This window comes from Tachyglossus aculeatus, chromosome 14 (genome assembly GCF_015852505.1).
Source record: "Tachyglossus aculeatus isolate mTacAcu1 chromosome 14, mTacAcu1.pri, whole genome shotgun sequence".
Taxonomy (NCBI): Eukaryota; Metazoa; Chordata; class Mammalia; order Monotremata; family Tachyglossidae; genus Tachyglossus; species Tachyglossus aculeatus.
Window position 1 is genome coordinate 37770891 of NC_052079.1, and position 122396 is coordinate 37893286.

Genomic DNA, 122396 nt, shown 5'->3' on the forward strand with positions numbered 1-122396 from the left:
GGAGGGGTGTTCTCTTGGGTAAAGTCGGGGTCGAAGGAGTGTGCAGCCAGTGAGTGTTCTCGGGGCACAGGGTTACTCAGAGAATGCCAAGAGATCATTTTCCAGATACATTTTTAATGATCACGTACTCCACCCCCAGCGATTTCACAAACACGGGTGCAAGAACTGATTTGTTCAAAAGCCCCCAGGCAGCTGGTCTCCAAGGGCAACACCTCTGTTCTCTAATTAAAAATAAATACGTTTGCTACCAGCAGCGCATCCATTACAGAACGAACCCTGTTTTTCACTTGCCCAGTCAGTGCCAAAAGTCTTCGATTTTAAAGCCCGGGTTTAGGAATCTCCTTCCTGTACCGATGCCCTTGGCCCCGGGACCTGAGTCAGCACGCTGAGGTCAGGGTGAGGATCACGAGTCTGGGTGCCGGGCACACCCGAAGCTACAGAGGGGCCGATTAAGGCTGACCTCTCAGTTGGTAAACTGAATTTTCTGGAGGTGGTGATTTTTGCACCCACTAGGGGAAATTCGAGTGGTGGGGTACTCCTATCACGATAAACCTTCAACATGTTTCTTTAGAAAATGAAACGTACTAGTCGTCGCAGTGATCTCTGCTCTCCAAATGCACCTTTTCTTTGAGGAGCTCTGTGGTGGAAAGGACAGAGTATAGGCCTGGGAGACAGGAGATTTGGGTTTTAATCCCAGCTCTGCCACTGGGTTCTATTCCTAACTCTGCCACTTGTCTTTTTTATTAGTAATAATAATAATAATAGCATTTATTAAGCACTTACTATGTGCAAAGCACTGGTCTAAGCGCTGGGGAGGTTACAAGGTGATCAGGTTGTCCCACGGGGGGCTAACGGTCTTAATTCCCATTTTACAGATGAGGTAACTGAGGCACAAAGAAGTTGTTATTTGCCCAGAGTCACACAGCTGGCAATTGGCAGAGCCGGGATTTGAACCCATGACCTCCGACTCCAAAGCCTGTGCTCTTTCCACTGAGCCATGCTGCTTCTCTGCTTTTAATGGTATTTAAGTGCTTGCTATGTTCCAGGCACCAGCTTATGTTCTAAGCTTTAGGGTAGATACAAACTAATCAGTTTGGACGCAGTCTCTGTCCCACAGTCTTAATCCCCAGTTTACAGATGAGATAACTGAGGCCCAGAGAAGTGAAGTGATTTGCCCAAGGTCTCACTACAGACAAGTGGCAGAGCTGGGATTAGTACCCATGTCCTTCTGACTCCTAGGCAAGTGCTGTAAAACGTGATGCATGACTTTGGACAAGTCACTTAGCTTCTCTGTGCTTCAGTTTCCTCATTGGTAAAATAATAATAATAGTAATCTTGGCATTTGTTAAGCGCTTACTATGTGCAAAGCACTGTTTTAAGCGTTGGGGGGGATACAAAGTAATCAGGTTGTCCCACGTGGGGTTCACCGTCTTAATCCCCATTTTACAGATGAGGTAACTGAGGCTCAGAGAAGTTAAGTGACTTGCCCAAGGTCACACAGCAGACATGTGGCAGAGCCGGGATGAGAATTCAATAACTCTTCTCCATCCCTTGAAGACCGTGAACCCCATATGGGGCAGGGACTGTGTCTGATCTGATTTTCTTCCACCAACCCCAGTGCTAGCTCCATACTTTATCAGTCATCATCAGTGGTATTTATTGAGTGCTTTCTGAGGGCAGAATGCTGTACTGAGTGGTTGGGAGAGTACAGTTCAACAGAGTTGGTAGGCACTTTCCCTGCCCACAGTGAGCGGATAGTCTGTCTGGAGGCGGGAAGACAGATATAAAAATAAATAATTTATAATATATAATTTACAGGTAGGCACAGAAATACTGTGGGGCTGAAGGTGGGGTGAATATCAGGTGCTTGGCATATAGTGCAAATGCCACAGTTTATTATTATTATTGTTGTTATTATTCCTTTATGAGCCCAAACTGAACCCTGAAGCTGAAAAGAGTGGCAGTAGTAATAGTATTTAGTAAATACTCTGTGCAGAGCACTGTGCTAGGCGCTGGGAATGAGTGTACAAGTGGGAATTAGATACAGACCCTTGTTCTCTGGGAGGGTGGAAGGGGCTCACTACCAAAAAATAAAATCGGGGCAAAGGAGGGGCTGACGACAAACACACAGGATTGAAAATCAAGTCTCTCTTCTCTTCATCTCTCCCTTCCATTCTCCTTCTCTCCTCTTTCCTTCCGATTCGTTTCTGTCCTTTTTCCCCCTCCTTCTTTTTCTTTCCCCCTTACTTTTTTCTCCTGTTCTCTTATTTTCATTTTCTGCTCTCTTTTGCCCTTCAGATGTTTGCCCCACTACCCATTCACGGACCTGTGTGCCTCCCGGGGCTAGGTAACATAGGTGGTGGGGAAATGATGAGAGGAATCCTCCAATTTAGGGCTTGAAAACCTGTTTGATCTCTGAAAGGTGAACTCTACAGACAGGAATAATAGTTGAAACTTGTTTGAAAGACAGTGTTATCTCTCACCTGGTTTATCACCCGTTTTTCTGCCAGTCAGTCAGTATTTATTGAGTTCTTATTGTGTGCAGAGCACTGTACTAAGCACTTTGGAGAGGACAATACAACAAGTGAAAGTGGCAGTCAACCCCGCCCCCCAACTTTGTTTAATGGCCATGAAGGGGATTGTAGGGAGATTATTATGTCATGGGGAATGAGGAAATGCAAGCTGAAATAATTCTGGAGAGCAACAGTATGTTCACAAAAGCAGAATTCTTTTTAATAGCTTGTAAGTTCTTACTCTGTGCCAAAAACTGTGTTTAGCGCTGGGGTAGATACAAGCTAATCAGGTTGGACACAGTCCATGTCCCACTTGAGGCTCACAGATTTCATCCCCACTTTCCAGATGAGGGAACTGAGTCTCAGAGATTTGAAGTGACTTGCCCACGGTCACACAGCAGACAAGTGGCAGAGCCGGAATTAGAACCCAGGTCCTTCTGACTCTCAGGCCGATACTCTGTCCACTCAGACACGCAGCTACTTTTAATCCTTTAAAGGTTCCATTTCTTCTCATCGGGACAGTCCTTCCCACATCCTGGAATTTGGGACTTTGGGAAAACGACTACACCGTGGCATTTTTCACCGGATTCGGCTTCACTTGCTTGTTGGGCCAAGAGTCCTTTCACCTATAGGGATAAACGCAAGGAGAAACCCAATCAGCTTTTCTCTGAATAGTATCAGATAGGCAGACCCTGCCAGTTGGCAAATCGAGTATTTTGTTTTTAAACTGCTGCAGTCAGGGTTTTTAATGCAATTGTGTCAGACACACAGAATGTATATTAGTCAATACTGGAGAATCTTGAGAAAAAAAAAAAAAGAGTCAAGGTTTAAACCTTTTATGATGCCGGTGGGAAACGTGAAATGGCATTTAATATTCTGGGATGCGACTCTTTTTGATACATACTGTACTTAGAAATTCAGATTACTTACAAGTTCTGAAGGTTCCCTTTGTGCGTGTGTGTCAGTATGAACAGAAGAAATATTAGTCTTTAAAGATTCCCTTGAGTTCCTTGAAAGCTCATGGAGTGAAGTCAGCCAGAGGATTATCTAACAGTAAAGAACATTTAAAGGGACAGCATCTTCTTTAAATAGCTCTCTGGTGGCATCTTTCTAAAATTTCAGTGGCTCAGCTTCTCTCCCGAGAGAGTGAAAGGGAACAGGAAAAAACAAAGCTTCTGTTTTTGTCAGGGAAAATAATGTGTTTTGTTGTTGTTTTCTCTTACAGCTGCAAAGTCTCACCGGGCTTTTGATCCGAGAATACTATTGATGAAAAATAAAGTGCTTCAACAAGGTGAGTTAATAAAAACCAAGTGTAGTGCAGTAACTGATATTTGAATTCAGAGCGTCAGTTACTGGTTGACATCACTGGTTCTCGGGGCTCAATACAGGCCAGCGGGAGTGGGGAGGAGTTTCCTAGAAGACTGTTGACTATTTTATTTCTAGGCCACTTCTTGAAAAACTCTGTCTTCACGTGCAGATCTCAAACCCTTTTACAGCCCTACCCTGGACTTTTCTCTTGGGGAATTCAACAGTTTGGTTCCCGGTATAATGCAGAGCAGGAAGCCGGTTCCTTCAAGGTCGAAATGGGGCCGTTTCGGGGGGCCGGTTTTTGCTGCTTTCCCATTAGGGTCCCAAACAGTTAATGCCACTTTCCAGAATGTACATTCTCCCCAGCCAGGCATCTCCTGCTGTTTTCTATGGGGTTTCCACTCCACAGATTGAGTCGTGGTGTTTTATAATTTATAGTCACAGGCGGCCTGTCTTCCTTTAACAGCAAGCCCACTGGCAGCAGCAGGACATGGTGACCACGCTGCCAGAAAGGAAATGAGCCTCAACGGCGAATGCTGAATGGCACCGTCAGACAGATAGTCTTTTGGGTCACGTGCCTGCATAGCAGCACCTGGGGAATAGGCTGCAATAAAGGTAGCAAATTATCCGAGGCACGGAGCACAAGATCTGTTCGGGTGCGTCAGCCGTCAGCCCCTTGCAGAAGATGACCTATTGAACATTTCCAGGAATAGCAGTGCCAAGCCTGTGAACTGCTTTCTTGGAAATGCACTCAATAACGATGGCTGGCGTCCAGCTAGGATTTGCGGAAAGCCTGCGCTGGACCGCAGCCTGGCTCTAAAAACTCAGTTGGCTTTAATTTAGGTGCTTTTGGACTATCCTTCGGGAAGTGGGAGTCCATGTAGTATTCTTTAGAGGCCCATGAGAATGATGCTGTTGTTTATTAAGTGCTTGCTATGTGCTAAGCTCTGGGAAAGATAATACCAGATTATCATATCTGACTCGGTGTCCTGGTGCCCTAGGGGGTCACAATCTGAGAGGGAGGGAGAGCATCTTATCCCCACTTTACAGATGGGGAAATTAGAGAACAGAGAGGTTGTCACTTGCCTGAGATCTCAGAGCAGGCGAAGTCACAGAGTCAAGGATTTAGAATCAATCAATCGTATTTATTGAGCACTTACTGTGTGCAGAGCACTGTACTAAGCGCTTGGGAAGTACAAGTTGGGTCTCCTGACTCTCAGGCCTGTGCTCTTTCCACTAGACCATGCTGCCTCTACACGGAGCAGGGGTTCTCAAGAGAAACCCAGAATTGTAACTTCACTGCTAGGCCGGCTAGACTGCTGAAGGGCATTTGTACTTTTTATTATTAATGATCCTTTTTTTCTAGGGACATTTTGGAAAGCGCTGATTGGGGAGATAACCACTTTTAGTCTTTTTCAGAGAGTTCCAAATCTTCTAATGCTTCTGTAATAATAATAATAATAATGATGGTATTTATTAAGCGCTTACTATGTGCAAAGTCCTGTTCTAAGCGCTGGGCACTGTTCTAAGCGCTGGACCATTATTCTGCTGGGCAGACTTTCTCTGGGGAGAGCCAAGAGGAAAGGACTTGCGCTCACGATATTAATGTGACCCAAGATGAGCCTCAAGAGCGATGCCCTTTGCTTGTTAGCTTGACCCCAGATCCAAAGCCCAAATCAATCAATGGTATTTACTGAGCGCTTACTGTGTGTAGAGCACTGTACTAGGCGCTTGGGAAGTACAAGTTGGCAACATATAGAGACGGTCCCTACCCAATAGTGGGCTCACAGTCTAGAAGGGGGAGACAGAGAACAAAACCAAACATATTAACAAAATAAAATAAATAGAATAGATATGTACAAGTAAAATAAATAAAGTGGGGTGGGATGTGACAGGTGACCTTAGAGACTTTTTCCTAAGCTGATGCATCAGGGCCATGTTTTACGGCACCTGCTCCTGTTTTTCCAGAGGACTATGGCAGCCCTTTCTCTTTCCCGCTCTAGTGCTGCTCAACAGCAGATTAAGAGCCAACTCTGAGGGAAGGCTTTTCTGTTTTCCAGGACTTGCTTTCAACCAGGTCAATAATGGCTGTACCTAGCACCAATCTCCTCTGGTAATTGGAAGCAACTTTGTGGCGATTGAGTTAACAGAGCCACACTCAGGGGGTGGGGGGAAGAATGTGTCTGAGGCCAACTTGCAGACTCTGGTGATGCCTTTGTCTATTCATTCTCGAAAGAGAAACAAAACATCCCTCCTCCTCTCCGCTCCCACCAACTGTCTCCCACTCCCCGCCCCCTCACACACATACACATGCATACACACACACACACACAACCCCCCTACCCCCCCAGGCTTTTCTCTCATCTGTAGTGAACCCGAAGTCTGAAAGCAGTCCATTGAATTTACTGAGGGCTTATTCTGTAAGGAGCCCTGTAATAATAATAATGATGGCATTTGTTAAGCACTTACTATGTGCCAAGCACTGTTCTAAGCACTGGGGGGATACAAGGTAATCAGGCTGTCCCTCGTGTGGTTCACAGTCTGTACTAAGCACTTGAGAGAATACTGTAGAGTTAGTAGTACCAGCTCCACCACTTGTCAGCTGTGTGACTTTGGGCAAGTCACTTAACTTCTCTGTGCCTCAGTTACCTCATCTGTAAAGTGGGGATGAAGACTGTGAGCCCCCCGTGGGTCAACCTGATCACCTTGTTAGCCTCCCCAGTGCTTAGAACAGTGCTTTGCACATAGTCAGTGCTTAATCATCATCAATCATCAATCGTATTGAGCGCTTACTGTGTGCAGAGCACTATTATTATTATTATTATTATTATTATTATTCAATGGCCTGGGAGTCAGAAAGTCATGGGTTCTAATCCCAGCTCCACCACTTGATTGCTGTGTGACCTTGGGCAAGTCATTTCTCTGGGCCTCAGTTACCTCATCTGTAAAATGGGGATTGACACTGAGAGCCCCACAGGGGACAGGGACTGTGCCCAACCCAATTTGCTTGTATCCACTCCAGTGCTTAGTACAGTGACTGGCACATAGTAAGCACTTAACAAATACCACAATTATCATTATTATTATTATCTAACAATCTCATTTGGCATTTTCCAAGCATCTCCTGGAGACTTGGGAATTCCCTCCCCCCCGACACACATCTCTTCGCCAAAGATTCAAGTGGAATTGTCGAGCTGGTGGAGGAGGCTAGGATTCCATGAAGAATCTGCTTCATTTGAGCTCCTCAGTGTGATAAGATTGTTTATCACTGATATTATTGCTACCAGACTAGGCCATCCCCTAGGCCTTGGTACCGAGATAGGTGCCTATCTGGAAAGAGATGTATGCCCAACCTTCCTCCAGCTCCACAGGGATGGGAAAGAGGGGTGGATGGAAATGCTCTTCCACTTGTCTGCTGTGTGACCTTGGGCAAATCACTTAAATTCCCTGTGCCTCAGTTACCTCATCTGTAAAATGGGGATTAAAACTGTGAGGCCCATATGGGACATGGACTGTCTCCAACCTGATTAGCTTGTATCTACCCCAGTGGTTAGTACAGTGCCTGGCACATAGTAAGCACTTAACAAATACCATTTTTTTAAAAAAGGGAGGGGATGACTAGTGAAAGGATGCAGGGTTGAATCAGTCTCCCCTAAAAATGCTGCTACTAATAACAGTTTATAAGCTCCTCTAGACTTTAAGCTCGTGGTGGGCAGGGAATGTCTACCAATTCTGTTGTACTCCCCAAGCACTAAGTACATTGCTCTGCACAGCAAAAAACCTCAAAAAATGCCATTGATTATTAATAATGATAATAATAAAAATAATTGCTGTGTTTAAGCACTTATTATGTGCCAAACACTGTTCTAAGTTCTGGGGTAGATACAAGATAATCAGAGCAGACACAGTCCCTGTCCCACATGGGTCTCATAGTCTAAGAAAGGAGGGAGAACAGCCACAGCAATGTCCCAGAAAAACAGAGTCACCCCAGAGATGAGGCACTGCAAGGTTGGAGAGGAAAGTCTTGGGGCTTTCTTGGATTTTTTTTTTTTTTTTGGTAAATATAAATTACAATTTTCTTTGCAGGCATTTTCTCTACAGAGCACCTTCCCCAGAGGAAAAATTCATAAGAAACTTGAAATTTGGAGATAAGTTGGGGAAAAGGTCTTGAAATTTCAGAAAAATTCCCAGAAAGGCAGTGTCTCCCCTGAGCCTGGGTCTCTCCCTCCCCCGTACCCTACCCTCCACCCCGGGTGGGGCGATGAAGGCTCGTGATTCCAGGCTGCGATTGTTCACGGAGCCACCCGGCCTTACTAGTGACTTTTCCTGGAAAATCTCGCTGGAGCGAACGAGTCATCGGGGTCAAACTACTTAATTGGTCCTTTTTTTTTGTTTGGTAGAGGCTGCATTTAACTTTTTTGCCTTTACTGCCGGATTATTTCCGACCAGAGCGAAACAGTCGGCTGAGTGAGGCATTCCTGGGCCCCAAACTGGCCCAGCCCAGAGACAGGAGGCTGCTCCCAACTCTAGCCCTTGTTCACAGGATGGCTTAGGCTGAAGACACTGGGCCGGGCTGGGGGAGGGCTTGCAGATAGGAGAGACTAATGCAGGTGGGCTCTCTTGACATCTCAAGGCCCCAGGTGCTTGGCAGGGTCCCGAGGCTTTGAGTGAAAAGGTGAAGGGGGCCCTACCCTGCTGGCAACGAGGCACAGGATGGGGGATGAGGAAGGTGTCCTCAGAGTGGGGTGGGCTCTCTGGGGGCCTGGGCCTCGCTGGGGGTTGGCCAAAAAGTTGGAGACAGAAATTTAAGAGCCAGACAGGTGCACAGAGAGAGAAGAAAAGGAGAGATAGACAAGGGGCAGGGAAGACAGAGGTGATGGAGAACAAAAAGAGTGGGAGAGAAGGCACAACAACACACACATGCTTACAGATACATTTGCCCATGCGTGTATACACACTCTCCTCTCTCTGTCTCTCTTTCTCTGTCTGTCTCTCTCGATTGGGTCCAGTTGATGGTGTCACTACCCCCCAAACGATGAAACCAGCACTTCCCAGGCCCTGCCTGTGCGGTATTTTCTTGATAAGCACTTACTATGTGCCAGGCACTGTACTAAGCACTGGGGTAGATACAAGCTAATCAGGTTGGACACCATCCCTGTCCTGCCTGGGGCTCTCATTCTTAATCCCCATGTGACAGATGAGGGAACTGAGGCACAGAAAAGTGAAGTGACTTGCTCAAGATCATTCAGCTGTCAAGGGCAGAGCTGGTACGCTTCTCACGGTGGTCCTTCCACCAGGACTTGTTCCTTCTCTGAAAAAAATCTTTAGGGAGGCTATATTGGTACATCCTGTGGAACGTGGTGGGACACTGTTCCTACTGTGTGATTTACTTTAGAAACCACCTCACACCACGGCATTACATCGAAACTTGTCATAGGGCTTAGGCCTTGAAAAGAGGGAGAAGAAAACAGAGCTATGAATAAGAGTCTCTTTCTGTAGGACTCAGAGCATTTTTGCCTGAGGAAGATTTTTATTCTATCTTAAATTGTTGGGGTTTTTTAATAAAAAAAATAGCCTTGCAGATTTTTTGGAGGGATTCCTTTGTTGTTTCTTTAATAGACTTGGGTGTGGTGAGATTTTTCTGGCAGCCTCTGGGATTTTAGTATCCTGCAGCTATCTAAATCCACTCACCACGACCCAACCCACTGTGTCTCTAGCCCAGATTTTTTACATCTTTCTCATCAGTCACTCTAGCAGCAGAGATTCCTGAAGAGGTAGAGAATTTGCAACATGGATAGTAGTCCAGTTTAAGCAATGTAAGGAGACACAACTAGAGGGATTTGGGGGGCTTTCCCTAGTCTTTTGGAACGCTATTTATAAAACTGGATGTAAAAAGAGTCTTACAGTTTGATTGAGAACTTTATATCCAAGGGACTCCTTCATGAGATCATTCAAGGGTACTTTATGCTTATATGTATGTGGTTTGCTGTATGTGTTGCTTCATTACACCCCACGCTATGAAAGTAACCATGTTCATTCCAATTTTTCCTCTAACACTTTCCTTGGGCCTGTTTTTAGCCCAGTTCCAGTCTCCCTATCTTCTTCCTTGAATTTGGCCTTTGTTTTTCTATCAATGTAGCTGAATTTTCTCATATTGTGAAGAGCCTTGTGGGGAGAGGAGGGAGAACAGGGGAACTGAGGAAAGGAGGAGAAGGGAACAGGAGAAAAGGGGTAAAGGGGAATGGAGAAGAAGGGTGGCAGAGATTGAAAGGTGGTAGGGAAGACTGGGGAAAAATGAGGGAAGACATCTATCTCACCACCGACCCCTCGCCCACATCCTGCCTCTGGCCTGTAATGCCCTCCCTCCTCATATCATCATCATCATCATCAATCGTATTTATTGAGCGCTTACTGTGTGCAGAGCACTGTACTAAGCGCTTGGGAATTACAAGTTGGCAACATATAGAGACAGTCCCTACCCAATAGTGGGCTCACAGTCTAAAAGGGGGAGACAGAGAACAAAACCAAACATACTAACAAAATAAAATAAATAGAATAGATATGTACAAGGAAAATAACCATTGTCTGTCATATCTGACAGACAATTACTGTCCCTGCCTTCAAAGACTAATTTAAGGCACATCTCTTCCAAGAGGCCTTCCCTAAGACCTCATATCCTCTTTTCCCATTTCCTTCTGGGTTGCCTTGACTGTCACCCTGACTCTCTTTATTCGTCCTCTCCAGTGCCCCCCAGCCCCACAGCACTTATGTACATATCGGTAATATATTTCTTTTAATGTCTGTCTCCCCCTCTAGAATGTAAACTCACTGTGGGAAGGGAATCTGTCTATTTATTGTTATATTGTGTTCTCCCAAGCGCTCAACAAATGCAATTGAATGAATGAACATAAGTAAAGGAAGGGGAAGAGGAGCGAGCACACTTCGACCACATAAGCGTTGGAGCCATTGTCGCCATGGCAGCGGTCACCAATGCTGCCACTCGCCCAGAGGAGGTGATGGTAGCTGGCCCAGAAAGTGTCCCCCGAGCTACCTCTCCAAGGACTGTCACAAACTAGGACCTTGGCCTTGGAAATGGCACCGTTGCTCAGGAGGCAGCGTCCTGGCAGTGACAAACCTGCTTCAGGAGCTCCTAGGCCTCAGCGTTTTCTGCAGCTCCATTCTCCTAATCTGGTCTGGGTAACCAAGAGTCACAAGCACCCCTCATCACCCCTATTTGACTCCAGGGCTGGGTGCGAGACCATCGGTCAAAAAAATCAATCAGTGTTATTTATTATCAATCCATGTATTTATTGAGCACTTACTGTGTGCAGAGCACTGTAGTAACCGCTTGGGAGAGTACAGTACAACAGAGTTGGTAGACTCATTCCCTGCCCACAACGAGCTTACATTCTAGACGGGGAGACAGACAATAATATAAATAAATAAATTGCAGGTATGTATGTATTGAGCGGCTTACTTTGTGTAGATCACTGCGATAAATGAGAATCCCAGTGGGTTCAGATATTTGCTTCTTCTTTAAAGGAATCTAAATTTCACTCAGGAGGTCCATTAAATAGGTCTGGAAACTCTATTCCTCTGTTTTTCCATCAAACAGGTGCGGTCCAGCAGAGGCGGTAAAATGCTTTCCGTTATTGTATCTACAATCATTATTTTCCTAGACTCGGGGGACCCTGTGTTCTCTTTGTGGAGGCTGCACCTAGGGAGATGATTGTAGTGGTGTGATAGGGTTCGTTTGGAGGAAACAGTTATTCCCACCCTGTCACTGATTTGAATGAGACACAAAATTCTGACTTAGCCAACAACATGGCTGATTCTACTGAAGGTAAAAGGGAGAGTCTGTTCATTCTCTTTTCACCTCCTTGGAAATTTATTTTTCTACAACTCTCCTATCCATCCTTCCGCTGCCAACGAAGGGGATAACCTCTTCCTCATTCATTAAACTTGTAACTCTTTTCCATTCTACCTCGTGTTCTCCATCTGAGCTTCCCTTGCCGTTCACATAGACTCATGCTCCCTCACCGTGGCTTATCGTAAGCCGGGAACAAAGAAAAAAATGACAGTCCAGTCTCAGCAGGCGTTGTCAATTAATTCTGCGATCCCCCGAAGCGATTGATGTGGCAGAGTTCCTTTCCACAGAGACGTGGCATCATATGCAGAGAGAAACAAAAGGGGTTGTGTTTTGAAAGAAATGGAGGGAGGATCGGAATGAGGTGAGCTATTCTAAGTGCAGTGAGGAATGAATCCTGTGGCATTTTTAGCCATGTTTAGGATCTCAACGGAGAGAAGGAGATGGAGGAGATTCCAAGGTGGTAAAACCCGTCGGATTTAGGGTCGCCTGAGGCCCCGTACCACCCTGCGTCCTTTGGGTGGGTCGAGTTCCTCAGCCTCGCTGTCTCAGAATGGAATTTTCCATGTGCCGGGGCCCTTCAATCTCCTCCTGGTTTCCAGACGATGAAGGGCCCTTTGAGAAGACTTGGTTTAGTGATGATACTTCTGGCATTTGTTAAGGGCTTACTCTGTACCAAGTGCTGTACTGAGCACCTCCAGCAGTAGCCTGCTGGTTCTCCTTATCAGTGACGTTGTAGGGATGGGAGAATTTTCAGAAAACCAGTCTGTGTGTGTCTGGACTAATTGGGAACTGGAAAGGACAGGGCCGACGGAGGGGAAGAGGACTCAGAGAGGGGGAACTGTAAACTCGCCTTAGACTAGGAGGTCCTCCAAGTCGGAGGCTGGGGCTTTGACTTGTAGTCTATCAGCCTATCAATCGGTGGGATCCGTTGAGCGCCGTCGGTCCGTCTGTCCGTCTGTCTGTGCATCTTTCTGCCTGGGTATCCATCCGTCCACCTGTCTATCAGTCCGTCCGTCTGCCCTAATGTCCGTCTATCTGACTGTCCATCTGTCCGTCAGTTCTAATGTCCGTCTGTCCGTCCATCTGTCCTAATGTCTGTCTGTCCATCTGTCCTAATGTCTGCCCGTCCTAATGTCAGTCTGTCTGTCCTAATGTCTGTCTGTCTCTCTCCGTCCATCTGTCCTAATGTCCGTCTGTCCGTTCTTATGTCCATCTGTCTGTCTGTCCATCCATCTGTCCTAATGTCCGTCTGTCTATCTGTCCATCTGTCCTAATATCCGTATGTCTGTCCTAATGTTCGTCTGTCTGTCCATCCATCTGTCCTAATGTCTGTCTGTCCGTCCACCCGCCCATCTGTCCTGATGTCCGTCCGTCCGTCCATCTGTCCTAATGTTCATCTGCCTGTCCATCCATCTCTGTCCATCCGTCTGTCTATCCTGATGTCCATCTGTCTGTCCTAATGTCCGTATGTCTGTCCATCCATCTCTGTCTGTCCATCTGTCTGTCCGTCCATCCATCTGTCCTAATGTCCATCTGTCTGTCCGTACTAATGCCCACCCATCTGTCCATCCATCTGTCCTAATGTCCATTTGTCCGTCTGTCCGTCCGTCCTAATGTCCGTCTGTCCGTCTGTCTATCCTAATGTCCGTCTGTCTGTCCATCCTTACGTACGTCTATCCTTGTGTCCGTGTGTCTGTTTGTCTCCTAATATCCATCTATCTGTCTGTCCGTCTGTCCTAATGTCCGTCTGTCCATCCATCTGTCCTAATGTCCATCTGTCTGTTCGACCATCCATCTGTCTGTCCGTCCGTTTGTCTGTCTGTCTGTCCGTCTGTCTGTCTGTCCATCGGGGAAGAGCAAAGCGTTGCTATGTGATCTTGGGCAGATCACTGCACTTCTCTGTGCTTCAGTTGCCTTATCTGTGGAGTTGGGATTGAGACTGTGAGCCCCACACAGGACAGGGACTTTGTCTAACTCGATTTGCTTGTATCTACCGTAGCGCTTAGGACAGTGCCTAGCACATAGTAAGCCCTTAACAAACACCATTGTTTTCCTTGTTCTTATAAATAAAATTACAGATACGTACACAATAATCACAATAACAATGATGAAAATCAAAACAACAGACAGGAAGATGATCTGGCCGAACGAAGTGGCCCAGTTTGCCCGGGGCCAAATGCCCAGGGATGTTTAACCACCCCCCAAGGGAGCAGAGTTCTCTTTCATTACCACAAAATGTGGCCCCTTCATCCGCACCAGGCCATGGCAGGAAGTCCAAAATGATTCACAGAGAATAGTGCCATCTACTGAAGTCACAGGGGCTGCCTCATTCCCACAGGGTTGTGGTCTATTTCATAAACCAGACTGAAAAATCTCAAAATGTTTTCCTTTTTCAGGGTCACAGAGCAGGCAGAGTTCCAGAGCCAGGATTAGAACTTGCATCTACTGACTCACAGCCCCTCCCTCCTTCCACTAATAATAATAATAAAAATAATGGCATTTATTAAGTGCTTTACTATGTGCAAAGCACTATTCTAAGCGCTGGGGAGGTTACAAGGTGATCAGGTTGTCCCACGGGGGGCTCACAGTCTTAATCCCCATTTTACAGATGAGGTAACTGAGGCACAGAGAAGTTAAGTGACTTGCCCAAAGTCACACAGCTGAGAATCGGCGGAGCCGGGATTTGAACCCATGACCTCTGACTCCAAAGCCCGGGATGGCATTTGTTAAGCACTTACTATGTGCAAAGCACTGTTCTGATACAAGGTGATCAGGCTGTCCCACGTGAGGCTTACAGTCTTAATCCCCATTTTACAGATGAGGTAACTGAGGCTCAGAGAAGCTAAGTGACTTGCCCAAGGTCACGCAGCAGACATGTGGTGGAGCCGGGATTAGAACCCATGACCTCTGACTCCCAAGCCCAGGCTCTTTCCCCTTCTAGACTGTGAGCCCACTGTTGGGTAGGGCCTGTCTCTATATGTTGCCAACTTGTACTTCCCAAGCGCTTAGTACAGTGCTCTGCACACAGTAAGTGCTCAATAAATATGATTGATTGATTGATTTCCACTGAGCCACGTGGCTTCTCTAAACTAGGCCATGCAGCTCCCCCCCATTCTCTTTTGCATTGACCTGTTCCCTAAAAGAGAGGCCTAAATATTTCAGCAGATCACCCTCCGTTTTCAGCACTCCGACTGCTCTCTGGGATGCTGCCCCTTTTCATGTCAGAATCCTGCATATTTCTTTTTCTAGCTTTGCCCTTAAAAAGGGTGTGTACCCTTCATCCAGCTAGAAGCAGCGCCCAGCATTTTGCTTTCGGCTTCCTCATTTGTCTCTTCAGGTCATGTATTGCTTCTTAACCTCCGAGATCCTGGGTACTGTGGTCTATTCCTTCTATCTTCTTTTCCCTTCTAGCACATTTCCTTTCTTTTCATCTCCAAGCTTCCTCCCTCCCTCTGATCATTTACTGAATGTGTTCCTTTGGATCTCCACCACTCTGGGATCTTTTGATGTTCAAATCAAACCTCTCTCCCTCTCATTAATTCCTGTCCATCCCCTTTGGTTCTCTCATCCTTCATAGGGTCCTATGAGTCCTTCCCCCAGGCTTGACAGACCTTCCCACAGTTCAAAGTTGCTTTAAGAGCAAAGTGTTTGCCAGGATCTCAGGATGCCAAGATGCAGCCTCGAAAACAAAGGCTGGCCCTGTACAGGGAAAACCCATTAACACAGGGGCTATGTATGGAAAGGCGTATTGGTCACTCATTAGCCTTTTCACCCTGCGGAAAGGATCCTACCAAAAATGAAGACCAGATGGATGCATTTTATGGATATGCATGCGCATGATTAGGGAAGCAAATCTCAGCTCACATCTTGAGCCTTCTATCTTGTCCCGCACATATTGTCTCCATCCTGCTTGTCCATCTGGTCTTCTGGGAAGATGGCCATCGCCTTTCCTGGGAGTTTAAGAGCATCTTTCATCTCAGTTTTCTTGCAGAGTCCCTCCAGCCGGCTTTCATCTGAGCTGATCTTTTTAGCTGCTTGCTTGGACTGTCGCAGAGTTAAAATTTCTGCCTCAGGGAGACCCACTTTGTAGTCTGTAAACCTAAAATTAATGAAAGGTCCATTGCCTTAACCGGCTCCCATTTCTTTAGCTTGCCTGTGGTGTATATACACTCCTGTAAGTTCCTTTCCTCCTTATTCAAATTCTGTTATGAGTCCTGAATCTAGCCTCGCTTCCCTTCTCCTTCTTTTATTGTGGCTTTTTAAAAACACGACAGTCCCCTCAGAATTGACCACCAACCTACTATCCATGCCTCTTGGCTCGGGCTTTCTTTGACCTCCAAGCAGCGTGGCCTGGTGAAGAGAGCCCGGGGCCCGGGAGTAAGGGGAATTGGGTTTAATCCTAGTTTGGCAACTTGCCTGCTGTATAACCTTGGTCAAGTCATTTAACTTCTCTATGCTTCAGTTGCCTTGACGCATAGTAAGCGCTTTACAAGCTCCATTATTGTTGTTATTCTCATTATCATTATTATTATTGTGATGGATTAGCCATAGATCCTTTCTTCATCCCTCCTTGACCCAGAAACCACATCTCTTGTGTTGCTCGATATTAGCTGTCCATTTATAAATTTCCAGCCTAATGGAATCATTTTCAAGCTGCATTTTAACCCTCCTCACCTCCTGCTTGCCTCTGTAAAATGGAGATTCGAGTCCTACTTAGACTGTGAACCCCATGTGGGACAGGGACCGTGTCCTATCTGATTACCTGGAGTATATACCCCAGTGCTTAGTACAGTGCATGGCACACAGCAGGTGGTCTTGGGGCAATTGATATTAACCCCACCCTCAGCCCCACAGCACTTACATAGGCATTGCTAAATCTGTAAATTACATTTTTAAATAAATGTCTGCCTGCCCCTCTAGACTTTAAGCTTGGTGTGGACAAGGAATGCATCTACCTACTTTGTTGTATTGTTCTCCCTCAGTCGCTTAGTACGTTGCTCTCCACACAGCAAGCACTCAGTAAATAACACTGATAGATTGAGTTTTCTTTTTATGGTATTTGCTAAGCACTCACTGTATGCCAGGCACCGTGCTAAGGACTGGGTAGATACAAGATAATTGGGTGGGACACAGTCCCTGTCCTCCACAGGGTGCAGGAGCTTAATCCCTATTTTACAGATAAGTTAACTGAGGCACAAAGAAGTGAAGCGACGTACCCAAGCTCACACAACAGACAAGTGGCAGAGCCAGGATTAGAACACTGCTTCTCTGATTAACAAATACCACAGTTATTACTATTTTGTCTGTGATCTCTTCCACTCCTTTCCACCTTCCCTTTACTGCTCAACTCTGAACCAAGATCATGCCTCTCCAGCCCCTTCCCCCGATATTTTACTTTCCTACCACTCTGTTTCCCGCACGCCCCCCTTAATTTTCCTTTTTTTATTCAATTTCTCCTCTTTGCCAAGCTTCACTCTCTTTCCTTCATTTTTCCATAAGGCTACCACTGCCCTTCTCCTTTCCTTCCTGTCCTTCCCCTGCCATGTGTTATCTTCTTAGGGAGCACCTCCTCTTCCTCCCTTCCTTCATCCATCTCCTCGATTCCTGGAGTTAGCCCTTCTCTCCATTGCCATTCCTCAGTTCTTCTCGCCTATTTAATAATTTTGATATTTGTTAAACACTTACTATGTGCCAAGCACTGTTCTAAGTGCTGGGGGAGAAACAAGCGTAGCATCTACTGAGTGTTTGCTGTGGGCAAAGAACGGTCCTGAGCCCTGGAAAAGTACAGTAGTGGGTAAAAGCACAGTCCCTGTCCTTACATATCTATTCTATTTATTTCATTTTGTTAGTATGTTTTGGTTTTGTTCTCTGTCTCCCCCTTTTTAGACTGTGAGCCCACTGTTGGGTAGGGACTGTCTCTATATGTTGCCAATTTGTACTTCCCAAGTGCTTAGTACAGTGCTCTGCACACAGTAAGCGCTCAATAAATACGATTGATTGATTGATTGATTGCCAATCTAAAGATACACCCCTAGCTAAGCAGCAGTGTGTGCTAGTGGAAAGAGCAAAGGTCTGAGAGTTAGACGACCTGGATTCTAATCCCGGCTCCTCCACATGTCTGCCGCGTTACAGTGGGCAAGTCACTTCACTTCTCTCTGCCTCAATTACCTCATCTGTAAAATGGGGATTAAGACTGTGAGCTCCATGTGGGACATGGACTGTGTCCAACGTGATTATCTTGCATCTACCCTTCAAACAGGGCCTAGCACATAATAAGCATTTAACAAATTCCACTTAAAAAAACAACAACAAAACTAAGAGGTCTCATGCATCTAACCTTAAAACCTGTTAGAAGTTGACCTTGATAGTTACAACACCCCCCTTTCTAACGACGTAGAAGACCTCTTCAGGGTAGGTTTCAGTCCTTGTCCCTAAAGCGAGACTCTCTGCCTCTGTTGCTACATCTGCAGCTGCTCTTTTATTTGGCTTTCCATCATTTCTATTGTTTGGGTCCAGCTGGAGAGCCCCCCAACACACACACACACACACCATTCCTTTATCCTCCTCCTTCTGCTCTGGCTCCCCAATGTATTTTCAGAGCCCACCCCAACCCTGCCTCCTCACTTGAGGCCTGCATCCCATCAACTGCCTATCATGCTCCTCTCCAGCTCTTCTGTCTCAGAGCATTTAAGTCCAGTTAGAGGAAAGAGGCAGTGGCCTGCTGTTCTGCAGAAAAACACACACACAGATGCTCAGGAGCAAATCTCTGGGCCCCGAGGGTAAGGGACCAGGGACTTTTCATCAGGCTCTAACAAAGATTATTGCCAAGGTGGGTCTACAGAGGGGGCCTGCCAGGTAATAGATGTCCACCTTTGGTGTTGGGTGCAAGTACTAGCTCTGGGGTCCCCTGGATCAGTGGTGGAAGGAGAGTGTTTAGGGTCTAGATCATACAAATTTTGTGCTCCTGGAACTTATGGTCCTTTGGTGTGTCACCTTTAAATTAGTCTAAGATATTTCCACTGGAACTGGTGTCAATCAATCAATCAATCAATCAATCGTATTTATTGAGCGCTTACTATGTGCAGAGCACTGTACTAAGCGCTTGGAAAGTCCCTTTCTAACCAGATTTTCATCCTACCTTTACTGCTCCAGACTAAAAGGAAGATGCATTTGCTTTGGGAAGTTTTCAGACACTTCCAAATCAGCAGCTCTCATTGCAAGAGTGTTTGCTAGGTAGACACCTTGGACAGTCAGACAAATGGACCCTTTATAGGCCAACCAGAAATCTCCTCATGAAACGTGTGCCGCCTTGCTCCCACTCAGAAAGCTCAGAGCGCACCTGCCCCGTTGCACCTTCCAAGCCCTTTCTGGGCATTTTTCAGCTCTCCTCAAGGTTGGCACAAGTGGGTCCTGCAGGTTGGAGGGCATGAAGGAGGGGGAGGAACTGCCCCAAGGCCCTTCTCCCCTCTTTACTCCCATGGGCCAGTGGACTTCCTCTCTTTGGACTAACTTGTTCGGGGGGCAGGGAGGGTTAGATTTTACATTTTCAACACCCCAGTCTCCTCCTCAAACTCTGACTTCTAATCTTTGGCACCAAAGTGATAGTATCTCTCTGCTCTCCCAGCTCCGCTTGGAGCCAACAGGTCTCTTTATCAGGAAGGAATGAAAATTGCAGGACTGGTACTTATGTACTCATCACCTTGTCTTATCAGTTCCCCCTCCTCCTGACAGTCAGAAGAGTGTCTGATGGTAGATAAAATCCCTCAGGGCTGTCAGGTGGGATCTGTGCCATCAGAAATCACTAGGCCCCACCTGTGTTAGAGGAGTGCAAACTGCTGTAGAACAGGTCTGCAGGTCGCCCTCCCCAAAAACTCCCCACCCCGATCTCAGTGGAGGGTCTCGGAGTCAAGGCCGAGGGCCCCCATCTGACAAACCTCACAGAATGCTCACAGGCACTTGTTTGAGTCACATCAGTCAATCCATGGGATTTACTGAGCACCTACTGTGTGCAGAGCACTGTACGAACGCTTGGGAGAGTACAGTACAACAGAGGTGGTAGTCATGTACCCTGCCCACAAGGAGCTTACGGTATAAAGGGGTCCTCCATCCTCTCCTCTGGCCTCCTTCCTTCTTTTTCCCTGAGGAATGCCATGGGACAGGTGCGCCGTGGACAGCCGGTGGTACAACTCTCTCCGGCCTCGCTGAATCCTAGAAACTGTCAGAACACGAGTCTGGGACGGGCCCGAAAGACGTCAAGTTGCCAGCTGCAAGCGTCAAAATTGAAATTGCCACCGCAGTCCTTAGCAAAAGTCCACACTCCTTCCAGGGTCCCAGAATGCATCTGATCCAGACCAGTGGGCCAAATAATGGAATTATCCCATTATTATTGAAATGTGGTTGTAGTTTCCATTTACTAAATAAATAAGTAGATTCAAGGACTGGAAAGGTTTCAGGTGGAGAGTGGTATATTAGGGCACTTGCTCTTTTTTATAGTATTTGTTAAGCGCTTACTATGCGCCAGGCAGTGTTCTGAGCACTGGGGTAGATACAAGATAATCAGGTTGGACACAGTCCTTGTCCCACATGGGGCTCATGGTGTTAATCCCCATTTTACAGATGAGGGAACTGAGGCACAGAGTAGTTAAGTGACTTGCCCAAGGTCACACAGCAGACAAGTGGCAGAGCTGGGATTAGAACCCAAGTCCTTCTGATTCCCAGGCCTGTGTTCTACCCACTAGGCCAAGGACTCAGCTCTCTTTACCTAAGGCTGCAGGACTTCAGAAAGGCTGAGAGTGCCTGCTTGGTAATGATGTAATGCACATTTCTTCACCTAGCCTCTTCTTTTCCCACAAACCTTTCCTGTCCTATAGAAGATAACACTGACAGGGAAGTTCTTGGGGCGGGGTGGGGCGGCCTAAAAAGGCCAAGACTTCCCACCATTGTTTTCATGTCCATCACCCCCACTCTCCTCCCCAACCACAGTTCCCCTCCTACACACATCTCAAAACCTCTGTTGTCCCTCTGAAATTCCCTTGTCAGAATAGACTTGAGTCTTTTTAGTCACTTCCTCCTAATTCCACCCTTCAAACTGCCACTTAAACCCCTTTCTGAACTACCAAGGGAAGGTAAACAAAATACGCAGGATCTAATTCATGCAACACAAAGGAAATGTAATTCTCACAAGGGAAAGAGCTGACTTGTGGAAAGTACTGGGTTTTTCTTTTCATTACTTTCCATTGCTGGCAAAATTCTAGCCCAAATCCTTCCAGGTTCCCACAGAGGAATATGGTATCAGCCATTCTGTATCTGAATCAACTTGTACTTCCCAAGCGCTTAGTACAGTGCTCTGCACACAGTAAGTGCTCAATAAATACGATTGATTGATTGATTGATTGAATCACATGTATTTATTGAGCATTTACTATGTGCAGAGCACTGTACTAAGCACTTGGGAGAATACAACAAAACAGAGTTGGTAGACACATTCCCTGCCTATGATGAACTTAAAGCCTAGAGGGGACGCATACCACAAAATATTTTCATTGGTAACAAAAAACTTGATGTTGTCATCCAGTTGTGCTACAAAGGCAGTATACTTTTCAATGATTCCCAGGGGAACAAACAAGTGAAAAGCAGGATAGAAAAAGCCACCATGACTTTTGGGAGAATGACAGTGTTTGATCAATCACTGAATCAAACTTCACACTATATTGAAGGTCTATAAATATATATATTTAGAAGCAGCGTGGCTCAGTGGAAAGAGCTCAGGCTCTGGAGTTAGAGGTCATGGGTTCAAATTCCAGCTCCACCAAGTGTCAGCTGTGTGACTTTGGGCAAGACACTTAACCTCTCTGTGCCTCAGTTACCTCATCTGCAAAATGGGGATTAAGACTGTGAGCCCCCAGTGGGACAACCTGATCACCTTGTAAGTTCCCCAGTGCTTAGAACAGTGCTTTGCACATAGTTAAGTGCTTAATAAATGCCATCATCATTATTATTATATATATATCAAACGCTTGGTACAGTGCTTTGCGCACAGTAAATGCTCAATAAATATGACTGAATGAATATAAAGGGGCTATTTTTCTTGAGCTCCTTGTGGACAGGAAACATGCCTGCCAACTCTGTTGAATTGAACTCTCCCAAGTATTTGTACAGTGCTCTGGACGTAGCATGCACTAGTGGGCAGAGAACTTGTCTACTAACTCATTGATATCATTCTGTTGTACTCTTTCCCTTGTGAGAATTACATTTTCTTTGTGTTACATGAATTAGATCCTGCATATTTTGTTGTACTCTTCCAAGCACTTAGTACAGTGCTCTGCACACAGTAAGTGCTCAGTAAATACGACTGATTGATTGACTGTCTGAGCAGAGGATTCTTAAAAATCAGGGTACCCAGAAATAGTCTTGAAAACAGACACAGGCTCAGCCAATGCCTAGGCTTCTCTGTGTGTGGACACACTGTGAGCTGTATGCGTGTGCACTGATCTTTCAGCCACACCCATGGTACTAAAACAGAATTAGGAGTGCAGTCCTGAAGGATTAAAAAAAAAATGTTCAGGCTCTCAAGATTTAGGTTTGAAATTTTCCCCTTGAAAGATATTATTACCTTACAGTATTGTTCATTTTCTTTGCCATGACTACCATTGTTCAATTTACTCCCTGGGTGTTTCAACTGCATGTTAGAGAGCCACAATTGGGATTCTACTTTCGAAAACCTGAAAATACATGCGAATTAAGACATTTAAGTAAAGACAATAGATGCCCCAAATTGTTTCCTAGAGCTCAGTGAATGAGAAAAGGCTTCTTGCTAAAATTACATTACCATTATACTCGTTTGTAACATTTTATTACTAATATATGAAAATGACACGGTTCTCTTAAAACAACAGCTGCTGCTAATGGTTCCATATGCAGTAAACATCCAGAGTGACAGCACTCTTTAGAGTCAAATGTCATTTAATTCAAGTCTTGATGTTATTTTCCCTCCTATATCACCCTTGCACTTGGATTTGCCCCTTTATTCACCCCTACATCAGCCCCAAAGCACTTATAATACATCTCTGTAATGTGTTTCTATTAATGTCTTTCCTCCTTCTAGACTGTAAGCTTGTTGTGGGCAGGGAACGTGTCTACCAATTGTGAGCCCATTGTTGGGTAGGGACCGTCTGTGTTGGCGATTTGCACTTCCCAAGCGCTTAGTACAGTGCTCTGCATGCAGTAAGTACTCAATAAATACGATTGAATGAATGAATGTTATATTGTACTCTCCCAAGAGCTTAGTATAGTTCTCTGCAGACAGTAAGTGCTCGATAAATATCCTTGATTGATTGATTTTGCTTAGCGTTACTCTGAAGGTTCAGTTGTGTGTCCATAATACTTTCAAAGGGAAAAGTTTCAACACAGCACCTTTTTGGAAACCCAAAATTTACTGTATTTGGTAAAATTATGTATTTTTCCTTTCACTCCTGTAAGCCTTCAATATCCAATCCTGGAGTTTTAGGGCAACTCTATGAGTAGTATAAGTAGCAAGTACTTGTATTTCCATTTTACAGATGAGACATTTGAGATCTGCAAAGAGCTTGGCTGACTCTTTCAAGGCCACACATTGAGTCTCCAAATTTTTTGGCTTATCAGCGAGGCTGTTTCGTGGAATCTATAATCACTGACCCAGTCTGGCAGCAAGGTAGTCTGTGTTTCAGGCAGGACATGGTTACTTTTCTTCTTTGGTCAGGTAGCTATCGTGAAACACAGGTCCAAAGCAATTGTAGTCTTCCAATAAACCCGCCTATTATTAATTACATCTTACTTATGCTTATTTTAGAGAATTATATTCCCTTTTCTAGTGCAATCCCCTCATGCACTTCAGAGTGCCATTGTGCCAATCAGTAAATCTAACTCCCTTCTTGTAGCTCTCAGGGTGTTTATGGATAATGTCACCAGACTTCTCGTCCTTATAAGCATCTAGCGCTTGTAACAATAATAATAATTGTGTCACTTGTGCCAAGCACTATACCAAGTGCTGGAGAATATACCATAAAAGCAGATCAGACACAGTCCCCATCCCACGAGAGGTTCACAGTCTAAGGGGGAGGGAGAGCAGGTATTTTGTTCCCATTTTTGCAGATGAGGAAACTGAGACACAGAGAAATTAAGGTCACCCCGCAGGCAAATGGCAGAGCCAGGTTTAGAGCCCAGGTCTCCTGATTTCCAGTTCTACTAAGTTGTGTGTGCTTCCCTAACACCTCTCTCTGTCTCTCTCTCCTGTGTCTCTATTTGCATCCAAGACTCTTTCTGCCTCTCTTTTTTGGTATTTTACTGACTCTTTCTCTCCTTTAATTTTTTTTTTTCCATTTGCCCTCAGTTCCCTGTACATGCTTGGACTTTGACTCCACCCTCTGGAAATTACATCTCATTGTCCTCTAGAAAATCTGGCCACTTTATCACAGACTCCAATTTGTCTTCAGCCCTGAACTCTTGTCCAGGGGTTAGCTATGTTTTAGGTTAACAAACTGTTTGCCGGAGTGCTTAGTGGTCCTAAAGGCAACCCTATTATAAAACTTTTAAACTTATAAAACCCTATTATAAACTTATCAGCAGAGAAGGGAGGTGACAGAACTCTAGGAACAATCTCCTAGATATTGAACTGAGATTGAAAGTTTTATTTTTAATTATTTGGGAACCTCCCATTTTCCCTTGGAAAAAGCCTTCCTCCTGAGGACTTCCAAGAGACATTCTCGGAATAGGGTGTGCTCTTTTGAATTCATCCACCCATTCATAATTTCTATTTTAAAAAAAGCCCTCCTGCCCTTTGTCAACCCGCCTTGTGCAATTGAGACATGTAAAGTCATATTATTATTATGGTATTTGTTAAGTGCTTACTATGTGCAAAGCATTGTTCTAAGCACTGGGGAGGATGCAAGGTGATCAGGTTGTCCCACGTGGGGCTCACAGTCTTCATCCCCATTTTCCAGATGAGGTAACTGAGGCCCAGAGAAGTGAAGTGACTTGCCCAAAGTCACACAGCTGACAAGTGGCTGAGCTGGGATTTGAACCCATGACCTCTGACTCCTAAGCCCGTGCTCTTTCCACTGAGCCACGCTGCTTCTCGTTGGCATTAGACTTCAAGCTTTGAAACAAAATGAGGTACCAACCACACTATGGATTTTGTGTGACAAAGCGATTCGACAACTAGTTATTAGCAACTATGCACAAGTTGACTATCCAGACTTCATCTTACTCAACCATAGCATCTTTAGTCATTTATTTTTCCAACACTGTACATGCACTAGGCTTTTATTCGACCCTCTGGATTGCTCCCAGGCTTATTGGAGACCTTGAGCAATCTGACTGATTGCCATCTTAAAATTTGCCTATTCAAGATTCCCAGAATCCATCGTGGGCTACAGGAAATAGCAAAGGAAAACAAAACCGGTAATTCCTTTCTCTCTCAGACCTTGACTACTGGTGCATGTCCCACCCCTAAAGTCCAGTCTAATAATAAATAGACAAACCGTGTTCTTTAGCAGTTGTGCGATGTGATTAAGCAACTGGCAGCTTTATCGCAGGTAAGCATCGCGCTCCCCACTACACAGCCAGTCAGCCTCTCATTAAGGTTGAACCTGGCATGCAGGTTTGTTGGTCTGGAGATGCGCTTACCTTTAAAAAACAACGAGAAAACAGAGGGGCACGAGAAGCAGTGTGGCCTAGCAGAAAGAGCCACAGGACTCAAAGCCGGCACACGGTAAGCGCTCAATAAATACAATGGAATGACTGAATGAATGAGGAGGGGGACTCCTCAGGTCCCTGAGCTGGGCCAGAGACCCTGTCTTGCTGGCCAGCTGACTGGAGCAGCAGGAGCTTGGGATGGTCTTTCCCTGGCTCGCCTCCCAGGACGACCCCCCCATGTCACTCAGAGCCACATGGGCTCCCCAATCACCACGCCGTGGCCCCGGGGTAAGGATCGTGCTGCCTTGGGTGCAAGTCTACCGGTGAGAGCGGCCCAGCCCCCACTACCTCTGTGCCTCGGTTACCTCATCTGTAAAATAGGGATTAAAACTATGGGCCTCATGTGGGACAGGGACTGTGCCCAACCCAATTTGCTTGTATCCACCCCAGTACAGTGCTTGGTATGTAGCAAGCACTTAACAAATACCATTATTGTTATTATTAGTTCCCGGTCCAGATAAAAGCATCCACTCTGCAACAATTCCAGTTGGAACGGGTGGCCCGGTACTTAAGCTTTTCCCAGTGCTCCGCTCCTGACGGTCCCGCTTCACTTCCACCCCTGGTTGCCAAGGTTTTGACCATTCATTCATTCAAGCAATCATATTTGTTGAGCGCTTACTGTGTGCAGAGCACTGTACTAAGCTCTTGGGAAGTACAAGTTGGACCAGACAGCTCACCCCGTGGTGGACATGGAGTTGAGGAATGGATGCATCGAAAAATGTATTCAGAACAAATGCATTCGTCTGTCATAAACATGGTGTCAGCGGCCCATCTGGGAACAGTTGAACTACCAACCAATTTTACCAGGCACATTTCCTCCACTAGAGCCCCATGATGTTGATTCATTTAAATTTAAAATAAAAAGCCGACCAAAAACTGTGTTGATGCCCAGGAAAGCTTGTGGAGATGTCCACAATGGCTACTCAAGTGCCTTTTCTTTTGACAGGACGAGGCCCTGATTAGCCAAGAGTAAACAGGTTTCAGCTCTCAGGGGTCAAGTTCAATTAAAATCCCCAAATTCGCTGGGGTTGAGTCTTCCTTTACTGTGGGCCAAGTGAACACGCTGGGGCCCGGGTATTATTCCATCTAAACAATGGAAAAGATGTACCAATAGCAATCATTCTCCTCTACCTCAACCCCCACTGTGAATTCTTACGTGAACTGTGAACAGCTTTATAGACTGTCCAAAAATAGTATTATAACTCTGCAAGTGGGTATAATTGAGGTACAGTGTGATCAAGAATCAGCATGGCCTAGTGGAAAGAGCTCAAGCCTGGGAGTCAGAGGACCTGGGTTCTAGTCCCGGCTTTACCACTAATAATAATAATAATAATAATAATAATGGCATTTATTAAGCACTTACTATGTGCAAAGCACTGTTCTAAGCACTGGGGAGATTACAAGGTGATCAGGTTGTCCCACCGGGGGCTCACAGTCTTAATCCCCATTTTACAGATGAGGTAACTGAGACACAGAGAAGTTAAGTGACTTGCCCAAAGTCACACAGCTGACAATTGGCAGAGCCGGAATTTGAACCCATGAACTCTGACTCCAAAGCCCGGGCTCTTTCCACTGAGCCACGCTGCTTCTCCTTGTCTGATGTGTGATGTTGGGCAAGTCACTTCACTTCTCTGTGCCTCAGTCACCTCATCTGTAAAATGTGGAGTCAAACTGTGAGCCCCAAATGGGACATGGACTGTGTCCATCCTGATTATCTTGTAATGACAATAATAATAATTATGGTATTTGTTAAGTGCTAACTATGTGCCAAGCACTGGTTCTAAGCACTGGGGGAGTTGCTAAGTGACCAGGCTGGATACAGTCCCGGTCCCACATGGGGCTCGCAGTCTTAATCCCCATTTTACAGATGCGGTAACTGAGGCCCAGAGACGTGACGTGATTTGCCCAGCGCCACACAGTGGACAAGTGGAGGAGCCAGAATTAGAACCCATGCTCTTGTGACTGCCAAGCCTGTGCTCTCCCCCTTCTAGACTGTGAGCCCACTGTTGGGTAGGGACCGTCTCTATATGTTGCCAACTTGTACTTCCCAAGTGCTTAGCACACAGTAAGTGCTCAATAAATACGATTGATTGATTGATACACCACACTGCTTCTCATTACCCCATGCTTCTCATGTGGCTTGTAATTACCCCAGCGTTTAGTACAGTGTAGGTGCTTACTAAATGCCATTAGAAGAAAAAAAAAAACCTTCAAAAAAGAAAAAGGGAGAGTCTTCTTGTCCCCTGAGCAGAGTTGACTGTAGGAGAGGGTGAGTTTCAGGGCTGACAATGTGCGGTTTGGAGGTTTGATGCGGACCATACCGTGGCTGGATATGTGTTGGTCGGGAGGGCTTCCTGTGGCGGGGTGGAAGCCCTGTTGGGGAAGACTGGAGGGGATTGTGGGCAGACTAAGGACACACCGGGGAAACCACTACAACATCTGCCCTCACTGCTGATTGAAGCGCAGGGGCTGGACTGGAGGGAGAGAGATGGACCCAACAAGGCAGTCACCCTGGGCCCTTTGAGAAGAGCCATGAGCCATGATAGCTTAGAACAGCGCTATCTAAGCGATAGCTACAGCTTAGTTCAGCGCTTAGAACAGTGCTTTGCACATAGTAAGCACTTAACAAATGCCATCATCATCATGATAGGGCAGGACTGGTCCAAGCAAGTAGTCACAAAACTATGGTGCCAAGCAACCCAGGGTGAAAATGAGGCGGGAGGATCAAGAGCAGAGAAGGGAAGATCAAAGAATCGGGACGATCAAAGCATCTAGTCCATAGGAAAGAATATCAAAGGTTCTTGAGCACCCACTTTGTGCAAGGATTTGGGGTTTGGGGGGATACAATAGAAACAAAACACACACAGTCCCTGTCCCCAAGGGCCTTACAATATAGTGGGAGAGACAGACAGATGGACATGATTTACAAATCATGGGAGCGGAAGGAAGAACTAGGGTAAGACAAGTAGTAGTCCGAACATAGCAGGATGAAATAGAATACATGATTGAATGTGCAATTAAATATTCAACTGTACTGCTTTCTTTGGTCTATTTTTGTGATGTGAATTTTAAAAGAAGGAAGGCAGCATATGATGTCTGGAATTTTATCATCAAAAGTCCTCTGCCCCACATGCTATGAAATACTGGTCTGTTCAAGGCTCATTTGCAGTTTATATGTATATATGTTTGTACATATTTATTACTCTATTTATTTATTTATTTTACTTGTACATATCTATTCTATTTTATTTTGCTAGTATGTTTGGTTTTGTTCTCTGCCTTCCCCTTTTAGACTGTGAGCCCACTGTTGGGTAGGGACTGTCTTTGTATGTTGCCAACTTGTACTTCCCAAAAACGCTTAGTACAGTGCTCTGCACACAGTAAGCGCTCAATAAATACGATTGATTGATTGATTGATTGATTGATTTGAAGCAATAGAATAGTTGGAGGAAAAATGTGATCTTTCCTCTATCCTAATGGATGGGATGTTCGATCTTATATACCTATTTTTTCTCTCTACGTCCCTAACTTTCAGGCTCATAATAGACCCCTCACCTATGAATCAATCCAAGCCCCTCTTTAATCTGCATGGCACCTGACTCTCTCCGTTTACTACCCGCTGTGTGAAGATGTGTTTCCTTTTATTTATTTTGAATAAACTGCCTTTAAGCTTTTTCCCTCAAGACTGAAAGCTCCTTGAGGGATAGGAATACATCTAGTAACTCTGTTGTGCCGTACTCTCCCAAGTGCTCAGTACAGTCCTCTGAACACAGTAAATGTTCAGTAAGTACCGTTGATGGATTTCACGAGTTCCTCTTCAACCTGCAGTGTGTCTGATTGGGAAGCAGCATGGCCCAGTGAATAAGGAAACCAAAGGACCTGGGTTCTAATCCCTGTGCCTCAGTTTCCTCAACTGCAAAAATCAATCAGCGGTATTTATTGAGCACTATCATGTGCAGAGCACTCTACTAAGCACTCAGGAGAGTACAATACAGCAGAATTAGCAGGCAGATTCCTTGCCCATAGCGTGTTTACAAATGGGGATTTAATACCTTCTCCCTCTATTTGACTGTTACCCCCATGTGAAAAGGGACTGTATCCCGCCTGATTAATTTTATGTACCCCAGTGTTTAGAACAGTGCTTGACACATAATAGCTGCATAACAAATACCATAAAAACCCCCAAAACACTGCCACTGTGGAATATGCCGAACGACACTCCTGGGTGTGCCCTGACCATATCTATGTATCTGTCTATGTATTTCTTTATTTTGCAATAGGTGAGGGATAATCCAAAAATTTCAGATTCACCATTTTAGTAGTGGCAGTTCAAGAGAAGTTGACAGTTGTCCCAGTTAACAGTGTCCCATCCTCAGCGTCTTAGCAAAGGATTAACCTTGCGTGGTATATGTTGCTGCATATCTTTTCTGGCTTATCTCAAAATAGAACTTAGAAACAAATCTGGAAAAAAAAATTTTCCTTGGCTTATCTGGCTACACTTGAGATTCCTTATTTACTTCCACAAATATGAAAATCAGGACGCAAGCCTACTTTTTAGCAAACTATGCTTTGCAATAAATGAATGAGTGAAAGAAAAACCTTTGAAACAGATTTCTTCCTTGATCTTTTAAATGTATTTGTTTTCTCTGCCATTCATCACATTTACATCCTGAAAATATTGGGGGGGGGGGGGGTACAGTTTAAAAAATCAGTTCCAGAGTGTTAAAATCAGTTTTTGAAAATAGTGGGTTTTTTTTTTTTAATGTTCCTAGTTTCCTAGTTTTCTAGTCCAAACTTTGGACTAGGGCTCAGAACTAACCCTTTAGCATTTCCCATGTAGCTCACAGGGTTTGATCTACCATATCCTTATTGCCTATTCTTCTTTAGATCTCTCCTCACATGGCATCCACTGTGCCATTTCTTCATTGTTGACTGATCTTTCATAATAGACCAGCCCAAATTTTCATGATTTTTAATGTAGATAGGCTGGACAAGCAACACTCTCTTTGAGTTCCCAGGTTATGTGCTGAGTTTACCTTACTTGCTGCAGATTGGAAATCTGCCTGTCCTTTTACTTTGGGCTTCCATTGTGCGTTAGTGAAGTCCTCCCCTTATCATTTGTTTAACCTCTGTAAAGTTCATCCATATTTCGCTGTCACCAAGGTTCTGGTTCACGCTTCAGTCATTTTCCGACTCTACCATTCAGAGGGTCTTGGCTGGATGCCTTTCCCTAAATGATCACCAAAATTCTGGTCTTGTTTGGGGGCTTTTTTGCTTACCTGAAATTCTCATGTTACTCTTTAATTTTGCCTGTTCTATTGGCTCTGCATACCCAGGAATTATTTGCTTAAAAATGTGCTTATATGGGAAGTGCTTCAACGCTTGGAACTGTCACATTTGCTTAGTTTGTTATTTCTAAAAAAATTAAAATCCCCAACCTCCTTTGACATCAAGTGACCTGGTTCACCCAGTGAGGTGGGAATTGTATACTTGATGACTGTGGTATTTGTTAAACATTTGCTATGTGTCAAGCGCTGTTCTAAGTGCTGGGGAAGATACAGCTTAACCAGGTTGGACACAGTCCCTGTCCCAGATGGGGCTTTCAGTCTAAGTACTGGGGAGAACAGAATGGCTGTCCATATTCAAAGATGAAGTTTTGTCCACTCTGGCAACCAAGGGGGATAAAATCTTCTATTTTGTCAGCACGGAAAGTTTGCTCAATATTAAAGTGTTCAGAGTTCCCCTTGATGCCGGTTTTGTGTCTCCTCCTCGGTGTCACGGTCTTCCCAAGGCCTCTTCCCCGAGATCTCCAAGCCCTTTCTGGCCGCTGCTCCCTCCCTCCTGTCCAGTGCTGTGTCACAGTACTCAAGGTTTGACTTCACTGTAACTTTAAAGTAACTATCAACCAATCATTATTCTCTGTCCAGCATTTACTCGTGGCCTAGTGGATAAAGCACAGGCCCGGGAGTCAATAGGACCTGGATTCGAATCCCAGCTCTGCCACTTGTCTGCTGGGTGACCTTGGGCAAGTCGCTTCACTTCTCTGTACCTCAGTCACCTCATCTGCTAAAGGGGGATTAAGACTGTGAGCCCCATGTAGGACATGGACTGTGTCCAACCTGCTTAGCTTGTATCCACCCCAACTCTTAGTAGTGTCTGGCACAAAGTAGGTGCTTTCCAAAGGCCACTATTATTATTTATTCTGTGCAGAGCACTATATTTAGCACCTGGGAGAGTGTTGTAGAATTAGTACGCATGATCCACGTCCTCACGGAGCTTACAATCTAGCTGGGGAGACAGACACTAAAATATTTTATCTGTAGAGGGAAACAAGAAATTTTCAAGATTGGTATATAAAGTGTTGTGGGGGTGAGTAGGGAGTGAATTCCTAAGTGCTTAAATGGTGAGAAGTCATGTGCATAGGTGACACAGTAATGGGAAAATAGGGTGGGGAGAAGAAAGATTAGTCAGCTAAACCTTTCAGAAAGTGATTTTTTTTAAATGGTATTTTTTAGGTGCTTACTTTATGCCAGGCGCAGGTGTAGATACAAGGTTGGACACAGTCCATGTCCCACATGGGTCTCACAGTCTTAACCCCCATTTTACAGATGGGGTAACTGAGGCACAGAGAAGTGATGCGACTTGCCCAAGGTCACAGGACAGACTAGTGGTGGAGCCAGGATCAGAAGGCTTCGAAGATGGGGAGAGCAGTGGTCTGGCAGGTTGAAGGGGGAGGGAGTTCCAAGCAAGAAAGGAGGGCGTAATAATAATAATAATAATAATAATAATAATAATAATAATAATAACATTTGTTAAGCACTTACTATGTGCAAAGCACTGTTCTAAGCGCTTGGGGGGGATACAAGGTGATCAGGTTGTCCCACGTGGGGCTCACAGTCTTCATCCCCATTTTACAGATGAGGTAACTGAGGCTCAGAGAAGTTAAGTGACTTGCCCAAGGTCGCACCAGACAAAGGTTTTGATGTTCTTCTACACCTGTCTCCTGTATCTGATAGACTGTCTCTATATGTTGCCAACTTGTACTTCCCAAGCGCTTAGTACAGTGCTCTGCACACAGTAAGCGCTCAATAAATACGATTGATGATGATGATGATGATGTAGGGAAATAGCACGGCCTGGTGGAAAGAGCACAGGCCTGGGAATCAGAGAACCTGAGTTCTAATTCCAGCTCTGTCAACTGTCTGCTGTGTGATCTTGGGGAATTCACTTAACTTCTCCTTGCCTCAGTTACCTCATCCGTAAAATGGAGATTCATTCATTCATTCAATCGTATTTACTGAGCGCTTACTGTGTGCAGAGCACTGTATTAAGCGCTTGGGAAGTACAAGCTGGCAACATATAGAGACGGTCCCTACCCAACAGTGGGCTCACGGTCTAGAACGGGGAGACAGAGAACAAAACATATTAACAAAATAAAATAAATAGAATAAACGTGTACAAATTAAATAAATAAATAGAATAATAAATATGTAACAATAATAATGATGATGGCATTTGTTAAGCGCTTACTATGTGCAAAGCACTGTTCTAAGCGCTGGACAAACATATATACATAATATATATGTATATGTAACATATTATATACATATAATAGGAGATGACACCTATTTAGACTCCGAGTCCCATGTGGGACAGGGATTGTGTCCAACCTGATTAATTTGTATCTAGCCTAGTGCTTGGCACATAGTAAACACTTTATTTTATTTTGTTAGTATGTTTGGTTTTGTTCTCTGTCTCCCCCTTTTAGACTGTGAGCCCACTGTTGGGTAGGGACTGTCCCTATACGTTGCCAATTTGTACTTCCCAAGCGCTTAGTACAGTGCTCTGCACACAGTAAGCGCTCAATAAATACGATTGATGATGATGATGATGACAAGTACAATAATGAATGAATGAATCAGCTCGATGTAGAAGAAAAATGAGGTTTGAAACTTCCTCTGGCAGAAGCCATTGTGCCCGAATCCTGCTACTCACCCCGAGAGAGCTCAATAAACCTTACTGGCCCGTCCCTAAAGGAAGAGCATTTGCAACTTGAATGGAATGACCTTGGTCCCAGCCTTAGATTTCCGTCTCATCAAAATTACAGCACTTCGAGCTCCGGATCCCATCCTAGCATGCAAATAGCCGCCAAAGGGAATCCAGATGATATTTTCAAACAGGTGCCTAAAGGATAACCTAATACCACTGGGGTTTGTGTGTCGTGCTAAAGCCATCCTAATCGGGGTCCAGAGACAAATGGCACCAGAGAAGTGGCCCTTTCTATACTGTTCAGTGACAGCTAGGGAGAGGGAAAAGCCGTGGACCCCTCCCTTTAACCTTCAGAGCTGATAAAGATTTTGTAACTGACCCAGTGGCCTTCAAATTGGGTTTAATAAGACTGTAACTCACCAGAGAGAAACTTCAAAGTGAGTTTATAAATAGACACATTCCTCTAAGTTAGTATGTGCTTAAGATGTAGCCTTAGCAGGCTCTTCACTGGAGGCTCCACTAGGAAAGACAGATATTATATTTATGTGTGTGTGTGTGTGTGTCTGTCCGTGTATGTATATGTACATATAAACATACACATACACACATATGTATGCAGGCACACTTATAGGCATGGGTTTTATATAGTGGAGAAACTACCACGGCTGTGTCTTCTCCGCAAATTAACTTACACGCACTGTGTGCCTGTGTTCTTACATTATATATGTCTGTCTTTCAGAACAGAGTGACTACAGTCCCTGACAAGTGTGAGATTCACCATCTGCAGTTTGATACTAGAAAGTCGCTGGCTGACTCGCCGCCCCTGTTCTCAATAAGAATGGCCGGAAGCGAAACAGTAGGTAAACCTGAAGGAAAAATGCTCTAGAATCCAATTCATAAAAAAAAAAAATGCCGATGCCAGGAGTGGGGGCGGTGGTAGTGTGCTGGTGGTTAAAGGCTGGAAGAGAACCGAGGGGATTTATGGACTTGCTCTGGGGAAGAGCCGAGAGCCTAGAATGGCAACCCAGTTCAATGGCTTTCCTGCCTCAGGACGGCAAAACCGTCTCACTGATCCTCACACCATCCCTGCGATTCCGTTGGGAGCAGGTGGTCTTGTCCCCATTTTACAGATTGATAACTGAGCCCCCCGATGCTAAACGACTTCCCCAAGGTCACCCAACTATTGCGCTTGAGCTGTTCCGATGATTTGTGACTTCCTGTGGTGAGGACTACAGCTCTGGGAGCTAGTGTTTCTGAAATATGTGAGCCGGTATTGTGAAGGACAGGCTTCTTAGGAGAGTCCCACTTTATGTGCGGGGTGATGGAGTGCCTCTGTGCATTTCAGGCTTCACCATTCTGTTCCGTCGCTTTCATTGCCTTCTAATTGGGAGAGGGAAGCTTATCTTAGTCGTGACATTTTTCCTACTGCCATCTGGTGTCTTTTATTTTCCCACAAACAAGAAGTATCGACGCTTGGACAGACTCAGTGACTTGCAAAGCTGGAGCAGATTGACTGTCATGTAAACATAACACGGAGAGGCATTTGGATAAAATATTCCATATTGATTTTCTTTTTCGCTCCGTGACTGATAACCTGTCAGCCCTCAGTTCTACGGCTGGTCGTACAGATCCAGCTTCCATGAGAGCCTCAGGGGTTTACTCGTTTAGGCAGATTTGGTCTTTAGCTAAATAGATGTTTCCCACATGCTATAATATTGCCTGACTACAAATCATGGCCTACTTCCCAGTGGGGAAGATCTTCTGGCCGGCATCTGACTGTTACCGAAACATATGAAGTAATGAATAAGAAGTCCAATGATCGAAGAAATGCCTATTATGATTTCAAAAGGACTTGATTCTACAATTAATTGCTTTGCATTTTCTTTAGTGTCCATGGGAATAATTAGACTAAATTTGTTTCTGTAGGAATAAAACTTATTCCCAGAATGAGCTGTATTGTATCTAGTTTGGTTTAGTGCTTGCAGTTAATGAGAAACACTTTTTCTGGTGGAACAAGACCCTATATTGACAGTTCGCATGTTGCGCCCTTTTTTTTTTCTCGGACGTTGTTGTCTAGTAGTGGAGTTAAAGTGTGTGATTTAAGCAATGGCTGAAGAAAAAAAGAGCCAAATTTTCCACCTGTGGGAAGAAGGTGGTGTTCTCAGTCTGGGGATGGACACCATAGGGTCTCCCGTGGCGTCCTATTCCTGGCCGCACCATATGTCTGCTCCGTGACCTTCGACAAGTCACTCAACTTCTCTGCGCCTCAGTTACAGCGTCTATAAAATGGGGATTTAGACTGTGAGCCCCATGTGGGACAGGAACGGAGTCCAACCTTATTAACTTGTATGTGCCCCAGTGCTTAGAACAGTGCTTGTCACATAGTAAGCACTTAACAAGTGCCATTATTATTATTAGTAGTAGTAGTAGTAGTATTGTTATTACCATGTCTTTCTGCCCTGGCAGCTCTTGAACAATCCTCAAAGGTGGGAGCTGCTTTATCATCATCATCATCATCATCAATCGTATTTATTGAGCGCTTACTGTGTGCAGAGCACTGTACTAAGCGCTTGGGAAGTACAAATTGGCAACATATAGAGACAGTCCCTACCCAACAGTGGGCTCACAGTCTAAAAGGGGGAGACAGAGAACAAAACCAAACATACTAACAAAATAAAATAAATAGAATAGATATGTATGAGAGGCCCAGGTCTCCGGAGTCTCAGGGCGGCCCAGTTCTAGTGGAGAACACGAGTGGGGTGGAGAGAGGTTTCTATCTGCCATTAGACTAATAATAATTATGGCATTTATTAAGCACTTACTATGTGCAAAGCACTGTTCTAAGCGCTGAAGCACTGTTCTAAGCGCTGAAGCACTGTTCTAAGCGCTGAAGGGAGTGATGATACATGCCAGGGAGCTGCTTCTCTGAGCTCAGGACAGTGCAGAATGGAATCTGGAAGAATTTGAGAGCCTGGCTTCTCCTTAGAAATGTGAATTATTTGGGGTAGCTTTGGTCTTTGTGTATATTAGGCAACCCAGGTTGCTCTATCTTCCTCCATAAGGACCTGTGTTCTAAACCCTGCTCTGCCACTTGCCTGCTGTGTGACCTTGGGCAAGTTACTCAACTGCTCTGTGCCTCGGTTTCCTCATCTATAAAGTGGGGTTCAATACCTGTTCTCCCTCCCACTTCGATTGGGAGCCTCATGTGGGACAGAAACTGTATCAGACCTGATTATCTTTATCTTCCCCAATAGTTAGTACAGTGCTTGGCATATAGTAAGTGCTGAGGAAACACCATTATTAAGAGATTATGATTATTATTCCACTTAGGAAAGGGAGAGGAGTGTTGGCCTATGGGAAGCAGCGTAGTCTAGTGAATAGAGCACGGGCCTGGGAGAAGGACCTGGGTTCTATTTCCGACTCCGCCACTTATCTGCTGTGTGACCTTGGGGAAGTCACTTCACTTCCCCGTGCCTCAGTTACCTCATCTGTAAAAATGGGGATTAAGACTGTGAGCCTCATGTGGGACAGGGACAGGGACTGTGTCCAACCAGATTAGCTTCTGTCTACCCTTTTATCTGCAAGCTAATCTGATTATCTTGTAGAGAAGCAGTGTGGCTTAATGGAAAGTGCCCGGGCTTGGGAGTCAGAGTTGAGGGGTTCTAATCCCTGCTCCACCACATGTCTGCTGTGTGACCTTGGGCAAATCACTTAACTTCTCTGAGCCTCAGTTACCTCATATGTAAAATGGGGATGAAGACTGTGAGCCCCCCATGGGACAATCTGATCACCTTGTATCCCCCCCAGCACTTAGAACAGTGTTTTGCACATAGTAAGCGCTTAACAAATGCCATTATTATTATTATTATTATTACCCCAGGGCTTAGAATAGTGCTTGACACATAATAAGTCCTTAACAAATACCATCATTATTATTATCCAGTACCCTGCTGGATTTCAACAAATATTCAGAGAAAGGGCACAGCACACACAACAGAGAGGAACTTTAGGGGCCCTAAGCAAAGCAGCTGGATGGGATCTGGCCAACAACAGGAATAAAGGAACTGCGTAAGACAGCCTGTGTGAGCTAGTGCCGGCGCTTCTCAGATCAGGAGAGGGAGGGAGAGACAGTGGCAGCATGGAATCGGATGAGCTTCCAAGGCCTTGGGGGCTGTTCCTGTTTGTTGCTGTTCTGATCACTTGTCCTGGTAGTGCTGCAGTGGTCACTGCTGCTTTCCAAAGTACTATTACTAGTAGTGGTAATAGTAACAATCAAAACAATAAGATAATAATGGCATATGTTAACTGTTTGCTTTGTGCTCAGCACTGGGGTAGGTACCTGGCAACCAGATAAGACCGAGTCAGAGTCCCTACCCAACATGATGTTCACAGTCTATGGTGTGGGAAGATGAAGAAATTGAAGCCTGGAGATGGTAAGTGACCTGCCTAAGGCTACACAGAAGGGAAGTGACAGAGCCAGGCTTAGAACCAAGGTCTCCCAACTCCCAGTCTTGTGTTCTTTCCTTTAGGCCCCGCTGCTTCCCTAAACTGTGTGTTAAAGGGTGGTAGAGTGGCAGAGAGCTGTCCAGAGCCTCTCTCCTCTGTGATCCCCTCAGCCTTGAGGCAGTCAGTCAGCCAGTCAGTTGTATTTATTGAGTGCTTACCGTGTGCAGAGCACTGTACTAAGTGCTTGGGAGAGTATGCTGTAACAATAAGCAGACACATTCCCTGCCCACAATGAGCTCCCCTTGCCCCCTCCTACCTCACCTCCCTTCTCTCCTTCTACAGCCCACCCCGCCCCCTCTGCTCCTCTGCTGCTAACCTGCTCACTGTGCCTCGTTCTCGCCTGTCCCACCATCAACCCCCGGCCCACGTCCTCCCCCTGGCCTGGAATGCCCTCCCTCCGCACATCCGCCAAGCTAGCTCTTCCTCCCTTCAAAGCACTACTGAGAGCTCACCTCCTCCAGGAGGCCTTCCCACTCTGAGCCCCCTTTTTCCTTTCCTCCTCCCCATCCCCCCGCCCTACCTCCTTCCCCTCCCCAAAGCACCTGTATATATGTTTGTACAGATTTATTACTCTACTTATTTTACTTGTACATATTTACTATTTTATCTCTTCTGTTAATGATGTACATCTAGCTTTATTTCTATTTATTGTGATGACTTGACACCTGTCCACATGTTTTGTTTTGTTGTTTGTCTCCCCCTTCCAGACTGTGAGCCCGTTATTGGGTAGGGACCGTCTCTATATGTTGCCAACTTGTACTTCCCAAGTGTTTAGTACAGTGCTTTGCACACAGTAAGCGCTCAATAAATATGATTGAATGAATGAATGAATGAATGAGCTTCAAGTCCAGAGAGGTAGTCTCTCTGCTTACCAAGACTGGGCCATTTGCCCAATACAGTAAGAGTTAATAATGATAATAATAATGAATAATTATGGTATTTGTTAAACGCTTACTATGTGCCAAGCACTGTTCTAAACACTAGGGGAGATACAAGGTAATCAGGTTGTCCCACTTCGGGCTCACACTTTTAATCCCCATTCATTCATTCAATTGTATCTATTGAGTGCTTACTGTGTGCAGAGCACTGTACTGAGTGCTTGGGAGGTATAAGTTGGCAATATATAGAGATGGTCCCTACCCAACAATGGGCTCACAGTCTCATTTTACGGATGAGGTAAATGAGGCACAGAGAAATTAAGTGACTTGCCCAAGATCACACAGCAGACATGTGGCAGAGCCGGGAATAGATTCCACATCCTCTGACTCCCAAGCCTGTGCCTTTTCCACTAAGCCACGCTGCTTCGACAGTTGGCTGGTGGGAATGCTCTCATGCGCCCAACTTGAGGCCCTGGAGACCACGGTCATACCCCACCCTTAAACCCCTTCCCCTTTCCAAAAAGAAGGCTCCTCCGGGACCTCGAAAAAGCTCCATAAAAGCACACGACACTGGGGCACCCCTGGGAGCCGAGTCCATCGGAACAAGACGGAGATGGAAATGACCCCGATGGAGTAACTGAATTTGGGTCAGTTCGCTGTAGGTCTCATCTTTCTCTCGGGAGCCCATTCTTAAGAATTAAATGCATCTTTGGTGCCCCCGGGGTAGTCATTTAAGCTGTAGAAACTTTAAAAATGTAACAGTGTTTGAAAACAACATGTTAAAGTTAATACTCTGCCACTGATTGAAAACATGGGAGTTAAAATGCATCCGATCCCCCTGGGTTGCAGTTCTGGATTCATTTTGTGGGGCACAAAGAGAAGGGGTGGGAAAGGAGAAGCGTGCGACATCTTTTTAGTTGCCACTGAAAACCCTGGACCCCATCACTTGCTGCTTCTGTCGGCCGTTGAACCTCCCAGTTGCTACTCCTGTCTGACCTTGTACCTCCTTACTTGCTGCTCTTGGCTGACCTTGAACCCACCAGTAGCTAATTACTCTGAAATCAGAGCTATGGTTTCAGTCGAGGACAGGCTGCATCAGCTGCCCAGCTCAGAGGAGGAGGCATTGCAAGAAGCAAAGGTTTTCCCCTTTGGAAATCTTATTCTAAACACCCTCTCTAGGCCAAGGAACGTCAAAGAAAAAGTTACATGTGGTCTTAGAGGGGGGTGGCCATTCATTTGGTTATGTAACAGAGAGTTTAGTTTTGACTCTCCTTGTCCGGCTTCCCTCTCCCTCGGCTCCTAAAACGGTGGCCTGTGGTCTGAAAATGGCCCCTTGTCCAAGACCTAGCTGGGGGCCGGAGGGCGGGGAGGCACCAAGGCCATAAATAAACTCCCAAAATAATAATACTAATAGTATTTGTTAAGCGCTTAGTATGTGCCAAGCACTGTTCTAAGCGCTCAATTCCTTTAGTTGCCCAGAAATATTCTAGATTTTAAAACTCGTTTTTCACCCATTTCTGTTACTTTAGTACCATAATAATTCCCAGTAAATTCCCAGGAAAAAATGAACAAACGAAAAACGGAAAACAGAACATGAAGAATCCCATTCATATCAAACTACTGCTGTCGCAAATCAACCAAATATTCCCCAGACCTTCTCCCCAACTTTTCTACCAATAGTAATCACACTATTCTCCTTTTCCCACACCCTCACAACTTTGGAATCATGTTTGACTGCTCTCGCTCTCTCTCTCATTCATCTAACATCAAATCCTTCCATTTTCTGTCCCATTTTTCTATAATATTCACTATATCTGTCTGTTCTTCATTGCTGCAGGTACTACCCTCCTAAATGGGCTCCTATTGCTTCCGGCTTAGACTTCCTCCATGGTCTTGCTGGGGTCTCCACTGTCTTCTCACAAACCTGGGTTCTAATCCTGGCCCTGCCACTTGTCTGCTGTGTGACCTTGGGCATGTCACTTTGCTTCCCTGTGCCTCAGTCACCTCATCTGTAAAATGGGGATTAAGATGATGAGCCCCATATGGGACAGGGATTGTGTCCAACCTGATCAGCTTGTATCTACCTCAGCACTTAATACAGTGCCTGGCACATATTAAGTGCTTAAAAAACACCATAAAAAAAAACCAACCTCTGACTCTACTTCCCAGTCCCCAAGTCATTGCTCCCACCATCCGTCCTCCCTCTTCTACTTCTACTTTTACTAGAGAAGCAGCGTGGCTTAGTGGAAAGAGCCTGGGCTTTGGAGTCACAGGTCGTGGGTTCAAATCCCGGCTCCACCAATTGTCAGCTGTGTGACTTTGGGCAAGTCACTTCACTTCTCTGGGCCTCAGTTACCTCATCTGTAAAATGGGGATTAAGACTGTGAGCCCCCTGTGGGACAACCTGATCACTTTGTAACCTCCCCAGCACTTAGAGCAGTGCTTTGCACATAGTAAGCATTTAATAAATGCCATCATTATTATTATTATTATTATTACTTCCCGACTTGGAATGTCTTCCCCACTCCATCGCGTCAAAGCACATCCATCTCTTCTCTCACCCCTCAAAACACTACTACAACCTCCTCTCCTGCGTGGAGCCTTCTCTGGCTAATTCCTTGCTACCTCCCAAATTCTGTCAACCATTACTGTACCCTCACTCCTTAAGAATGTAGCAATTAAGTCGATGTGTTTAATTAATGTTTTATGTTTGCTTATCTTCCCTCATTAGACTAAGCTCCTTGGGGGGCAGAGACTTAATTGTATGTTTCCCCTCAGGACCTAAAACAGTGCACACAATAATAAACATTGATATTGATGAGGGATTGCTTATAGAAATAGGTGAATAGGTGAAGTTTTCATCTTCTGGATAGAGACTTTTAGACATCAGCTTCTGTTAGAGAGTTTGTTGTCTCAGATCTTCTAAACCTTTCCAGAGTCATTAGTGACCCTTCACTACCTTCTGAAATGCAAGTGCTTTGGTCAACCTCCTAGGTAAGTAGTGAATCAATTGTATTTACTGAGCACTTACTGTGTGAAGAGCATTGTACTAAGAGATCATCATCATCATCAATCGTATTTATTGAGCGCTTACTGTGTGCAGAGCACTGTACTAAGCACCTGGGAAGTACAAGTTGGCAACATATAGAGACAGTCCCTACCCAACAGTGGGCTCACAGTCTAGAAGGGGGAGACAGAGAACAAAACCAAACATGCTAGCAAAATAAAGAGCAAGGGGCTGGGGGTCAGAGGGCCTGGGTTCTAATCCTGGCTCTGCCACTCACCTGCTGTGAGACCTTGGGCAAGCCAGCGTGGCTCAGTGGAAAAGAGCCTGGGCTTTGGAATCAGAGGTCATGGGTTCAAACCCCGGCTCTGCCAATTGTCAGCTGTGTGGCTTTGGGCAAGTCACTTAATTTCTCTGGGCCTCAGTTACCTCATCTGTAAAATGGGGATTAAGACTCTGAGCCCCACGTAGGACAACCTGATCACCCTGTAACCTCCCCAGCGCTTAGAACAGTGCTTTGCACATAGTAAGCGCTTAATAAATGCCATCATCATTATTATTATTATAACTTCTTCATGCCTCAGTTCCCTCATCTTCAAAATGAGGATTCAACACATGGCCTCTCTCCTATTTAGACTGTGAGTTCCCATGCGGGACAGGGACTGCATCCGACCTAATTAACTTGTACTTCCCCCATTGCTTAGAATAGTGCCTGACACATAGTAAGCACTTAACAAGTACCCTAAAACAAACAAGCAGTGTAGTAGGTGACCCCAGAGGCACTGTGGAAGTCACCGACGGTGACTGTACCCATGCAACCTTGGAGGCTTTGAAACACTGAGGGCAGACCCAGGTAAACTTCTGGGCTCAGATTCCATTCCAGGACCATCCCACAGGCCCCATTAAATCAATGATGGGCTAGATCTGGATTGTGAGTTGAATTTTGAGAAGCAGTTTGGCCTAGTGTCAAGAGCCAAGTCCTCCAAGTCAGAGGACATGGGTTCTAATCGCCTCTTGTCTGCTGTGTGATCATGGGCAAGTCACTCAACTTCTCTGTGCCTGTTACCTCATCTGCAAAATGGAGATTAAGACGGTGAGCCCCACCTGGGACAACCTCATTACCTTGTATCTACCCCAGCTCTTAGAGCAGTGCTTGGCACATAGTAAGCGCTTAATAAAAGCTATAATTATTAATTATGCTCACCCTGGCCTAGGTGGCTCCAACAACAGAAAGGGAATCGTAAAACAAAAAATGTCCATTTTCATTGATTTCATCTTTATATGTACTTCACAATTCAGATGAGGCGAGAATTGCTGCAAATTTTAACATTTTCCCACCATGTCATATGTCACTCACTTCACACCGACACCCATTCGGTGAAAAATAGTATCACAAGATAAAAATTTTGCAAGGTAGAAGTTGCTGATTTAATAGTCTGCACCCTCAGTTGATGTTGGAGTTTTCTGGTGGTACCAAGTGTTTGATTAGAGCTGATTTCCCTACCCCCAGAAAGAAAAAAACCCACCGCCTAATACAAAAGGTACTTTGGGTCACAGGTTAAATATTTGCTCAGTGAAAACAAATTTTGATTTCCTTACCCCCAAAAAGAAAAAAAAAACCAACTCATACAAAAGGTTACTTTGGATCACAGGTTAATTGTTTGCTCAGTGCAAACAAATTTTGAGGTCATTGTATCACACCTTCTTGATCTACATTTGATGTGTGATTTGCATCTCTTTCCAGAAACTGCTTTCCTTGGAAGACTTCCAGACCCAGCTCATTTGGTCATAGGCCAAATGAAGCTTAGATTTCTTTTTAATTTGCACACCTTTGGCAAGTCTACTGGGAAGAAAGCTGCCCCAGCTGAACATTAATGTGTTAGGTTAGATAGAGGATTGCTTAAACGCCAAGAGACTGTCAACTTGTACTTCCCAAGCTCTTCGTACAGTGCTCTGCACACAGTAAGCGCTCAATAAATGCGATTGAATGAATGAATGAATGTTATTTGTGTTGGAGCCCAGTGGTATCGGTTCTTAAAGTGGAATGGATGGAGAAATGTACCTACACATTTTAACAAAGGAAAGATGTGCACCTTAATTTGAGCTTTGCTGAATATTATTTCAACTTTTACAACACTGTGGTTCCTGGTGTTTTGTGTTTGTTCATCAATAGAGGTTCATTGCCCTCCATCTGTGTCTTCAGGAAGTGCTCATTTTGAAGGTTATGGGGGTAATTCCAGTCACTTATTTGCATTCTCACATCTGAGCGTTATCGAAAACCCTAATGGTGTATTTTTCTGGCAAGGGGAGAAAGGTGACAAAATATAAATTGGCATGTCAGTGTCTGTGCCTTCTTGAGTGGTGGCTCAATTAGCTTTAGATGTACTGTTCTGATTATTTAAGCACTTAGTAGAGTGCTCTGCACAAAAATAAATGCCCAATAAATACAACTGAATGAATTATTTTCAGTTTTCTGCTCAACCCAGCTCCTTGTAGTTGTAACAGCCACGAAGAGCTGAATCCTTTCTTTTTCCTTTGTCAATCTAGAAAAATGAGATCCAAAGCCTTGACATCTCTGCTGGATTGGCATTTAGAGTTTTCTTACTTTTAATCATGCTGGTTTGTTCTGAGAAAAGCTCTTTTGTTATACTTTTGCAGGTAGTCACAAAGATTAGAAATGAAAACCATTGATAAAGAGAAGAATAGAAAAGCCGTTGGAAGTTTTTGATAGTGATTTGAGTTTTCTCAGATAGAAAATTTTCTTCTAACTAATCAATCAATAATATTTCCTGTGTGCAAATCAGTGTACTAAACCGGTGTGAGAGTACAACTGAGTGAGTAGACATGATTCCTAGGAGCTTACAGTCTAACAGTATTAGCCCCTTGTAGTCAGGGAACATGTCTGCCAACTCTGTTATATTGTACTCCTCCAGCTAGGTACAAAGTAAATGCTCAGGAAATGCCACTGATTGAGTGATTGATTAATTCATTAATGGGGGAGGCAGATACTAAAATAATTTTCAGGTAATAATCATCATCATTGTACTTGTTAAGCATTTACTATTTACCAAGCCCCATGTGGGACAACTTGATTACCTTGTATCTCCCCCAGTGTTTAGAATAGTGCTTGGCACATAGTAAGCGCTTAACAAATACCAAAATTATTATTAATCAATCAATCAATCGTATTTATTGAGCACTTACTGTGTGCAGAGCACTGTACTAAGCACTTGTGAAGTACAAGTTGGCAACATATAGAGACAGTCCCTACGCAACAGTGGGCTCACAGAAACCATTGAGGAGGCGGATGCGATAGTCATGGTGGGCTTTCACAAGTGTGGTGGCTTCTTGGATAGAAAAGAAGGGATGGATTTTAAAAAAGATTATGGAGACTACATCAATGAGATTTGGTGACAGACTGAATATGGAAGTTGAGAAGGAGGAGTGAAAGGTAATGCCACAGTTATAGTCTTCAGAGACAGGGAGGATGGTGGTGGTGTCAACTGTTAGGAGAAAATTAAGTGAAGGAGATTTGGGAGGGAAGATGAGTTCAGTTTTGGATTCTGCTTAGAGAAGCAGCGTGGCTCAGTGCACGGGTTTTGGAGTCAGAGGTCGGGGGTTCAAATCCCGGCTCCACCACTTGTCAGCTGTGTGTGACTTTGGGCAAGTCACTCAACTTCTCTGGGCCTCAGTTACCTCATCTGGAAAATGGGGATGAAGACTGTGAGCCCCACGTGGGACAACCTGATAACCTTGTATCCCTCCCCCCCCAGGGCTTAGAACAGTGCTTTGCACATAGTAAGTGCTAAATAAATGCCATTATTATTATTCTTATTCCTCAAGAACCCCCAGTGGTTGCACATCCAACCGCCGCCTCAAACAGAGGCTTCTTACCGTCGGCTGTAAAGTATTCAATCACCTTGTCCCCTCCTATTTTACCATTTTGATCTCCCACTACAACCCAACAGACTTTACTCCTCTAATGCCAACCTACTCACGGTACCCCTATCTCACTGCCGACCCCTTGCCCACCACGATGTGCCTCTGGCCTGGAAATCCCTCCTCCTTCATATCCGACAGACGATCACTCTCTCCACGTTCAAAATTCCATTAAAAGCACTCCAAGAGGCCTTCCCCAACTAAGCCCTCACCTCCTTTTCTCCCACTCCTTTCTGTGCTATCCTTCTTCTTGGATTTGTACCCTTTATTCCTAATTTCCTTATTTATATTAATGTCCATCTCCTCTTCCAGACTGTAAGCTCATTGTGCGCAGGGAACGTGTCTACCAACTCCGTTATATTGTACTTTACTAAGTGATTAGTACCGTGCTCCACGCTCAGTAAGGGCTCAATAAATACAATTGATTGATTGGTTGGACGTGTTAAGATTGAGGTGCTGCTGTGCCATTCAAGCAGAGACATCCTAGGGGCCAGGAAATGTGAGATAGCACAGAATTCTCCTCCTTCTCATCTAATGTTGCTTTTTGGTATTTTTTTTTAGAAGGCGGCTGCTGTGCCTGGAAGAGAATTCGAATAGCAGCCAGACCTGAAATCTGCTTGGAGTCAACAGGAACCACAATTGGAACTTCTCTAACTCTCCAGAGTGAGCATTGCTTCAGCAGGAAACACAGCCTGAAGGAGATGGCTACATTAAGGTGAGTCTCACCATCAGCAATCGGTAGTTTAAGCACCCACGTGGGCGAAGTCGTCGATGTTTCCTTTTCAGTGAGGAGGAGGGGCTCCGTGGGGAGGGATGGTAGTGACGGGACTCAGGAGAGGCCGGCAGGTAGGCTTTGATTGAGGGGGAGGATTAAGAGTTGAGAAAGATCCAAATTTGAATCCTTTCAATTCCGCTTGGAAACTCTCCTGCCCTGTCAGAGACCTGGGATGAGTGGAGGGGTAGGGGGAAAAAAAAGGAGGGGCTTCCTGTGCGTTTGTGTGGGGTTCAGCTGCGTTGCCTTTCCTAAGGAGGTTTTAAGCTTGGTAACACGGAATATAATTGGGGAAAACATGGCAGATAGGAGTCTGAATTTAGTTGCTTTCTTGCCTTTTCCTCACGTGTGTGTCGCACTTTATTTCAAGGAAATTTGGGGCCTCATAGCAAAGTATATTTGTTTTATGCAATATGTCAGTCCAGGGATGGGGACTGCGTTGGCATTAACAGGCAAGATGGGCAGAAATTAGACGAGATGGGGCACTGAGCGGGCTCCTCACCTTTGTGTCCCTTTGGCTTGACTGAGCACGTGGGCAGAGTGAGTTAGTGGAGGCAGCAGATTGGGAGAGGACAGCAGAAGAGCAGGGGCAGAGGCAGGAACAGCCTTGGGGATCCTGGCATCATGGCCAAGGGGTGGCCTGGGGCTGGTCTGAGGAAATCAATGTGGCCTAGTAGATAGAACCAGGCCTGGGAGTCCGAAGGACGTGGGTTCTAATCCTGGCTTTGCCACCTGTCTGCTGTATGTTTGTACATATTTATTACTCTATTTATTTATGTATTTATTTTACTGGTACGTATCTATTCTATTTATTTTATTTTGTTAATATGTTTGGTTTTGTTCTCTGTCTCCCCCTTCTAGACTGTGAGCCCACTGTTGGGTAGGAACTGTCTCTATATGCTGCCAACTTGCACTTCCCAAGCACTTAGTACAGTGCTCTGCACACAGTAAGCGCTCAATAAATACGAGTGATTGATTGATTCTCTGGGCATCAGTTCCCTCATCTGTAAAATGGGATTAAGACTATGAGTCCCATTTGGCGCCAACCCGCTTAACTTCTGTCTACCCCAGCACTTAGACCAGTGCCTGACACATAATAAACACTTAACAAATACCATTAAAAAAAACTGGCCTATGTAGACTGATCTCACACCTACGTCTTTTGATCCCGATTTTATGACTTAAAAAAAATACTTCCCTACTCCTTAATTAGTTCATTCATAATATATGTTGCTGATTTGTACTTCCCAAGCGCTTAGTACAGTGCTCTGCACACAGTAAGCGCTCAACGGAAGCAATGTGGCTCAGTGGAAAGAGCTTGGGCTTGGGAGTCAGAGGTCATGGGTTCGAATCCCTGCTCCACCACTTGTCAGCTCTGTGACTTTGGTCAAGCCACTTAACTTCTCTGTGCCTCAGTTACCTCATCTGGAAAATGGGGATTAAGACTGTGAGCCCCAAGTGGGAGCACCTGATCACCTTGTATCCCCCCCAGTGCTTAGAACAGTGCTTTGCACATAGTAAGTGCTTAATACCATTATTATTATAGTAAATACAATCGAATGAATGAATGAATAATACCAGATGTTAAGCTGGTTTCTAAATTCAAAAACCTTTAGGTGAGCAAAAATTGGTACTTGAGTGCAAAATTTTCCCAAGTTCTTCCCTGTTTACAAGTGCCCTAGGAATGATGCACCGGCAGCCTAAAGGAATTCATTAATTACGCTATGGGTTACATTTTACAATTTTAATTAAAATGTTTTTCTTGCTGGCAACGTGATTTCTTTTAGGCCCTGGGCATATGGGCCTATGCTTATTTGCATAACTGTTCTAATTAAAACAGGCCATTGACTAAGAGAGGCGGAGGAGTAGAGATCAGAAACTGATAGAGGAGGACAAGATAGACTGGGAGCCAAGCAATAATCTACTGGAAGGAAGGAGGCAGAACAGACTGCTTTCATTTACCGCTGTGGTTTCGGATGATCCAACTGTCATTTAGACACCGATATCCAGTGTGTTTTCGGTCCTGAACCCAAAGCGTTTACACATTTTCTTAAGTGACTCGAATGATGATGGAAAAGATGCTCAAGGTTTTAGAGGACACCAAGCCAGGAGAAGAGACTGGAACCACGGAGAACAGGATTAGAATTTAAAATGACCTCGGTTACATCCAGGTTGTCAAAACCCATCAGAATGAAGTTTAATCAGGCTAAGTGCAGGGTAATACCCTTCCGGAGGCAAATCAAATTGTGCATATGCAAAATAGCGATAACTGCTCCGACCAAGGGCAAGGAAATTGGGACTGGGGATCGTGGGCAGCAGCATCACTCTGTTGTTAAAATGCAATCCGAATTCTGGAGTGCAAAAATCGGAAGAGCTCAGAGGAACTCCGAGGTCATCCTCTCAGTGCTTATTGTCCTGGGTACAATCCCGGGCCCCACAAGGTTGAAAGGATGGGTAGACTGTGAGCCCGTTGTTGGGTAGGGACCATCTCTATATGTTGCCAGCTTGTACTTCCTAAGCGCTTAGTACAGTGCTCTGCACACAGTAAGCACTCAATAAATACGATTGATTGATTGTGGGGCAGAAACTGTATCCAACCCAATTTGCTTGTATCCACCCCAGTGCTTAGTACAGTGCCTGATACACAGTAAGCACTTGACATATACCACAATTATTATTATTACTATTGTCTGCTCTGTGACCTTGGGCAAATCACTTAACTTTTCTGTGTCTCGGTTACCTCATCTGTAAAATGGGAACTAAGACTGTGAGTGCAAAGTGGGACGTGGATTGTGTCCAACCTGCTTAGCTTGAACCTACCCCTGTGCTTAGTACCTGGCAAACAAGCGCTTAACAAATGCCATTAAAAGAATTATTAGACCTAATGCGAACACAGGCACGTGGAATTCATTACTGAAAAATACCAACTGTATCCTTATGTTATCTTCAAAGAAGTGGTTGACAAATCTCTTTTTATCTCCTGGGAAAAGAAAACGACAAGAGTGTTCTCTGTGGCTTCAAGAAGTCATGTAATGATAGGATCCAGGGATATATAAAGCCAAAAATACCGTAGGGGATGAAAATACGGTGCCATATGAGAAGAGGCTGAGAGAGAATGGGAAACAAATGAAAACACTTAGAAAAGGAAAAATGGAGAGACAGATGTCAGCCACATTGAAAGATGATGTGTTTCAGCAGTCTTTTCTGTTTAAATCGTAATCTATACCAAAAATTAAGAAGACCAAACATTTAAATTACTTCCCCCTTCCTTGCTTTTCGGGTATTGCAAGAAATTACCTTAAGACCTTTATGTAGCTTTCCGTAGAATACATCACCCTTGTTATCTGTAGCTTGGAAGTCCACTGATAATGGTAGAGATTTAATGTGGAATGCCGTTCACAGGGGCCTTGGCATTGCTGTTCTCAAACCAAGAGTGAGAACCTTGAGGCATGGACTGTCTATTCCTTGACATTTATCGCAAGTGCCTAGTGGAGGGGAATGTATTAATGTATGCATAGTAATATATGTGCACGTGTGTGTGTATGTGCACGTGCATGCGCACATATGTAAAAAGGCAATGTGCTGCTATTTTGAGCTCCGATGGGGAAATTGAAGGCTGGGATTAGCTAAGAAGCTTATGAGTGGGACATGCATAGCTCTTGCCTCCCAATGCCCCAAGGGGCCATTTGCTGGCTGCCACAGTCTGGTGTCCTTGGGAAATTTGCTGGCTGCCACAGTCCGGTGTCCCCTCTTTGCTGCTGGTTATAAATTAATTGCTGCCGCAACTGGAGGTCACAGAGGTCTCCCTTTCGGCTCCGGCCACCATGCTGGAAAGGAGGTATCAAGAAGCAGAGCAGAGCTGCAAGATACACCCTGGGTCTTCTTCCACCTCAAATCCATGCTTCCTTCTCACCCCTCCTATTCCAACTTTACCCCGTCTTTCCATTTCCTCTCAAGGCCCCCTCTCTCCTTCTCCTCTGAGACGATAACTAGAATCTGGTCACTTGAAGTGAGGCAGGAGGGTGCCTTCCTGGAGGCAGAGTCAGACTAGGGGAGGGGAGAGAGGGAGAAAGAGTGGAAAGAGAAGCAGATACATCATCCTTTTCTCTCTGGTTCACCTCAGCCATCCTTCCTCCTCCCCAGCTGTTGAGGCTGGGTTATGTTCCCAAGGGAGCTCTGATACTTATTAAAGAGTTCCCTCCACAAGTCATCCACAGTCTGACTCCCAAGGTGCCCCAAATTAGAAGTAGAACAGACCCTGCTTGACCAGTTAGCCAAGGACAAAAAGTGCCATGGTCTAGTGGATAGAGCATGGGCTTGGGTTCTAATCCTGGTTCTGCCAGTTGCTTGCTATATGATCTTGGGCAAGTCACTTAACTTCTCTCTGCCTCATTTTCCTTAACTGTAAAGCGGGGCTGCCTGTTCTCCCTCCTGCTTAGACTGTGAGCCCCATGCGGGGCAAGGACCATCTCTGACCTAAGTACTTTGTTCCTACCCCGGTGGTTAGAACAGTGTTTGAAATGTAGTACACGCTTAACAAACACCATTAAAAGCAAAACAAAAAACCCCAGATTCTTTCTCTCCTAGGAAGAGGACGTTTTGGGCGGGCCTGGACCGTGCCTGTGGTGGCATCGGAGGGCAGCATGGTGCTATTTCCTGGAGCATTTTTAGCTTAAGCAGCGACAAAGTCTTGCTGTGGGGGTGTCAAAGGTGGCCCTTGAAATAGGCTAAATCAATCAATCAGTGGTATTTATTGAGCACTCACACAACACAGTGAACCATACTAAGCGCTTGGGAGAGTTCAATAGAGTAAGCAGGCACACAAAAAGCTCACAGTCTAGCTTCACGGGAGCGTGGCACCTCAACCTCCAACTCAAATGATGCACGGGAGAACTACTGGTTGGTTCATATTAGCAAGGGAGCAGGGCTCCATTTCCATCAGCACTATTCCATCTCCAAATTCCTTCTGCTACTCAGCTGGGAATCCTGCCAGAGGCAAGGAAACAAGAGGGTGTGTATGTTTTGCCCAAGTACTTTGTATACCTACACAAACAATCAATCAACCAATTCATCAGTGGTATTTGAGTGCTAATAATAATAATAATAACAGTGGTATTAAGCACTTACTATGTACTAGGCAATGTTCTAAGCACTGGGGTAGATACAAGGTAATCGGGTTGTTCCACGTGGGGCTCACAGTCTTGATCCCAATTTTACAGATGAGTTAGCTGAGGCATTGAGAAGTTCAGTTATTTGTCCAGGGTCACACAGCAGAAAAGTGGTGGAGCTAGGATTAGAACCCACATCCTCTGACTCCCAGGATTGTGCTCTTTCCACTAGGCCATGAATGCTGACCCTATACTTACTCTACTATTTCCTCTATCCGTAATCTATTTCAATATCTGGGTCCACCTGTAGACTGTAAACTCCCTGTGGGCAGATATTGTGTTTACCAACGCTGTTGTACTTTCCCAAGTACAGTGCTATGCAAATAGTAAGCACTCAGCAAATGCTGTTAATTCAACTTCAAGTCAGAAGACCAGGAGCAGTCAGAAAAATCTAGTTTTCCAATATTTTTTATTATTATTTTCCTCAGCATATACCTTTTATGTTTGGAATAACCTTGCAGTGTTTTATTATTGTTTTTCCAACCTTTTCAACTGCTGAGGTAAGTTAATAAAGAAGAGATTACAAAGGAATACCAAGATTGAATAGCCAGAATCCATTTTCTTCTAAATCCAGCTGTGACCAGTGAGAAGGAATAAACTGGGCCATCTGAAAACAACAGGAAACAAAATATTTGGTATCTTCTGCCAAATTGGTGCAGTCCTATTTGAAAATAACAGTAATATCATTATACATTTAAAGGACATGGGGCATTCTAAAATAAATCTGTTGCATGAAAACTCGACGCCAGATTCCTACCCTGTGAAAATATTCTCAGAATTCATTCATTCATTCATTCAGTTGTATTTATTGAGCACTTACTGTGTGCAGAGCACTGTACTAAGCGCTTGGGAAGGACAAGTTGGCAACATAAAGAGACGGTCCCTACCCAACAACGGGCTCACAGTCTAGAAGGGGAAGACAGACAACAAAATAAAACATGTGGACAGGTGTCAAGTCATCAGAATAAATAGAAGTAAAGCTAGATGCACATCATTAACAAAATAAATACAATGACAGGTGATGTCAGGTTTTTGTTTCTCCTTTACCTGCTGAAGGTTGAGTATCTTGCTTTGGAAATTTAACTCTGTATAACTATTAAGCCTCTCTCACCTCAGTTCCTCTGCTCTCTTCATAATAATCGTCATATTTGTTAAGTATTTACTATGTGCCAAGCACTATAGTAAGTGCTGGGGTAGTCAAGATGGACACAGTCCCTGTCCTCCATGGGGCTCACAGACTAAGTAGGAGGGAGGACAGATATTTAATGTACAGTTTACAGATAAGGAAATTGAGGTAGGGAGACGTTAAGTGACCTGCCCAAAGTCACACAGCATGAAAGGGGCAGAGCTGGGATTGAACCCAGATCCTCTGACTCCGAAGTCCCATGCCCTCTTTCCATAAGGCCACGTTTTTACTGGCTGTCAGCACTTCCTATCTCTTTCTGGACCTTTGGCTTTTCAAAGTACATAGATTCAGACCCAAACCCAAAGGCACTGAGAACTACTTCCTATGAAACTGGCCTCTGGCTTTGTGAAGCCAACTTGTACTTCCCAAGCGCTTAGTACAGTGCTCTGCACACAGTAAGCGCTCAGTAAATACAATTGATTGATTGATTGAAGAGTCATGGAGCTGAGCACTGTTGCCCTAAACTATCCAGAGAAAAATGTGGTCCTTGCTTCCAAGTACTTTCCAAATTTAAAGAGACTCATAGATGTATGGCATGTATAAAAAAAATGGAGTTTTTAAAAGAAAAATTGTAGCAAAATATCCCAACAATGGTTTCCCCACTCATCGTTTAGGATAAGTACAGCATTTCTGTGCATTTCCTACTTAATTGTGTGTGCGGTGAGTTTTGTTGGAAGTGATTACTGATGCAGTGTTATGGTCAGTTTTCAAACAGCAGTTGGGTTAGAGGAAATCGAATGCAAATCGTTTTGAGGGGGATGAAACAGATTAGAAGGGGAAGGACCCGGAAGAAAATAAAAGGAATAATTGAGGCGTTCAGCAAAAACTGCCATTCAGGACATGCAGGGAAGTTCCTGTTGGTCCTCCTGCAAAGTCAGTGGTCCCCAGCACTTGCTTACTTCTCGGCCCCTTTCATTCTGATGGACGAACCCTAAAGATCTCACATTCTGACTTGGGCCCCTCTGAATCCCATCACCACCTGGAGAATTATACCCAGAAATTCACAGTCAGGGGGTAACAAGTCACAGTGCCAAGAGTCAGCCAAAAAGACCAACAGAATCTAAACCTTACCCAAATATGTTTTTCTCAAAACCAAGATATGAGACCCTCAAGAGGTAAAGGAGGAACAAGAACCCAACAGAATCCAAGTCATTCTCAAATTGTGGGATTTTAAGAAATATGTGTGTCCATGCTTGGGCATTAAACTCCACACAGTTGTTAATCAGATCACTGCGAGCCAAGCCAGGGTCTTCACCTCTGCAACCCTCTGTGCTCCATCTTACTGCCATCAGGGCAGCACCGTTGGCTTCTGTCAGGAACCCAAGAAGCAGGATGGAGTAACCTCTGGAGGCAATGGGGGTGTTTGTCTGTTTTTGAAACATTTGTCCCCAGTATCCTCAATGTGGAAGAAGTGCAGCCTAGTACAAAGATCTTCTAGCCTGTGAGCCCGCTGTTGGGTAGGGACCGTCTCTATATGTTGCCAACTTGTACTTCCCAAGCACTTAGTACAGTGCTCTGCACCCAGTAAGCGCTCAATAAATACGATTGAATGAATGAATGAATCACCGACCTGGGAGATAGAGGATTTGGGTTCTAATCCTGGCGCTGCCACATCATCATCATCATCAGTGGTATTTATTGAACACTTACTCTCTGCAGAGCACTGTACTAAACGTTTGGGAGAGTAAAATACAATAGAGTCGGTAGACATGTTCCCTGCCCATAGCAGTGTGGCTCAGTGGAAATAGCACGGGCTTTGGAATCAGAGGTCGTGGGTTTGAATCCAGGGTCCGCCAATTGCCAGCTGTGTGACTTTGGGCAAGTCACTTAACTTCTCTAAGCCTCAGTCACCTCATTTGTAAAATGGGGATTAAGACTGTGAGCCCCTTGTGGGACAACCTGATCACCTTGTAACCTCCCCAGCGCTTAGAACAGTGCTTTGTACATAGTAAGCGCTTAATAAATGCTATCATCTTCATCATTATCATCATTTAAAGTCTAGAGGGGGGAGGCAGACATTAATATTAATAGATAATTCATTTATACTTGACTGCCAGGTGAGCCATTCGACTGCTGTGTGACCTTGGACAAGTCACTTAAATTATCCGCACCTCGGTTTCCTCATCTGTTAAATGGGGATTAAGTAACTCTTCTCCCTCCCTCTTAGGCAGACTGTGAGCCCTGGCTGAGTCAGTCCAGGGTCTGATCTGATGGTATCGTATCTACCCCGGGGCTTAGCACAGTGCTTGGCCTATAGTAAGTGCTTAAATATTATTATCATTATTATTATTATTATCATTTTTACTATCATCATAATCACTGACCTGTGATATAACCTCTTCACTTCAAATTATTTCAAGCCTAGCCTTTAAGAAGTGCTTTTCAAAGTTAAAGAAGAAAAGCTCATTTATTTTTAGATAGTTATAGACTGGTATGATTAAAATGCAAACAGATTACTGCCACAAGTGCTTGCAGAAACATGAGCATGGATTTCATGATAAAATGAGACAAGAAGAAGCATTATGTTTGGGTATTTTCATAGGTCATTTTAAGCAGTGAATGTGTTTTGTGGCTTATTCTATTTTCATTTTTGAAATCTACTATGGAAATGCAGGAGCAGCTTGTAATTAATTAGTGCCAAGTCTGAACAGAAGACTTCAATCCATTCAACTACATTGTTTCAAACACAGGAACATAAAAATCCCCATGAAGAGACATTTAACTCCCTCTTCTGTCTCCTCGCTGCTTTCTTTCATTCTACTTGCCAATTTGATCTTCATTCATCTCTCCCCAAATCCCTAAGAGAACACAGTTTCTGACTGCTCATTTTCTCAGTTTCTTTCCCTAAAAGGTAATGTCCAGATCTCCTTAAACTAGACAATTTTGGCCTCAGGCCTCCTGGATTTCACAGGAAAAAACCCAACCACATCTAATTTAGAGAAAGGGGGAGTAATAGATATTGATTGATTGATTGATTGATGGTTAGATAGATTCCTCTTTGAGATGATCTCCTGATACCCAATAAATAATGAATTGCAACACCTTAGGACTGGCAAGTCAATCATTCAAACAGTGGTATTTACTGAGCGCTTACTATGTGCAGAGCATTGTACCTGGTGCTTAGGAGAGTACAGTACAACAGAATTAGCAGACACATTACCTGCCCATAATGAGCTTACAGTCTAGAGGGGGGACAGATATTAATATTACTACATTAGTAATTTATAATATATAATTTAGAGATATGTGCATAAGTGCTGTGGGTTTGGGGGTGGGGCTAGTATCAAATAATAATAATAATAATGGCATTTATTAAGCACTTACTATGTGCAAAGCACTGTTCTAAGTGCTGGGGAGGTATAAGGTATTCAGGTTGTCCCATGGGGGGCTCACAGTCTTAATCCCCATTTTACAGATGAGGGAACTGAGGCCCAGAGAAGTCTAGACTGTGAGCCCACTGTTGGGTAGGGACTGTCTCTATATGTTGCCAACTTGTACTTCCCAAGCGCTTAGTACAGTGCTCTGCACACAGTAAGCGCTCAATAAATACGATTGATTGATTAAGTGGCTTGCCCAAAGTCACACAGCTGACAATTGGCAGAGCTGGGATTTGAACCCATGACCTCTGACTCCAAAGCCTGTGCTCTTTTCCACTGAGCCACACTGCTTCAAATGTCCAAAGATCACAGTCTGAAGTGCATCGGTGTCACAGAAGGGAGAGCAAACTGGAAAAAGAAGGCTCAATTGGGGAAGGCCTCTTGGAGAGATGTGATCTTAGGACCTCAGGGACATCAAGAGATCAAGTGCCATTTCCTCCCCTATGGGCAGGACTGTACTTATACCACCCCAGGATTGATTATTATTGTTATTATGATGATGATTATGATGATGATGATTGTTTTGTTAAATATGTCAATCACTGTTCTTAGTGGTGGGAAAGATACAGGTTAAGTTAGACACGGTCCCTTTCCCCCATGGGGCTCACAGTCTGCAGGGGGAACGGGCATTGAATCCCTATTTTACAAATGAGAAAATAGAGGCCCAGAGAAATGAAATGACTTGCCCAAGATCGCACAGCAGGCAACTGGCAGAGCCAGGAATAGAACCCAAGTACTCTGACTTTCAGGCTTGGGCTCCTTCCATCAGGCCATGCTGCTCCCCAAAAGGCAGTTGTACAACTCGGAGACCGTATTCTGTCCAAGTTAACTTTGGTCCTCTTATGTATGCTCTGCATACAGTAAGCACTCAATAAATACAGTTACTTCCCAAGCTCTTAGTACAGTGCTCTGCAAACAGTAAGCGCTCAATAAATACGATTGAATGAATGAATTGAATGAATGAATATGCACACAAACAGCTAACATTTACTAATAACGCTGTTTTGTTGGCTCTCATCTCGTGGTTGGTAGAAGCAGCGTGGCTCAATGGAAAGAGCACGGGCTTGGGAGTCAAAGGTCATGGGTTCAAATTCCGGCTCCGCCAATTGTCAGCTGTGTGACTTTGGGCAAGTCACTTAACTTCTCTGAGCCTCAGTTACCTCATCTGTAAAATGGAGACGGTGAGCCCCCCGTGGGACAACCTGATCACTTTGTAACCTCCCCAGAGCTTAGAACAGTGCTTTGCACATAGTAAGCGCTTAATAAATGCCAGTATTATTATTAGTAGTAGTAGTAGTACTTAACTTCTCTGTGGCTCAGTTCCCTCATCTTTAAAATGGGGATGAAGACTGTGAGCCCCACATGGGACAACCTGATCACCTTGTGTCCTCCCTAGCGCTTAGAACAGTGCTTTGCACAAAGTAAGCACTTAACAAATGCCATCGTTATTATTACTGGATTTGATTCTTCTGGCATTTTGCTCTCTTTCTCCTTGATGGTAGTCCTTTGTGTTTTCTTGAAATCTCCACCACGGATAGTTTGACCTCATTATCTGGCTGTGCGTGTAGTAAAGTTAATTTCCCTTCATAGTGTATGGAGATAGAAGATGGATGAGGAGATTTTAAACCTTAAAATCAACTTTCAGAAGATGAGGCCATCTTTCAGGATTCTTGTTCTGAGAAGGATAATGTTAGCCCTAAGTGGACAAGATAGACTTTATTCCTTCAGGAACTTCCTGGTGGGAAATATGGAAGGGCAAAAACATTTTTTTTTTTTTCATTTTGCCTCCAGACCACTGAGGAGTCTCAAAAGAACCCAAATAACCTTGAAGGAAGGGATTTTGTTTGGTCTGATAAATGAGTAAGCAATTGAGTAAGATTGCAGCAATGTCCAGCATTGGCTCTCAACCTGACCCCTTATTAGGTTAATGGCTTTAATGGAAAGACTTCTCAGTATTGGAGGATATTGGCCATCCTTTCCCACTAAAACCTGATAACCTCTATTTCAATTAGCTTCTCTCCATTCCCTCGGTACATTTTAAGTATATTTGAACTCTCTGAATGAAAAGTAAGGGAGATGGAGAATGATTGAATATTCCTGGTTCATGTTTTTTGGAGGGGGGGTGTTTTAGATTCATTTTCTGCTTCATCATGCGCTCTCAGCTGCATCAGAAGGTTACTGTAATTAAGAACACGGCAGGGTGATTAGAATTATGCATGTCACTTGGGAGACTTTACACATCCTTATTAAAAGGATGGTCAGGGTTCAGGAGAGAGTAATGTGATGCATATCAAGGGGGAAGTAATCAAAGTGAATGACATTTCATCTTCTCTTCAGTGATTAACAATATTTCTGAGATTAGGCTATGTCTAGAAAGAATTAATAGAGGCATGGAAGGAAACTGTTACAGTTTAGAGATCAATCAGTATTCTCCGATACAGAATATTTCTTAGAAAAATCTAATGTATTCCAGGAGAACATTTCAAAACTCTATAGATGAAATTAGGAACTGCCATATCTCTGAACCCTCTGATTCACGTAAAGAAATTCCAACTAATGTATGACTGTAGGAGCTGAGATATAGAGCAGAGTGGATGTATTGCTGTGTGTTCAGTTTTCTTATCTGTAAAATGGGGAAAAGATATTCCTTTTCCTCTTAGACTGTGAGTCGCAGATAAAATAGAGACTGTGTATCATCCGATTTTATTGTATCAACCCTAATGTTTATCATAGTGCTTTGACATCCAGAAGGCACTTAACTGATACCATTTTTATTATTAGATTTTGGATTAGAAAAATAATGTAGTTACAAAAAGAAAATGTGTTCTTCCTCTAGACTGTGAGCTCATTGTGGGCAGGGAATGTGTCTATTATTATATTGTATTCTCCCAAGTACTTAGTACAGTACTTTGCACACAGTAGTGCTCAGTGAATATGATTGAGCGATTGAATGAATGTTCATATTTTAAAACATAAGAAACCCTTAAAATATTCATATGGAAGGATTAGTATAAATGACCTGTGTTAGGACCAGGTAATTATTGCTCTAAGATCATAAAAAAATCATTCTTTCATTCAATCGTATTTATTGAGCGCTTACTCTGTGCAGAGCACTGTACTAAGCGCTTGGGAAGTACAAGTCAGCAACATATAGAGACGGTCCCTATCCAACAACGGGCTCATAGTCTAGAAGGGGGAGACAGACAACAAAGCAAAACATATAGACAGGTGTCAAAACCGTCAGAATAAATAGAATTACAGCTATATGCACACCATTAATAAAATAAACAGAGTAGTAAATATGTACAAGTAAAATAAATAGAGTAATAAATATGTATAAATATATACAAGTGCTGTGGGGAGGGGAAGGAGGTAGGGCGGGGAGGAGAGGAGGAGAGGAAAAGGGAGGCTCAGTCTGGGAAGGCCTCCTGGAGGAGGTGAGCTCTCAGTAGGGCTTTGAAGGGAAGAAGGGAGCTAGTTTGGCGGATGTGTGGATGGAGGGCATTCCAAGCCAGGGGAAGGACGTGGGCCAGGGGTCGACGGTGGGACGGGGAGAACGAGGCACAGTGAGGAGGTGAGCGGCAGAGGAGCAGAGGGCGCGGACTGGGCTGGAGAAGGACAGAAGGGAGGTGAGGTAGGAGGGGGCGAGGTTACCAGAAGGACCAAAAATAAGAAATTTTGCCCAACATCTAAGTCTTTAGTCCCTTAAAGTTCTCCTTCCTAAGTTTTTATTCCAGTAGCTTTTGGTTGTCATCTGGCCATTTCTGGATTGGGAGGAAGTCTTGTGCTCTAGATCAAAAAGACAGCACTCTTTATAAAGTCTAGTAATTCCTTGAACCAGGGTGGATTTTCAGAGAACCGAAATCTTGCTGAGTAAGAGTTCGGTAGGCAACTTCATCCTTAGCTTTTAAGCCTGGACGTGCTGTACTCTGGGCAGTTGCCCAGATCAATATCACAGAGACGATTGCTTATTTGGCTATGGTGATAGAACGGCTGCAGGATACGAGTACAACTTTGAAATACCAGCAAAAAAGCAGTGAGTCACAAATTCTGTACCCCTTAGCAAAAAACAGCAACAACAAACATGCAAATTCAAGTTTCAGTGCCTTGTGGGATACAAAATTTAGTGAAAAGGCATCAGAAAATCCTAAGAGAACTGACAGTAAGATGAACATGACCCAGTGAAATGAAAACACTCAACAATTTATAAGGCCTATTAACCCCTGGATGAGTCATTATGCTCACACCCATATCACCGCTGTAGGAAAAACTGCCATCCAAACTGTCCAAGTGCTTCATTGTCAAGCTCCTGTAGTCATAGGTTCTAATCCTGGCTCCACCACAGAGAAGTTAAGTAACATTCCCAAAGTCACACAGCTGACAAGCGGCAGAGCTGGGATTAGAACCCATGACCTCTGACTCCCAAACCCGTGCTCTTTCCACTGAGCCACGCTGCTTCTCTTGTATCTTTCACTGCACTTAGTATAGTTCTTGGCATGTAGTAAGTGCTTAACAAATGCCATTAAAATGAACAAACAGATAAAAAAACTGGATAACTGGTTTCAGAATTCCCTTCTGATCCTCTAGGGAATTCTCCCCATTCAACAGGCTGTGATTATTATTAAAAACCTCTGAGACAGGGAGCCTGCAACTGCGGGGTACTGAACACTGGGACTCCAGAGACACATGCACAAGGAGTCATGGAGAGAATCATGAACTGCTTCATGGATTAAGCACAATGTGATGGGTTGTCAGGAAGTAGGAAAATATTCGAGGCTATACAGATCAACCTGCACCTGAGAATCCCCACCCATAACCATAATTTTCATTGGAGACACAGAGCATAGTGCTGTCACAAATTCTGCTACCTAAGTAGCACAATGTACATTCATTCATTCAGTCGTATTTATTGAGCGCTTACTGTGTGTGCAGAGCACCGTACTAAGCACTTGGGAAGAACGAGTTGGTGACATATAGAGACGGTCCCTACCCAACAACGGGCTCACAGTCTTAAGATGGTGTTTACTAAGCACTAACTATGTGACAAGCAATGTGGTAGAAATAAGAGTACCAACCTGGAAAAAATGCCTGCCCAAAATGGGGCACAGTCTGAGAGGGTGGGAGAACAGTTATTTTACCACCATTTCACAGAAGAGGAAACTGAAGTCTGGAGAAGTTAAGTGACTTGCCTAAGGTCGTGCAGGAGGCAAGTCCCCTCCCCATCCCCCCCGCCTTACCTCCTTCCCCTCCCCACAGCACCTGTTTATATGTATATATGTTTGTACATATTTATTACTCTATTTTATTTGTGCATATTTATTCTATTTATTTTATGTTAATATGTTTTGTTTTGTGGTCTGTCTCCCCCTTCTAGACTGTGAGCCCACTGTTGGGTAGGGACCATCTCTATATATTGCCAACTTGGACTTCCCAAGTGCTTAGTACAGTGCTCTGCACACAGTAAGCGCTCAATAAATACGATTGAATGAACGAATGAATGAAAGTGGCAGAACTGGAACTAGAACCTGATTTCCTGACTCCCAGTCCCATTGGCCATGCTACCTCTTAAATAGATAAAGAAGCAGAAAACCAAACAAAAAAGGCTCCATGTTATTTAGGAATATGACCCAGAGTGGGGATAACAAGGTTTTTGAGCTTGGAGGTCTACAAAGCTGTACAAGAGTTTGTCGTTTCATAACAAATTAATAATATCATTTCATTAACAAATACCATAAAAAAGCTCTTTACTAAGCATTTGGAAGAGTATAATAGACAAGCTCAGGAGCTTAGAGTCTAGAGAGGAAGACAGGCGCTATAATGGATTACAGGTAGGAGTAAATCACAGAAGTCATGGGTTCTAATCCCAGCTCTGCCATTTAGCTGTGTGACTTTGGGCAAGTCACTTAACTTCTCTGTGCCTCAGTTACCTCATCTATAAAATGGGGATTAAGACTGTGAGCTCCACGTGGGACAACCTAATTACCTCGTATTTACCCCAGTGCTTGGTACATAACGCTTAACAAATACCATCATTATTATAGAGTAAAAACATAGCATTGGAAGTGCATTAGTGAGGTTGAAGTATCCAAGTGCTTAGGTGATTTGGAAATGCTAAAGTGGCAGTGAGGAAAGAAATAGGATGTGAAGATAAGAGATAAATCAGGGAAGGCCTCCTGGAGGAGATGATATTTTTGAAGTGCTTTGGAGATGGGAAAAGCAGTGGTCTGCCAGATATGAAGGGGGTGGGAGTTCTGGACAGAAGGGAGTTTGTTGCTAATTGTTGATTATCTATAATGGTTTCTGAAGACACTGGTGTCTAAATATCTAGGGGTATATAAGGAACTTGGACTTGCTTTAGCTTTCTTCTTGTTCTTTCGCTGTACATTTGACTAAATACTTCTGGGTCTGTTTGATTGTTTAGAACAGCACCATGGAGCTTTTTGCAACCTCTCCTCTCAATAATCCTACTAGACTAGCTTCTGCCAAGTGCCACACTGATGGTAATTACACCCCTGTGGCTTAGAATCATGATCTAAGACATTTTGTAGAAATCAGAGTTCAATAGGAATGCTCTCTCGCAAATTGAACTGTCATCCTGAAATACAGGAAATAAGTTCATATCACTGTAGGCACATGACACTTCTGCAGCATATCTGAAAAAAGAGAGAGGAAGATGCAATCATCTCAAAGTTCATTTTTAATTGGAATCCAGTTGCGGCATTGTGTTAAAATGTGAATTGATTTGTGGGTGAGAGCAGGATTAAAGGCTTCTAGCATCCAAAGTTAAAGGCCAGAGATAACCTTCTGTGTTGGCAATAGGGAGGGAATGTTTACACATATGTCCCAAAGCTCAGGATTGTCTCAGGTGTTCCTTGCTCCCGGAATTCTCTGGAGGAGTGAAGCAAGATCCTAAAAGGTGGCTGCCCTGGGCAGCTGCTGCAGGGAATGTCGAGCTTCAACCGTCGGAGTAGAGGACTAACTTCCTGGCCATAGGGTGCGTTTGAGCCCAGGTTGGTTCACAAAACTGTGTCTAAAGGCAAAGTAGCATTGAAGCAAAGCAGGACAGTCAAAAGCAATTGGTGCCGCTTCAGTCCATTAGCCATACAAGTTGGCACACCTGGAGGCCATAGCTCATCAGCCCTGATTTTGGGAGAAGACTTGCTCTGGTCTTCTTCAGAAGAAAATCAATGCAGTTTGAATTCAGGGTGACTTGTCCATGGAGGCTCTCCTTGCAAGTTTCCATTCAAGGGATTGAAAGAGCTTCAACCCACAGCTCTCCCTGGTCGGTCATGGAATTCTTCTCCATCCTGGGGCTCTCCAAATCAGGGAGTTTAGCCTGCAGGTGCTGTACTCTTGGCCTGTCCTAGACCTCCTTCTACTGCTGCCAGCTGTGAAAATTCTAGCAATTGAGATAGCTTGGCAATTGTTAGCACTTGCTACTCTTAGAGAGATTTCAAATGGATGATGGCAGTTCAGCTTCCAGTCTTGCTCAGCTTTCTCCTTTCCAGTTCACCTCTTCATTGGATTTCATACTTGGGGTGCATCTCTGGTACTCCAAGACTGCCAAACTTAGAGCAAAGAACTTGAGACCTTCTCTATTGAGTCTCTCCTAGGCTTAACAAGAGGTAAGCCCTTATTCTTTCCTATGAATCACCCTCGGGTCTTGATGTTTCTTAATAATAATAATAATAATAATGGCATTTGTTAAGCGCTTACTATGTGCAAAGCACTGTTCTAAGCGCTGGAGGAGAATACAAGGTGATCAGGTTGTCCCACGTGGGGCTCACAGTCTCAATCCCCATCCCCAATCCCCATTTGACAGATGAGGTAACTGAGGCTCAGAGAAGTGAAGTGACTTGCCCAAGGTCACACAGCCGACATGTGGCGGAGCCAGGATGCCTACCCTTGTATGTGTGTGTGCCTTTAGTGGACACTGCAAACTGAGAAATGTAGAAAATTTAGGCTTTTCTAATAATGGCTGTGGGTGGGGAGGCTTAGTGTATATGTTGAAGGGAATATTCAAATGGAAAAAATTCCTTTTTCATGGGGGGCAAGGGGGTGATGGGGTCTGTCCCATACTACCAGCAGTGCCCCTATAGGGGCAACTGAGTTCCCATCCCAGGGATTATTCTAGAAAAAAAGGGCTTAAAGTAGTTACATGGCTGATGGGACACCACAAGGAAACCAATATTAATAACTAAAAAGAACTCTCATGAAACAGCAAGGCTAATGGCAAGAGGACTAACTTCCAGCCTTAATAGCTCCCTGCTCCCCATCACCTGCTTCAATCAGTAGTATTTATTGGGTGCTTACTCTGTGCAGAACACTGTAGTAAGCACTACAAAGCAACAGAGTTGATACACGATCACCGCCAACATGGAGCTCACAGTCTACAGGGGGAGACAGACACTAAAATAAATCACAGATGGGGAAATAGTAGAACATAAAAGTATGTGCATAAGTGCTGAGGGGTTGAGTATCAAAGTTCCTAGGGAGTTCACAGCCAATTGCATAGGTAACACAGGAGGGTGACTAGGGTGAGGAAATGAAGGGGTTAGTCACAGAAGGCTTCCTTTTCCTCCTCTTCTCCGCTGATTACCTCCACCTCACCTCAGTCACCTGGCAGCATGGACACGCACGTGATCTAGTCATCTCCAAACCATACCTCACCTCTAATCTCCCCAAATTTCCTGTCACAGCCTTGTAATCTGCCAACTCTCTCAACTCACAACTCAGTTGTTTTCTGCTTTACAATTCAGCTTTTCTTCCCTCATTGACTCGCATATCCAGAGGGGTGGCCCTCACTCCTAAAATAATATATAATAATGGCATTTATTAAGCGCTTACTATGTGCAAAGCACTGTTCTAAGCGCTGAGGAGGTTACAAGGTGATCAGGTTGTCCCTCGTGGGGCTCACAGCCTTAATCCCCATTTTGCAGATGAGGTAACTGAGGCCCAGAGAAGTGAAATGACTTGCCCAAAGTCACACAGCTGACAATTGGACCTCCAGGCTGTAGACACATTTGGCTCTCCCTGGCTTTCTCAAGTCACCCGGACTTCCTCTCACCTCTCCTACCCCTAAACGCACAAGTATCCACCCTCAGCTCTATCAGCGGAAGCAGCACCAGAGAAACAGCATAATTTAGTGGAAAGAGCATGGGTTTGGGAGTCAGAGGATGTGGGTTCTAATCCCAGCTCTGCCATTTCATCATCAATTGTATTTATTGAGCGCTTACTGTGTGCAGAGCACTGTACTAAGCGCTTGGGAAGTACAAGTTGGCAACATATAGAGACAGTCCCTACCCAACAGCGGGCTCACAGTCTAAAAGGGGGAGACAAAGAACCAAACCAAACATACTAACAAAATAAAATAAATAGAATATTGTCTGCTGTGTGATCTTGAACAAGCCACTTAACTTCTCTGTGCCTCAGTTACCTCATCTGTCAAATGGGGATGAAGACTGTGAGCCCCACGTGGGACAGCCTGATCACCTTGTATCCCCCCCAGCGCTTAGAACAGTGCTTGGCACATAGTAAGCGCACAACAAATACCATAATCATCATCATCGCCACCCTCAATTTGCTTAGCTCACCTTTCCCATCATCATTCTTTCACTTCCAACCCCCAGCCCTGGGACATTGCCACCATCCGTTCCCTCTGCTCTTGTGTCCTTATGGCTGTATTTGGTGGAAATCCAAGTTCTGGGATATTTCAGCCCTACAGGTTGATACTCTCAAGCTGTATAAATCAGTTGTTTTCTGCTTTACAATTCAACTATTCTTCCCTCATTGACTCGCATATCCCCAGTATGTGAGGAACAGCATGGCCTAGTGAAAAGAACCCAGGCCTAGGAGTCATAGGACCTGGGTTCTAATCCTGCCTGTGCCACTTGTCTGTTAGGAGAGTTTGGGCAAGTTGTTTCACTGCTCTTGCCCCCTCCTACCTCACCCCCCTGATTTCCCTCTACAAGCCAGCCCACACACTTTGCTCCTCTAATGCCAACCAACTCACTGTACCTCGTTCTTGTCTAGCTCGCCACCCACCTCCCGCGTCTGGCCTGGAACATCCTCCCTCTTTATGTAGCCAACACATGATCACTATTCCCACCTCCAAACCTGTATTAAAAGCACATCTCCATCAAAAGACCTTTCCCAGAAAAGCCCTCATTTCCTCTTCTCCTGCTGCCTTCTGTGATGCCCTTGCACTGGAATTTACACCATTTATTCACCCCTCCTTCAGCCCCACAGCACTTATGTACCTATCAGTTATGTATTTCTATTAATGTCTACCTCCCGCCCTAGACCGTATGCTCATTGTGTGCAGGGAATGTCTACCAACTTTGTTAGATTATACTCTCCCAAGCACTTAGTGTGAATCTCTTCACACAGTAAACGCTCAATAAATATGATTAATTACTTTTGGGGTTGGGGTTCCAGCCGTCTGCTGAGAGAACCTTTAGGGTAGCAGCTCCAGGCTTTCCTGCCTGAGCCATACATAATAATAATAATAATAATAATAATGGCATGTATTAAGCACTTACTATGTACAAAGCACTGTTCTAAGCGTGGGGGAGGTTGCAAGGTGATCAGGTTGTCCCACGGGGGCTCACAGTCGTAATCCCCATTTTACAGATGAGGTAACTGAGGCACAGAGAAGTTAAGTGACTTGCCCAAAGTCACACAGCTGACATTTGGTGGAGCCAGGATTTGAACCGATGACCTCTGACTCCAAAGCATGGGCTCTTTCCACTGAGCCACACTGCTTCTCTCTCAAAACTGTATCAGAGGCTAGCTACCCAGGTTTATCTTTTCATTTCTCCCTCTTTGGAATTTAATAACGTTACACAAAGATCTGAGTTTTGGCATTTAAACAAATATGTGATGCCTGACTGCACTGTTTTGAAAAGCTTTGCTCATGCCACCTGGAATGGAAAATTTTTGTGTCGTTGAATGACAGAGGCTCAAACTGGTCCAGTATTGGATTAGAAGGACATGGCCATGGGTTGAATATGGGTGGAGTCTGACTTGGTTATTTGTGTGCTTTTTAAGCAAGGGACTGCAAAAGCAAATAAAATGTGCAATTCTTTCTGTTATATTGGCTGAATTCTCCTTCCTACACTTCAGGCTTTATGAGCTTTGGAGAGATTTTTATGGCTTATCCTGAACTTCAGCGCTTAGAACAGTGCTTTGCACATAGTAAGCACCTAATAAATGCCATTTAAAAAAAAAACTTATTGCTTATCCTGAAACTGTTATAAAAGGAGCAGTGTGGTCTAGTGGAAAGAGCTTGGGGCCTGGACACCAGAGGACCTGGGTTCTAATCATAGCTCTGCCATTTGCCTGCTGCGTGACTTTGGGTTAGTCCCTTCTCCATGCCCATTTCCTTGTCTGTAAAATGGGGATTTAATACCTGTTCTCCCTCCCTCTTAGACTGGGAGCCCCATGTGGGACAGGGACTGTGTCCAACCCGATTAACTTGTATCTAACCTAGCACTAAAAAGAGTGCCTGTCTACATGTTTTGTTTTGTTGTCTGTCGCCCCCTTCTAGACTGTGAGCCCATTGTTGGGTAGGGACCATCTCTATATGTTGCCGACTTGTACTTCCCAAGCGCTTAGTACAGTGCCCTGCATACAGTAAGCACTCAATAAATACGATTGAATGAATGAAGTGCTTAAAAAAACACCATAATTAAGTTGAATCTGAGGGCGGTGAATAGGCCAGTTCTCACGGCCCTCAAGTAGGTTAAACACTCAAATTGCCCTGTATTCCATCAGTTTGGGCCCCACACACCATCTTTGACCCTGCCCTAAATACCCTGTAACCTTCTTGATTGTTTCCCCAGCTAGCCAAGAAACAAAACTCATTGACAGCACTTGAGTCAGGGGCTGATGTTGATGCTTAGTTGTGTGTGGGATTGGGCTGGTCTTCTGACTGTAAATTCTTCCTTAGACTGTAAGCTCACAGTGAGCAGGGAGCATGCCCACCAGCTCTATTGTATTGCGTTCTCCCAAGTGCCCTGCACACAGTAAGCACTCAATAAATACTATTGATGATGACTAACTGCCCACCCAAATGGATCTGCTGAGCTGAGAAGTGGTTTATATCGTGGATGTGTGTATGCATGTGAGAATGAACTTCCAGATCAGTTATACCTGTTCAGGAGCCCCTGTGTGAATGACAGATAGGCTTTTGGAGATGCTCTTGCCTGGCTGAAAAGGAACTTCTGGACTTATTGTTGCTTCCCTGAACATGAGTGCTAGGAAAGGATTGAAAAAGATTGAGCCTAGTTCAGCTCCTTTCATTCATTCAATCGTATTTATTGAGCGCTTACTGTGTGCAGTGCACTGTACTAAGTGCTTGGGAAGTACAAGTTGGCAACATATAGAGACGGTCCCTACCCAACAGCGGGCTCACAGTCTAGAAGGGGGAGACAGACAACAAAACAAAACACATTAATAAAATTAAAATGAATAGAATAGTAAATATGTACAAGTAAAATAGAGTAATAAATATGTACAAACATATGCAGGTGCTGTGGGGAGGGGAAGGAGGTAAGGCGGGGGATGGGGAGGAGAGGGAGAGGAAGGAGGTATAATAATAGTAATGACATTTGTTAAGCACTTACGATGTGCAAAGCACTGTTCTAAGCGCTGGGGAGGAAACAAGGTGATCAGATTGTCCCACGTGGGGCTCACAGTCTTCATCCCCATTTTACAGCTCCTGCTCACACATAGCATGGTATCTGGAAACCCTAAGGCTAAGCCTCTCCTCAATAAGTCTACAAAAATGAGGACAGGTTTAAAGATGACATTGATGGAAACATTTGAGAAAATAATCCTTTCGAATTTTATTTATTTAGAAGAAGCCAATTATAGAGACTCCCCTAGCCATGCATATTAGCAGAGGCCCATTGGACCCGGTTTGGAAAAGTGTAAGACCAAGTTTAAAAGAAAGGAGGGAGGTCAGCAAGATATATTATAAAGGAAAATATGATCTCCCAGCCACTTTATGATTACCTGGGACTCGAAGTTCAGCATAAGGTCTATAATGAGCCTTCTGTGGGTCATCGCCTCCTGTCATCCTCCTGTCCCGTGGTCCCTTTTGACTACATTATCCCAATAGGAATGGTAAGTGAGACTTACAGAGGTCATATAGTATTCTGAAATGATGCTGCATCCTTTACAGACCCCTACAAAGCTAGAGATTGACTTGAATGAGTGCTTTTCAAGCAGTCTTTTATTGTGCTCTTACTGTACTAAGTGTTGGGTGAGTATAATATAACAGATTTGGGTGACAAGTTCCCTGGCCAGATTCGGACCCCTAGGTTTCCCAGGGCCAGGAGAGACCTTCCATGAGGTGAGAAAATTAGTCCCTGACCTGTGCCCTCCCCAGGGCCAGTGGAGGTGACCCCAGACCTTCACCTATCCAGAGCCCCACCTGCCCTGTATAGGGAGAGCCAGCTCCGGAGGTCTACCATCCCCAGTAAGGGAAAAGCCAACCCCTGACTCCCACCTTCCCCTGGAAGGGGAGAGACAGCCCTGAGTCCCACCTTCCCCTGTAAGGGGAGAGTTGACCCCTAAGTCCCACCTACCCGAGATGGGGAGAGCCAACTTCAGGCCCCTGCTCTCCCCGGGGCCGGAGGAGCCCAGCCTGAACCCTACAGCCTGAATCTCGCAATGGCATAGCCCTACATGCAGGGCCCCCAAAATGAAGCAGCTTCCCACTGACCCTGTGGCTCAGAGAAATAGTACTGGAAGGGAGAAAAAAAAATAAAAGCTCCCCAGAACAAAGTCAAACCGTGTAAAATGAATTCTTTATTTCTAAAGTGGGGAGGTCAATGAAGGATTCATACAAATTCACTCAGTCTTCTAGACTGTGAGCCCACTGTTGGGTTGGGACCGTCTCTATATGTTGCCAACTTGTACTTCCCAAGTGCTTAGTACAGTGATCTGCACACAGTAAATGCTTAATAAATACAATTGATTGATTGATTGATAATAAAACTAAAGGTGGCTGCCACACATGGAGTGGCCATCTTGATTGGGTTTATGGTATGGATAGTGAACGTCCCAAGGAGCAGCCCTATTGAGAAGCATGTGGATAGATGCTCCTGTTGTTTACCGCCCCAAGGCAGTCTCTTACCTAACCCTCTGAAGCCAGCCCTGAGTATCTTGTTCAGTACATTCAGTGTTGATTCCACATGGTTCAGCTGGAAACCTACACAGTGGATTAGATTTCTATAGCCCAGCCAGGCACAGGCATAGTTTCTGCCAACTATTTACATTCATCTTTTTCTCATCAGAGCCATAAAATGTCAGGATAGTTCTTTTAAAAATGTCTCCTCTCAAGTAGGGGAAAAAAGTGGAGGAGATACATTTCAGAGCCAGATAGTCTAGGAGTTTGCTTAGACAGAAATAGATGGTGTGCAAGGTTAAAGCTTTATTTAAATTTCTCTGGCTGGGTATCATATTTCCATTTAAGTATATTAAATTGTAAAGGGAATTTTAATTTGCTGAGCAGGTGAACATGTAATGCAGATAAACACTTTATTTCTGTAAATCCTGTTGACCTTGGGGCAATATAACCAAGGTTTATCAAAAGACCAGGTCTCTTCCACTTCAAAAAAGAAATATGGGAAATCTAGCTTCAACGATTTCCTTTACATTAAATAGAAAATAGTATATGATGAAGATCTTCCATAAATGGTCTGTGAGCAAATGATCGAGAAGCAAGTTAGCCTAGTGGAAAGAGCATAGGCCTGGAGATTAGAGGATCCGAGTTCTAATCCCTGTTCTGCCATTTGTCTGCTGTGTGACCTTGGGCAAGTTGCTTAACTTCTCTGTGCCTCAGTGTCCACATCTGCAAAATGGGGATAAAATCCCCCATGTGGGACAGGGAGTGTGTCCAACATGATTATCTTGTACCTACTCCAGCACTTAGCACAGTGCTTGACACACAGGAAGTGCTCAACAAATACCATAATTAATGACTTGCCAAGACTTGGCCCTGAGTGGAGGCAAGGTTAAGTCCTTGAAGCCTCCCCTACTTTAGGAAACTAGAGTCTGTCATCCCAAGACCCCACCGAGGGGCAGGGGCCAAGTCTAATTCCTACTGTGTATTGTCTCCCACCAACTTAGTACAGTGCTTTGCACACAGTAAGTGCCTAATGAATACTATTACTTCAACTACTTGGCATGTTGGCCAAACCAATCTATGCCCAGGAAAAAGAATGAGTTGAATTGCTTAAACTCTCCCTCCACTGTGGTGGTACTACTGTCCATCCTGTTTCCAAGGAAATAGTTCTGTGGATTTTAACAAATCCGTGGCATTTGGGTTGAGCGGAAGAGGGAGATGGAAGTGATGGATGCTTGTTTGTGCTCCCCAACAATAGAAATCCATTTCACCTGGGACCCTTGCCTTGTTTTCAATCACCAGCTGTAATTGAGGGCTCATTATATGCAGAGCACTTATAATAAACACCCAGGAGAAAGTGATATGTACTCTGATGACTCATAGTGCTCAGCAGAGAGGCCAATTTAGACTCATTAAGAGACTTAGAAATGGAGGCCAAAAGTTTCCACAGTTTCAACTGTGGAGAGGTTTGTTATTTGTAGGGTCAATCTGTAGTCAGTGATATTTATTGAGCACTTAGTGTGTGAACAGCATAATACTGAGTGTGTGGGAGAGTATAATACAAGAAGATTGGTAGACGCAATGAAGAAGTTCACAATCCAATGGGGAAGACAGACAGTAAGTATTATAGTACTTGTTAAGGACATTCTGTGTGCTAAGCACTGTTCTCAGCACTAGCATAAATACAAGTTAATCAGGATGAACATAGTCCCTGTCCCACATGGGACTCCCAGTCTAAATAGGAGGGATTATGGTTTAATCCCCATTTCACAGGTGAGGGAACTGAGGCACAGAGAAGTTAAGTGACTTGCCCAAGGTCAGATATGGGGCAGAGCCAGGATTAGAACTCAGGTCCCCTGATTTCCAGGCTTGGGCTAGTTCCATTAGGCTACGCGGTGTATTAAAATAAACTACAGGTAGGAGAAGCAACAGAACGTAAAAGTATGTAAATCAGTGCTGTAGAGGTGGTGTATCAAAGTGTGTAAGAGGTTCTGACCCAAGTTTGTAGATGACACAGACGGGAGGGTGATTAGGGTGGGAAAATGAGAAGTTGGTCAGGGCAGCCTCCTTGGAGGGCTTTGTAGTTGGAGAGATTGGGTGTCAGGTATAAAGGGGGAAGGAGATCCAGATCAGAGGGAGGATATGTGCCAAGGGGTTGACAGCTAGAGGGCCAAGATTGAGATACAGTAAGTAGGTTGGCACTAGGAGAGCTTGACTGAGCTTTCCAGCTTGTGACATAATTCTTTGTAGGTAGTTTGCCCTGCAAAATTCCTTCTTGAACACTCTGTGAAAGACTAGTGTAGAGCATTAATGCTCTTTGATAGTCTTCCTATTAGAAACTCAAACGGATCCCCACATTTGGTGGAAAAGTGTAAAGGTGACTCAAAAAGATGCAGTTATAAACTAGAACTGCAATTATAAACTCCTGGAAACATTATCCAACCTTTGCTTCAGTGACACTCTTCTCTCCTGGTTCTCCTCTTATCTCTCTGGCTGTTTATTCTCAGTCTCCTTGGCAGATTCCTCCTCTCCTTCCCACCCCCTAACTGGGAGGGTCCCTCAGGGTACAGTTCTGGGTCCTGCCTTGGTTGGAGAACTCATTCACTCCTATGGCTTCAACTACCACCTCTGTGCGGATGATACCCAAATCTACACATCCAGCCCTGATCTCTCTCCCTCTCTGCGGTCTCGCATTTCCTTTTGCCTTCAAGACATCTCTGCTTGGATGTCCTCCCATCACCTCAAGCTTAACATGTCCAAAGCAGAAAACCTTATCTTCCCACCCAAACCCTGTCCTCCCCCGACTTTCCCAACACTGTTGTTGGGAAACACCATCCTTCCTGTTTCACAGGCCTATAACCTTGACATTATCCTTGACTCCTCTCTCTCATTCCACCCACATATTCAGTCTATTACTAAATCCTACAACAACATTCCTACAATCCAACCATTCCTTTCCATCCAAATTGCTACCCCATTAATAAAATCACTCATTCTATCCCTCCTGGATTACTGCATCAGCCTCCTTGCTGACTTCCCAGCCTCCTGTCTCCCCACGCCAATCCATACTTCACTCTGCTGCCCAGATCATTTTTCCGTACGAATGTTCAGAAATTGTCTCCCCACTCCTCAAAAAACTCCAGTGGTGCCCAAGCACTTCCACATCAAACAAAAACTTCTCACCATTGGCTTTAAAGAAATCATGTTGCCCCCTCTTACCTCACCTTGCTACTCTCCTACTACAACCCAGCCTGCACTGCACTCTAATGCTAACACTCCTCTAATTCTCTTCTAATACTAACCTTCTCACTGTGCCACGATCTTGTCTATCTCGCCACCGACCCCTCGCCCATGTCCTGCCTCTGGCCTGGAACGCGTACCCTCCTCAAATCCGACAGACAGTTCCTTTCCCCCTTTTCAAAGCCTTATTGTAGACTAAGAGGCCTTCCCAGACTAAGCCCCACTTTTCGTCTTCTTTCCCTCCCGTCTGCATCGCCCTGACTTGCTCCCTTTGTTCTTTCCCCCATCCCAGCTCCTCAGCACTTAGTTACATATCTGTAATTTATTTAATTTATATTAATGTCTGTCTCCCTCACTCCAGACCAAAAGCTTGTTGTGAGCAGGGAGTGTGTCCATTTATTGTTGTATTGTACTCTCCTAAGTGCCTCGTACAGTGATCTGCACACGCAAGCACTCAATAAATATGACTGAATGAATGAACGAACCATGGAGGTCAAAGCATTTGAGCTCTGGGTGAAGTGAAGGGATTTTAAGTTTCAGGGGATAAGGTTAAGCAACAGGGTGGAATTGATCAGGAAACTTTTCCAACTCAGTAATGTAAATGTAGCATCAAAAGTCCCTGAATTTGTCTTCCAGGAGTCCTGTACACCGATACCTGTGCTGCAGGCGATTATGAACCATATCATGGAATTGCCACCTGACAACCCGAAGGATATCAAGGTAATGGAGCAACTTGCACCTCTGAATTCCCACACACAAACAAACCTTTCTGCTGGTGGCTCAATTTCAAATGCTGTCATTGAATTCTGCTACCTGGGAATCCCACTGTCAATAATGCAAGAATAGACAAGTCAAAAAATTAAATCAAGTTGGTAAGTCCTTTTACCTCAGGTTTAGAGCATATGGCTAGTTATCTCCTATATAGCAGGCTGCTTCTAGAGGGATATGTAATCTTAACAGTTTACATATTTTAGAGGCATTAACATTTGTATCGTTAGAATTTTAGCTCTCAAAGACCTGGTTGGGTTGCCGCGTTGCTTTGAATTTACGGTGGGCCGTCTGCCATTTCCCAAAAGTCGTTGCTGCTTGCTTCTTGACATACCGTACACATACCAGACCTGTCTTGAGGATTGTTTTGAGGGTTAGTCATTTACTTGGCAATTTAAAAATCTCTTCAGAATTGTTTCATAGAGGAAATGCTCTGTACCCTTCTATTTTGATAATAATAGTGTGCCCGAGGAGAAAATTAGGAAGCAGTGATGCCCAAAGAAACCTATATTAGTTACCCATTTTCATTAACTGAGGCAACAGAGAAGCCAATATGATTTCAGACTGTACAGGTAGAGGTATTGTGTCCCAGCCTGGGGAGATAATTGTCTCCAGCCTCACAACTTCAATGAGACTGAGTTTGTGGACACCTTGGGACCAATCTCTTTCTGGCTGAAAACTCATGGAGAGTGTGAAACGACCCCTGATAGAGGCAGGGGCAGGGCTGGGTTAAAAGGAGGCTGTAGAGATACACAAATTGGCCAAGTGTGGACTCTGGGTATATTTTAAGCCCTTAGTCTAGAGCATTGCACCCAGTGAGAGCTAAGTAAATGCTACTATTACTGCTACTATAGGATGAGGTTAAAACACTAAGGAAGGAGAGAAATTACTTAAAGTACCAAGAGCAAGTATGGATATGGACAAGATAAGGAAAAGAAACATTGGATTACTTCTATGGAAACTGCTGGACCATATAGGTAAGGAAGACTATTGCTTAACCAATGGTACGTGAGTGCTTACCATGTGCAGAGCACTGTACTAAGAGCTTGGAAATGGGCAGTACAAAAGAGTTGGTAGCCATGGTGCCTGCTTCTCAGGAACTAAATATTTGGAATGTATTTAGGGAAACAGCTAGGCATTCTATTATAGGGAGGAATCATTTGTTGGCTGTGTTCAGATCAATTCAATAAGCTAATAGTTCTTTTGAAATTTCATAAAATTTCTGTGCTTTAGAAGGCGCAACCCCTAATTCCCGCCCTCTCCCCTAATGAGAACTTTACTGCTACAGAAGGTGGTATTTATAACGAAATCTTATCAGTGAATCCAGTGACCTTCTTCTTGCCAAATCCAATGGCCTCTACTCCATACTAGTCCTCCTTGACCTCTCATCTGCCTTCCACACTTTGGACCACCTCCTTCTTCAGTGATACTGTCCTCTCCTGGTTCTCCTCCTTTCTCCCTGATTGTTTCTTACGAGGCTCCTCTGCCTCCCACCTGCTAACTGAGAGAGTCCCTCAAGACTCAGTTTTGGGTCACTTTCTATTCTCTATCTACACCCACTCTCTTGATGCATTCATTCGCTCCTGCCTCCCAAATCTACCTCTCCAGTCCTCTCCTCTCTCCTCTGCAGTCTCACATTTCCTCCTTCCTTCAGAACATCTCTCCTGGAATGGTCCACCAACGCTCAAACTTAACATATCCAATACAGAATTCATCATCTTCCCACCCAAACTCTGTTCTCACCGCGTCTTTCCCATTACTGTAGACAACACCACTGTCCTCCCTGTCTCATCCCCATTTTACAGAAGAGGTAACTGAGTCACAGAGAAGGGAAGTCACTTGCCTAAGGTCAGGATTAGAACCCACAACCTTCTGACTTGCAAGCCCATGCTCTATCCACTAAGCTATGCTGCTTCTCAATACAGCATCAGCATCCTCACCTCCCTGCCTCCTGTCTCTCCCCACTCCGGTCCATACTTCGCTCTGCACTCCAGATCATTTCTCTAGAGAAAAGTTCAGTCCAGTTTTCCCCAATCCTCAAGGACTATAAGCAATCGCCCAATCATCTCCGTGTCAAACCAAAATTCCTTCCCATCAATTGTAAAGCACTCAATCTGCTTGCCCCCCGCTACTTTACCTCACTTGATTTTCTACTACAATGCAGCATGCTCACTTCACTCCTCCAACATCAACCTACTCACTGTACCTCAGTCTCATCTATCTCATCACTGACCCTTTGGTCCACAATCCTCCCTCCCTTTTCTTATCTGACAGACCACCACTCTCCCCATCTTCGAAGCCTTATTTAAAGCACATCTCCTCCAAGAGGCCTTCCCCAATTAAGCCCTCATTTCTCCAACTCTCTCTTCCTTCCGCATCCCCTCTGCACTTGGATCTATCCCCTTTAAGCGCTTGATATTCGCTCCACCCTCAGTCCCACGGTCACTTCTGTACATGGCTGTAATTTATTTTAATGTCTGTCTCCCCCTCTAATAATAATGATGGCATTTATTAAGCGCTTACTATGTGCAAAGCACTGTTCTAAGCGCTGGGGTAGATACAAGGTAATCAGGTTGTCCCACGTGGGGCTCACAGTCTTCATCCCCATTTTACAGATGAGGGAACTGAGGCACAGAGAAGTTAAGTGACTTGCCCAAAGTCACACAGCTGACAGTTGGAAGAGCCGGGATTTGAACCCATGACCTCTGACTCCAAAGCCCGGGCTCTTTCCACTGAGCCATGCTGCTTCCCTCCATGGTCTTATAATTTACTGGGGGAGACAGACACTAAAATAAATTGCAGGTAGGGGAAGCAAACACATTTAAAGATAGGTAAATAAGGACTAAATGGGAGGAAGTATCAAAGTGCTTAGCAGGTGAGGACTCAAGTGACTTGGTGACATAGTGCAGTCTTGGAGGAGCTAGGGTGGGGTGATGAGACTAGTCGGGGGGGAGTACATGATGGGAAGGAAAACTCTGTTGGGCCCTTTCAATAATAATAATAATAATGATGGTATTTGTTAAGCGCTTACTATGTGCAAAGCACTTTTCTAAACACTGGGGAGGTTACGGGGTGATCAGGTTGTCCCACAGGGGGCTCACAGTTTTAATCCCCATTTTCCAGATGAGGTCAGTGAGGCCCAGAGAAATAAAGTGACTTGCCCAAAGTCACACAGCTGACAGTTGGCGGAGCCGGGATTTGAACCCATGACCTCTGACTCCAAAGCCTGAGTGGGCTCTTTCCACTGTCAGGTATTTTTTGAGGGCTAATTATGTTCAGAGCACTGGTCCAAGTGCTTAATCCACCTGCAAGCGTTCAGCCCATTGGTCTTACCTGCTAGAGAGGACATTTGCCCTGCCCCTGCCTGAAGTACCCCAGCCCTATCCTGGGCTCCCCTCCTGCTCCACCACCCCCTGCCATTCCTGGCAACCCAAAACTGCTCCCTGTGACCAGGACCAGGCAATTTCCCTGCTAATCAGTGTGTCAACACCCTCCCGGCTCCTGCCCCTCTCACTCTGGGCAATCGCTAGTCTTTTTCTCTGCTTGATTCAGTCTTGCAGATGCCCCTCCTTGCCTACACAGCTTTATGAACTCGCCACCCTGAGCGGTCATTGCCTGGGCATGGTCCGGCACTCTGACAGAGCCAAGGCCTCCTGGGGCACAGATAACTGAGGTCACACAGCCCCTTCCTCCCTCCTTCTCCCACAGGAGCGTGTCCACATCCCGGAATGGGGACATCCTGGAGCAGCAGCATCTGCGAACAGCTCTGTAACTTGGCAGGCCTATTTGCTGTCATTGGCAGCTTTATTTCCAAAGGCATATTTGATGAAATACTCCGAAGTGAAAGAGGTTTTTATCATTATCCTGGTTCGAACCAAGTGCAGCCACAAGCATTTCAAGGGCTCTAGGACATACTCTGTTGGCCCCGCTGCAAAAGTTTGGGAAATGATGATTTAAATTTAGGGTCTGCCTTCTGGTGGTCACTTCGATCATTCATTCAGTGCATTCAAACGTATTGATTGAGTGCTTACTGTGTGCAGAGCAATGTACTAAGCACTTAAGTCGGCAACATCTTTCAGTTTGCCCTCAAACATGAAACCACCCCTTCAGTTTGTCCCAGTGGGGCTGCACAGTTGGGGACCCTTGGATTCTGATGGCTCTGTTTGCCCGTATCTTGGAAGTCCTCATGGATCTCTGGGTTATTTTGGTCTTGGACTGGTCTGGACAGTTCTCCAGGGTCAGTGGGGTGTGGGATAAAGACTCTTCCCTTGACTCAGTTTCCTTCCACGTTGCCCCAGCTCTGTTCTTGACCCCGAACAGTAGGTTTTGCATCAGTGGATTAAATAATTACCAGCACATCTTGTAGCAGTTGCCTCCCTTATTTGTTTTGGGACAGTTCCTGCTTTGAGTTCTGAAGTTGGTCCCCACGATCCACCAACCTCCGCCCCAAGCAGGAGGCCAGACCCGCAGGGACACCTGCACCAACTGACCTTCATTCCCTCCACCCCCAGGCAGGACAGAAGTTTAGAGCTGCCCCCTCAGGCCCAGCCTTGCAGGCTTCCTTTCCACATCCCACTTCAGCTCCATCTCATGGCCCCAAAGCAAGGGAGGGAATGCCAAATAATAATAATTAATTACTGTAGCATGTTTAGCACCATGTGCCAAGAATTGTACTAAGCACTGAAGTAGTTAGATACAGTATGTTCAGATTAGACACAGTTCCTGTCCCACCTGAAGCTCGTGATCCAAATAGGAGCGAGAACAGGTATTGAATCCCCTTATTACAGATGAGGAAACTGAGCACCAGAGCAGTTTAAGTGACTTGGCCAAGGTCACACAGCAAGAAAGTGGCAAACTGGGACTAGAACCAAGGTCTCTTGGACTCTCAGGCCTGGGTTTTTTCCACTAGGCCATGCTGCTTCAAGCTTGGGCTTGGGAGTCATAGGACCTGGGTTCTAATCCTTTCTCTACCCAGTTACCTTGGGCAAATTACTTAACTTCTCCATGCCTCAGTTTCCTCATCAATAAAATGGGGATTCAATGCCTGTTCTTCCTATTTAGACTGAGACACCCACGTGGGACAGGGACTGTGTTGGCCTGATTAACAGTGTTTAACACATAGGAACCGCTTAGAAAACACTGTATAATCCTAAACACTGCTGTTCTAATCAGTTAGATTAGATTAGAACAGCTTAATAGACCACAAAGAGTCGACCAGGCTGACGCAAGTCTTTGAGGGATATGGTTTTACTTTGGGGACTAGCTATTCCTCCATTCTTCCCCGTCCCACGAACCCCAGGTCCCAGTCTTCCCTGGCCCAAGGGAGTAGGATGAAGGGAAGAGAAATGTGACGCTCTGGGCCTAGGCTCACAGGCTCTGGCCCCGGATGCTGCCATCCTTGGTAGGGACAAGTGGAAGGGAGAGCTGGCCTGGGCAGGGCTTTGGGGTTTTCGTTTGTTTTATTCAAGCTTGGCCTCATGAAAGGTTGTTGAATTGGATACCAAATGACACAGTCTCTGCTTCCAAGGAACATATGCTCTGAGACAGCCAATGGACATATGTGATGGAGACGTTTTGACAGAAGCTTAAGAGGGGTGGGGAGAAAGGGTTTTGTTTCGCTTGTCCTTGATTTCGTTCATGTTTTTTGGTTAGCAAAAAGGAAGAGAAAAGAGAGCAGCAGGTAAAAACAAGGGAGTGGCATTTGAATGCAATCATTTTGGAGAAGGAAGTAAATCAGGGAAGGTGCCTGAACATTTTGGCGAAAAGCCCACTGTTCCTGTCCCTCCACCACCATTCATACATTCATTCATTCATTGTCATATTTATTGAGTGCCACGTCTACCGCTGGCAACCTGGGCTACTGTTGCTGCTGCTGAACTGACTTGGTGGGGATGTGGAGTGGAAGCAGTGTTGCCCCAGTTTTAAGGGGGCCTCTTCGCCATTCAGTACAGTGCTTACTATAAAGCAGGTGCTCAGTAAATACCATTATAACGCTGGGAGTCCCGGAAAACTCAGTTTAGCTTTCCCTCCCCTGCCACTTCAAAAGTCAAAATTCTCAGGACTATATATTAGGAAGAGGAGAATTCATGACAAGAATAATTACACGAAGTTCCCCCTTTCTTGGCCTGAGAACTTGTTTTCCAAGGTTTTCCCTTTGCCCATATTTTCTCTGTCACCCAAGTGCAACTGACATATGGCTAGAAACAAACTTCTGCTAAAAGCCAGAGATTAAATCATCATTCCTGTGTGTCATAAGACTGCATAAGACTGTTTGAAGGGGCAGTGTTGGACCTATTTTTCAGCCTGATTTCTGTGCTGCTAGCTGAAAAGAGGGTAGTCTTGTAAATTAACTTTTCAATGAAAGGTAATCTCTGACTTTTATATCTTTATCTCCCAATAGTCCATTAACTTTCATGGTACCTGCCTAATTGTAGAATGCACAAAATGCCACAGACTCTGTGTCTGGATTCATTCATTCTGTCGTATTTATTGAGCGCTTACTGTGTGCAGAGCACTGTATTAAGCGCTTGGGAAGTACAAGTTGGCAACGTACAGAGACGGTCCCTACCCAACAGCGGGCTCACAGTCTGGATGCTTCTATTTCAGCTTTCCAGGAGTCAATGGCTTGCTTTCAGTGTCAGCCTCTACTCCCCGCCTCCGCCTCCAAATGCCCTGAACAGTCAGTGGAGATTGTTGTGTGTGCAATGAGTGTGGACCACTGGATGCTGAGCAGCAGAGGCACATACTGGTGTGTGCCAGGTTTCAGCAGGGGTTGGCAAAAATGAATGGGGAAACCCAAAATCTCTAGCGGGTTAGTCACATGGTAGGGAGGGTTTGTAGAAATTGATAATGAGCACTTACTGTTTGCAGAGCACTGTACTAAGTGCTTGGGAGAGTACAACATACCAGAGTAAGTAGACATGTCCCCTGCCCACAAGGAGCTTACATCTAGAAGGGAGGACAGACATTGGTATAAATTATGGATATGTTTATTAGTGCTGTGGGGCTGAAGGCAGACATTAATATAAATTATGGATATGTTTATTAGTGCTGTGGGGCTGAGGATGGAGTGAATATAGTATACAAGTTCAAGGCTGACAGAAAAGGAGGAAGAGTAGAGGAAATGAGGGCTTAGGGAAAGCCTCTTGGAGCAGATGTGAGTTTAATAGGCTTTGAAAGTGGGGCGAATGGTGGTCCATTGGTTATGAAGGCAAAGGAGTTCCAGGCCAGAGGCAGGATATGGGCAAGGGGTTGATGGAGGGGTAGACAATTGAGAGGTACAGTGAGTGCGTTGGTGTTAGAGAAGCAGTGTGAGCCTGCTGGGTTGTAGTAATAATAATAATAATGGCATTTATTAAGCACTTACTATGTGCAAAGCACTGTTCTAAGCTCTGTGGAGGTTACAAGGTGATCAGGTTGTCCCACATGGGGTTCCCAGTCTTAATCCCCACTTTACAGATGAGGGGACTGAGGCCCAGAGAAGTTAAGTGACTTGCCCAAAGTCTCATAGCTGACAATTGTCGGAGCCGGAATTTGAACCCGTGACCTCTGACTCCAAAGCCCGGGCTCTATTCCACTGAGCCACGCTGCTTCTCTAGTTGCAGTAGGAAATCAGGGGGGTAAAATAGGAGAGGGCAAGATGACCGAGTGCTTTAAAGTCAATGTAAAAAGTTTCAGTTCGATGTGGAGGTGGATGGGCAAGTTTTTAAGGAATGGGAAAACACAGACTGAATGTATTTGCAGAAAAATGATCCAGGCAGCAAAGTGAAGTATAGACTGTAGTGGGAAGAGATAGGAGGCAGGGAGGTCAGTGAGGAGGCTGATGCAGGAATCAAGGAAAGATAGGGTAAGTGCCCAGCTCAGCATAGAAGCAGTTCAGGTCCAGAGGAAAGGCCACCAGGCAGAGGGGAAGATGAAATGGAAATCTTTGAGTCAGGATAGGACTGGGGCTGAGTTTCTGTGGGCACCACAGCCAGGGAACCAACCATTCCTCCTCTCAATCTAAATGTGTACCCTTTATTCACCCCTCCCTCAGCCCTGCACCATTTATGTACGTAGCCACAATTTATTTCTTTATATTAATGCCTGTCCCCTCCTCTAGACTATCAGCTCATCATTCATTCAATCGTATTTATTGAGCACTTACTGCGTGCAGAGCACTGTACCTGGGCAGGGAACATATCTACCACTCTGCTATATTTTACTCTCCCAAGCGCTTAGCACAGTACTCTGCACACATAAGCACTCAATAAATACGGTTGACTGATTGATAAATCGCAAGAATTCTTTTTTGGACTAGTTTATCCCTAAGAAGCTCTCCTAGTGCGATATTAGGAATGCCTCTACCTCAAACTGGGTTCGGGGTATTGGCCCAAGAGTCATCTCAACCTGAATGGCATATTGTGCTCCAGGCTCTCTGCCCATCTGCTTTCACACTGGCTTCATTTCCTGTTAATTTGGTGCCGTACTAGCAAAACAGATTTTCCCTTCCTTTCTATTATTTGCCTAAATGCCCCATCTGGGTTGTGGTGACAGTGTCCCAGATGAAGAGCTGTCAACTCACAGCCTTTGAAGGCCCCTTCTCAAGATGAATGAGCAGTTTGAAGACTGTGGGGGGGGGGGGGGGGGGGGGGGGGGGTAGGAAGGGGACACTGTCACCAGTAAGCAAAAAAATATGGTTACATTGTTTTCTCTTGTGTGACTGTCATGATTTATTCTTTCTAAAGTGGCTGAATGGCTAATTTGAACCATATGGACATCTTCAAGCACAGGGCTGCAGAAATCGTGCAGTTGAGTTGTTTAAAAAAAATTAGCTATGAAATTCTATGTAATTTGTAAACCAAAAATAGGACTTTGTTAAACCATGAGATTTGTCATTTAGTTTTTTTGCAGAATGTAAAAAAAAATTTATTTCAAAATTTATTTCAAAGGACACATTGTGCTCAAAAAACCCTCATACATCTTCCAGAATCTTCCCAATATCTTTGTGAGGTGTTTTCCCCTACAGAATATCCTTCTTTCCTTGCACCAGTCCCCCCAAGAAAGGGGGAATTCCCTACTCTCCTCCTCCTCCCACATCCATCCCATTTCCAAATCCTGATGTGTCTTCCATCCCACTGCTTTTATCTGAGCTATCTTCTCTGTCTCCACAAGATCATAGTCTTGGCTATTGCAGCCTCACTAACGTCCTGTTCTCTTTCACCATTCAGTTCCTCAAAAGTGGCACTGGTGAGGATGGAATCCAGGCTGTTTTACCACTAAATCATTGGCATTTTAGGAATGGTAGAGCTCGGAGTTTGTCTCCCTCTCCCCAGGGCTGACCCGTGCCCCCTGTGACCCCAGATGGTTTATCTAACAAATGATAGAAATCTTCTTCAGTCATTCCCTCTAGATTATAAGCTTGCCATTGGCAGGGAAAGTGTCTGCCAACTCTGTATTGTACTCTTCCAAGCGCTTAGTATGGTGCCCTGCACAAAGTAAGCTCTCGGTAAAATACCATCAAATCGATCAATCACTTTTACTGAGCCTTTACTGTGTGCACAGCACTATCCTAAGCGCTTGGGAGAGCACAGTATAACAGAATTGGTGGACATGTTCCCTGCCCACAGTGAGCTTACCATCTAGAGGGAGAGACAGACATTTAAAATAATGTTGTGAGGGTGGAGTGAATAAAGGTGTACAAATTCAAGTGCTAGGGTGACGCAGGAGAGGGAGTAGAGAAAATGAGAGCAGCCAGGGAAGACCTCTAGGAGGAGATCAATCAATCGTATTTATTGAGCACTTACTGTGTGCAGAGCACTGTACTAAGCGCTTGGGAAGTACAAGTTGGCAACATATAGAGACAGTCCCTACCCAACAGTGGGCTCACAGTCTAAAAGGGGGAGATGTGATTCAAATAAGGCTTTAAAAGTGGAAAGACCATCATCTGATATGAAGGGGAAGGAAGTTCCAGGCCAGTGGGGAGCATGGGACGAGGGTCAGCGGCAAGATAGATGAGACCGAGATAGAGTTTCTTCTTAGTAAATCATTTCCATTAGTGATCCTTCTCTCAATCCCATAAAGAATAGACAGAACAATGTGGAGAAAAATCCTAATAGTGCTATTTGAAAGATAATGCTTCTTAAACAATTCAGCTGATCAAGACCAATGGCAATTTCAGGGTTCTCCCAGCTCCTTCCCTCTCTAGAGCCTGAACTTGCAATTTTGTTGGTGTTTGTTTCTACTAGAAAACAAAAATGGACATTATTTACTGGAACAAGTCCTCTGGTGTCAGTTGAATTTTCAGTTGGCTTTATTTAGGGGAGAGTCACTTGGGGCCGATTGACAGTTGAATTTTGAAACGAGACTTTTGGGGCACAAAAATGTACATTATTTACTGGAACAAGTCCACTGGTGTCAGTTGAATTTTCAGTTGGCTTTATTTAGGGGAGAGTCACCTGGGGGAGATTGGCAGTTGAATTTTGAAATGAGACTTTTGGGGATGTTCAGTGAGATATTTTAAAGGTCATCCCAAAGGATGGGTTTCAGGTTTCCTACCGTTTAGGTAGTCCCAAGCAGTAAATTTCAAGATTATTTAAGGGCAACGGGCAGTGACCAGCCCAAAAAAGAACATTTCCCTTAACAAGTCTATACCCGGGGCCAGTGGGGGAAGGCTGCCCCCTGCTCATTTCACCTGGCCACTGGCAAACGGTGACACCCATTGCAAATTCTGGGTGCCCTCTTGTCTATCCAGCCATTGACTGCCAGTCTACATGACTCTGGTTTGAGCGGTTGTGATCACAAGATTGGGAACGTGAAGCAGGTTCGGCCTTAAGTGAGAAACAGTCTTCGGTAAGATTGCTGTCGTTAGCTAAAATCAAAATGCCAGACATTCCGTAGCCGGCAAAAATGGGAACCGAGAGTCTCTGGGGAATTTCATCACCCGATAGTTTTCCCTGAATTTACATCTCACTTGCATTGTCTGTAGCTCGCAACAGGCAGAGAGCTGGGAAACTAAAGCAGAAACTACAAAGAAGCCTTCCTCATTTGAGCGGTCAAACTTCTTGACTACTCCCGCGAGGGAAGGCTTGTCTTTCCACAGAAATAAGGAAGAGCCTGGGGGATAAAACTTCGAATTGATAGAGTTCGTTGTGCAAGGATCAGCTCTGAGAAGATAATCAGATTGCGTATTGATTGAGCACTTAACTGTATGCATGTGCTTCCTTTTCCCATTTTCCAAAACTTGTCTCCCGTTTGGAGGGCCCGGGCTGATAGTTCTTCTTAACTTAAAGTGATTTAAGTTTGAATTGGGAGCAACAAAGTTTGACAGAAAGAACTCAGTCTGATGAACCATGTCCTGTCAATCAATGGTATTGGAGCACTTACTGTGTGCAGAGAGCAGCAGCGTGGCTCAGTGGAAAGAGCACGGGCTTTTGGAGTCAGAGGTCATGGGTTCAAATCCCAGTTCCGACAATTGTCAGCTGGGTGACTTTGGGCAAGTCACTTAACTTCTCTGGGCCTCAGTTACCTCATCTGTAAAATGGGGTTTAAGACTTTGAGCCCTACATGGGACAACCTGATCACCTTGTAATGTCCCCAGTGCTTAGAACAGTGTTTTGCTCATAGTGCTTAATAAATGCCATTATTATTATTACTAAACACTTGGGAAAGTACAGTACAATAGAGTTGGTAGACGCGATTCCTTCCCACAAGGAACTTACAGTCTACAGGGAAGACAGTTATTAAAATAGATTACAGATAGGGGAAAGAGAGGATAAAGATATGTGTGTAAGTGCTGTGGGGCTGGGGTGAGTATCAAAATGCTTAAGGGGTACACAGTCAAGTAAAGAAGGGATGCAGAGAGAAATGTGGGCTTAGATGATGATGATGGCATTTGTTAAGCGCTTACTATGTGCAAAGCACTGTTGTAAGCGCTGGGGAGGGGAAACAAGGTAATGAGGTTGTCCCATGTGGGGCTCACAGTCTTAATCCCCATTTTACAGATGAGGTAACTGAGGCTCAGAGAAGTTAAGTGACTTACCCAAGGTCACATAGCAGACACGTGGTGGAGCCGGGATTTGAACCTATGATCTCTGACTCCAAAGCCCATGCTCTTTCCACTGAGCCACGCTGCTTCTCTGTGCTGCTTCTCTCTGCTTAGATGTGATTTTAGAAGGGCTTTGAAGTTGGGGAGAGTGGCAGACTGTTGGATATAAAGGGGGAAGGAGTCCTAGGCCAGAGGAATGACCTGGGCAAGGGGTCATTGGGCAGATAGTTGAGATCAAGATACAGTGAGTAGGTTGTTATGTAATAATAATAATAGTAATGGTATTGGTTAAACACTTACTATGTGCCAGGAACTGTACTAAGTGCTGAGGTGGATACAAGCAAATTGGGCTGGACACAGACCCTGTCCTATGTGGGGCTCACAGTCTCAGTCCTCCTTTTACAGATGAGGTAACTGAGGCCCAGAGAAGTGAAGTGACTTGCCCAAGGTCACGCAGCAGACAAGTGGCAGAGCTGGAATTAGAACCCATGACCTTCCTCCTTCCTTAGAAGGATTAGAATTAGAAGCCCCCTCCTTCCTCTCCTCCTCCTCTCCCTCCCCTCCTTACCCCCTTCCCCTCCCCACAGCACCTGTATATATGTATATATGTTTGTACGTATTTATTACTCTATTTTATTTGTACATATTTATTCTATTTATTTTATTTTGTTAATATGTTTTGTTGTCTGTCTCCCCCTTCTAGACTGTGAGCCCGCTGTTGGATAGGGACCGTCTCTATATGTTGCCAACTTGTACTTCTCAAGCTCTTAGTACAGTGCTCTGCACACAGTAAGCGCTCAATAAATATGATTGAATGAATGAATATATGTTTGTACGTATTTATTATTCTATTTTATTTGTACATATTTTATTTTGTTAATATGTTTTGTTGTCCGTCTCCCCCTTCTAGACCGTGAGCCCGCTGTTGGGTAGGGACCATCTCTATATGTTGCTAACTTGTACTTCCCAAGCGCTTAGTCCAGTGCTCTGCACACAGTAAGCGCTCAATAAATACGATTGAATGAATGAATGACCTTCTGACTCTTAGGCCTGTGCTCTAACCACTGTACTGTGCTGCTTCTCTATTTGAGGAGGTGAGTGCGGGGCTTGGGTTGTAGTAGGAAATTGTACCCTCCTGAGTGCTTCATGCAGTGCTCTGCCTGCAGTAAGAGCTCAATAAATACGATTCATTAAATACCATTGATTGAAATCAGCGAGGTAAGGTAGGAACTGTGTCCAACCTTATTATCTTATATCTACCTCGGCACTTAGTACAGTGCTTGGCACATAGTAAGCACTTAAATACCATTTATAATTATTATTATTAGAGAAACGGCATGGCTCAGTGGAAAGAGCCCGGGCTTGGGAGTCAGAGGTCATGGGTTCCAGTCCCGGCTCCGCCACTTGTCTGCTGTGTTACCTTGGGCAAGTCACTTAACTTCTCTGAGCCTCAGTTACCTCATCTGTAAAATGGGGGTGAAGACTGTGAGCCCCACGTGGGACAACCTGATCACCTTGTATCCCCCCAGCGCTTAGAACAGTGCTTTGCACATAGTAAGCGCTTAACAAATACCGTTATTATTATTATTATTATTAATCTTATAAAAAATGTGCTCATCTGTTCTTCCAGGCCACAACAGAGCACTGAAAATAAATTTCCATATCCTTGTCAGGCGGTTTTCAATGGAAGACTGCTTTCCCTAGGATCCAGCCAAAGACTGGCTAAATGAGGAGTGGTCAACATCTGTCTGGAGTAAAACAGGACAGGCTCGTTAAATTTCCGAGTCATTGGGACTCTTCATTCATTCATTCAATCATATTTATTAAGCTCTTACTGTGTGCAGAGCACTGTACTAAGCGCTTGGGAAGGCCAAGTCGGCAACATATAGAGACGGTCCCTACCCAACAGCAGGCTCACAGTCTAGAAGGGGGAGACAGACAACAAAACAGAACATATTAACAAGATAAAATAAATAGAATAAATATGTACAAGTAAAATAGAGTAATAAATCTGTGCAAACATATATACATATATACAGGTGCTGTGGGGAGGGGAAGGGCGGGGAGGAGAAGGAGGATGGCACTCCATTCATTCATTCAATCGTATTTATTGAGCGCTTACTGTGTGCAGAGCACTGGACTAAGCGCTACCACTTGGCCTCCAGGTCAGCTCCAGGCCTGACCCAAACCACCCTAATTTCCTAAGGCCCAAATGTGCTTTCCCCCAAAGAGGCCTTTTCCCAGGCGCTGGAGAGTGTCGCCACTGCCGCTTTTCATTATCCGTCACAGCCGTTGTCGCTGCCCAGCCCTGCTGTGATGGTGACAGGCTGACATCTGTAAACGGGGCCGGCTTTGGGAGGGGGCCGAGCGCGGTCTGCCTCGCAGGTGGCGAGCGACTGACATTATCCCAGAGTGGTTTAGATTAGCTTGGGGTGGTTGCAGCCGTCAGCTGAGCTAAGACAATGAGGAGACGCCAAAGAAAAAGACACGCAGGGTGCGGGAGAATAATGAAAGAAAGCGAGAAAGAAAAGCTCTGTGGAAAAGGGTATCAATAGCAACATCTGGCAAGCAGTGGGCTTTTCCCCAAGAGCTTCTTTCCCGCTCTCTGGATGGAACCCATTGGGCGGAAGCTGTAAAGCGGGAATCAAATTCATTTTTTAAGGAATAGGCTCCAGTATGAATTCCACATCTTCTCTCAGTGTCCAAAGGAGGATGGAGAGAGCTGAGTCGGTGTGGTTGGGAACATGGCGGGGTTTGCTCTACAGGTGAGGAAGGATAGAGATGGGAGGGGTTTAGAAGCTCTGGCCTGGCCAGAGGTGATAAAGCACTCGGCATACAGCAAGCGCTCAGTAAATGCCATTGATTGATTGGGAGGGAGAAGAGTATGGGCATATTGAAGTCAAAAGGTCTTGGGTTCTAATCCTGGCTCTGCCATTTGGCTGCTGTGTGACCTTGGGCCAGTTACCTCACTTCTCTGTGCTTCAGGTAACTCATCTGTAAAATGGGGCTTAACTGTGAGCCCTACAGACAAGGACTGCATCCTACCTGATTTGTTTGTATTCACCCCAGTGCTTAACAAATACCACCATTAATATTATTATTAGTAGTAATAGTATTATCTCTGGTTTGGGATGATCTTGAGGATGCCGGACCAGCTTCAGACATTTTGCTGCTTCAAGGTGGAAAAAAAATGGTTGCCTCCCTCCGCCCTGCCCCGCCTCAAAAGTGTGGCTGCTCCATCCCTAAGTTGCAGATCCTGGACACCCGTAACACTGTGTATATGTTATGGCAGGCGTGATTTCACACAAAAATCCACCCAAGTCTACTGCTTCTGCTCCCTGGACAGGGCTTCCGGAGTCATTGGACTTGTGGAGTCAGTTCTGCTTAACTTCTGAAGCTGGGCCTACAGGCCTGGTGGAGTGGAAGTCCTTGATCCTGGTTTGGGGGGCCCCCACACAGATGTTGACTGATTACTTAACCAGTCTTTGGCTGGATCCCAGAGAAAGCTGTCTTCTGTCTGAGAACTGCCTGCCAAGGTTACGGAAATTCATTTTCAGTGCTCTGACATACTGGTGGTCTGGAAGAGCACAGTTCTCACAACAGGATCGTTATCGGTGGATTAATGATCCCCCAACTTTCCCTAACCTTTTCAGGCAGTTCTCGGACAGAAGACTGCTTTCTTTCATTTCCCAGTCCCTTTACCCCATGCCCAACATAAAGTGGTATCGTCTCTAAACCAAAAAGGTGCAAGTTCAGCTGCCTTGGGTTCCCATTGCATTTAAAGGGCAAGGTACTAAATCTGGGGCTCCGGCTCAGCTCACTAATTCCTAGAAGGGAAGTATTTTTATCACACATCTGGCCATTTGGAGACATAAAAAAAAGCTGCAGAAGGCATGTGAGATGCACGGGAGTGTGGGTAAAGGCTAGAGAACTTGTTTATAGCTGATACCTTGACCCTCCCACTGAGGGTTCAAGGTGTAGGTGGGAAGGCAGCATGGCCTAGGGGGTAGAGCACAGGCCTGAGAGTCAGAAGGACCTGGGTTCGAATCCGAACTCCACCATTTGTCTGCTATGTGACCTTGGCAAGTCACTTATCTGTCCCTCAGTTACCTCATCTGTAAAATAGGGATTAAAACTGCATTTAGTACAGTGCCTGGTACATAGTAAGCACTTAAAGAATACCATAAAAAGAGGGCATTGATGAACTTTTCAAACTTGTCACTTCCAGGAGTTTGAATTTCCAAGCCCACCAGACAACCACCACATCTGAGTGCTGGGAGAGTAGAGGAGGAAAGCTGGGGCAGCAGCCCAAGGAATTAGGTGATCCTAGGATTGACCAAATTGGTCTGTAAGCGAATAACCCAGTGGGAGAGAGGGTTTGGTGGTTAGATTTCTGGCCACCCAAGTCATGAGTCGGGTGAGTTGTTCTAGGATTCCTGCAACCATATCCATTGTAGTTGGCCACTCCTGGCGCATCTCCCTGACAACTCCTCCTATTGTTTAAAGGCTGTGAAATCTCCGGCAAGTTCCCCGCCGCTTGTAAGCATTTTAAATATCAAATATTTCTTTTATTAGTCTCCTAAATGAAGCTTCCAATCCGATAAATGCCAGATTTAATTTAGCAGGCTAACAGTGCAGCATCTGGAAGCAAGGCTGTGGGCAAGATCTTTAACTTCCAGGAATTCTGTAGGGGGATTAAATGTTTCTATAGCAACACTTTTGTGTCACAAGCTAGGACTGGGAAGTGCTATGGGGTGTGACTTCTGTCATACTAATTCTTTCATCCCTGTGCCCTCCATTACAGATGAGCCTTAAGCAATATATATATGTGCATATAGATTGCTCGTGCATACATAGTGTATATATAGTGTATATATACGCTATATACAGTACTATAGTACTATATATACTATAGTGTGTGTATATATAGTATATATACTGTAGTATATATATGCTATATATATACTATAGTGTGTGTATATATACTGTATATATGTATACACACATATATATTCTATTGTACTTGCTCACATGTCTCATCTGAAAAGACTGGGAAATAACGACTGGAATTTTCTTTTGTTCTTCATAAAGGGAAGGCTTTGTATAGACATAGCTGCTGCCATTAACAGAAACACACAAGTTGTCTTGGGCTTTTGGGTTATTGTCTTATGCCGTCGAGTCGTCTCTGACCCATAGCAGCGCCATGGACCCATCTCTCCCAGAACTCCTCACTTCCATCTGCAATCATTCTGGTGGTGTATCCATAGAGTTAGGCAAAACCTTATTGTTAATAAATAGCGTATACTTTATAGAAGTGTAAATGGCTTCTGATTCTGGAAATAGAAATGATAAAACAATGTGAATTGAATTTCCTGCAACTTAAAGTCATGTAGCCACTCTAACCTTTTAATAGTTGAAACAAAGAATGGAATGGTTATTGGTTTACAAGGTTCTTCAAGAGACCCATTTTAATAACTGAGATTAGTTGGCTTCAAATGCGCAAATCTTGTGATACGAGAAAAGGTTTAGTGTTCCAGAGCTCCTGGGATGCAAAACTTTCCTTTCTAAGACTGCTGCTAAATTGCCTGTGGCTTCATTTATGTAGAAGATGAGTTTTCAGCAGGTGCAATTCAGAATTACTGTCAGCAAAGAGTGATTTTTCCAAGCTTTAAAGTTAATACATTTCATGTTCTCTCTAGTTCATATGCTCCTGCTTTTTTTACGACCTGAAGTTGTAATCTCCCAATTGTGATGTCATATCTCACTGTACATGATAAAGATTCAGAACGCAGGAACAGGAGCAAGCAGCAGGAGTAGAATCCTTAAAATTAAATCTGTCTTTTAAATTCAAAGGTTTTTAATATAATAAAGTCAGGACAGAGTAGTCAGAAAATACAAAATTGTGGCTGCAATAATTGTTCCAAAATTTCAGTCAATCAGAAATCATTCAACTTGATTCTCTTTACAAAAAGTTTTCCTGTAAAGCATTAGTGGATCTTTAAATTGCAGTTACTGATTGTTATATGCCGTTAATCAGTAAAATGTCACCATATCAGGTGGTGTTTCCCAAGCTTTCTTCACATCCAGGTGATTAAAAATTTGGCAAGAATCCTCTGAGAGTAGTGAGAATTTGAGAAAAGGTCCCCTATTACATTTAAGTAAATTATAAATCCTTGGCATGTCATCTAAAGGGGCCAGGGCATCTGAGAATGAATCTGTGGGCCTTGGTAATTTTAAAGGCTCATGGTTATAAAGACTGTTTCTAGACTGTGAGCCCACTGTTGGGTAGGGACCGTCTCTGTATGTTGCCAACTTGTACTTCCCAAGGGCTTAGTACAGTGCTCTGCACACAGTAAGCGCTCAATAAATACGATTGAATGAATGAATATATGTGTCAAGCACTGTGCTAAGCATAAGGGTGGATGCACAATAATCAGGTCCCACATGGGGCTCACAGCCTAAATAGGAGGGAGCACAGGTATTGAATCCCCATTTTACAGATGGAGCAGCTGAGGCACAGAGAAGTTAAGTGATTTGCTCAAGGTCTCACAGGAGACAAGTGGCAGAGCTGGAATTAGAACTCAGGTCCTGACTTCCAAGCCTGTGTTCTTTCCATGACTAAGTTATTCTTTGTATTCAAACAAATCTCAGTGCAGTGTCTGGCTCATAGTAAGCACATAAATACCATTTAACAAAAGTCATACATTGCGTAAAAATCACCATCTTTACACAAGAGAGGATATCCTTTTCTCCACCACAGCCCACCACCCTGGTCCTCATGGGTAGCCAAGCACCAGTGGTGGCCAGAGAAGCGCTTAGAACAGTGCTTTGCACATAGTAAGCGCTTAATAAATGCCATAAAAAAAAAAGAGGAGGACAGGAGTGGGGAAGTTTTTCACCCCCTTGTGACCTCGGGCAAGTCACTTCTCTGTTCTTCAGTTCTTCATCTGTAAAATGTCGATAAAATTCCAGTTCGCCCTCCCGCTTAGACTGTGAACTCCTTATATGACAAGGGACGGTGTCTGATCCAATTGTAGTGTATCTACCCCAGCGTTCAGTGCAGTGCTTGGAACATAGTATTGTACTCTCCCAAGTGCTTAGTGCACTAAGTGCTCAGTAAATCCCCCTGATTGATAGTGCTTAACAAGTACCACAGTTATTATTGTGAAGTGGTACACTAGCTTGTTCCTTGGTCTCCTTTGCTCACCTGTTTGAGCCTTTAGGTACGTCACCAACCTCCCCCTTCAAACTGCCAGGACTTTGGTTTGGAGGCGCTAAACAGTTAAGAAGGAGAAGGTGATACCTGTCTTACCTGAAGGTGTTTGACGTAGGATTAAATGAGGAGGGAATCACCCAGGAACACTGGTATTTACAGGAGCCACTGATTGATTGAAGGTTTGCGCTGTTGGCGCCAGAGTCCAAACACCTTCCCAGCAGATTGTGCTCTTTCTAGGAACAGTAAATACCAAGAGACAGTACAGATCTGGCAGAGTCTACAGCTGAAATAACATAGAGGAATATGGATGGGTAAACCAAAAGTCCTCAAACGGCAGTTACTCTTTTTGTAGGAAAGAATCCTTTCTTCCCCTCCACTCCACTTTCCTTCTTCGTATTCTGGGATGGTAATCAATCAATCAGTTGTATTTACTGTGCACTTAGTGTGTGCAGTGCTCCATACCAAGCACTTAGGAAAGTACAGTGCAATGGAGTTGGTAGACATTATCCCTGCCTTCTAGGTGCTTACAGTCTAGAGTCATCAAAGTAAATATGGAGGGGGAAAATGTCAGAGGCTAAGGAGAAGTACATGACTGCTGTGGGGCTGAGGGTGGGGTGAATATCAAGTGCTTAAGGGGTACAGACCCCTGTTCTCTCTCCCTCCCTCTAGGCTGGTATCTCCTCCTACCTTCAGGACATCTCCATCTGGATGTCTGCCCACCATCTAAAACTCAACATGTCCAAGACTGAGCTCCATATCTTCCCTCCCAAACTCTGTCCTCTGTCTGAGCACTACCATCCTTCCCATCTCACAAGCCTGCAACCTTGGTGTCATCCTTGACTCCGCTCTCCCGTTCACCCCACACATCCAATCCGTCACCAAAACCTGCCGGTCTCACATCCACAACATTGCCAAAATCCACCCTTTCCTCTCCATCCAAACCGCTACCTTGCTGATTCAATCTCTCATCCTATCCCGACTGGATTACCACATCAGCCTCCTCTCTGATCTCCCATCCTCCTGTCTCTCTCCTCTTCAGTCTATACTTCACTCTGCTGCCTAGGTTATCTCTGTACAGAAACGCTCTGGGCATGTCACTCCCCACCTCAAAAATCTCCAGTGGTTGCCTATCAACCTTTGAATCAGGCAAAAACTCCTCACTCTCAGGCTTCAAGGCTGTCCATCCCCTCGCCCCCTCCTACTTCACCTCCCTTCTCTCCTTCTCCAGCCCAGCCCGCACACTCCGCTCCTCTGCCGCTAACCTCCTCACTGGGCCTCATTCTCGCCTGTCCCACAATCGACCCCTGGACCACATCCTACCTCTGGTCCATGTCCTCCCTCCTCACATCCGCCAAACTAATTCTCTTCCTCCCTTCAAAGCCCTACTGAGAGCTCACCTCCTCCAGGAGGTCTTCCCAGACTGAGCCCCCCCTTTTCCTCTCTTCCTCCTCCTCCCCTCCCCATTGCCCCCCCTCCCCCCTGCCCTACCCCTTTCCCCTCCCCACAGCACTTGTATATATTTGTACATATTTATTACTCTGTTTTATCAGTGATGTGTATATAGCTATAATTCTATTTGTTCTGATGGTACTGACACCTGTCTACTTGTTTTGTTTTGCTGTCTGTCTCCCCCTTCTAGACTGTGAGCCCGTTGTTGGGTAGGGACCGTCTCTCTATGTTGCCGATTTGTACTTTCCAAGCACTTAGTACAATGCTCTGCAAACAGTAAGCGCTGAATAAATACGACTGAATGAATGAAGTGCATAGGCAACTCAGAAGGGAGAGTAAGTAAGGGAAGTCAGGGATTCATCGGGCAAAACCTCTTGGAGGACATGCAATTTTAAGATGGCTTTGAAGGGGATGAGAGAAAGAGGAGTCTGTAAAAATTAGTCATTGTTGAGTAACGTTTTAGTCTCTTGGAAAACAAATTTCCTCTTGGCCTTTGCTAACCACATGCATGATCCCTGCCTTTTTGTGACCACAAGTTGGATACGGGCCTGGTTTTTAGTTTCGGGGGCGGAACTATTTAATAAACTCTTGGCTACGTGTTAGAGGACCTAGTACATGTTACTGTTTGTTGATTTAATATCGTGGTCCGTGTTTTCTCATTCCTTTTTCTGTGTCCCTTTTCAGCATCTAGCTGAAAAGATGCTAAAGATGAAAAGTAAAGTATAGCATTCTAAAATAATGCTTTTCGTGGATTTACTGCACCTTCTGTTCTTGGAGTGAATAGAAATGGGTAATTTCTGTTTCTCCTCTTTGATTTTCCCCTTTTTACTGGCTGGCTGTCTCTGTATACCCAGAATCAATTAGAAAATGAGGCAGGGCTGAAATTGCATGGCCTTTGCATTGGTGTTAACTTAGCCAATTGGTTTGCCATTCCAAAACATTTTTCTTATATTTTATAATTGTTTTTGGCTGCACAACCAACCATTGCAGGCTTTGTCCCTGCCCGCACTTCCTCTCTGGCTCTGACAGTCCAGCCAGACATCGTTGTGTTGACAATAAGACAGTATGTATCACTATATTAGCACTTCATTAAACTGATGAGGAGGCATTCCTGTTACGGAATGAGCCTCCTCTTTGGGTGTTTAGTTTCTTAAAATGGGTCCTGGATTCCGATTAGCAGCAGTTAATTTTTTTTTTTTTTTCCATCCTGGAGCAGCCAAAGATTTGATCTGATCAGATTCTAGAAACAGTGACTGATGAAAACTACAGGTAACCTGAACCATTTGTGGTACAGAAAAGTTGCTAAATAAATATTGATGATGAGGATGGTGATGAAACAATCCAGATGATCAGTGTGGAATGAAGTGCTCAAGCCTGAGGGGGCAATATCTACACTCCATAGAACTAACCTTCAGTTGTGCGATTTCTGTTTCACTCTAGAGAAGCTCCTAGCAGACTTCTGCCTCATCTGCCCACCAAAACCGCAGGTGGCTATCAATTGTACAGGGTAACAGGAACAATGATAGCTCTATCTTATGTCTTTTTTTTAGGGCCTTTTTCTCCCTCCTTAGCTCAATACAACTTGCTCTTGTTTTTCTATCTTCATGGGATTTTTGTTCACACCAACACATAATAGAATATTTTGACATTGATAAAGCTCATGTAAGCATTTTACCCATCCTGACTTTTTTGATTATCTGCTAAATACTTTCACACCCCCTACAATATTTTGAATACTTCAGCGAAAAAAGAATGCCATCAGTCAGCTTATCCATGTTACCGCACTCTATGAATTTGCCAAGGACCCGTGAACATAAATATTTCTATCTACCCCATCCCTTTCTTCCCTTCTCCATATTCCTTCCCTTTTTGATGACCTCTTTTGCATAATTTCACTTCAACTGTTATTTTATTATACATCTATTTTAAAGATTTTACTATTATACTAAAAAGTAAATTAGCCACCCTAGTAAGGACTGAAGTTGGCTCAAGATTGGCTAACCCGATTTTATTTGATTAATTTAGAAAGACACGTACTTAATTTTGTTCCCATATCTAAACATTTTTTAGCATCCTGATCTAATATTAGGTCAAATAAACAGGGTTTCTGCAGTACCACTGTCCCATAATGCTTTAATTCTTAATGGGTCCAATTTCTTATCCCACCATTTTATACAGTCCTTTTAATCTTTCCTTATATGAAAAGATCTTAATTTCTGGTTTAGGCCTTCTGCTAATTGCTCTCAGAAAGCTCGTACTGAACAGTTTACAATTAAATGTTCTTGAATTCCTGGGATTGGGGATTGTGTTCTTGACAAACCCCAGTGTTGAGAAAACGTATTTCATACACACTTTGACACACACTGCGCACGTGCACACCATTTTTTTCTTCCAACACCGCATCCTGTTCTACCCAGATACACAAGGTGTGTTGGCCTAACATTTCTTGAGTCCCTAACAGCGTTCTATCCAAAATGCATAAAATTGAGAAGAGTTATGAAACTGCGGATGTAGTCCTGACAGAGAGCCCCCAAATGGAGCACTAAAATCTATGATTCCCCACTCCCCCTATAAAATGCATCAGTGACTCCTGAATTCACAACCTTCACCAGAATAGATACAGCCTTCGTCTTCCAATGCAACTTTCTCAAGAACATTTTCAGTGTAACTGAAAATTTATAGGCAGTTCAGAGTTTGGAATGATCTTAGTGCCAACAACTTGGAGACAAATGCTGGTATTTCATACCTCTCCATTAATCAATTCTGCAAAAGTGTGGCAGTGTGCCTAGGACTCTTCAAGGGCAGTTGGTGAAGCAGCCATCTAGAAGCTGACTGTCAGCACCCAAACAAAGCCACATTGGGTCAGTCTGGGGGAGTGTTGAAGAGTCAGAAAAAGAGTCAAACACCAGAGAGGAAAAGTCAAGTCATTCCTGTAGATTCCAGTGGCCCTGGGATCAGTGGTCTCAAAATGGGCAGCTAAAAGGGTGGAACACAATTAAAGTTTTGATCGAAACTAGGTGTTAAGAAACACCCCCAGCTAACCACTTGCCAGAGCAATGGTAACTACCAAGGTCAACAATCCCAGATCAATCAATCACATGTAGTTTGGGCTCTTTTAATTACATGTATGTATGCACAACTGTCTAGTCTGCCCCACTGCAGTGGAGAATTTTCCATTCTGGTGTTCTCCTAATGCTTACTATAAAGCTTTGCCTGCTGGGCCACTCAACAGTTCTTGATGTTGAACAAGAGGGACAATGAGATTAGGTACGTTGTGACCAGGGCCGAACCAGCTTCACAGCTTCTCAATGGCAAGAGAGGAGACAAGCAGGTGGGGATGGGGGAGGAAGGGGAGTTGGTGGTGGCAGCAGAGAAGCCCTTGGGCTGATCAATATCTTCACGCTTTGAGATCAAAATTGATACTGCATATGGTGAGATTTTTGTCTGTGTGTGCCATGTGACTGAGAGCCACTTTGTGGTATCGCATTGTTTTCCCACAATGCCTGGTGCTGTTCCCACTTTTCCTTTTTGGTGTTAAAAAATCTTCCTGAAACCTCCAGTCATTTCTGGTTACTGTCGGTTCTCCCAACCAACCGCTGCTGTGCCGTATTGCTTGAAGTTTTGCTTCGTTGTGTCTGTAAAGCTTTTCTTCTGTCGATCCTTTTACGATGGTCCCATCTCCCTTCGTCATAGAGCTGCTGTTTGGTTAGTCCACTGTTGCCCATTCTCCTCACGTGTCCTGCCTAGTGAAGGTATAGTGTGGGGAGCCTTGTTCGGCTTCTAGTGGTTTGCTTGTGTTTCAGTAGTTCGGCGTTTGCGATCCTGTCTTGGAATGATAATTATGGTATTTATTAAGCGCTGACTATGGTTCAGGCACTGTACTAAGCCCTGGGGTGGATACAAGCAAATCAGGTTTGATGGTCCCTGTCCCTCATGGAGTTCAATCAATCAATCAATCGTATTTATTGAGTGCTTACTGTGTGCAGAGCACTGTACTAAGTGCTTGGGAAGTACAAGTTGGCAACATATAGGGACGGTCCCTACCCAACAGTGGGCTCACAGTCTCAATCCCCATTTTACAGATGAGGTGGCTGAGGCACAGAGAAGTAAAGTGACTTGCCCAAGGTCACTCAGCAGACAAGTGGTGGAGCCGGGATTAGAACCCATGCACTTCTGACTCTCAGGCTCATGCTCTTTCCACTACAGCATGCTGCTTCTCTACACCTGATGTTAGGTAGTATTGGTGGAACTGCCCTAGAAGTAGAACGTGGCATATGTGGAAGGTCTCAGTCTCACTGTCATAAAGAAGGTCAAGCACTAAATTGTCCTGTTTGTCTTCAGTTTGGGCTGCCATTTGATGCCAGGATGATGCCACCCTCTGCCTTTGAGTGTCCTAAAGGATGCACTAGCCTTTTTGATTCAATTTGCCCCCTCCGTTCATCACCAGACAATGTGCTGCCTACGTAATAGGATTCAGAGAGAGTATTCAACTTTGTGTGGTTGATGTGGGCTCTTGCTTGTATGAAGACCTGGCACAAACCCCTGATCTTCTTGAGACATTGTCTGACTTGATTTTTCCGATTCTGAGGGATGGCTTGTAGTCATTATGTTTAAACTCCCAGAACACAGTCACCAGCTTAAAGGACCTCCTGCAGGAGTAATTCAAGGACATTTAATAATGTTCTCAGCATCCTAAGCTGAAAATGTTCCCCGGAGGGTCCAAATTGCATTTTGCCACCAGCTTCTGGGTTCCGAGTATGCACCTCAAACGCGGCCGTGTAGAATAGGTTCAAAATGAACTGGACCCAGCACGATGCCCTGCTTTACGCCTTAGGGATGGAGAACGGCCCTTGCAATTCTAATATGGTCAGCCATCTCTAGCAAGTTGGAAACAGACTCCGTCTCAGAATATGTTTATTAATCAGCGTGTCGGTGGTTTCCTTTCACTTCCCAAATACGCAGCAGTAGCAACAGCAAGTAGCCAAGTTGAAACACGTGTGTTTCCATCACTGCTTTCATTACTAGGCATGCAGTTATCCAGGGACAGCTTTTAACTTAGCCAAAATGAGCAAAAAAATAAAATGATGGTGTTTGGGAAAGAAATAAAGCCCAGCAGGATTAAGATCACACAACCCTGAATAAGCCTGCTGGGTTTATTTCATTCCCAATCAAGTTTCTCTCTCATTACTAGAAATGTCACTTTATTACGATAGAGAGATATGCGTGCATGCTTCAGAGGAGTATATATTGCCTGCACAGTCCATCGGTTATCTGAATGATGTAGTTTGCCAATCTTATTACTTTTCTAAGTCTTGTGAAAGGGAAAAACATAAAACTAGCATTGAAGGATTAAATAGAATTGAATGATATTCGCCTCATTTGTTATCTCAAATGGGCAGACGTACCTGCAGCCTCCTTCCTTTTTTCCTCTACCCCGCCCTTCCTTTTCTTGTTTTCCACTTTGCTTTTATCTCTCCCTGCCTCTCCTACATTCCTCAGTGTTTTTCTACAGTCGTTTCAATTAATCCGTCAGTCACATTTATGGAGTACTTACTCTGTGCAGAGCACCATACTGAGTATTTGGGAGAGGGGAAGCAGCCGAGATTAAAGTTGGGGGTTGCTTAAGGAGTGAGGATTCAAGCGCATAAGTGAATTAGTAAAGGAGGGGGAGAGATGGTGGGAAGATGAGAATTTAATAGGAATTTTAATTTAATTTAATTCCAATTTAATTTTATTGGGAAGCCGCAAGTCCTCGTGGATCGAGCTTGGGCCTGGGAGCCAGAGGACCTGGGTTCTAATTCTGGTTCTGCTGTTTGAACTGGGGCAATTCGCTTCATATCTCTGTGCCCCAGGTACCTCATCTGTACTTTGGGGTTTAATACTGTGAGCCCTGTGTGGCACACGGACTCTGTCCAACCCTATTAGCTTGTATCTACTCCAGCACTTAGTACAGGGCCTGGCACAGAGTAAACATTTAACAAATACCATTTAAATAAAAGGGTCTTAAAGGTAGGGAGAGTCATAACTGTGGTATTAAAGTGCTTATTCCGTGTCAAACATTGTACTAAGCTCTAGGGTAGATACAAATAATCGGGCCACAGTCCCTGTCCCGCTGCGTTTCACAGTCTAGTAAGGAGGGAGAACAGCTATTGGAACCCCATTTTACAGAAGAGGAAACTGTGAGTTCATGGCTGGGTAGGGACCGTCTCTATATGTTGCCTACTTATACTTCCCAAGCGCTTAGTACAGTGCTCTGCACACAGTAAGTGCTCAATAAATACAACTGAATGAATGAATGAATGAAGTTGAGAGAAGCAAAGAATGTGAGCTGTAGTGGGAGTAGAGACTGGGTAAGTAATCTCTGCCGCTAACCTCCTCACTGTACCTCATTCTCGCCTGTCCCGCCATCAACCCCTGGCCCTTCCCCTGGCCTGGAATGCCCTCCCTCCTTACAGATGCCAAGCTGGCGCTCTTCCTCCCTTCAAAGCCCTACTGAGAGCTCCAGAAGGCCTTCCCAGACTGAGCCCCCCTTTTCCTCTCCTCCTCCCCATCCCCCCTGCCCTACCTCCTTCCCCTCCCCACAGCACTTGTATATATATTTGTAAAGATTTATTACTCTATTTTACTTGTACATATTTACTATTCTATTTATTTTGTTAATGATGTGCATATAGCTTTAATTCTGTTTGTTCTGACTATTTTGACACCTGTCTACATGTTTTGTTTTGTTGTCTGTCTCCCACTTCTAGACAGGGAGCCCCTTGCTGGGTAGGGACCGCCTCTATATGTTGCCGACTTGTACTTCCCAAGCGCTTAGTACAGTGCTCTGCACACAGTAAACGCTCAATAAATATGATTGAATGAATGAATGAATGGGGTGAGTGGCGGCATGGCGGATATGAAGAGGAAGAGAGTTCCAGACAGGAGGGAGGGCATGAGCAAGAATCGACGGTAAGAGATGAGAGTGCGGGCCAGTGGGTTGTTTGGCCTTAGAGTACTTTTCAGCATTTTAACAACTAGCAGAAAGGGGATTGGGGCTTAAGCCTCCACTGCTTCTGTTACCATGTTTTGCATAAGTGCAAAGAGAACATGGAAAAATGTGTCAAGATTCCTGGGCCCTTTCCCCAGGACTGTCTCTGACAGATGCCGAACTAGGGACTCAAGCTCTCATGAGCTTCCATTTGCCCTTGAATAACAAGGGAAGTATACTTTGGTTCACAGGATTTCATGAGAATTGATGACGTCCTGTTGGTGAGACATGCCGAGTTCTTTGGGAGAGATGGATTATGCAAAAAGGAACCTTTACTTTTTGCTTGATTCCACAGCAGAGAGGCAGAGACCGAACCCAGCAAGATGGGGAGGTGGCTGGTTTTCTACATTCTCCTGCCACAGTGGTGGGAGGACCAGGGAAGTGAAGTCCCTGACAGTGAGATCTGAGTCCCTGGCGAGTTCTAGTTTATTGGTGCCAGGCCCTCCCCTTTCTCTCCCTTCCCACCCCCTTGCCAAAAAAAGGCTGTGAGCAGCCAAGGTGTCATCTGAATTTAACCCGAGATCTTGATGCCACCGTGACCCAGCCCAGAGGGCTTGGGTGCCAGTGTTGCCTAGTGCAAGGAGCAAGGTGCTGGGAACCAGGGGATGTGGGTTCTAATCCCATCTCTGCCACTTGTCTGCTGTGTGACCTTGGGCAAGTTATTTAACTACTCTGTGCCTCAGTTCCCTCCTTTGCAAAATGGGGTTGGAATTCCTGATCCCCCTCCCTTTTAGACTGGGCATCCCTTGTGGGACAGGGACCACTAAGTCCAGCCTGATGATCTTGTAAAGTGCTTGGAACATAGCACTCAACAATGATCAAATTTATTATTATTATTATTATTACTCTTAGAGAGAGGTCCAGATTGTTTTAGACCACACCACCATAATGTTCCCCCGATCAAAACATGCAGTGCCAGAGCCAAAAGTGCTGGAACTCAGCCTTGAGGCCTACTAGTTAGGCTTGTTCCTGAAGGAACTGCTGGCTGACCTTTTTCTTTTTTATGGAATTTAAGCCCTTACTATATGCAAAGCACTGTTCCAAGCACTGGGGAAGATACCAATTAATCAGTTCAGGCACAGTCCCTGTCCCATGTGGGACTCACAGTCCATCTTACAGTTAAGGAAAAAGAGGCACAGGGAAGTTAAGTGACTTGTCTAAGGTCACACAATGGGCAAGTAGTGGCAGAGCCAGGATTAGGGTCCAGGTCTCCTGACTCCAGGACCATACTCTTTCCACTAGACCACTGTAAGATCATTATGAAAAGGGACCATACATGCCAATTCATTCATTCAGTTCTGTTGTACTATCCCAAGTGCTTAGTAGAGTTCTCTACATTTAGTAAGTTCTCAATAAATATGATTGATTGCTCAATAATAATAATGATGATGGTATTCATTAAGTGCTTACTATGTGCCAGACACTTGCCTTGTTGAGAGCATTGGGAGATGCTAGAGGGTGAATGAGCAAGCAATTTGTAAAGGAGATAGAGAATCTTCGACCAAGAATAGGAGTTTTGCCTGCCGTTTGAACACAGATTCTTTTGGAGGACAAGCAGCTATTGGTTTAAGCCCTGTGCATGAGTGGTTGTGCGTATGTGTTTTTTAAAAAAATCCTTCTAAAAATAAACGCTTGCAGTAAAGCTTTTGCAGAAGTCCTTTGTTATTAGCAAATCCTAGCAGCTTGTCATTTCCCAACAATAATTTTTGTACTGTGACCACCCCCAAGCCACTAAGGCAGCCCTTCAGACTCATCATGGTGTCATAAAGTGAACCTTTATTTGTAATTCACGGTGCCTTCCCTGAAAAAAGTGGCAGAATATGTCCTGTTGCTTAAGCCATGGAACAGTTGGGTTTTTGTTTTTTTACATGTGTTTTTATTTTCAGATATAAATTTCCATCCAAAATTGAGGCTCTTTGGAGCACAGAGAGCTTTCAATGATCTCTGATTTTTCATTAAATAAATATAAGCCAGTTTTACTCCTCCATAAATCCTAGGGAAAGATGTGACAAAGCTGGAAGTTCACAGGGGAGGAATCATTTAGGTGGGTACCCTGAATTCATGTTCTGAATTTAGGGACTCCTGGGGTTTCTACTTGGGCTTGAACAACAAGGGGCTTCAACTAAGACTGCAACCCTTTGCTCCGCGGAGAACTGAAGAGGGAAATCGCCTGAGGACTGGGTGGATCCCTGAGGAAACCATGGGAAAAACAATAATGTTTATTAATTGCATTGAATGTTCAAAACCCTGAATTAAATTCTGGGGTGAGAACAAAGACATTAATTCAGACACAGTCCCTGGTCCACAAAGAGGCTCGCATTCTAGAGGCACGCAGTGAGAAGCAGTGTGGTGTAGTGGATAGAGAGCGGCTGGGAGTCAGGCGGTCATGGGTTCTAATCCTGATTCCCCTACTTGTCTTCTGTGTGGCCTTGGGCAAGTCGCTTCACTTTTCTGGGTCTCAGTTACCTCATTTGTAAAATGGGGACTAAGACTGTGAGCCCCATTTTGGGACAGGGACTGTGTCCAACCTGATTTGCTTGTATTCACCCCAGCACATAGTACAGTGCCTGACACATAGTAAGAGCTTAACAAATACCACAATTATTATTATTGTTATTGTAAAGGGGTGAAAGGCCAGTACATGGGAAAAGAGAGAGAGAGAGAGAAGAAGGAAATAGGCAAAGAGAAAGAACTCAGAACTCAGTAATCACCGTTATTACTGGCAATGTCCTTGGCTCTACTGCTAACCTAGCCTGTCTTCGTCCAAACTTCCACCACCTTCCCTTCACTCCTGTGGTATCGAGGAAGAGAGGCTTCCCCACTGCCCCAGCGACCTAATGGCTGGGTCTGCCCGTATCGCTGCTGAGGGAGGAGGTTTCCACTCGAGCTGAGTCGGGTGAGAGAGGAGAGAGAAATGGCCCCAGCTGGTGCTGAATGCTGGCTGCAAGGCTGATCCAGTAAGTGACCTCTCTGTTTCCAACAATAAATCATCATCATGGTATTTGTTAAGCACTTACTATGTGCCAGACACTGTACTGGGCACTGGGATAGATACAAGCAAATTGGGTTGGATAGAGCCCCTGTCCCACATGGGACTCACAGTCTTAATCCCTATTTTACAGATGAGGGAACTGAGGCACAGAAGTGGCTTGCCCAAGGTCACACAGAAAGAAGTGGTGGAGACAGGATTAGAACCCAGGTCCTTCTGACTCCCAGTCCGGGCTCTCTCCGTTAGGCCACGCTGTTTCTGCCCAACAGGGGCAAAACCTTCAGTGTCAACCACCGAAGGGGTGACTTGGGTACGAAGCTCGCGTTATTGGAGCTGTCTTGGTTATAGGTTCAACCCTGTGAGTACACCTGGTGGGGCTGGGGAAGCAGGAGTCTTTCTGGGAGGTGCTGGGATGTTAGAGAGTAGAGAAGTTTTATTAAAGAGCAAAGCCCTGTCTTAATATCCGTCAATGTTTATCTTTTATGGAAGTTATTGAAACCATTTCGCTACACTTCAAGATTAATTGTTGGATGAAACTTCGCGACTAGCAGTTAGACTTGCATAATAAACAGTTCAGTATTCATCTAGGTCACAAAAGTTCGCTTTCTCCGAGCATACAAGCATTGAGGGAGCAATTCAACCAGATCCGGGATTGACTTTTCGGTTAAAATCTGGAAGAAGTTTCTGTCAGAGAATGCTCTGTTGGGGAGAAGGAGCGTAAAACATCCATCTGTCTATGTGATTATATCGGAAAATATTCCTTAAGTGTTCGCAAGTGAATCGTGTCGGTGCTTGGTGTTTTACAAAATTAAACAGATGTGGTCTCTGCCCTATAATAACTTGTCTCAAAGCTGTATCAGCCTTGAAAACTGGCACTTGCTCATAGTCCCAGGTGGGCTCATCAGAGCTTTTTAAGCAGGTAGGTTATGCCTGGCTAGGCGGAGGGGAGAGGCAGAGGGAGAGAGGAGCTTCCTACTAGAGCCAAGATCGAGGTAGGCCTGCTTCTCGACTCCCCGCTTCAGAGGGGCCGCAGACTGCCAAGTTTCTTAAAGGTGAGCTGAATGACCCCAGACTATCTGGGTGGAGAAAAGGAAGGCATCTTTAGGCCCTTGGACTCTCTTCCGTTCCACCATGCCCAGAACCAGCTGCCTCCTCAGATGCTCTTATCAGAGCTCTCTAGGGGTGAGGTGAGAGCTTATTTCTAAACCTGGCAGCATAGATACCACCTCCACCACTTGCCTGCTCTGTGACCTTGGGCAAATGACTCATCTTCTCTGTGCCTCAGTTTTCTCATCTGTAAAATGGGGTCTAAATATCAGTTCTCCCTCCACCTTAGGCTATGCCTCCGAATGTAGTGAGCCCTTTTAGACTGTGAGCCCACTGTTGGGTAGGGACTGTCTCTATATGTTGCCAATTTGTACTTCCCAAGCGCTTAGTACAGTGCTCTGCACACAGTAAGCGCTCAATAAATACGATTGATGATGAATGTAGGGCAGGGACTGTGTCTGAGCACTCTAGAGATAGAGTACCGGCGTGGGAGTCGGAAGGACCTGGGTTCTAATCCCGGTTCCACCACCGTGTGTCCTTGGGCAAGTTACTTCACTTTTCTGTGCCTCAGTAACCTCATCTGTAAAATGGGGATTAAGACTGGGTGCTCCATGTGGGCCAACCCGATTAGCTCATATCTACCCTGGTGCTTAGAACAGTGCTTGACACCTAAGAAGTGCTTAACAAATACCATCGTTATTATTGTTGTTTATTATTACCCAGTACTTACCCGAGTGCTTGGCCCATTGAAAGCACTTAACAAACATCAGAGTTATGATGATTATTTTAGATTGTAAATGGCTAGAGGGCTGTTTAGACAACATCCAGAATGTGCAGTGGTCAAGGGGAACTTACTAGGTGCTCCTCATCAGTGGTGAAATGCAATGACAGATGTATTTAATAGTAATTGTAGTATTAAAGTGCTTACTATGTGCTGGGCACTGAACTAAACACTGGGGTAGTTACAGATGATCGGCTTGGACATGATTCTTGCCCATCACGGGGCCCACAGGCTAAGCAGGAGGAAGGACAGATGTCGAATCCCCATTCTAAAGATCAGGAAACTGAAGCACAGAAAAGTTTAAGTGATTTGCCCAAGGTCACACGGCAAAGAAGTGGCAGAGCTGGGATTAGAACCTCCGGGTCTTCTGATTCCCAGGCCAGGGCTCTGTCCCATAGACCACACTGATCCTTGAATTGGTGAGTTTTTACAGCACTTTCAGTCCCCCACAGTAAGGCCTGGACTTTCTGTACTGCTCAGACATTATGAAAATCAGGATAAGCTGGCAGTGAGAAAGAAACGGCTGGATGTTTGAAAGGAGTCAGCTTCTGAGTATGGCTAACTCTAATAGGCAATTTGGGGCCACCCACCCCTGAGGAAAATATCTTCAACAATGTAATTATTATATTTTTATTGCCGCTCCGCGTGAGCAATAGTGGCTCCAAAGGAATTTCTGAATTGTATTTCAGAACATAAAATCTTGGCAAATTCAAACAGTGAGTGCCTAGCTATTGCAGTGACTTTACAAAGCTGCTCAGTGTCTACACAAGAGACTCAAAAGGGATTCTAACCCTGTTTTTTTTTCTCATTCCCTGGTGGCGTGCTGGCTGAGTTAGGTAAATTGCTAACACTGCCAGAAGCTGTGGATTTTTCAGTTCCTCTAAATGTTAGAGAACAAGCCAGCCCTGAGAGAATGAAGGATGCATTCACCCATCCAGGGAGGACCAGATAAGGGGACCTGAAGATTTCTAAAGCAGGTTTCCATTGATGTGGGCGGTGTCCTAGCAGTGAGGCTGGAAAACTTCACAAGCGTGGGAGATGTGGAGAGACTGTTATGCTCAGCGACACAACTAGGAAATGTTGCCCGAGGCATGAATTTCATATTCATTCCTGACATTGTAGCGTTTGGATGGGGCGAATGGTTGCTAAGGCAAACAGCATCACCTCCTCTTTCCTTCCTCATCCTACACCTCCCCATGTGCCCCACTCCTTGTCTCAGACCAGGAATCTTTAGGGCTCTTAATTTTTTGTTTATTTTCAAAAATCTCAGTTGAGCACCTTGGCTTCAAGCCTACCTTCCCCAAGGTGGGCTCCACTACAGACAAGGGGGCTACTATCGGCAGCAGCACTCTTAGAACAAGGATAAAACGAAGTTTCTCATCCTTTCATTTTCTGCCTTTGCTCATGATACTATGGTACCCAAACTGTGTTTTAACTGGACTGTCCGTGTTCACGGTCTTTTCCATGCCACTGATAGGTAAGTGCAGCTTCTTGAAATGGCCCAATCTTGGACTATATTGAGAGGGTCTGCTGCATGCACAGCACTGTTGTAGACCCTTGAGGGTCAGAAAGAAGTACAAGTGACCAGCCCTGCCTTCCAGGAGCTTACTGTCCAATGAGGGGAAGATATGGAGACATAAAGGAATGCAATTGTACACGTTAAGAGTGTCAGAGAAAAGTATTAAAACCAGGTGGAAATGTCAATAATAAATGAAAACTAAAGTATAGGGGTCTTGAGATGGTTTGGTGTGGGGAGGGGGAGATTATTGAAGGCTGCTGCTTGGAGGAGGTGAGCCTTTAGAAGCAGGAATGGTTGGTCAGCCCTACTGAGAGTTCACCTCTACCAGGAGGCCTTCCCAGACTGAGCCCCCTTTTTCCTCTCCTCCTCCCCACCCTACCTCCTTCCCCTCACCACAGCACCTGTATATATGCTTGTACAGATTTATTACTCTGTTTTACTTGTACATATTTACTATTCTATTTATTTTGTTAATGATGTGCATCTAACTTTATTTCTATTTATTCTGATGACTTGACACCTGTCCACAAGTTTTGTTTTGTTGTCTGTCTCCCCCTTCTAGTTTGTGAGCCCGTTGTTGGGTAGGGACCGTCCCTATAAGTTGCCAACTTGTACTTCCCAAGCGCTTAGTACAGTGCTCTGCACACAGTAAGCGCTCAATAAATACGATTGAATGGATGAATGAAATGAGGAGAGAGTTCTCAGCAGAGGAAAAGGTGTGAGGTTGGAGGTGGGAGAGTTGAGAATGAGGTGCAGTTAACCTCATTAAATGATGCTAAATCAACAGAGAGCATGATCAATTGGTTTGCTGAATCAGAAGGAATACTTTGTCAATGGAAGAGAGTAACCCAGGGTTCGCTTACTAGCTACAACACACTGAATCGGTGTGGATTTTTCAGTTCCTCTAAAATGTAAAAGAGAACAAGCCAGCCCTGAGAGAGTGAATTAGCTGAATGATGCTAAATCCACAGAGAACATGATCAATTGGTTTGCTGAATCAGAAGGAATACTTTGTCAGTGGAAGAGAGTAACCCGGGGTTCGCTTACTAGCTACAACACACTGAATCGGTGTGGATTTTTCAGTTCCTCTAAAATGTAAAAGAGAACAAGCCAGCCCTTAGAGAGTGAATTAGCTGAATGATGCTAAATCCACAGAGAACATGATCAATTGGTTTGCTGAATCAGAAGGAATACTTTGTCAGTGGAAGAGAGTAACTTTCCTGAGAGTAACCAGCCCTGAGAGAGTAAATTAGCTGAATGATGCTAAATCCATGGAGAACGTGATCAATTGGTTTGCTGAATCAGAAGGAATACTTTGTCAATGGAAGAGAGTAACCCGGGGTTTGCTTACTAGCTACAACACACTGACTCGATGTGGATTTTTCAGTTCCTCTAAAATGTAAAAGAGAACAAGCCAGCCCTGAGAGAGCGAATTAGCTGAATGATGTTAAATCCATGGAGAACATGATCAATTGGTTTGCTGAATCAGAAGGAATACTTTGTCAATGGAAGAGTGTAACCCGGGGTTTGCTAACTAGCTACAACACACTGAATCGGTGTGGATATTTCAGTTCCTCTAAATGTTAAAGAGAACAAGCCAGCCCTGAGAGAGCGAATTAGCTGAATGATGCTAAATCCATGGAGAACATGATCAATTGGTTTGCTGAATCAGAAGGAATACTTTGTCAGTGGAAGAGAGTAACTTTCCTGAGAGTAACCAGCCCTGAGAGAGTAAATTAGCTGAATGATGCTAAATCCATGGAGAACGTGATCAATTGGTTTGCTGAATCAGAAGGAATACTTTGTCAATGGAAGAGAGTAACCCGGGATTTGCTTACTAGCTACAACACACTGACTCGATGTGGATTTTTCAGTTCCTCTAAAATGTAAAAGAGAACAAGCCAGCCCTGAGAGAGCGAATTAGCTGAATGATGTTAAATCCATGGAGAACATGATCAATTGGTTTGCTGAATCAGAAGGAATACTTTGTCAATGGAAGAGTGTAACCCGGGGTTTGCTAACTAGCTACAACACACTGAATCGGTGTGGATATTTCAGTTCCTCTAAATGTTAAAGAGAACAAGCCAGCCCTGAGAGAGCGAATTAGCTGAATGATGCTAAATCCATGGAGAACATGATCCATTGGTTTGCTGAATCAGAAGGAATACTTTCTCAATGGAAGAGAGTAACCCGGGGTTTGCTTACTAGCTACAACACACTGAATCAGTGTGGATTTTTCAGTTCCTCTAAATGTTCAAGAGAACAAGCCAGCCCTGAGAGAGTGAATTAGCTGAATGATGCTAAATCCACGGAGAACATGATCAATTGGTTTGCTGAATCAGAAGGAATACTTTGTCAATGGAAGAGAGTAACCCGGGGTTCGCTTACTAGCTACAACACACTGAATCGGTGTGGATTTTTCAGTTTGCTGAATCAGAAGGAATACTTTGTCAATGGAAGAGAGTAACCCGGGGTTCGCTTGCTAGCTACAACACACTGAATCGGTGTGGATTTTTCAGTTCCTCTAAATGTTCAAGAGAACAAGCCAGCCTTGAGAGAGTGAATTAGCTGAATGATGCTAAATCCACGGAGAACATGATCAATTAGTTTGCTGAATCAGAAGGAATACTTTGTCAATGGAAGAGAGTAACCCGGGGTTCGCTTACTAGCTACAACACACTGAATCAGTGTGGATTTTTCAGTTCCTCTAAATGTAAAAGAGAACAAGCCAGCCCTGAGAGGGTGAATTAGCTGAATCGGTAGCGACACCCAGTGGTGTTGCTACTTGCTTTTAAGGCCGTTCCCCCTACGAACAAGGCTCGCTTGACTGACTTTAGTCCTAAAAAGATCAGTTATGTGGAAAATTACAACAATAGAAGGTCCATTTAAAGCAATAAAATGTGCAGCAGGAAACCCTATCACTGCAGGGTGGGCCTATGTGCATAGACATCACAAGACTTCGATGACTTACCGATAAAATCATCATCGTAGTAATTTAATAGTTACCAGATATCTGGTGGTGGTGATAATCAGGAGAGAATCTACATTTATACAACCCATTTTAAGATTTAAGGGTTTTTTTTCCCCAAAGGGGACTGTACTTGAAGTTGATTGAATTGCTATAATTTTCATTTCAATGAATGGCAGCGATGTTGGGATTTAATTGTGCTACCAGATTGCTATCTGATATTTTAAAATGGTAGATTCGAATTTCATATACATCAGAGAAAACGTAGAGGAACTTTAATGAAAATTAGACCGTTTCATTTGCAAATATTATCTAAATGCTTGTCCAAATATTGAGAAAAGGGTCTTCATAAAATACTGGTTTGAAAGAGTATTAGTGAGAAAACTGCAAACTCATTTCCCCAGTGATATAATCAGTTGCTGACCTCTAGTTCTCCCAGGAATGTATTTATGAAACTCCTTTTGTCATAATATGCATTCATTAAATATTCATGCATAGGCTTCTGTGATTATTCAGCATTCAAAATTTTCCTTAGCATCTTCCTAAAATGTTTGTTCCTTACTAATGAGCTTTTTTACCCTGTGAACTGGTTTATATTATGGGAAGTTGGACTCTCTTAAAACCCAGCATTTTAGACCTGAGTGATGAGACATATTAAAAGTGCTTTTTGCAATTTTAAGCTTTTTCCCTCCTGTTTTGTTCTACTAAAATTGGATTGCTTCTGCCTCCCACCCTGATTTCTCACAGCCAAGTGCACTGAACTCTCTTGTTGTCTTCTGCTTTGATGGGATGAATTTTGAAGCCCAGTGACAGATTAGAAATAAAGAGTTTGGAGAAATATCTATTAACTTGTTTGGACCCCCCTGCTTACTTAACAAATGCCATAAAAAAGAATAAACATGAAGAAATTAGAAACCCAGAATTAGCCCTAAAATCCAGTGAAGTTTACAGGAAAGCTCCATTCCAGTCAAGGGCGAGAAACCTAAGGTCTGCTTATTATGGCATCAGTACCACCCCAGGAAAATAAGTGTGCAGAAACAAGGGTAGAATGTGTCAGCAGAGGGAAGCATACAGTTTCTGTTGAGACTCTAAACCCTCTAAAAATGACAATATTTTCTCTGCCCCTTGCCTTTTCTCTTGGCTTCTTAAATGTCCAGACCCTAAATTGGCAGAGAGAATTCTTTTTTCATTTAACTGCCCATAAGAAGCCCTCATTACCATTGCTGGATGCTAGAGTATTTTGGTGCCCTGTGCTGTGTCTCGGCCTTCATAAAGAATTTAGAAGACTGAACCTTTAGAGGCTAATTCCTCCTTGACTGGCTGTGCTGCTCAGAAGAAGAGCATATGGGCCTTCCACCCTACACCATGCCCTTTTACCATTCCCAAGCTCCGCAATCCAGAGCTGCTTCCATTGGATCCTGAAATTTTGGTTCTTGCCTTTTGCTAACTGTCAGTTACTTTTTCATCCATGGCAAGAAGGAATCTTCTAGGGGAACTCACCTTTCCTCTGGAGTTCCCGATTCCTGAGCCAGGGTGGGCTTGGGGAGAGTCAAATAGTAGTTTCTGCCTCCTTGTTTCTCACGCTATGGATAGAGCACAGGCCAGAGAGTCACAAGGACATAGGTTCCAATCCCTGCTCTGCCACTTGCGGGCTGTGTGACCTTGGGCAAGTCACTACATTTCCTCTGTGCCTGTTACCTCATCTGTAAAATGGGGATTAATGCTGTGAGCTTGTGTCTACCCCAGAGCTTACAAGAGTGGCACATAATAAGCACTTAACAGATATCATCATCATCATCATCATTTTAACTAGTGGCCCCTGGCCTGATGTATATCTCTATACTCAATTGCTTCCTCCTACATATAATTTATTTTAATGTGTATCTCCCCCACCAGATGGTAAGTTCCTTGAGAAGAGGAGAAATAGCATCATCAGTGGTATTTATTGAGCATTTACTGGGTGCAGAGCACTGTACTAAATGTAAGAGTATTAAGCACTTACTGTGTGCAGAGCACTGCACTGAGCACTAGAAATTAGACACGATTGATCTCTGGCCCTCTGGGATGCTCACCGATGAACAGGGCTGGAATCTTGTCTATTAATTCCATTACACTCTTCTAAGCACTTAGTACAGTGATCTGTGCAAAGTAAGCACTCAATGTACTATCGATCGATTGATCTCAGAGGCAGGAGTGGGAGGGTGTGATAGGGAGGAGAGGGGGTCAAATATGCAACCATTTGCTTTTTCGGCTGGATTGGAAACCACTCAGTGAGAACCATTTCCTCTATATTGAATCCTATACCAAAAGCATTTTTATGGTTTACGTAAATAATGAGGTGAAAGCTATTTGCAAAATTCACCTATTAAGAATCAGCTGATGCCTCCTGGAATAATTTAGAACAGAGCTCCATGTGGAAATAATTCTGTGAGCAAAATGCTATACAGTTGACAGTTTCTTCTGTGGTTTTTATGCCTCGGGGTATTTGTATGAAAATGAGGAATTTGAGAATGCATAAGGGTTCCTGCTGTTCCAGAGGCTTTCTCCTCATCTTACCTGTATCATCACCATTTGGGCAGCAGGGGCTTGGGATTAATCCACAGGCTCTGCAGAAAATGTCTGCCCTGGCGAGAGGGTGGTTGAGGGAAAACAGCAGGAGCAGATAAACTTCGGTAATTGTTTCCATAGGAATATGGTTGTAGCAGTGAGGAAATAATGAGACCAACGTAATAGCAAGGAAAAAGCAGTGTTCCTGATCACCTGAATGTTTTCAGTAGCCTTAATGAAGGAGTAACTGGTCTTTAACTGTCTCACGGGCTTTTTAGAGACCCATATTGCTCCTTTTACAAGGAAGCTTTTAAACTTCCTATCGGGTAATCCAATCACACATCTTTCAGTTCCCCCTCATCTTACTCTTCTCTCGTTATTCTGGTCCAGTCACCGTCTGGCCTCAACTACCGATATTCCTTCTCTTCGGCGCTCCTCACCGGTGCCTAATTCGCGACGCAGGCTTTTATGTGGATATTTCCAGTGCTTCAGCACAGACAAGAGAAAATGGGGGAAGAGGGGGATAAGAGAAATGGAAGAGAAATCAATAGGGGAAGGAAAGGGGGGAGGGTTGACTGACTCATCAAGTGACCACAGCGCTGACATCTTCTTCAGTCCGTCTCTGTCAACCTCTGCCACCGGCCGTTAAGAAACAGCAATGGAGAAAGGAGAGGTGGCAGCGATGACCTTGAGGACCATCCTGGCCTAACGTACCCATCGTGGGACGTTCCTGGAGGAAATACCTGGGTGTCGTCTTCTGTTTATAAGTGGGAGCTGGGGGGAAAGATCAAGGGGAGGCATGTTGGTATTCTCATGGGGTGTGTATGTGTGTGTCGCGCATGTGCACACCTCACTCTGGTTGTGGTATCTGTAGTCTCCAGGGGATTGTGAGGGTCTTCCCTTCTGTTGACAAATGGTCCGCGTAAACATCTTTTGATATCCTGAAGGAGCCAGAATGCCAGCTGTCTGGGCCCATTGTCCCACTTTTGTGCGTTCAGGCATTTCCAAATAATCTGTCGTATGCCTTTTTCCCCATACTGGCCCCTTAAATAATAATAATAATGATAATGATACTTGTTAAGTGCTTGCTATGTGCCAAGCACTGCTCTAAACACTGGGATAGATGCAAGTTAATCAGGTTGGACACAGTCCCTGTCCCACAAGGGGCTCACCTTCTTAATCCCCATTTTACAGATGAGGTAATTAACTGAGGCCCAGAAAAGTGAAGTGACTTGCCCAAGGTCACACAGCAGATATGTGGTGGAGCTGGGATTAGAACACAGGTCCTTCTGGCTTCTAGGCCCAAGCTCTATCCACTAAGCCATGCTGCTTCTCTAAATCTGGGGAAAGACGACAGTAACTGCTTATCCCTGGTGCTTTGCATGTGTTTTTTTATGGTATTTAAGTGTTTACTATGTGCCATGTGCTGTACTAAGCACTGGGATAGATTCAAGGTTGGAAACAGCCCATGTCCCACGTGGGGCTCACAGTATTAATGTGTTTTACAGATGAGGTAACTGAAGTTCTGACAAATTAAGTGACTTACCCAAGGTCAGCCAGCGGGCATGTAGAGGAGCTTGGATTAAAACCCAGGTTCTCTGACTCCCAGCCGCGTGCTCTTTCCACTAGGCCACACTTCTCTTTGTTCCTTCTGCCTCTCTCCTGGGCTCTGTGGATGTCCCCCATACCCAGAGTGTTTGAGTCCTCTGAGGCTGGCAGGAGAGTTCAGAAGCAGATGGGCCAAGGCATTCAAACAGAAGTATTTATTGAACACGTACGGTGTCCAGTATTGCAGAGGAATTGAAGGGACTGCAGCCAGATAAAGGGCAGGTTACTAATATATGGAAGGAAGGGGAGAAAGGAGGTGGATTTAAATCTGTTTGGCTCCCCAAAAAAGCCACCTGATGTTAGGGGTGAGTGATAGTGGGGAGCAGTATGGCATAGTGGGATTTGGGAGTCAGAGGACCTGGATTCTAATCAGCTCTTCCACTTGTCTGCTCTGTGACCTTAGGCAGGTCACTTCTCTATGCCTCAGTTACCTCATCTGCAAAATGGGGATTAAGACTGTGAGTCCTATATGGGACACGGACTTTGTCTGTCCTGACTATTACCTCAGTTATTGCTATTATAATGAGGGGAACTCTGTGAGGTCACAGGACAGAGCGAACAGGCCATGGCAGAATGTAGCTGCAGTGCCTGAGCTGCAGACCGGCCACAGGGCCTTGTCCTGGATCTCTGGGGGCCACTCCAACACTCTACACAACTTCTCCTGACTATACCGAAAGCATATTTGTGGTTTATGTAAGTAATGAGGTGAAAGCTATTTGCAGAATTCACCTCTTAAGAATTAGCTGATGCCTCCTGGAATAATTTAGAACAGAGCTCCATGTGGAAATTATTCTGTGAGCTAAATGCTATATTGTTGACAGTTTCTTCTGTGGTTCCACACAAATGCCTTGGGGTATTTATGTGAAAATGAGAAACTGGACCCCAAGCTAAGGGGCTGTGCTCTTAGAACGTGGAATCCAGAGGAACACTCTCTCTCTCTCTCTCTGTCTCTCTCTCTCTTCTTCCCCCCTCCCTTCCATTTCCCTCCCACCATCACCACCCTTGGTTGTTTCTGGGACATCTTCCCAACACCCCTCCCAGGAAGGTCATAATCCATGTGCAAAGAGAGTTGCCACTGACCTATCACAGTTTATTTTATCATCTTGACTCATAACTCTTGATTTCTTTGAGTGAATAAATGGAGTGAGATTCCTTCAGAGGGCAACTAACTCCATGAATAGGAGACTTTTTGGCCAGATGCCCTAACTCTTTTAGGACACAAGAGAGTCATTGCTAAAGGAAGTCCTCGTGTCCCAAAGCATTAGTATTGGTAACACCAGATCCAATAGGTGGGACATTTTTTTGGACACATTGGTAGACTCAGGCCTATTGTGGGTGTGTATGCGTCTGGGAGGGGAGACGAAGAGAGGCAAATGAGTGTATGTTTGTGGCATCATAGTCTTCATTGGGAAACCTAGGTTTGATTCTTGGGGTTTGGCTCCTTTTCAAAGCAGTCAGTGCAAGACAGCCCACAAGGTTTCAGCTTACACATGAATCTAGCAGGAAAAGAACAGGATTGTGGTTGCAAACAGAAGAATGCTTTCAGCCATGTGTGACATTTTCATGTGAGCTCACGTGCCTTGATCATCACCATTCTAAAATGGGTTGAGCGTGGGCGGACCTCAGAAGATTTTAACACCAGTGTAACAGTATGGGCAACTTCCATTCCAGCTAAGAAACCTTGCGCAAATAAACGCTTGGCTGAGAATGGTTATATGTGCTTTAAAGAGCTTCATAAACTACAGTAGTTTCATTTCTATATTTTAGTTTGATCTACTGTGGAGTGCCTAGGTTTGTGAGTTAGAAGAACCCCCATGTCCATCAGTCACTACAATCCTACAAGATATTTATCGGCATATAATGATTTTTACTAATTGGATTTCTTTTTGCACTTTCCGGTTTTAAGCATGACAAAGTGATAACTTGAATTTCCATAAATGGGCTTTTCTGTACCTTTGGGAGATCAGCTTTGGCCTGCTGGGGTAAAAAAGACATGACTGAATTTTCTCTGCTAAAGGAAAGATGTGGAAGAGGGATGGAAAGAGCTAATGAGATAATTAAAAAGAGGAAGTTAGAAACACTATCTCCAGACATGTTGAGGCCCAACAAGGTGGTGGTATTTTTTCCTTTGTTGGGTTCAGGCTGTGCTAGTCACAGGGGATTTATCAGAGGGTAAAGTCCGGTCAGTCAGTTGTATTTATTGAGTGCTTACTGTGTGCAGAGCACTGTACTAAGCACTTGGGAGAGTACATGATAACAAAAACAGACACATTCACTGCCCACAACGAGCTAACAGGCTAGAGGGGGAGACAGACATTAATATAAATAAAATATAGATATGTACATAAGTGCTGTGGGGCTGGGAGGGGGGATGAATAAAGGTGCAAGTCCAGGCATTGTCCACCGCAGACCCCCAAAAATGAGAAGAGGGGCGAGGACCCTCCCCCCGGATTGCCATGCCCAGTCCACACCTGGCAGGCTGAAGACGAAAAAGGCAGGCATGCCCTTAGGAATAATAAGACTTTCCGAGGATCATGGCCTTCTGCTTTGCACATGTAAGCGCTTAACAAATGCCATTATTATTATTATTATTCTCGAGCGAGGCACCTTGCACGTCTTTTCTTTCTCCACTAAAAGACTGCAAGCCGCATAGTACCTCTGAGACGCAGGATCTGTGCTTCCCAGAGGCTCAAAAAAGGAATGCGTCTGACCAGTGGACTGGCGCCATAGTTTGAGGAGATTCCGTGATGTGCTGACCAGCACCAAACTAAGGACTTTTACTCACCACTGAAGAAACTATATGTCTCAATCCCATGACCACATCACCCTATGCAGATAACTGTAATAATAATAATATAATGATGGCATTTGTTAAGCGCTTACTATGTGCCAAGCACTGTTTTAAGCGCTGGGGGGGAATACAAGGTCATCAGGGGCTCAGAGTCTTAATCCCCATTTTCCAGATGAGGTAACTGAGGCATAGAGAAGTTGTGACTTGCCCAAAGTCACACAGCTGACGAGTGGCAGAGCCATGATTAGAACCCATGCCCTCTGACTCCCAAGCCTGGGCTCTGTCCATTGAGCCACGCTGCTTTATCTGTAATGCCATCACAGATACTTCAGGGAGCATTTGAACGTATCTTCCCCAAAGATGAGTCCCTACAGAGCATAAGAGTTTGCTTGGCCTTCATTGTATTAATTGTATGATAATAATAATGGAATTAAGCATGTATCACTGAGTGCTTACTGTGGGCAGAGCACGGTATTAAGTGCTTGGACAGCATAATCCAGTTGAGTTGATGGGCATCATCCCTGCCCTCAAGGAGCCTACAGTCTAGTGGCACTTACTAGGTGCCACGCACTGTGACTGTGCTGGAGTTAGATGCATGATAATCAAATCAGACTAGTCCCTGCACCACATAGGACTCAAAGTCAAAGGGGGAGGGAGAGCAGGTATATTATCCCCATTTTACAAATTGTGGAAACTGAGACACAGAGCGGTCAACTGACTTGCCCAAGGTCACACAGTGCTGACCAGTGGCAAAGCTGAGGTCAGAACCGAGGGCTCCTGATTCCCATTCCCCGGCTTTTTGAAGACATCATTATCATCTTCAAAGTCATGAAAAATGGTAATTTGTGTCCGAATGCATTTCTACAGGAATCCACAAGCAATCAGTGAATGGTATTTGAGCACTTACAATGTGCGGAGTACTGTACTAAGCACTTGGGAGAGTACAGTACAACAGAGTTGGTAGACATGTTCCCTGCCCTCAAGAAGTGTACAGTCTTGAGGGATCTTCTTGTTTACATGCCTCTTTTTCAGCATGTTAAACACTATTTATTCTGATGACACCTGTCCACATGTTTTGTTTTGTTGTCTGTCTCCCCCTTTTAGATTGTGAGCCTGTTGTTGGGTATGGACCATCTCTATTTGTTGCCAACGTGTATTTCCCAAGCGCTTAGTACAGTGCTCTGCACATCTGTAAGTGCTCAGTAAATACGATTGAATGAATGAATAGGGGACTACCATAGGGCTTCAGAGGTGTCATCATAATCACCAAATTTAAGGAAAAAAGGTGAAAGAACTTAATGTGGGAACTGGTGGAGCCTCGCTGCTTTTCCTCACCAGCAAGATGATGACGATGATGATGGTATTTGTGAAGTGCTTATTATGTGCCAAGCACTGTTCTGAGCACTGGGAGAGACACAAGAGCCTAACCAGCGTCCTTCTGGACCAGCTCCTGAAGAATACCGTTAATCCACACGCTCTCTGGATCACAGTGTGAACACAGTGGACCTGAACTTTGCAGTGTGTACATTTACACTCAGTAAATGCAATTAAATGAATGAATGGGGCCAAATGACTACAGCTTCCCCTGTATCCCCATTTTTCATCGGGGCTTCTTCAGAACAGCGTTGGGCGTGAGGAGAGAGATTTTTCCCGGCTGCCAGGCAGTCCAACAATAGAGCTTTGGGCCTCTGAGCTCTTAGAGCTCTGTCTATTGCTTCCCCTCTATCTACCAGGCCTCACTACTTTTCCTCACCAGCAAGATGATGACGATGATGATGGTATTTGTGAAGTGCTTATTATGTGCCAAGCACTGTTCTAAGCACTGGGAGAGATACAAGAGCCTAACCAGAGTCCTTCTGGACCAGCTCCTGAAGAATACCGTTAACCCACACACTCTCTGGATCACAGTGTGAACACAGTGGACCTGAACTTTGCAGTGTGATGGATAGAGAAGAGGCACACGGAACAAAACCGAGACTTCTTTGGTGTACATCTAATAGAGGACCTGGGCTCTAATCCTGGCTCCACCACTTGTCAGTTCTGTGACCTTCAGCAAGTCCCTTAACTTCAGGGTACCTAGGTTCCCTCATTTGTAAAATGGAGATTCAGTACCTGTTCACCCTCCTACAGAGGTTGTGAACCTCATGTGGGGCCTGATTATCTTGTATCTAACCAGCACTTAGTACAGTGCTTCACACGTGGCAGGTGCTTAACAAATACCACAATTATTATTGTAGAGTTGTTTTTTTGGGGTTTTTTTTCCAAACCGGATCTGGCACCCTGGCAAGCTTAGACTCTAACAGTTCCTCAGCAAATGTGACTGCCCTGAGAAGCCCACCAGGATTGGATTCCATAATGGCCTGGCCGCTGAAAGAGCTTTGTCTCTTCCCATCACCGCCAGAGGAACGGATACTTGTTCAGCCAATTCTACGCTGCCATCGGGTTGGACGTAAACCCTGTCCCACATGGGGCTCACGAGCTAAGTAGGAAGGAGAGCAGGTATTTAGCCCCCATTTTACAGCTAAGGAAATTGAGGCTAAGATGAGTAAAGCACCTCACCCAAAGTTAACCCAGCAGGCAAGTGGCAAGAACTGGGATTAGGACCCAGTTCCTTTGTGTCCCAGGACCATTCACTTTTCACTAGGCCACACTGCTTTCACTAGGCAGCAAGCTTGTTGTGGCAGGGAATGTGTCTGTTTACTGTTATATCGTACTCTTCCAAGTGCTTAGTACAGTGCTTTACACACAGTAAACACTCAGTAAGTGCAATTAAATGAATGAATGGGGCCAAATGACTACAGCTTCCCCTGTATCCCCATTTTTCACTAGGACTTCTTCAGAACAGCGTTGGGCGTGAGGAGAGAGATTTTTCCCGGCTGCCAGGCAGTCCAGCAATAGAGCTTTGGGCCTCTGAGGTCTTAGAGCTCCGTCTATTGCTTCCCCTCCATCTACCAGGCCCTGTGGCCTGTCAAAGGAGATTAAATCGTCCAATAGGACTTGTTTTCTTCAAAGCCTTGCTGGCTACTGCCTATTCTCTTTTAGGTTGGTGGTTTGGTGATCAAAGTTTCCAGTCTCTTCCCTGGTATAGAAGTTAAATTTACAGGTCAGTAGTTTCCTGAACAAAAGCAACTAATCTTTGTATAAGATGCCATAACTAATTTATAACTTGTTGCGGAGATCAACAAGCAGTGATGTTCCTGAAAAAATTTTTTTTTGTCTAATTCCTCTCCCCCTTTCCTATTGTACAACGAAAAAGCGGGATTTTCAGCTAAATTGTAAGCAACCCAGGTAAAGCGTGTGAGTACATCAGCAGAGCAAAATAAATCACCAACTTCAGCGTGAACAATTCATCTGGCCAACAACCCCAGCCTTGGCAAAGCATTTGTCGGCCCTTTGATCTTCCATCCCCAAAAGAAGCTTCGTAAAGCCTGGTTCTTCAACACAGGCTCCGGTGTGTGGGCAGTGTCATTCAGCCTCCTCATTCAGGAGACTTGGTGATTGATTCTCTGAATCCTGAGAGCTCAGCAGGGCGCTGTTGCCATGCCGACAGGTGGCATGGCCAAGAGCCAAGCTTGTCTGTTGGGCACACTCCCAGCATCTTGGGTGGACTAAAAAATTACCCGAAATGAAGATATGGGGAAATTATGAGAGAAAAGCCCAGACAAAAAGGATTTGGTTTTGCTTTGTTTTCTTAGACACAAAAATATTAAAAGCTATCAGCCTCATTCTGCAGGGGACCCATTTTGTGTTTCAGAAGAGCAGTCTGGGGCAGGCATCTATTATTCCACCTTATAAGCTGCAATTTGGTTTCTGTAAGCAGGCAGTTTGAATTTCCTCTTCCTGAGTCACTTCTTATATCTGAAATTTCCACATCTTTCTGAGGCAAGAACACCACAAAAGGATGTACAGTAAAAGCATCCAGCAGCTACTAAATCAGCGGAAAACACAATACCAAGCAGAACAGAACCACATTCTGAACTTAATTCAATAAGGTTCCTTTCAGACCAGAAGTTTGATTAGGGCGACTGTGTCTTCCCGATCCA

General features: G+C 44.6%; 1 long non-coding RNA gene across 1 annotated transcript; it reads left to right on the forward strand.

Annotated features, from left to right (window-relative positions):
• Nucleotides 1-3735: 3735 nt before the first annotated feature.
• Nucleotides 3736-74457, forward strand: LOC119936513. The gene is made up of 4 exons (XR_005453789.1): nt 3736-3804; nt 34151-34271; nt 46300-46453; nt 74252-74457. It is a non-coding gene; the product is annotated as an uncharacterized LOC119936513 (long non-coding RNA).
• The last annotated feature ends 47939 nt before the right edge of the window (nt 74458-122396 follow it).